At 38.5% G+C, this 144179-nt stretch overlaps 3 protein-coding genes and 1 pseudogene across 6 annotated transcripts; all 4 read right to left on the bottom strand.

Annotated features, from left to right (window-relative positions):
• Positions 1-11571: 11571 nt before the first annotated feature.
• LOC307138617 (protein rapunzel-like) lies at positions 11572-13595 on the bottom strand (the record flags this gene model as incomplete). The annotated part of the gene is made up of 2 exons (XM_079837047.1): positions 11572-13344; positions 13536-13595. 2 exons carry the CDS (start codon positions 13593-13595, stop codon positions 12679-12681), a joined length of 726 nt encoding a protein of 241 aa, XP_079693173.1. The 3' UTR covers positions 11572-12678.
• A 15767-nt stretch (positions 13596-29362) lies between these two features.
• On the bottom strand, positions 29363-32110 carry LOC307139077 (protein rapunzel-like; the record flags this gene model as incomplete). The annotated part of the gene is made up of 2 exons (XM_079837882.1): positions 29363-31190; positions 31949-32110. 2 exons carry the CDS (start codon positions 32108-32110, stop codon positions 30171-30173), a joined length of 1182 nt encoding a protein of 393 aa, XP_079694008.1. The 3' UTR covers positions 29363-30170.
• Positions 32111-72701: 40591 nt separating this feature from the next.
• LOC307139075 (protein rapunzel-like) lies at positions 72702-125470 on the bottom strand. 3 transcript variants are annotated; one of them, XM_079837879.1, is made up of 4 exons: positions 125275-125314; positions 84480-84564; positions 82140-82198; positions 72702-74373 (listed from the first exon to the last, which is right to left on the bottom strand). In XM_079837879.1, exon 4 carries the CDS (start codon positions 74008-74010, stop codon positions 73651-73653), a length of 360 nt encoding a protein of 119 aa, XP_079694005.1. In that variant the 5' UTR covers positions 74011-74373; positions 82140-82198; positions 84480-84564; positions 125275-125314; the 3' UTR covers positions 72702-73650. The 3 variants fall into 3 exon arrangements, with proteins under 3 accessions (XP_079694005.1, XP_079694006.1, XP_079694004.1); XM_079837880.1 differs by lacking the exon at positions 125275-125314 and adding an exon at positions 86758-86842; XM_079837878.1 differs by lacking the exon at positions 84480-84564 and having other exon boundaries at positions 125275-125470.
• LOC307139071 (protein rapunzel-like) lies at positions 77320-79124 on the bottom strand (annotated as a pseudogene). The gene has a single exon. The product of its transcript is annotated as a protein rapunzel-like (transcript).
• Positions 125471-144179: the final 18709 nt, after the last annotated feature.

Here is a 144179-nt window from a genome sequence, read left to right as displayed (position 1 = left end):
CATATTCAGTACGTCTGCTTGACTCGGACTGGGCGTGTCTCGATGTCCATCTGGGCTGGAGGCTGCATCTGCTTGACTAGTATACACTGCGGCTGCTGCTCCTCTCTGCTCCTCTGACTCCCTATGAACAGGACTGGAGGAAAGGGCAGGTCGGTGATGGAAGTCAAGGATGTAATCCTCAAAGCGCTTGGGTGTCTGACATCGTCGTGCTGGTCTTGCTCGAGTATCAGCATGGAGAGGGGATGTTGGGTTGCCATCTGATGACATTCTGAAGCAGTCAAGATCCGGCTCGAAGGACCATTTGTTGGGGATCGCCCCACTGAATGCCAGTTCTTTAATGGTGTTAACCACTTCAGCACTCTGATCAGAGAGGAGGAGTCATCAGATTTCGTTTCCACCTTTTAATAGGGCAAGTTTCAACCTTGTACACATGGCAGTATACAACTGTAGGTAGTTTCTGTAATAAACAAATTAAACAGAAGTAAATAACTAAATGCCAAACTTAAAGCTACACTGTGTGATATTTTCCCCCATCTAGTGGTGAACTGGTATATGACAATCCAGTGAATTTTAGTTTCTGTTCTGTTCAATTCCGATTTCGTTTTAACTCCTACGGTGGCCGATTTAGTCCAAGATTAATATGGCTTCCAGTTCGACCTCGTCCACATTCGACACGGTGCCTGTGGGATATTCTGTGCGCAGTGGGATGGTTGGAACTCAACTGGCCTAATTATTCGGCTAGAAAGAACTGCAGCTAATCCAGAGTGAACTTTGATGATAGTAATGTTTATTCAGTCATCCAATTGCAAGGCATACACAGGTTTGCATGGATATTTACATAAATGTGGTTTCTGTGAGAGAACAAATTAGGATGGTAAATATACATGATAATGACATGACAGAATATACACAGTTAAGAACTGTATAACTACACTTATAAGTTACATTTGTATAATGTAACCGTAAACCAGAGCTTATTGTACCATATATAGGCGCTAAATGCAGCTGCATTAAAAGGAGCGGAGCTGCCGCTGCTAACAAGCGGTGTCCGGTTACAAAAGTGTGTGCGCAGGTTTAGCTCTGAATAACAAGTGTTAATATGCCGATCAGACCTGATACATATTTCCATCAACATACATTACAAGCAAATATTTTCTATAAACGAATAAACATTGTTAATAACTGAATGATTATTCAAATAGGTGAGCATTACGCTATTGTATGTTGACACAAAAATACTTCTGAGGTGACATCAACTGAATTACGCGATGACACACTCTGAAACACATCCACAATGACAATAACTATTATTACTTACGGAGTTATTAACGCACAGAAATACCACACAAGGAAAAACAGACTTTTGAGGAATAAACAAGCCAGGAAAACTCCGTATAACTCTGTTACTGGACGCCGCTGAGATGAAAACTCTCTGTGCATGCACCAGACAAGTCTGAACAAGTTGACGCGCACAGTGTTAAAACCGGTTAAAACGCGAATGGCGAAGCTTGAATTTACGGGTATGTCCCTCGTTGGCTAATGTACTTTCAAGATGGAGGAGCAACATGGCGACCACCGTTAGATCCCATTACCTTATGTATTTTCAATGGCATATTATAAACTTACGAGAATACTTTATTACTTGAAAGAAGTAAATATACATTAATGAGCACATATATTTTTGAAAGAACTAAGTGTTTTTAGCTAAGAATAGACTAAAAAAGTTACACAGTGTAGCTTTAAATGTCCACATACTGTTGTGATAAAACAGCAAATTACAAATCAAACAATATTACCAGCTCGCTCAGTCTCTTTAGCAGTATAAGAACAAGGAAATAAACTGAATATAAAAAGAGCATATAAACCACTTCAGGTACATTACACCATCCTCATTTTGGTATTAAAGTATAACAAATATAGAATATATGAGAATCATAAACATAACTAAACGAGGTAGCCACTATTAGTAAGATAAGCCGCGATGCTAGCGGCACTTTCACGTGCGTTTCACGTGGGTTTCCCGTGGCGAACTAATCATCATAAAGATCGCGAAACACCCGCGACTAACAGGCTTAATGCCAGAGACAGTCTCAGCAGTATAAACATCCAGTATTACCACCATAAAGTCATAGATAAACTTACTGCATCAATAACTTTGTCTTGCACTCAGAGATGCTGCACGGGTGAAAACTGCGTCATATTCTGACAGCTCCGTAAACGTAACAGAGAACGCATCACTTACGCCAAAACCGTATCCACTATAAATTGCGTAGTACGTTCTTTCCATATGGATTAAGTATTTTGCATAATACACCCTGCTTACATATAAAATACAGCGGGATACATAATATTGAAAGCCATATAATTAAAGAATTCACAACATAGACAATACACATGGCTTAAAGCGTCTGAGAACAGAGTTAGTGGGGCAAGACTAGACAGGTTTTATATTGATAAAACATGGAATAATAAGGTGATGAATACTGTTATTTTACCTGTTGGGTTTTCAGATCACCACTTGGTTTTATTTTATTTAAAAATGAAGACAACTACAAAGCCAAATTATTTTTGGCATTTTAATGTTAAATTATTACAAGATGCGTTATTTTGTGATAGTTTTAAAGTATTCTGGAATGAATGGAAAATACGGAAGGATTCTTTTGAAAACATGTGTCAGTGGTGGGATGTTGGCAAAGTAAACATAAGAATATTTTGTCAAAATTACAGTTCACATAATACATCAAGGGTGAAGTTTGCAGTAAAATGTTTGGAGAAAGACATTCAGAGACTGGAAAGTAGGATGTGTAATAATGGATCTGGACAGAGTGAGCTTTTGAATAAGAAAAAGAAAGAACTTGGGTTGTTATTACAGGAGCAAGTGAAAGGAGCAATTGTAAGGGCAAGAATCTGCTCAATTAAAAACATGGACGCTCCTACATCTTTCTTTTTCAATCTTGAAAAGAAAAGCTCCCAACAAAGACATATATATCATCTTCAACGGCCTGATGGGACTATAACGTCAGACCCGGTGGAAATAAAGAAGCTGGCAGTTAACTTTTACAAAGAACTGTATGACGCTGGGAACTGTGACGCTGAGAGTGCTTCTGATTTGCTGCGTGATTTACCTCAGGTGGAGGATGAGGGGAAAAAATCACTGGACAATCAAATAACTTTTCAGGAGATTACGGAAGCAATGAAACAATTATCATGTGGACGTTCTCCGGGAATTGATGGACTGCCGGTTGAATTTTACCAAGCTTTTTGGAATATATTAGGAAAAGATCTGTATGAAGTACTTATTCAATGCATCACAAGTGGAGCACTTCCTATAAGCTGCAGAAGAGCTGTACTGTCTTTGCTTCCAAAAAAAGGAAATCTAGGTCTTCTAAAGAATTGGAGACCAGTTTCTCTTTTGTGTTCGGACTATAACATACTGTCAAAGTGTTTAGCAAATAGGTTGAAGTGTTATTTACATGTATTGGTTCAAAATGACCAGACTTATTGTATTCCCAAAAGGTCAATCATGGATAACCTCTTTTTATTGAGGGATGTCATTGATTTTAACCAATTTAATGATTTAAACCTGGGTATTCTTTGTTTGGACCAAGAGAAAGCATTTGATCGGGTTGACCATGGGTATCTTCTTAAGGTTTTAAAACAATTTGGATTTGGAGATAATTTTATATCTTATATTAAGCTGTTATATTCGAATGTGTTTGTGATGGTTAAAGCTGGTGGAGGATTGAGTGCCCCAATACCGGTATCAAGGGGTATTAGGCAGGGTTGCCCTCTTTCTGGACAATTGTATAGCCTCGCTATTGAGCCATTTTTGTGTAGGATAAGGAGAGATCTGAATGGAATTTCACTTCCTGGTATAAATAGCAGTAGTAGAGTGTCATTATCTGCATATGCGGACGATATCACAGTCTTTATCACGAGTCAGAATGATGTTGACATTTTAACGGAGAGTATTAAAAAATATGAGCGGGCATCCTCAGGAAAAATGAACTAGGGAAAAAGTGAAGGGCTGATTTTTGGTCAGTGGGGAGTGTTAGGACCTCCAAAATTACCGGGTGGTTTGCTGTGGGTAAGAGAAGGGTTAAAAATTTTAGGTGTTTTTTTAGGAAATACAGCATTTAAAGGAAAGAATTGGGAGGGAATGCTGGAGAAGGTGACTGCTCGATTGTCTAAATGGAAATGTCTATTACCACAAATGTCGTACAGAGGAAGAGTTCTGGTGGTAAACAACCTGGCTGCCTCCATCTTGTGGCACAGACTGATTCAAGATTCAAGATTCAAGAGTTTTATTTGTCACATACACAGTTATATACACAATATACAACTGGCAGTGAAATGTAAACAGGTCCGCTCCATGGACAGTGCAAATAACAGTTACAAGAAATTAAAATAGAAATAGAATAAAATTAGAATAAAAAGTATTAACATAAGTAGAATTATAAATAAATCAAGTAAAAGATAAAAATAGGAAATAAGATAAATAAAAATATAAAAAATATGTGGATATGATAAGTGAGATAAACTGTAGACTTAAAAATAAGTGGTTAACATAAAATATATATATATGTATATATAAAGAAGTATAATGTGCAAGGTTTATTACAGGTTGTTACGCAGTAACAATAGGAAAGTAAAGTGCAGTGCAATTGCAGTATGTGGATGTTAATGTTAAAAAACCGTATGTTTATGCGTGTGCGGGGTGAAGTGAAGTCACGTGACTGAGTTCAGGAGTCTGATGGCCTGGGGGAAGAAACTCCTCCTGAGTCTTTCAGTTTTTGCCATCAGGCTACGGAAGCGCTTACCAGATGGCAGCAGGGTGAAGTGAGAGTTTGCAGGGTGATTAATGTCTCTGATGATTTTGGTAGCTCTACCTCTGCAGCGTTTGGTGTAGATGTCCTGCAGAGACGGGAGAGCTGAGCCTGAGATGCGCTCGGATAAGCGCACCACTCTTTGCAGGGCTTTGCCATCATGACTGGTGCTGTTCCCGTACCACGCTGTGATGCACTGAGTCAGGACACTTTCTATCGCCCCTCGATAGAAAGTTTTCAGGATGGCTGGTGAAACCCTGAATTTCCTCAGCTGGCGCAGGTGGTACAGTCTTTGCCTGGCTTTTTTCACCTGTGTCTGGATGTGTGTAGTCCAGGTCAGATCCTCGGAGATGTTCACACCCAGGTATTTGAAGCTGCTCACTCTCTCTACCGGTGTCCCGCTGATCATGAGAGGGGAGTATGACCGATGCTGTCTCTTCCTGAAGTCCACAATCAGTTCTTTGGTCTTGTTAACATTCAGAGAGAGACAGTTGTCCTGGCACCATGATGTCAGTTGCTCCACTTCGTCCAAGTATGCCGTCTCATTGTTGTTGGAGATGAGACCCAGGACAACAGTATCATCAGCAAACTTGATGATAGAGGTGGAGCTGTGTGTGGACAAACAGTCATGGGTGTAGAAAGAGTAGAGCAGGGGACTCAGCACACAGCCCTGTGGAGCTCCAACACTCAGGGTGATGGAGGTGGAGGTGAACTGGCCTACTCTCACCGCCTGGGGTCTGCCAGTGAGGAAATCTTCAATCCAGAGGCAGAGAGAAGAATTCAGGCCTAGATCCAGGAGTTTGTGTGTTAGCTTAATGGGAACTATGGTGTTAAAGGCTGAGCTATAGTCAATAAATAGCAACCTGACATAGTTCCCACTTTTGCTGTCGATGTGAGTGAGGCAGGAGTGAAGGACGTGAGAAATGGCATCTTCAGTCGATCTATTGGGACGATAGGCAAACTGAAGAGGGTTCAAAGTGTCAGGAATGGAGGAGCAAATGTTGTTTTTAATGAGTCTCTCAAAGACCTTCATGACTAAAGATGTGAGAGCCACTGGACGATAGTCATTTAGGCAAGAGGGTTTACTGATCTTGGGTACAGGGATGATGGAGGATCGTTTGAAGGAGGTGGGGACAACAGATGTAGCAAGGGACTCGTTGAATATGGATGTAAAGAGCCCTGCGAGCTGATCAGCACAGGACCGCAGAACACGACCTGAAATACCATCCGGCCCAGCAGCTTTCCTGACATCCACACGTTTGAGTGCCCTCCGAACCTCGTCCTCCGAGACAGAGATCACGTGACCGTTGCTGCTCTGAGGGACTCTCTCTGACGCGTCACTCGCCGGAGTCGCGCTGCCGCGATTACCATCAAAGCGAGCGTAGAAAGAGTTTAACTCGTTCACCAGTAACGGATCAGCTCTCACCTCTGCAGAGGATTTAGTTCCAAAAGCACAGATGGTTCTCAGTCCCTGCCACATCCGCCGGGAGTCGTTGAGTTGGAAATGAGATTCCACTCTGTCTTTATAGCGGAGTTTTGCGGCTTTAACGGCGCGCCGGAGGGCGTAACATGAAGCTTTGTACTCCCTCATATCCCCCGTTAGGAGACCGGCATTGTAAGCGGTGGTGCGCGAGTTTACTGCAGTGCGAATTGAACTGTCCACCCACGGTTTCTGATTAGGGAAGGACGTTATAGTTAATGTTTGTGTGGCTTGCTCTGTCAGTGTGTTGATAAAGCAGAGCGCCACTTCTGTGAACTCGCTGACGTCTTCAGAACTCGCGCGGAACATGTCCCAGTCGACGTCATCAAGAGCTGCCTGTAGCGTGATCTCTGAATGGGATGACCAGCGTTTGACTTCCCTCCTCACCGGGGGCTCTTGAACGAGCCTTTGTTTATATTCCGGTGTGAGGAAAATGGCGGCATGGTCCGATTTGCCAAAAGCTGGCTGTGAACGAGCTTTGTAGGCGTTCTTAAACGGAGAGTAGCAATGATCCAGTGTGTTTGCTCCTCGTGTGGGACAGGAGACATGCTGGTGAAAGTTTGGCAATACTTTCTTTAGGTTAGCTTTGTTAAAATCACCCGCGACGATGAAAGCAGCGTCGGGGTGTTTGTTTATGAAGCCGCTGGTCACATCATGGAGGGCAGATAAAGCCAGCCCCGTGTCTGCTTGTGGTGGAATATAAACGGCAGTGGCGATGACCGAGGAAAACTCCCTCGGCAGGTAGAAAGGCCGGCAAATGATAGTTAAATGTTCCAAGTGAGGCGAGCAGGATCGCGAAAGAATGGAGATGTTCCTAGGATCGCACCATTTCTTGTTTATCATGAAACACACTCCACCGCCTTTAGATTTCCCGGCCTCGGCTGTTCTGTCCATCCGAAAAACAGAGAAGTTCTCGGACGGCGTCACAGCTGTATCCGGGACCGCTGGCGTGAGCCATGTTTCGGACAGACAATAGATATTGCAGTCTCTCATGTCCCGTTGAAAACTTATCCTGGCTCTAAGATCGTCCATCTTATTCTCCAAGGATTGGACATTTGCGAGCAAAATGCTCGGGAGAGGAGGACTGAATGCTCTTTTTCTCAGTCTGTTGCGGATCCCAGCGCGTTTCCCGCGGTGTTTTTTGAATCTTCGCCGTCGACTCGAGTGGCCATTGTTCAACTCGGCGTCCCGGCGAATCTCAGATGGAAGATTGGAGAAAGTGTCCTGAAACAGGTCAGTGTAGCGGTAACCAATTTCCAGAAGTGTTTTGCTGTCGTAACAGATCAAAGCAGATGATCCGTTGGAAAAAATAGAGAGTAAAAGAGAGTAGAATAATAAATAAAAGCAAAGTCTTAGCGGAGCGACCTGAACGGCGACCGAGCACGGCGGCGCCATCTTGCCAGTTGATGATACTGGAGCCACCTGAGGAGCTGATCTGCAGGATACAGAGGATTTTTGTGAACTTCTTCTGGAGTGGACAACACTGGATTCGCGCAGCAGCACTTTACCTTCCAGTTCATGAAGGAGGCCAAGGTCTGGTGGACGTGAGGAGCAGAATCTGTGCTTTTAGACTCCAAGCAGCACAGAGATTTCTCTACCATAAGGACTTGGTTTGGTCTCAGACTGCCAGGGGAAGTCTTCAAAAAACTGGGGGTCTTGGATTGGATAGACTAGATCTATTTCTAATGAACCTGGAGAAGATAAGTATGTCTGAGCTTTCACTTTTTTACCGGATAATGTTACATTCATGGAGAACTGTTTTTAAAGCTGACAGACAGGTTGATGATCCTGGGAACTGGGTGCTAGAGGAACCGTTGTTTTTTAACCCAATGACTCAAACCAGACTTCTGTCTTCTGTAAGTGTGAGTGCATGCTTGCAGAGAAATGGAATTGTCAAGCTGGGACACCTCTTGAACAGAGATGGATGGAAATCACTGGAGGAACTTAAAGAAATGACTGGCTTAAGATCTTCACGTTTGACAGAAAAGTTGATGGAGGAGATTGTCAGTGCCTTACCTAGTAGTTACAGGGAGTACATTGGGAGAGGAACTTTGGGGGACATGACGAATGAACAGGAATTCCCAGGAATTAAAATCTCTCATCTCATAAAGACTGAACATGATGATGGTGTGGGGTCAATTCTATCTTTTAAAACCCCGCAGCTGGAATTTTTTGAGTCTGCATCAAAAAAAGCAATATACTACTCTACAGTCAAAGTTTTACACCAGGAAGCTCTTAAAGGACAAAAAGCCTCAAGGTGGCCAGGTTTGTTGAAGCCAGATTTCCTTGTGAGGGACAGGTGGAGAGCCCTGGATAAGCCTCCCATAGAGAAGCGCACTGCTGACCTACAGTGGAGGCTTATCCACGGGGCGATAGCTACGGACAGACATGTAGCGCACTTGAATCCAGCAGTGGGCGAACAGTGTAGGTTTTGTGGGATGGTAGAAGATTTGGAACATTTGTTTTTAAGATGTAGTAGGTTGAAAGGTCTTTTTAGTCTTCTCGATGGGTGGTTTCAAGCATTTGATGAGAAATTCTCAGAAGAAGTGTTTATTGGGGGTGTGATATACAGGTTCTCAATCCGAAGGAAAGTGTGTTTGCTAAATTACTTGATTGGAACTGCAAAATTAGCCATTTGGAAGACGAGGAAGAATGAAGGGCTGAATCTTCTTAGCACTGATGCTGAGTTAATGTTCAAGAACCTTGTAGCTGCAAGGTTAAATATAGAGTTTGTATATTACAATCTTATAAAAAATGAGGGGTGTTTTGAGGACATTTGGTGTCTTAAAAATGTTTTGTGTGTAATTGATGAGGGCCAGTTGTTTCTGAGTTTTTTTAATTTTAATTTTTTTTATTTTTTTTTTATTAATGAGTACTTGATGATGTTGTGAATAATGTTTTTATTATGTAAACAATAAAGTCTTGTTAAACCTCTCTCTCTCTCTCTCTCTCTCTCTCTCTCTCTCTCTCTCTGTTTATTTATTTATTGCAATTACAACCTAGTTGTCTGTAATAATATATATTTTTTTATAGTTTTAGTTTTAATTGCTCTGAATTGTCTACCTGAAGGTAGAGACCGGGACGGATGTTTGGGAGCTTTCAGAATTGACCTTTTCTCTGCAAACGTGAGGCATGTCACCAAGAGATCATCACAACCTATCAATATTGAGAGACCGCAATGTATTCCGGATCTGATTTCTCTGCTTCTGAATCAGGATTTGGCTGAAGAATTGCTGATGGAAAGTCACACTGGGTAAAGTGATTCTCTAAATTTCTTTACTTATAATGGACTATCAGTACTGACTTGCATGCATATTTAAATTGTTTATTTTATTTTATTTTATTTTATTGATTTAGTGATCATTTTATCATATGTTCTTCGATTTTCATCAAGATATTATCCACAATCATGTTCTTTGGCATAAAGCTGCTATTATTATTATCATCTCAATCATAATAAAGACTGTGTTTACAGTGAAGAATAACTATAAATCAGCTAAATAATCTGGGACATCTAGTGCATATATATATATATATATATATATATATATATATATATATATATATAAGTTTTTAAAGTATGATCAATTTGCATGTTGAACTCATTTCAACTGAAATTGTATTAAACTGACTTGAATTCGTTGAATAAGTAAAACATTTCGACGTGTTAAAGCAATGTAAAAACATATGTTGTCATAACTTATTGATCATATAATTTTCAATGTCAAACCAACATTTATTCAGACACCTTTTCACATTATCACAGATTACCAAGCAATGCTTAATTTTGTTCAGTCTGTGGTGTAAAAGGTCGCATTAGCAATTAAAGAAAAAACATTTTATCAATTATACTGTAAGTCCACTGTAGGAAGAATTTGAGGTATAATATTTCACAGTTTACTTTATTTTGCTATCCTCACTTACATAAATGAACTATAGTGTCCTGCACCCAAAAAAAATTTGGTTTGACTATATATATATTAATCACACACATTAATTAATTCACACACATAAATACACACACATTCATGTATATATTTAAGAAATATTTGCATGTATATACTGTATATACATTTATATAATCTATAATATATATAAATATAAATGTTTTATATATAAAAATTATATTTTTTTCTTAAATATATACATGCTTGTGTGTGTGTGTATTTATATATAAATAATAATTAACAGAGTACACACACATATATTATGTAAACACAAACTTTTATTTTGGATGCGATTAATCGTGATTAATCTTTTGACAGCCCTAATATATATATATATATATATATATATATATATATATATATATATATATATATATATATATATATATATATATATATATATATATATATATATATATATATATATATATATTTATATTAGGGCTGTCAAAAGATTAATCACGATTAATCGCATCCAAAATAAAAGTTTGTGTGTATGTATATATATATATATATATATATGTATATGTGTGTGTGTGTGTGTGTGTGTGTGTGTGTGTGTATATACACTCTAAAAAAAGGTTCTATATGGCACCAAAAATGGTTCTTGGCTCGTAATCATAGGGGAACCTTTTTAAGTGCTATATATATAGCACCAATTTTGGTGCTTCAGTGGTTCTTCAGAGGTTCTTCAGCGGTTCTTCAGAGGTTCTTCACCGATTCTTTGACTAAGGTGCTATATAGCACCGCTACCATATACAGAACATGTTAAGATATGGTGCTATATAGCCCCAAAAGTGGTTCCTCTATGATTACGATGAAGAACGATTTTTTGTGCCATATAGAACCTTTTTTTTTTAGAGTGTATGTGTATAGGTGAACTTTTTTCCAGACAAAAAATATATTTTTATAGAAGGATATATAATTGCATTTCATTATGTATCTATTTCATTATGTTAATGTAATTTAATAATTTACACCACCATGCATCAGCAGAGTAAAAATGCATTTTTACATTTTGAAATCAGTTTTTTCAACAGAAATGAATCAAACTTACTTTAGCTTTTCATCTAAAACAAAATTCATTTCCTATCATCACTGTAAAGCTGCTTTGAAGCAATCTGTATTGTGAAACGCGCTATAGAAATAAAGGTGACTTGACTTGACTTAATTTTATTTCCCATGTAAACGGTTACATAAAAATATATTGGACAAAAACCTCAAAACACTGATTCAAAGCACAATCACAGTGGCCTTCACTTTGACACTATTGGCTGACTGAAACTGTGTCTTGAAATAAAAGAAAGAGTGTATTTATCATATCTTTATTCATAATACTGCATAAATGAGACTGCCAGAAGAATATAGCAATAGAAAGTCATTCTAGAGAGAGAGAGAGGGAGAGAGATAGAGAGAGAGAGAGATTTACAGAAAAAGCTATACAAGTAATTAGGATTACAGATTTGTAACATTAATTGACATTAAATATTTTTTAGAATTATTTTGACTTTGGCTTGGGCAGATTCAGTTTTAGTGCATGTAGTAAACTGTACAGAAAGATATCACTGTCAGAAAATAATATCTAATAATAGTATAATATAACTTTTGTTTCACAAGTGCAAATATTTGCAGGAACACATTAGGAATGGGTTAACAGATTTTTCAGGGTTGCTAAGCAGATGCTACATTGTTTTGAGTGGTTGATAGGTGGTTGCTAGGATGTTGAAAAGGAGTTACTAGGTGTTCTGTGTGGATACTAGGGTGTTGCTAGGTGTCCTGGGAGGATGCTAGATCATCACTACACAATAAACCCTAACGGCCAAAATAATTATTTGGTTTGAGTAGAGCCAACTCAAATGAAACAAATTAGTTCAAACTAATGAAGTTTTATGAGTATTTAGAACTTACTTTTTCTTTTGAGTTCACAAAACGGACACATTTTAAGTAATCAGAATTGTTTCATTGCCTTGAGTTTTATGGACTTGTTTCTTTTAATTTAGACAAACTTAAATTCAATTGAAGCTGGATTTCTATTTACCAGCATGCTTTGCCACTGCACTCGAAAGCGAGAGTGCCAAAATTAAGTGTTATATAATGTTTTTTTGTGCACGATTAATGCTAAGGTGGAGATTTAGTGGTGTTTAATGTTTTGCTATGTTACTTAAGAAGGGTTTCTGTTATGTTGGGGGGGGGGGGGGGGTGACCATCATGGTGATGAGAGTGTTATAAGTGATCCAACAGTCATATGGATGGATAGATAGGCGGATGGATCGATTGACAGACAGACGGATGGGTGGATGGATGGATAGATAGATAGATTGATTACGGTTTTGAGAGGTTATGAGAGCATTAGTTGTTGGGATGTTCTAAATAGTTGCTAGGGCATTGAAATAGACAGAAAGACAGATGAAAAGTGGGGTCAAAGTCACTCATAAGTGATCAGCTCTTCTGACATTTTTTTGGCCACATCTTTCATTTTCTCTTCCCACTCGATGCGCAGAGCTTCCTCATCATCTCCGACGATGGACGCATAACCCATGAGAGCAATGAGGCCGATGCAGAAAAGGTATGTGAGTCGCGTGCAGAGGTTTTCCATGACGCGCTGGTCACCCTGCGAATGCTTCATGTACACCTCTAGAATGGGCTGGCTGAATAGCTTTGATTCGCCCATCACCGCACCATAGAGTGTGTACAGGTTCTGGTCACACTGATTGAGCACAAAGCTCATTTCAAATTCCTTCTTGCGCTGTTCGTGTGCTGCCGACGCCTCCACGGTGTCCATGAATTTGTAGAACTGATTACGAATGTTTTCTTCTACACGACAGTACAGGCCATCCACCGTCTCCTTCCTGATCTGAAGCAACACGTTCTGATTCTGCTGCGCAATTTCATCCAGGGCTCGATTCACGCTGCCAAACTCACGTTTGAGTTTCTGAATGTCTTCATCGTCCACATGGTGCAGCACCACCCGGATGAGAGAGCCAGCCACGCCGAAGATGGGATTGACCACCGCTGCTGCTGACGAGATGGTGGCCACACATTCTAGGACCTTCACCAGGCCCCTCTTCAGCTTCTCTGGGTCGTTGAATACCTAATTTTCAGCCATTGTGTCTGGAGGAAGAGCCAGCGATGTTTATCTGAAGAAGAAACTGGTGATGCAAAGACACACAATGTGCTGTTAAAATGCTATTATTTAGTTAGAAGAATCTTTACACTATATATGATCATGATCACTATATAAACTTGTATAGAAAGTTAACATTTTCTGTTCCTCATACACACTTCTTGTTTGACTTCGTCATCGTTCCCGTCAAATATCCACGAGGCTGATGGCATCTCCATGTAGTATACAGTAGGTCTACATGTTTCTTTCATGAATCAGCGTTTTTGAACGAATCAGTTAAAGGTCCCCTTCTTCGCGATTCCATTGTTCAAACTTTAGTTAGTGTGTAATGTTGCTGTTAGAGCATAAATAATACCTGTAAAATTATAAAGCTCAAAGTTCAATGCCAAGCGAGATATTTTATTTAACAGAAGTTCCCTTTCAAAGCCTACAGCGAACGGCTGGTTAGGACTACATCCTGGTACTTCCTTCTTTAATTACGTCAGTAGAGCAGTAGAACAGACTAACCTCCGCCCACAAAGAAACGCGAAAAAGGGGGCGCGGTCTTGTTGCTGTCCCACGTGGAGAAGCGGACGGTCGCGTGGAGAAAAGGAACTGTTGCGTTGAGTGTGTTTATCGCCATGTCATCGAGACGCTGTTATTTTCATCCAGGAGTCAAATCACCTTTGTTTGGCTTTCCCAGGGACGCTGTAGAGATTATTGAACGCATACATCTCTCCGTTAAGAGGCGTGACCTTTCCAACGTGCGCTAAGCTGCTGTCAAATTACAACACAGGAACCGCTTTCACGTGCGCTAAGCTGTGGTCGAATCACAGCACAAGAACCGCTTGCACAATCAGAACTCGTTACGTGTTTCTGAAGGAGGGACTTCATAGCACAAGGAAATCACCAGCCGTTTTTAGGACAGTGGAAACAGCGGTATACAGATAAGTAAATAGTGTGAAAAATACTGTGTTTTTTTACACGCGAAACATGAACACATGTTATATTGCACACTGTAAACACAATCAAAGCTTCAAAAAAACACGAAGAACGGGACCTTTAAATTAATGATTTAATGACTCACTCATAAAGAGAGTCGATTCTCGATTTTCGATTCGATTCAGTGAATTAAATGATTCAATTGTCACTGGCCCCACCACAAAAAAGTAATAAATAAAGTTATTATTTTATGTTGTTTTGACAATTAAACAGTCATTAATAAAACTACAAGCAATAGCACAAATAAATACAATAGAACAAACATACAAATTAAATAATCAGTGCATAAAGATTTTCAGGAAGGTCTAACAGTCCCTGCTGTAACATCGCACAAGGTAAATAAGAGAATGACATATAGCGGAGAAGATAACGATTTGTGCCAATCAGATATTATGTTCAATGTTTGCGTAAATAAATACGAAAAAAAAACGTTGTGGCTTTTGAAAATCGTATCGAATCGACCATATTTTAAGATTAATGGAAACGATTTACAAGTATTTTTTTGCCCACACAAACATGCCAAATATTAAAAATAAAAGGATTACAATGTAAAAGATTATTATTGTGTATATAAAGACGAAAAATGCCAACATGTCATAATGGATAATCATTGCATGTATCAGAATTACCTATTTGCAGTAATGACGAATTAAATCGTCAGGTTGAGGGTGTCTATATTCCGCCATGTAAAGCTTAGTACATACTCTGCAAGAACAAAGAAATTTGTTCATTTTCTCGAGGTGGCAAGAACAAGAACAAAGTTTGTTCTGGCCAGTACATCCCATACTTCACGAGAAAAACAGGTGCCGAACATCTCCGTTTCTCCGCATTAACCCCGCCCACTTTAAAATTCTGACCAATCACACAATAGTTCTCGGACACCCACAAGAAAAAAGTTCTGCTCAGACGATGTGTCGAGAATGAGCTGCGAGAACTCCCAAACCAGGGCTCCGAGAACAAAATGACGCCATTTTGTCCTCGCAGCCCTGGGAGCGAGAATTTTTTTTCTCTGTTCTTGCGAAGTATGTAGCGGCCTTAAATAGTGAATCCACCATGGTGCAAGCGCAACTGGCTTTTAAAGGGAATGGGAGATGAGACTCTGGTTTATTGCACGTTATGCCCAAAACACACCACAAGGGGTACAACCCTTTTGGACCATGCGCCGACCATTTTTTCTGTTGTTAAACTAGCATGTGCTAAAGGACCATGCGCTTAGATGGTTAAAATACACTCTAAAAAAAAATTGTGCTATATGGCACTAAAAGTGGTTCTTGGCTCGTAATCATAGGGGAACCTCTTTAAGTGCTGTATAGCACCAATCTTGGTGCTTCAGTGGTTCTTCAGCGGTTCTTTGGCTGAGGTGCTATATAGCACCGCTATCATATACAGAACATGTTAATATATGGTGCTATATAGCACCAAAAGTGGTTCCCCTATGATTAGGAGCCAACACTCATAATCATAGGGGAACTGAATTTTCCCGCCAATAATGTAGAGCCTGACAGCCTGTCTAATGCTGCGTTTACACCAAAATCGTGTCTACCGCGTCTAGTTGGGCGCTTGAACATTTTTAATCCATTCGCACGTCCACAGCAAATTGGACGTATAAATAGAGCGTTTGAGGCTAAATAGACGCACGTTCAAGGCGCTCCTGGAGAAATATGTCATAAAACACCACTCTGCCTCTTTTCATTTTCTTTAAAAATATATATTATACATTAATAGCCACACAAATGTGGTCCAGGCAATGCACTACCTACATTATCTTCACTGCATGTAGCCTATATTTAAGTATCCTAAAAAAATAAAGTTATGAAACTTCCCTTTGCCCTCAGTCAAAACGATTTGGCAGACAACAAATTATAGATTCATGACACCAAAGATTGCCCGTTAGATCTGCACAAGAGGACCAGCGGCAAACGTCAGAAGGACTGGCCGAAGAAAGGCTGCTCTCACTGGGGTTAACGAGCGGTGATTGCCCGATGATCGCCTGGAGCTCACAACTCCTAAAACGCAAGATAATTTTTATCTCTCTTTATAAATAAACCACAGATTTGAGCTTTAAACAACTACATTCTAACCCAGGGGTGTCCAAACTCGGTCCTGGAGGGCCACTGTCCTACAAAGTTTAGCTCCAACCCCAATTAAACACACCTGTACCAGCTAATCAAGGTCTTTTTAGGCATACTAGAAACTTCCAGACAGGTGTTGAGGCAAGTAAGAGCTAAACTCTGCAGGACAGTGGCCCTCCAGGAGCAGGATTGGACACCCCTGTTCTAACCTGAAACAGTCTTAAAATCTCATTTTGTGACACAATAGTAGTATTTTTAAATTATGCAGGGTTTCTCATCACGTCACTTTACCACGTGACGGCAGCAAGCAGGCTCCTGGTTGGTTAACGCGGCGCCAATTGACGCCAAAATTCACATTTTTCAACTCGGGCGTCAGACGCGAATTCGCTTCAAACGCGTGAATGCACAAAAAGCACCACTCGCGCGCAAGACGCTCAATTGACCTATCGGTAAGCCCCGCCCCCCTTAGTTACTGTTGCTAACTCGGACAAGCAAACGGAGTTGCTATATCTTACAATGACAGCTGTCAGTGTGAAAACCTTATCCCAAGATGTTTTTGGACACAGAATGTAGCGTATACCCCATCCGAATGAAGCCCACACTTTACTGATGGTTTATCAAGTTTATTATGTTCTTTTCACTCCAAAAAATCATCGTAAGAGCTGAACAAACAAAGCATAAGAAGTAGGGCTGTCAAAAGTTTAATCGCGATTAATCGCATCCAAAATAAAAGTTTGTGTTTACATAATATATGTGTGTGTACTCTGTTAATTATTATTTATATATAAATACACACACAAGCATGTATATATTTAAGAAAAAAATATTATTTTTATATATAAAACATTTATATTTATATATATTATAGATTATATAAATATAGTATATACATGCAAATATTTCTTAAATATATACATGAATGTGTGTGTATTTATATATAAATAATAATTAACAGAGTACACACATATATTATGTAAACACAAACTTTTATTTTGGATGCGATTAATCGCGATTAATCTTTTGACAGCCCTAATAAGAAGTGCGCATTAACGTCTCATTCACAAACTCTCTCTCTATCCGTGGCATTACCATTAACATACACAGCAAATTACACAAAAACACTCATACAACTAACAGTAAACAAACATACACACAGAGCTTATGATTTTTCGGGGGTGCAGTTAATAACTGGTAAACTTTGTATTTGCAAAACAACTCCGATAAACTGCGAGTGCGAGCTCTAAATCAGTGTTACAGTACCCCAGGCACGACATTTTAGCTTTTTTGTACCATTAACACCATCAAACCGATGAGAGCTTCAGATTTTCCAATGTTTCTCTATGGCGCTGACACCTAAAGATGTCCGAGTTCCGGTCCCAGCGCAACTGATACTCAACTGCTATTGGCTCATCTGCGTTTGAGGGGAGGGGCTTACCGATAGGTCAATTCACGATCGCGCCGCGCGGAATCGCGTCCATCGCGTGGGACCGCCAGACGCCATTGACATGGCCGCTGCGAGTATAAACAAGGCTTAACTATTGAAATCACTCGCTCCTGACGCTCTATTCGCGTTTGGTGTGAACGCAGCATGAAACATATAAAGCATATATAAAACCTCTTACAGAATACTTTTATATAGCTTTTCTGTCCTTTTGGAGAATGTATGTGGTCACTGTGAGCTGTTGTTGAATGGAAAAGTTGGACAATCCTAAAGTTCTTCTTTTGTGTTTCACAGAAAAAACAACAACTGCAGAAACCAAAATGCAGATTTGGAATGATACGAGGGTAAATAAATAACAACAGATTATTTTTTTTTTAAATTATTATTATTTAAATGTTCCTTTTAATATGACCCTAAATGATAAAATGGGCTCTTACTTTGAATTGTCTTCTGGGATGAAGGCAGTTTGCTTATGATATCATAAATAAATGTACTTTCAAGAACCTGATAGAGCTGAGATAAAGCACAATGATAAACACTCATTTAAAATAGTGAGAAGTGAGAATTAGGGCTGAAATCAATTTTGTTGTGTTTTTTTGGGTCAGTTTTTCTTTTACTAAGCTTTTCATTTTACAGACGGATGGGTGTTTGTTTTGCAACTCTGGGATCAAGATAGAACATTAACAACTTTTTCAAACAAAATGACAACAGTTTAACATCCCTGTTTTCTCAAGCAATGTGAGTATTTTAAAGGCTTCATCCCATGAACTTCATCCAGTCTGTCCTGTTATAGCTCCCTCTAGCGGCTGCTCCCTGTTTCCTTGTTCATGCTGAGAATTGTTTTCTCTTTCTGCCATTTTCAAACTTTAACAAACGATACCTGAAAAATCTATACATTTTCATGTATTTTAATAACACTATCTAGTTGCCTGTAATGAATGTTGCATTTCTTACCTCTTCAGTTTGCTACCTCCCTCGTCTGTATGTCTTCCCAGCAGTCACTGCAGGATGGGCAGTTTCATATGAGCTCAGTGTGGAGGGGTGTACAGATGGACTATACCATTATCTTACAGGGTCCTGCTAAATTAGATAATATCATTTCATATGCTCCTCTGATGTTATGTGAAACTGTTGCAGTCTATCTATCTATCTATCTATCTATCTATCTATCTATCTATCTATCTATCTATCTATCTATCTATCTATCTATCTATCTATCTATCTATCTATCTGTCTATCTGTCTATCTGTCTATCTGTCTGTCTGTCTGTCTGTCTATCATCTGTTTGTCTGTCTCTCATCATCTGTCTGTTTGTCTGTCTATCATCATCTGTCTGTATGTCTGTCTGTCTGTCTGTCTATCATTTGTCTGTCTGTCTGTCTATTATCTGTCTAACTGTCTATCGTCTGTCTGTCTGTCTATCGTCTGTCTGACTGTCTGTCATCTGTCTGACTGTGTCTATCGTCTGTCTGTCTATCATCTGTCATCTGTCTGACTGTGTCTATCATCTGTCTGTCTAACTGTCTATCATCTGTCTGTCTGTCTGTCTATCATCTGTCTGTCTGACTGTCTATCGTCTGTCTGACTGTCTATCGTCTATCTGTCTGACTGTCTTTCGTCTGTCTATCATCTGTTTGTCTGTCTATCATCATCTGTCTATCATCATCTGTCTGTCTGTCTATCATCTATCTAACTGTCTATCATCTGTCTAACTGTCTATCATCTGTCTGTCTATCATCTGTCTGTTTGTCTATCAAATTCAAAATTGCTTTATTGGCATGAATGTAAATCATACAATATTGCCAAAGCTAGGAATATATGAACATAAATAATAATACATATATGGACATAAATAATAATACATATATGAACATAAATAATAATACATATATGAACATAAATAATTATACATGAACATTAATAATAATATTAATGATGCTAATAAACATCAAAATAATAGAGGAAAATATTACAACATAACTTAAATAAACAGTGTAACAAATTAGAACAATTGATACCACAGTGTTTTAACATATATATACACTCACATGTACTGAGGGTCACTGTAGTGGACAATAGGGAAACACACTGAGGTCAGACGCAACATACACACATTCACCTGCTGTCTCTCAGGCTGTGGCACACACACACACGGGTATCTTGCAGCCAGTGCTGCTGTCTGTCCCTCTCCTAATATTATCTGTATTTGTTCTACTTCAGTCATGGCTGTAAAGTTCTTTATTAATGTATTGAATTTGTTTAAGTAGAGGTCTCTTATGGAAATGTATTTTTGACAGTGAAGGAGGAAGTGTGTCTCTGTCTCGATCTCTCCTGTCCTACAGTGAACACACACCCTTTGCTCTCTGGGTAACCAGCTCTTTCTGTGTCTGCCCGTCTCGATGGCCAGACTGTGCTCACTGAGCCTGTACTTTGGTCAGGATCCGTCTCTGCTTTGTGTCTCTGACACTCTGGAGATATTCTTCCAATTCATAATTTGACTTTAGAGTTCGATAGAATTGTAATTTACTTTGTAATTTAGTTTCCTGATCCCAATGTTCCAGATATGTATTCTTAGATTGTTTGATAATTTGGTTTATTCTGATGTTTGTGTGAGAAGCAGTGCTGGTCTGAGACGGGTTAGTGTTAGTAGAGTTAGTCGGGTTAGTCAGTCTCAGTCTGTCTATCATCTGTCTGACTGTCTGTCATCTGTCTGACTGTCTGTCTATCATCTGTCTGTCTGTCTGACTGTCTGTCATCTGTCTGACTGTGTCTATCATCTGTCTGTCTATCATCTGTTTGTCTATCATCTGTCTGTCTGTCTATCATCTGTCTGTTTGTCTGTCTATCATCTGTTTGTCTGTCTATCATCAGTCTGTTTGTCTGTCTGTCATCTGTCTGTCTGTCTGTCTGTCTATCATCTGTCTGTCTGTCCATGATGGAAAGTGTTGGTGCTGTCCGTGGTACTGTATGACTCCAGATGTGTCATGTGACCTGTCATTCTTCTCTAAGATCGTTCACACTGTGAAAGGACGTAGACCTGCTTTAGTCGTCATGCAGTGGGTGGTATTGTATGTACATAAATCTGGTTGTTCCTCTAAAAGTGATGTAAAATGCATGTAACTTCATGTAGCCACTTCCTATCACTGATAGTTCCTGTTTTCCATCTTGTGCACAAAAACTCACACATGAGGAAGTGGTTGGCTGCACATACTCCTTAGTCATACTGACAGACATATTGTTTTTCCTTTTATTTCGAGGGGCCAAACTGTGTATAAGATGAGTTTGTCACGCAGGACTCTTGACTCTCCGCTCTCATTGCTAGAGAGTGATTCTCTTCACATAGAGTGAGATTACTCTTACAATTGAGGACATCAAATGGAAATGGGCGTTCCAAAGTAAAGGCAGGCCCGATAATCAGATGACAGCGAAGACACAGACAAGGATTAAAGAAGTAAGAGATTTTACTGACATTTCATTCATTAGCTTGACAACATGCGGAATAAGAATATGAGTCTGAGAAAATCTATCCATCCATCCTTCCGTATATCTGTCTATCATATCTTTTAGTATGGTCTGGTGTATTGCTATTGCTTATATGCTTGTAGCCACAAGATGTCACTTTAGCACATAATTAATGCTGTGATGATAGTAATAAATATACTTACAATGATCAGCATGTTTTGGAATATGTGTGATTAAGCCGCATGTTGAGGACCTGTGGGGTCAGTAAAAATCAGACTGGTTTGTCCTGTTAACTAAAAGAAAAACACAGATGAGTTTGTTTAGTGTTCATATAATTTGTTTCATAATTAGCATGGCAGATTGGTTCTTATTTTGTAGTAGCATCTGGTAGATTTTGGGAGACGGAGGCTCACCAGGGGGGTGATCCAGAAACAGGTTATGTGACATACCCGGGGTAAGTTTACTACCAAATTTGGTTCCAAAACCTGAGGTAACTTTCAGGGTAAGTAGCCATAGCAACTTACTCTCTGAACTTACTCTCTCTTACTCTCTGAGTTTCATACTCCAGGTTGATTGAATTTACTCCAGACTGCGGTTTTGGAACCTGCATACCTAGAGTAAGCAAGGTTTGAGTTAAACAACCGAGAATTCAGGGTATATATATGTATGTGCTTTCTGGAATACCCCCAGCTAAAGAGTCCAAATAAGGACAAATTCCTTGTTGGTTCTGTCTTTTCTAATTTCTAAATAACATTTCAAATAAAAAATGCAATGGTGTCAATGGTGAGATCACATGACACATGCTTTTTACTTTATATAGCTCTTTTAGTGCTCAGTGCATTTAAAAAGTCCACTCTTACACATTTGCTAGCTGTTTTTTTTGTGCTGTGGTGCAGTTGTTTCCAGCCCTGATCAGTCTAATCTAAGTACTAAGACATGGTTTACAGGCAACCTGCCCCTCTGCACATTAAGTCCATCATTCAGACTCAAGAGATCGATAGACGTCTAGATCACAGGAAGCTGGAAAATGTTCAGTGGCTTGTTGGAGGCTGTATATGGATTGCAGTCCATTTCACCTAAGCGTGTCTTTTGATGCTCTTAAAAACGGCAGATGAAACCTCAATCCCTAGACCCTACACCACAAGACTCTGATTAACAGAACACCAGTGCTTTCCAGTTCTTAATAAAAATCTGCTTTATGTGCTGTGAGGGTGCTTGGATTTTTTGTGGATTAATCATGTTTTGTGGATTTTTGATTCGGTTCTTCGCGCCCTCAGAACAATGCACACTACAGTGTATGTGCACAGCACTACAGTGAGTATAGAGAATCTAGACCACAGTTTGATCAGATGTGTTTAGTCTAGGAGTGTACGATCACACCGATTTTACAATGCAGCGCCCATCGCACATATAGCTCAACTGATGCGATCATTGAAAAGGTGTTTAAACAACAAAACACATCCACTTGCCCATATTTGTCAATTGGAATATCAGATATGTCATGCTATAGCTAACAAATCTGTGAATATTTTAATAGAAAATGATCAATTAAATAAAAGCCTCAGTCATACAGCCCTATTGTAATAAAAAGGACATATACACATTAAAGCTACACTATGTAACTTTTCGGTCCGCTAAAGGTCGCCTATTCAAAACAAAGGCGTAGTTTGATGACGCAGCGTTTGAGCGCAGAATCTTGGGACATGGTCTTCACCTCACAGCCGGTGGGAAAGAATCGGGATAGGACTCGGGCAGAAATCATGTTCATGGATGCAATTATTAAAGTAACTGTAGGATGAAGCAGAGCAGGACCGAGTGTTGTGGAGCTGAGTAAGGCCGCTGGAGCGATTGTTAATAAGAAGAGCGGAACACACACCTCACGAGCAGCGGGACTTTTATTATGGCATAGTGGCTGGCGCCATTTCCGCTTTTCCGGTCATGAGTATGAGGTAACGCAGCTCTGTTTATCATATTAGACACATCTGAGTGTGTTGAAAATTATGTTATGACGTTGCTCTGTGCGTTCGCTCGGCGGCTGCTATGACACTTGTTCACACTGCAGTGATAATAAAGTGTTTCTGCTAAATAAAACCGGAAACCGAGGGTAACGCAGATATGACGCAATTGACAGGCGACTCCCTCACACGTCCCGGTTCCTTTGTTAAAATAGCAATTTCTCATTGTGATGATGAACTTGGAGGTCATCACCACGTGAACATTAGTTCACAGTGTTATCAAGTGTTTTGATTGGTTGTTTGTTTCATGATGATGATTTGAAATGGGTATGGAGACAATATCTAGCATTTAAATGGTATTGAGTACAATAATTGCTAGACCAGTATTCTTGGGTTATGGGGGAGGAGTTAAGTCTACCCCGGGAGTTGGTATGTTCCATGAGTGTTTGGCGGGAACTTGGCTTGGGCTAGGGATAGCCTCGGGGCTGTAGCATGAGAGGCTTCTGGGACAGAAACAAGGCCTAATGCCTGATTTGCTGCTCCAAGCATTTTTATTTCTGTTTGTATTGTATGATTTCAGTATTTTTGTTGATTTATTTTTGATTTATTTTGAACTTTCTTTTTGTACACGTGTGTGGGACAGCTGCCTGAATAAATCACTGGGACCAAATGCTTTGCGACTGTGTACTCTCGTCACACAGGGCTTGCCGGCAAAACAAAACAAAAAACTCTACAACTCAGGTAAACTGTAACACCCGACCATTCGACACCTCGCAGTCAGGATCCTGCAAACACAAATTGATCGTGGTGGCGACAGATACTCATGATTTACAAATAGTTGGAAACATTTGGGATATAGTAACTACTAAACTGAACAAAATATATAACACTGGCCTAGTGATTTTTGGATATTTTACTGAAATAATTGTACATAGTGCACCTTTAAACACATATAAAATATGACATTACATATGACATTATACACATATAAAATTGTTGAAAATGAAAAATATATAGGCATGCCTATATATATATATATATATATATATATATATATATATATATATATATATATATATATATATATATATATATATATATATATATATATATATATATATATATATATATATATATATATATATATATATATATATATATATATATATATATATATATATTGTATATTTTTTTCTGTTATAATCATGATGTCAACTCTGACATTCAAATCGGTTAGTTGTCAAAATTATATTTTAAATAAAATTATATTTTAAAATAGCCAATACAGTCAATAAGTCTGCATAAGAAAGACATTTCTTAGTCTGCATATAAGGTCTTTAAAAAATGTTTTGTCAGATTTTGTGACATGCAAAATAAATAAATAAATTGTCCAGTTTGAACATGTCAGACAAGTTTAAACTGTGTATTTTTGTTGAGGGGTTTGAACTCCGCTTTAAAAGACTTGTTTGTTTCAGTATGAGCATACAGTCATATGAGAATTATAAGCAAGCATTGTGTTTTTAAAAAAATATTTATTCTCAGTATATATTCTGTACAGTCCACTCATTACTGTTCCAAGTTTCCAAACTCTGCAGGAGAAATTGAGAAATTATATCATCACAATATTACTGAAACATGCTGTTATTCGTTATTGGTGATATTTGCATATGTGCACAAACAAATGCTGTTGACCTTCAGAAAGGTCAGAAGAGAGAGAACAGCATTACACTATGAGGCTCGAACACATTGTGTGAAATGAGAGCAAGTGCAGATGGAGCCAAAACGAGATCAATATACCGATTAGAACTGTAATACGCTAATGGTTTGGCGAACGAGCGGACAGAAATAAACCCATGAGCGTAATCAGAGTGTCATTTACCTCCTGCTCCCAAAAGACTCAAACTGACACTTTCTTTTCTTTAAATCATCTTTCCTTTATTGAAACAAGGTTTCCTAATGAGTGTGGCCTCAGATCATATAAAATGTAACTTTAATTATTAATAATTTTTATAATAGTTGTAAACATAATCTCAAAATACATGTTGGTTTGAATGGTTTCTGTACTGTTTTTTGAAAAGAGAAAATGGTCTTAAAATAAATTCTGCAGAATTTTAATGAATTTTAATTGTAGTTTTGAATTTACAGAAAATAAATAAACCGTTCTAGTGTATGTACACTGATTTGAACAAACATTTCAATTAATTAAAGGCAATGAGTAAAAATTTGGTTCTGTCTATTGTGTTTGAGGGGTGTGGCCATAAGCTCATGAATATTTAATTATGGTGTCCTGGGCAAGATATTAACTAAGAACCGATAATAGTTGGTGCTGGTCATTAATAAAGCTTAGTTTATAGTTCTGTTTGATGCTCTCCTTAATACCAACCGTTCTCACTCCCAATGCATCAAAATCTGAAGTATGGTCAAGTGCCTTCCGTGTCACAATAAAGACGCTAAAGGTACCCCTAGGCGTCACTATATCAACGCGCAGGTGCTCCATTGATTTCAGTTGTTTGCCCAATGCCTCAGATCAAGACGCATTTAAATCTATGCATTTATAAAAGCAGACATGATTTTATGAATATTTATAGGCTACTTTTATATTCTGGAGCAACCAACCCAACTCCTACCCTAAACCTACCAACTTCTAAACAATATAAAACACATAACAGGCAAATACAAGTACAATCACGGGTATTTATTGCAAAAATAGTATAAAAGTATTAACTCGTTTTGCATTCCAAGTTTTCTGAAGTCATACGATATCTTCATGTAAAGAACAGAGTGGAAACGATGATCCTGCCGCTCCGTGAACGCACAAATAATACAGGACTCTTGAGCATGACACAATCAGTCACGAGACACACAAGAGCCAATGACATGTAACAATCAAAGCTGACGTAATGACGCTATTGGTCACGAGACATACAAGACCCAATGCAACTTCACTATGAAATCTGACGTAACGTTTCTTCGGGTGCCAATTTTAGAAATTTCAATGTGTGCATGATCTTCGGCGGATGGAGACGCTGATCGCTTTTGGGGATTTTCTTCACACAAATCAATCGTTTGGCCTCGGGACACTTGGAATATTTGTACTTTTTGAATCAATTGTGCCTGCAGTCGTATCTGCCTGTTACATCCTGTGTTTTATATCATATTGCACACAAATGGGTAGGTTTAGGGATGAGATGGGGTTGGGTTACATCCAAATAGCGTAAATAAAATAAATGTAAATAAAATTATGCTGGCTGATTAAATTGAGAATCACACTCCAACCCAATATAATTTGGAGCACCTGCGCGTCGATATAGTGACGCCCAGGGGTACCTTTAGTGTCTTCATTATGACACGGAAGGCACTTGACCATACTTCAGATTTTGACGCCTTGGGAGTGAAAACAGGTTGTTAATACAGTTGTGTTATGCTATTTTATTTTAAAGGGATAGCTCACCAAAAATTTTTTAATTTACTCACCCTCAAGTTGTTCCAAACCTGTACGAGTTTCATACTTCTGCTGAGCTCAAAAGAAGATATTTTAAAGAATATGGATAACCAAACAGTTGATGGACCCCGTTGACTTCCAAAGTATGGAAAACAAATACTATGGAAGTCAGTGGGGTCCATCAACTGTTTGGTTACCAACATTTTTTCAAAATATCTTCTTTCACGAGTTCACACTTGCATCAAATTAATGATCTTTATGAACTTGCATGCCCCCCCACCCACCCCTGATAGAGATAGTCTAGAACTAGACTGCATTGTACTATGGATTGTGTTGACGTCAAATAAGAGTTTATTAAATCAAAGTGAGGCGATGGAGTGGTGGAGGGATGCTAAGAAACTGTCAACGAAAGAAGGTATATCAGCAGTATATATACACCTCCTAATGTTGATTAGCTTAAAGTGCTCCACTCGTGTTTAATTAGGTTTATTTGTCTAAACGTGCTCCTCCCAAAAAGTGATAATAAAACATCACTTTGTGTTCAGCAGAAGAAATTCATACAGGTTCGGAACAACTTCAGGGTGAGTAAATGAGGACAGAATTAAGTCACCATGATTGAGAGGAATATTTGTTTTGTGCAAAGTTTATTCGGAGCATCATATATACTCATTTTGTGAAGAGGAGCAATAAGATAAGATCGTTTTGCAAACTACATATTCAGAGGTTTTATGGCACAACCAGAAGCATCAGAAGGATAAATCCAGTGCTGAGGGTGAGCTGGTGTGTGTCACAGTACAAATGTTTTAATGCTTTTTATCAGATCAGGCCACTTAAAACCAGGAAGCTGGTCGATGGTCCACTCTGACAAAAAAAGGTAATGCTATTAGCTCCGGCTGTGATTGGCAGATGCAGCCAGAGTGAGGTATCATGGGATTGATGGACTGCCTCTGCACTACTATTATGTTGAGATACATAAGATCACTCATTTATTTATTAAATATTGATATTGACTGATGTCTTTTCCTGGAGATGGTTGTGGTTTCTTTTGCCTTTATTTAAAAAAAAGTTTATGAAGTAGTCCTGCAAAAAGTCTGGCTGTGTCCTGCTGGAATCAGACGTGTTTGTTTTGGTCTAGTAACAGACAGGTTTAAGGTTCAGCTCTTTATCCGAGATGGACGCCACATGGATCAATAACTCCAACCAGGACAGAAGCCTCAACCGCTAATGAATACAGGCTGAGCCGTGTGTTTCCATTCCAGTCTCGGGAGCAGGAGAAAGAACAACTGCTTTCAAATCTGTAAATATTCCAGGATGCAGCATGCATGTATAATGCATGAATCCTTATTCACACATGCACATACAGCTCTGAAAAAAATTGAGAGACCGCTTAACATGTTAAGTGGTCTCTTAATTTTTTCCAGAGCTGTATATGGAGGAAATAATTTTTTTTTTTTTTTTGTCAAAATGATATTTTTGAGAAATATTTTGAGAGGATTGCATTTAGAGTTTTAATGTCAACAGCCATTTCTAAGCAAGAAAATGCCCTTTTTATTAAAGCACTGGAATTTTTATGAACTTATTTGAACTTGTATTTACAGTTAAGTAAACTACAACAAATGCATTGATGTAAATTTATCTTGGGTTAAAAAAAAAATCAGGAATTATTAATGTAAATTAATGTATAATATATATATATATATATATATATATATATATATATATATATATATATTATGTTATTACTATTGGTTTAAATCATCAGAATAAGTTAAGCACATTTTAACTTTTTAATTTTTTTAAGTCAGTTTAATGTAATTAAAAGTAAAAGTTGAAATTACTTAAACATCCAAGTTGATTGTTCTTCAAAATAATCTATCTATCTATCCGTCCATCTAGCTGTCCATTAATCCATCCGTCTATCTGTCTGTCTGTCTATCTATTAAGTTTAAAATACAGTTACAATAAAAGGAGGTTTATGTTGTCATAAATAAAAAAAAACGTATTGGCATATAAAGAGGACAGTCATATTGGATTATGCGTGTAGGGGTCAAAGGTCATCACCCATGGTGGTTTTGTGAGTAAGGTCACAACTTGAATGGTTATAAATGGCTTTTTAAGATCTTGCTCCAGAGGGTAAATTTAAGCCTCTAATAACATTGCTTGTTTTCTGTATTATTTAGATTCCTTATGATTTTTCAGTACAGTTATAATCATATTTCTTAGCATTAACTCTTCAATAGAAACGCACAGAATGGAATAAAAGAATACAATGGAAATAGATTCTCCCTCCCGAGTGTTAAATGATGGATTGATCCTTCACTCGGCACCTCAGTGAATTTAATGAGTGCATCCGGAGAGCTGATCACAGCACTTTGGAGCTTGTCGGCTTTATATTAACAAACTGAAACGTCACTCGGCATGTTTCTGCAGCCGCTGGCCTGAAAATGCTGACTTGGGTGCAAAAACAGTCTTTTAATTAAATGTGGCGGGTGGTATATCATAGCAGTGGATGTTAGAGATTGTAAACGTATGCATTTTGCAAAGGCTCTCCTTTTACTTCTGCTCAGTTTGCCGAGACAAGACAACTGGACTTGTTTCATGACACGTCTTTACTGCTTCTGTTCATGGTTGACGAGGCATTTTTATTCTGTTGGCTCTATGTAGGTCATTCTCACAAAGACCAAACTGCCAGTCCTGGCACCATTTAAATACAGTGTTCTTGGCCCAAAAGCCATTTTTCCTACCTTTTCACACAACTGCACAACATTGTTTTTAGCATGGTATTGCTTAAATGCATGATTTCAGACAGATACATAGACATTTAAAGCGTAAAATAATACAAACAGGATATAATAATACTTATAAAAGTGCATACAGATGGGCTGGGAACTATAGTTAGTCTGAAAAATCACTTTGGTTTCATTTTAGAACAATGGAAATGGAGTGACGAATTACAATCAATGCAATAACTAGATACAGTGAGCTGACAATGAATAATGCCATACAAATACAATTTTTCAGAGCATAGATCAGAGATGAATAAAGTGCAGTTATAGTAGATTTTTTATATTTAGTGTGATTTTAAATACTGTATACCCAGCTAACAAAAATGTGTTCTAAGAACATTTTGCTAACATTCCCATTAAGTTTTCATGGCTATGCGAACGTTAAGGAAACATTCCATTTAATTCTGCAAACGTTATGGGAACGTTACTTTTGAATGCTCTCTAACATTAGACGAACATCCAACTAAAATGTTTCAGGAAACGTTGGGCTAATGTTCTGAGAACATTATTATAGACCAGTTTACTTTAAACACACGTTCCGCATTCGTGGTTGAGCGTTTGTTCATAACTTTGAGAGAACATTGCCAGAACGTTCTGAGAACGTTCCCTGTTAGCTGGGTAAATGACTAATGATCCTGTTTAATCTTTCTAAATCTACTCTGCATGCACACAGACATTGACGTTCTTGTGTTTGTCCCAGTAGTGACATTCTTCAGGAAAACTCGACACCGCAAAGCTCTCCTTGTGACGACTGACGGCGTGAACCAGAAACCCGGATAACTGCTTCTCCAGAAGCTCCACGACAGCTTTGGCATCTCCCTTCTTCGCAGGACCGTCCATCATCTGTTTTATGGTTTCATTGGGCACAGGCTGAGGGGCGCTGCAGAACGAGACCACCAGGTTTATGTCATTTCCTTGAGGTACTTCAAAGTAACTCTGTCCGGCCACATACTGAAAGTTCTGTCCAGCTCTGAAGTTTCTAAGCTTGCCCAAGTTACTAACAACTCTGATGGACCAGCTCACCCAGTCGTACTTCTTCACCAGGAAGTCCAGCAGTTCCTTGGCCGTTTCCTGGAGGTTCCCGTCCTCTCTCTCCTTCACAAGCCTCTTGATGTCCAGTTCAGCTTGCTCTGGAAACGAATGCACACATTTCTCTATCATTTCTTTCATTTTCATCTCAATTTTTTGGATCTTCGCACTCCACTCTCGAATCTTCTCCTGCTCAGCCTCTTCGCCCTGAGTAAGGAAACAATATCCCAGCAGAGCGATTATTCCCAGGCAGAGCAGCTCCTTCATCCTGACGCAGAAGTCTTCCAGGACTCTTCTGTTTCTGCCCTCGTATTGTTCCACAACCTCCAGGATTGGCTCCCCAAAAGTGCTGTTCCCCATCACAGCATCATAAAGCACGCAGAGGTTTTTCTCTCCTCCTGTTTTTGGAAAATGCTGCAAGAACATGCGTTTTCTGGTCTCTTTATACTCCGGTTTGGCCTCCAGAATATCAATGTATTTTCTAAACTGGTTGCATAGATTTTCCTCCACAGCGAAGAACTGAGAATCCAAGTGTCCCTTTTTAATCTCACAGTTGATGTCCTCCATTTGAGATGAAAGGACATCCAGTTTGCTCCTCACAACTAGAAACTGATCTTTGACATATGTGATCTCCTTGCTTTCCACTAGAGGTGTGCGATACCGCTAGATTTGGTATCGATCCGATACCAAGTAAATACAGGGCCAGTATCGCCGATACCGATACCAATATCGATACTTTTTAATAATTAAGGTGGATGCGTCTTCAACCTAAATCTAAATGAATTTTCATGACTTTTAATTTGTTTTTGTGATTTGCATTTTGGGTTATTAATCAGTACTACAAAAGCTTTTGTTCAGAAACAACTTTTGGTTACTTCTGTTTTATTTAAATAAACAAAGTTACAAAATGATTACTTCACAAATATAAAAAATGTAAAAACAAAATCTCTTTTCAAGTAGCATGTTAACAAAAAATGTTTCTCCTCTTTAGTGCACTTCTTTTCAGGATTTTTTTCTTAAATAAACAAAGTCACAAAGTTTTACATACAACGCTCCTCTTTCTCTCTGCTGCCATTCTCCGCCTCTGACTGACTGCTGTTAGAAATGCGCGGCTGAGTGGCGCGCGCGCGCCTGACTGCTGGTGGTAGCGCTAGTGGTGAGTCACGTGACGGTACAACACAGGAGAGGGGGAGGAGAGCAGCGTCGAGCACGAGCAGCACTCTTGAGAGCTTGCTCTGCTCTGTGACAGCAGCAGCATTTTGACAAACACGGCCAGGTCGCAAAACGAGAGAAACTGAAACTTAAGTATCGATATTTTCACGTTGGTATCGATCAATACCGATACCAACGTTGGTATCGATATTATCGATATTAGTATCGATCTGCCCACCTCTACTTTCCACATTGTCCAAGACCAGCCTCAAAACTGGTGCAGAAGCTTCAAACAGAGGACACAGTCCTCCAACAGCGCTGGCCAGCACCTCGGCTCCTTTCGCAAACATCTCCATTACTGCTTCAATGGCCTCCTTCTTCTGGGCTACAACCCTCTCTAGTGGACTGGACATTTCTATAAACAAAGAAAAACAATTACAACAAAGACACCTTTCTTTCTTTTACTATTAAAGGATTAGTTCACTTTAAAATGAAAATTAGCCCATGATTTACTCACTCTCAAGCCGTCATAGGTATATGACTATCTTCTTTCTGATAAACACAATCGGAATTATATTAATAAATCTCCTGATGCTTCCAAGCTTTATAATGGCAGTTAACGGGGCTCGAGTTTGAAGCTCAAAAAAGTACTCCCGTGGGTTAATAAAGGCCTTCTGAAGCAAATCGATGGGTTTTTGTAAGAAAAATATCCATTTTAAAACTTTATACAATAAAATATTTTGCTTCCTTCAGACCGGCTTCCATATTCAACTTACAAAGAAACCCTGTCACTGCAATAATAACGCTTGGAAGCATCAGGATATTTATTACTATAACTCCGATTGTGTTCATCCGAAAGAAGAAAGTCATATACCTAGGATGGCTTGAGGGCGAGTAAATCATGGGCTAATTTTCATTTTAAAGAGAACTAATCCTTTAAAGCCAGATTCAATATCTCTTTACACACTAAGCATGTTTTAATTCAAATTGCATAGTGTGTAAACTAAAACAAAATTGTTGCAAATATATAAATTACTTTCATAGCTCAGAACCATTTTTAAATACTTATTGTTTAAGAAAAAGAAAAATAGACTTAAGAGTCAAATATATAGGAGAGGACAAAGCTGAAGTGCACTTTATTATATAGTATCCTTGTTACACGTTAGATTTACTTACTACAGTAATAACAGTAGATTATGTCATTACATGCAAGTAAACCTAAACCAAACCCTATAATAAGTACATGTAGTTCATTAATATTACTCCGTACTCAAATGTATAATTACACTGTAACAAGGACACATCAAAATAAAGTGTAAACTACTTATGGGTTACGCTTTATTGTAAGGTGTCATTGTTAAAGTGTAATTATTAATGTAATTATACATTTCAGTACCGAGTAATATTAATGAACTACATGTAGGCTACACTTACTATAGGGTTAGGGTATGAGTAGGGTTTGACTTAGTTATTGCTGTTATTACTATGGTAAGTAAAAAATGGTGCTATTTAGCACTAAAAATGGTTATTTGGCTCGTAATCAATACTTTAAGTGCTGTATAGCACCAAATCAGGGCCGGCCCGTGGCATAGGCGGAATAGGCAAATGCTAGGGGCGCCACTCATCCATAGGGGCGCCAAAATGTATTACTGATACTATTTTATTAATATTAATTCGAAATATTAACTTAACTAAGTGCCCCGCTTCTTCCCGGTCCGCCTCATCAATCTCCCCCCGCCGAGCTACTTGAAGTGCGTCAGAAATATAACGCGCGATCAGTTTAACGTTGGGAATGTGTTGTGTCGCGTCGCCTCTCGCCGCATCTAATGTAGACAGGATTGCTTTCATTTTTTACGGTGCTTGGCCGCTCGCGCCAAGTGTAGACACGGTGAAAGTTGCCTGATATGATGGATGGCCGAATGGTAGTGTCAAAAAAGACAGAAGCCCTCTGATGCAGGGAAGATAAGGGAGACACTGCAAAAATGCTCTTCTTACTTAGTATTTTTGTCTTGTTTCTGGTCTAAATATCTAAAACTTCTTAAATTAAGATGCATTTAGCCTACTAGATAAGTAAAATGACATAAGATCTATTTTCTTGTTTTCTTGAAAATAAAATTAACAAAATTAAGTGAGTTTATGCTTAAAACAAGCTAAATTATCTGGGGTGAGAAAAATTATCTAGTTTCTGATTAAATCTTGTTTCTTGTTTCCGTCCCAAACAGAAATAAGATAATTTTTCTCACCCCATTTGGCAGATAATTTTGCTTGTTTTAAGCAAAAACTCACTTCATTTGAGTGTTTTTTCCCCCCAGAAAACAAGAAAAAATATCTAATGTCATTTTACTAGTAAATACATCTTGATTTAAGATTTTTTAGATATTTGGACTGGAAACAAGAAAAAAATATAGCTGCAAGCAGCAATACCGGGGCCAAGCGCAAAGAAGAAGACAAGACATGCCAAAATGGCTGGCAGTGTCAGATCAACTGGAGCAATGAGCAATTAATCACGTTTTAAGATGATTTTAGGCAAAAGGCTGAAAAATGCATTGTAGTCTGAGAGTGTCAGACCAACTGCAACAATTAACAATTATACAGTTTAAGAAGATTAGGCAAAATGGCTGAAATATCATATATAGAGTCACTGATAATATAAGTTAATGGTTTATCACTTTTGACCAATAGGTGGCACAGTTACGAAATTGATGTGGTGTAGTCAGAATAAGGGAACAATGACACATGCAAAGGTTGATGCCAATATGTCAAAGCATTGCAGAGATACAGCCTCAAGAGTCATTTTGGCATCATGGCTCAACTTCGTCACTGCGGTTTACAAAAACGGTTTCATCTATTGATACAAAATCCCTAACTTTTTGTTGACATAGTCTGAAGATGATACGATTCGATTTTGGTGGAAATTGGATAAACGGTCTAGGATGAGTTTGAAAAAGTAGGTTTTGATCAAATAAGAACATTGAGGACAGGATGTTTGACCAAATCCCTAACTTTTTGTTGACATAGTCTGAAGATGATACGATTCGATTTTGGTGGAAATTGGATAAACGGTCTAGGATGAGTTTGAAAAAGTAGGTTTTGATCAAATAAGAACATTGAGGACAGGATGTTTGACCAAATATGGCAAAATTAGTATCTATGTTCTCGGCATGAGCCAATAAATGTATTATGACCAGTTTCATTAAACTAGGCTAATTTAATCAAAAGTTATTAGCATGTTTGTAAATTTTGTTATAACCTCTGACCACAAGGTGGCACTGCCCCAAAACTTTTTGAGTACCTTCAAAGCATGGTGCGGAAGACCCATACCAAGTTTCGTAACGATAGACTAATGCGTTTGTAAAATATAGTATTTTAGCACATAATTCAAAATGGCCGAGAGCCAAAATGGCCGATATGGTAAAATTGAATATCAGACAACTCTGAATACCGTCCTGAATCTAACGAGACAACTTTTATGATTTTTGGACAAACAGTTCAAAAGTTATAAGCAAAAATAGCCATTTTTTGTATCTCCGGACCAGTAGGTGGCGCTGCGCCGAAACGCTGCATGTTGCTTCAGGTCATGCTTGTGATGCCATATACCAAGAATGGTTTGAATACGATAAAGCGTTGTGGAGATATAGGCTTTTGAGTGTTTTTGCAACCGCTATGCAAAATTTGTGTCCGCATTTATCGAAACCGATTTGACAAATCAACTTGATTTGCAAGATTTTTTGTCAGCATGGTCTGAAGATGATATGGTTCAATTTCTGTGCAAATTGGACAAACCGTCTAGGACGAGTTTGTAAAAGTAGGTTTTTTGGAAAATTAAAAATGGCGGGGAAATTATCATGACCGAAAATGACTTCATAGGGTGCAATTAAATCGGCATGAGCCAATGAATGTATTATGACCAGTTTCATTTAACTAAGCTAATTTAATCAAAAGTTATTAGCATTTTTGTAAATTTTGTTATAACCTTTGACCACAAGGTGGCACTGCCCCAAAACTTTTTGAGTACCTTCAAAGCATGGTGCGGAAGACACATACCAAGTTTCGTAACGATAGACTAATGAGTTTGTAAAATATAGTATTTTAGCACATAATTCAAAATGGCCGACAGCCAAAATGGCCGATTTGGTAAAATTGAATATCAGACGACTCGGCATGCCTTCCTGAATCTAACGAGACCACTTTTATAATTTTTGGACAAACGGTTCAAAAGTTATAAGCAAAAATAGCCATTTTTCATATCTCCGGACCAGTAGGTGGCGCTGCGCCGAAACACTGCATGTTGCCTCATGTCATGCTTGTCATGACATGTACCAAGTTTGGTTTGAACACAATAAAGTGTTGTGGAGATATTGCCTTAAGTGTGTTTTTGCAACCGCTACGTAAAATTTGTTTGCACGTTTATCGCAAATGATTTGACGAATCAACTTGATTTGCAAGATTTTTTGTCAGCATGGTCTGAAGATGATCTGGTTCATTTTTCGTGCAAATCGGATGAACCGTCTAGGACGAGTTCGTAAAAGTAGGTTTTTCGGAAAATTCAAAATGGCGGGAAAATTTTTATGACGAAAAATGACGTCATAGGGTGCAATCGAATTGTCTTGAGCCAAGGAATCAGAGGAAAAAAGAATTTTGTTTCTAGCCCTTATGGTTCAAAAGTTATTAGCATAAACATGAGTCAAATTTTGGACCGATGGTGGCGCTAGAGGGATTGAGTTTGAGACTCCAAATTTGCTACGGTGATATTTCAGACTGTCCTCTATTAGTGTGCCAAATTTCACAACTTTTTACCATACGGTTCTATGGGCTGCCATAGACTTCGTGGCGGAAGAAGAAGAAGAAGAAGAAGAAGATGAAATATAGCTGCAAGCAGCAATACCGGGGCCAAGCGCAAAGAAGAAGACAAGACATGCCAAAATGGCTGGCAGTGTCAGATCAACTGGAGCAATGAGCAATTAATCACGTTTTAAGATGATTTTAAGCAAAAGGCTGAAAATGCATTGTAGTCTGAGAGTGTCAGACCAACTGCAACAATTAACAATTATACAGTTTAAGAAGATTAGGCAAAATGGCTGAAATATCATATATTGAGTCACTGATAATGTAAGTTAATGGTTTATCACTTTTGACCAATAGGTGGCACAGATACGAAATTGATGTGGTGTGGTCAGAATAAGGGAACAATGACACATGCAAAGTTTGATGCCAATATGTCAAAGCATTGCAGAGATACAGCCTCAAGAGTCATTTTGGCATCATGCCTCAACTTCGTCGCTGCGGTTTACAAAAACGGTTTCATCTATTGATGCAAAATCCCTAACTTTTTGTTGACACAGTCTGAAGATGATACGATTCGATTTTGGTGGAAATTGGACAAACGGTCTAGGATGAGTTTGAAAAAGTAGGTTTTGATCAAATAAGAACATTGAGGACAGGATGTTTGACCAAATATGGAAAAATTTGTATCTCTGTTCTCGGCATGAGCCAATGACTGGATTATGACCAGTTTCATTAAACTAGGCTAATTTAATCAAAAGTTATTAGCATGTTTGTAAATTTTGTTATAACCTCTGACCACAAGGTGGCACTGCCCCAAAACGTTTTGAGTACCTTCAAAGCATGGTGCGGAAGACATGATTTTTGGACAAACAGTTCAAAAGTTATAAACAAAAATAGCCATTTTTTGTATCTCCGGACCAGTAGGTGGCGCTGCGCCGAAACGCTGCATGTTGCTTCAGGTCATGCTTGTGATGACATATACCAAGATTGGTTTGAATACGATAAAGCGTTGTGGAGATATAGGCTTATGAGTGTTTTTGCAACCGCTACGCAAAATTTGTGTGCGCGTTTATCGAAAACGATTTGACAAATCAACTTGATTTGCAAGATTTTTTGTCAGCATGGTCTGAAGATGATATGGTTCAATTTCTGTGCAAATCGGACAAACCGTCTAGGACAAGTTCGCAAAAGTAGGTTTTTTGGAAAATTAAAAATGGCGGGGAAATTATCATGACCGAAAATGACATCATAGGTTGCAATTGAATCGGCATGAGCCAATGACTCTATTATGACCAGTTTCAATATACTAGGCTAATTTAATCAAAAGTTATTAGCATTTTTGTCAAGTTTGTTATATCTTTTGACCACAAGGTGGCACTGCCCTAAAACTTTTTGAGTACCTTCAGGGCATAGCATGGAAGTCACATACCGAGTTTAGTAACAATATACTAATGCATTTGTAAAATATAGCATTTTTTGACAAAATTCAAAATGGCCGACAGCCAAAATGGCCGATATGGTCAAATTGAATATCAGACGACTCGGCATGCCGTCCTGAATGTAACGAGACCACTTTTATGATTTTTGGACAAACAGTTCAAAAGTTATAAGCAAAAATAGCAATTTTTCGTATCTCCGGACCAGTAGGTGGCGCTGCGCCGAAACGCTGTATGTTGCCTCAAGTCATGCTTGTGATGACATGTACCAAGTTTGGTTTGAATACGATAAAGCGTTGCGGAGATATTGCCTTAAGTGTGTTTTTGCAACCGCTACGTAAAATTTGTTTGCGCGTTTATCGCAAATGATTTGACGAATCAACTTGATTTGCAAGATTTTTTGTCAGCATGGTCTGAAGATGATCTGGTTCAATTTTCGTGCAAATCGGATGAACCGTCTAGGACGAGTTCGTAAAAGTAGGTTTTTCGGAAAATTCAAAATGGCGGGAAAATTTTTATGACGGAAAATGACGTCATAGGGTGCAATCGAATCGTCTTGAGCCAAGGAATCAGAGGAAAAAAGAATTTTGTTTCTAGCCCTTATGGTTCAAAAGTTATTAGCATAAACATGAGTCAAATTTTGGACTGATGGTGGCGCTAGAGGGATTGAGTTTGAGACTCCAAATTTGCTACGGTGACATGTCAGACTGTCCTCTATTAGTGTGCCAAATTTCACAACTTTTTACCATACGGTTCTATGGGCTGCCATAGACTTCGTGGCGGAAGAAGAAGAAGAAGAAGAAGAAGAAGAAGAAGATGAATAATAATAAATATAGCTGCAAGCAGCAATACCGGGGCCAAGCGCAAAGAAGAAGACAAGACATGCCAAAATGGCTGGCAGTGTCAGATCAACTGGAGCAATGAGCAATTAATCACGTTTTAAGATGATTTTAGGCAAAAGGCTGAAAAATGCATTGTAGTCTGAGAGTGTCAGACCAACTGCAACAATTAACAATTATACAGTTTAAGAAGATTAGGCAAAATGGCTGAAATATCATATATAGAGTCACTGATAATATAAGTTAATGGTTTATCACTTTTGACCAATAGGTGGCACAGTTACGAAATTGATGTGGTGTAGTCAGAATAAGGGAACAATGACACATGCAAAGTTTGATGCCAATATGTCAAAGCATTGCAGAGATACAGCCTCAAGAGTCATTTTGGCATCATGGCTCAACTTCGTCACTGCGGTTTACAAAAACGGTTTCATCTATTGATGCAAAATCCCTAACTTTTTGTTGACATAGTCTGAAGATGATCCGATTCGATTTTGGTGGAAATTGGATAAACGGTCTAGGATGAGTTTGAAAAAGTAGGTTTAGATCAAATAAGAACATTGAGAACAGGATGTTTGACCAAATATGGCAAAATTAGTATCTATGTTCTCGGCATGAGCCAATAAATGTATTATGACCAGTTTCATTAAACTAGGCTAATTTAATCAAAAGTTATTAGCATGTTTGTAAATTTTGTTATAACCTCTGACCACAAGGTGGCACTGCCCCAAAACTTTTTGAGTACCTTCAAAGCATGGTGCGGAAGACCCATACCAAGTTTCGTAATGATAGACTAATGCGTTTGTAAAATATAGTATTTTAGCACATAATTCAAAACGGCCGAGAGCCAAAATGGCCGATATGGTAAAATTGAATATCAGACAACTCTGAATACCGTCCTGAATCTAACGAGACAACTTTATGGTTTTTGGACAAACAGTTCAAAAGTTATAAGCAAAAATAGCCATTTTTTGTATCTCCGGACCAGTAGGTGGCGCTGCGCCGAAACGCTGCAAGTTGCCTCAAGTCATGCTTGTGATGACATGTACCAAGTTTGGATTGAACACGATAAAGCATTGTGGAGATATAGCCTTATGAGTGTTTTTGCAACCGCTACGTAAAAATTGTGCACACGTTTATCAAAAACGATTTGACGAATCAACTTGATTTGCAAGATTTTTTGTCAGCATGGTCTGAAGATGATCTGGTTCAATTTTCGTGCAAATCGGACAAACCGTCTAGGACGAGTTCGCAAAAGTAGGTTTTTCGGAAAATTAAATGTGGCGGGGAAATTATCATGACCGAAAATGACGTCATAGGATGCAATTGAATCGGCATGAGCCAATGAATGTATTATGACCAGTTTCATTATACTAAGCTAATTTAATCAAAAGTTATTAGCATTTTTGTCAAGTTTGTTATAACTTTTGACCACAAGGTGGCACTGCCCCAAAACTTTTTGAGTACCTTCAGGGCATGGAGTGGAAGTCACATACCGAGTTTAGTAACAATATACTAATGCATTTGTAAAATATAGCATTTTAGCAGATAATTCAAAATGGCCGACAGCCAAAATGGCTGATATGGTAAAATTGAATATCAGACGACTCGGCATGCCGTCCTGAATCTAACAAGACCACTTTTATGATTTTTGGACAAACGGTTCAAAAGTTAAAAGCAAAAACAGCCATTTTTTGTATCTCCGGACCAGTAGGTGGCGCTGCGCCGAAACACTGCATGTTGCCTCAAGTCATGCTTGTGATGACATGTACCAAGTTTGGTTTGAATACGATAAAGCGTTGCGGAGATATTGCCTTAAGAGTGCTTTTGCAACCGCTACGTAAAATTTGTTTGCGCGTTTATCGCAAATGATTTGACAAATCAACTTGATTTGCAAGATTTTTTGTCAGCATGGTCTGAAGATGATCTGGTTCAATTTTCGTGCAAATCGGATGAACCGTCTAGGACGAGTTCGCAAAAGTAGGTTTTTCGGTTAATTAAAAATGGCGGGAAAATTATTATGACGGAAAATGACGTCATAGGGTGCAATCGAATTGTCTTGAGCCAAGGAATCAGAGGAAAAAAGAATTTCGTTTCTAGCCCTTATGGTTCAAAAGTTATTAGCATAAACATGAGTCTAATTTTGGACTGATGGTGGCGCTAGAGGGATTGAGTTAGAGACTCAAAATTTGCTATGGTGACATTTCAGACTGTCCTCTATTAGTGTACCAAATTTCATAACTTTTTACCATACGGTTCTATGGGCTGCCATAGACTTCGTGGCGGAAGAAGAAGAAGATGAATAATAAATAGCTGCAAGCAGCAATACCGGGGCCAAGCGCAAAGAAGAAGACAAGACATGCCAAAATGGCTGGCAGTGTCAGATCAACTGGAGCAATGAGCAATTAATCACGTTTTAAGATGATTTTAAGCAAAAGGCTGAAAATGCATTGTAGTCTGAGAGTGTCAGACCAACTGCAACAATTAACAATTATACAGTTTAACAAGATTAGGCAAAATGGCTGAAATATCATATATTGAGTCACTGATAATGTAAGTTAATGGTTTATCACTTTTGACCAATACTTTGACCAGTTACGAAATGTATGTGGTGTGGTCAGAATAAGGGAACAATGACACATGCAAAGTTTGATGCCAATATGTCAAAGCATTGCAGAGATACAGCCTCAAGAGTCATTTTGGCATAATGGCTCAACTTCGTCACTGCGGTTTACAAAAATGGTTTCATCTATTGATGCAAAATCCATAACTTTTTGTTGACACAGTCTGAAGATGATACGATTCGATTTTGGTGGAAATTGGACAAACGGTCTAGGATGAGTTTGAAAAAGTAGGTTTTGATCAAATAAGAACATTGAGGACAGGATGTTTGACCAAATATGGAAAAATTAGTATCTCTGTTCTCGACATGAGCCAATGACTGTATTATGACCAGTTTCATTAAACTAGGCTAATTTAATCAAAAGTTATTAGCATGTTTGTAAATTTTGTTATAACCTCTGACCACAAGGTGGCACTGCCCCAAAACGTTTTGAGTACCTTCAAAGCATGGTGCGGAAGACATGATTTTTGGACAAACAGTTCAAAAGTTATAAGCAAAAATAGCCATTTTTTGTATCTCCGGACCAGTAGGTGGCGCTGCGCCGAAACGCTGCATGTTGCTTCAGGTCATGCTTGTGATGACATATACCAAGATTGGTTTGAATACGATAAAGCGTTGTGGAGATATAGGCTTATGAGTGTTTTTGCAACCGCTACGCAAATTTTGTGTGCGCGTTTATCGAAAACGATTTGACAAATCAACTTGATTTGCAATATTTTTTGTCAGCATGGTCTGAAGATGATCTGGTTCAATTTTCGTGCAAATCGGACAAACCGTCTAGGACGAGTTCGTAAAAGTAGGTTTTTTGGAAAATTAAAAATGGCGGGGAAATTATCATGACCAAAAATGACATCATAGGTTGCAATTAAATCGGCATGAGCCAATGACTCTATTATGACCAGTTTCAATATACTAGGCTAATTTAATCAAAAGTTATTAGCATTTTTGTCAAGTTTGTTATATCTTTTGACCACAAGGTGGCACTGCCCTAAAACTTTTTGAGTACCTTCAGGGCATAGCAAGGAAGTCACATACCGAGTTTAGTAACAATATACTAATGCATTTGTAAAATATAGCATTTTTTGACAAAATTCAAAATGGCCGACAGCCAAAATGGCCGATATGGTAAAATTGAATATCAGACGACTCGGCATGCCGTCCTGAATGTATCGAGACCACTTTTATGATTTTTGGACAAACAGTTCAGAAGTTATAAGCAAAAATAGCAATTTTTCGTATCTCCGGACCAGTAGGTGGCGCTGCGCCGAAACGCTGTATGTTGCCTCAAGTCATGCTTGTGATGACATGTACCAAGTTTGGTTTGAATACGATAAAGCGTTGCGGAGATATTGCCTTAAGAGTGTTTTTGCAACCACTACGTAAAATTTGTTTGCGCGTTTATCGCAAATGATTTGACGAATCAACTTGATTTGCAAGATTTTTTGTCAGCATGGTCTGAAGATGATCTGGTTCAATTTTCGTGCAAATCGGATGAACCGTCTAGGACGAGTTCGTAAAAGTAGGTTTTTCGGAAAATTCAAAATGGCGGGAAAATTTTTATGACGGAAAATGACGTCATAGGGTGCAATGGAATCGTCTTGAGCCAAGGAATCAGAGGAAAAAAGAATTTTGTTTCTAGCCCTTATGGTTCAAAAGTTATTAGCATAAACATGAGTAAAATTTTGGACTGATGGTGGCGCTAGAGGGATTGAGTTTGAGACTCCAAATTTGCTACGGTGACATTTCAGACTGTCCTCTATTAGTGTGCCAAATTTCACAACTTTTTACCATACGGTTCTATGGGCTGCCATTGACTTCGTGGCGGAAGAAGAAGAAGAAGATGAATAATAATAATAAGAACGGGAACGGTTTCAATAGGTGCCTTCGCACCTTCGGTGCTTGGCCCCTAATAATAATAGGAACGGGAACGGTTTCAATAGGTGCCTTCGCACCTTCGGTGCTTGGCCCCTAAATATAGCTGCAAGCAGCAATACCGGGGCCAAGCGCAAAGAAGAAGACAAGACATGCCAAAATGGCTGGCAGTGTCAGATCAACTGGAGCAATGAGCAATTAATCACGTTTTAAGATGATTTTAAGCAAAAGGCTGAAAATGCATTGTAGTCTGAGAGTGTCAGACCAACTGCAACAATTAACAATTATACAGTTTAAGAAGATTAGGCAAAATGGCTGAAATATCATATATTGAGTCACTGATAATGTAAGTTAATGGTTTATCACTTTTGACCAATAGGTGGCACAGATACGAAATTGATGTGGTGTGGTCAGAATAAGGGAACAATGACACATGCAAAGTTTGATGCCAATATGTATAAGCATTGCAGAGATACAGCCTCAAGAGTAATTTTGGCATGATGGCTCAACTTCGTCGCTGCGGTTTACAAAAACGGTTTCATCTATTGATGCAAAATCCCTAACTTTTTGTTGACACTGTCTGAAGATGATACGATTCGATTTTGGTGGAAATTGGACAAACGGTCTAGGATGAGTTTGAAAAAGTAGGTTTTGATCAAATAAGAACATTGAGGACAGGATGTTTGACCAAATATGGAAAAATTAGTATCTCTGTTCTCGGCATGAGCCAATGACTGTATTATGACCAGTTTCATTAAACTAGGCTAATTTAATCAAAAGTTATTAGCATGTTTGTAAATTTTGTTATAACCTCTGACCACAAGGTGGCACTGCCCCAAAACGTTTTGAGTACCTTCAAAGCATGGTGCGGAAGACATGATTTTTGGACAAACAGTTCAAAAGTTATACGCAAAAATAGCCATTTTTTGTATCTCCGGACCAGTAGGTGGCGCTGCGCCGAAACGCTGCAAGTTGCCTCAAGTCATGCTTGTGATGACATGTACCAAGTTTGGATTGAACACGATAAAGCGTTGCGGAGATATAGCCTTATGAGTGTTTTTGCAACCGCTACGTAAAATTTGTGTGCACGTCTATCAAAAACGATTTGACGAATCAACTTGATTTGCAAGATTTTTTGTCAGCATGGTCTGAAGATGATCTGGTTCAATTTTCGTGCAAATCGGACAAACCGTCTAGGACGAGTTCGCAAAAGTAGGTTTTTTGGAAAATTAAATATGGCGGGGAAATTGTCATGACCGAAAATGACGTCATAGGGTGCAATTGAATCGGCATGAGCCAATGAATGTATTATGACCAGTTTCATTATACTAAGCTAATTAAATCAAAAGTTATTAGCATTTTTGTCAAGTTTGTTATAACTTTTGACCACAAGGTGGCACTGCCCCAAAACTTTTTGAGTACCTTCAGGGCATGGAGTGGAAGTCACATACCGAGTTTAGTAACAATACACTAATGCATTTGTAAAATATAGCATTTTAGCACATAATTCAAAATGGCCGACAGCCAAAATGGGCGATATGGTAAAATTGAATATCAGACGACTCGGCATGCCGTCCTGAATCTAACGAGACCACTTTTATGATTTTTGGACAAACGGTTCAAAAGTTATAAGCAAAAACAGCCATTTTTTGTATCTCCGGACCAGTAGGTGGCGCTGCGCCGAAACACTGCATGTTGCCTCAAGTCATGCTTGTGATGACATGTACCAAGTTTGGTTTGAATACGATAAAGCGTTGCGGAGATATTGCCTTAAGAGTGCTTTTGCAACCGCTACATAAAATTTGTTTGCGCGTTTATCGCAAATGATTTGACGAATCAACTTGATTTGCAAGATTTTTTGTCAGCATGGTCTGAAGATGATCTGGTTCAATTTTCGTGCAAATCGGATGAACCGTCTAGGACGAGTTCGCAAAAGTAGGTTTTTCGGTTAATTAAAAATGGCGGGAAAATTATTATGACGGAAAATGACGTCATAGGGTGCAATCGAAATGTCTTGAGCCAAGGATTCAGAGGAAAAAAGAATTTCGTTTCTAGCCCTTATGGTTCAAAAGTTATTAGCATAAACATGAGTCTAATTTTGGACTGATGGTGGCGCTAGAGGGATTGAGTTAGAGACTCAAAATTTGCTATGGTGACATTTCAGACTGTCCTCTATTAGTGTGCCAAATTTCATAACTTTTTACCATACGGTTCTATGGGCTGCCATAGACTTCGTGGCGGAAGAAGAAGAAGATGAATAATAATAATAATAGGAACGGGAACGGTTTCAATAGGTGCCTTCGCACCTTCGGTGCTTGGCCCCTAATAATAACAAGCAGCAATACCGGGGCCAAGCGCAAAGAAGAAGACAAGACATGCCAAAATGGCTGGCAGTGTCAGATCAACTGCAGCAATGAGAAATTAATCACGTTTTAAGATGATTTTAGGCAAAAGGCTGAAAATGCATTGTAGTCTGAGAGTGTCAGACCAACTGCAGCAATTAACAATTATACAGTTTAAGAAGATTAGGCAAAATGGCTGAAATATCATATATAGAGTCACTGATAATATACGTGAATGGTTTATCACTTTTGACCAATAGGTGGCACAGTTACGAAATGTATGTGGTGTGTCAGAATAAGGGAACAATGACACATGCAAAGTTTGATGCCAATATGTCAAAGCATTGCAGAGATACAGCCTCAAGAGTCATTTTGGCATAATGGCTCAACTTCGTCACTGCGGTTTACAAAAACGGTTTCATCTATTGATGCAAAATTCCTAACTTTTTGTTGACACAGTCTGAAGATGATACGATTCGATTTTGGTGGAAATTGGACAAACAGTCTAGGATGAGTTTGAAAAAGTAGGTTTTGATCAAATAAGAACATTGAGGACAGGATGTTTGACCAAATATGGAAAAATTAGTATCTCTGTTCTCGGCATGAGCCAATGACTGTATTATGACCAGTTTCATTAAACTAGGCTAATTTAATCAAAAGTTATTAGCATGTTTGTAAATTTTGTTATAACCTCTGACCACAAGGTGGCACTGCCCCAAAACGTTTTGAGTACCTTCAAAGCATGGTGCGGAAGACATGATTTTTGGACAAACAGTTCAAAAGTTATAAGCAAAAATAGCCATTTTTTGTATCTCCGGACCAGTAGGTGGCGCTGCGCCGAAACGCTGCATGTTGCTTCAGGTCATGCTTGTGATGACATATACCAAGATTGGTTTGAATACGATAAAGCGTTGTGGAGATATAGGCTTATGAGTGTTTTTGCAACCGCTACGCAAAATTTGTGTGCGCGTTTATCAAAAACGATTTGACAAATCAACTTGATTTGCAAGATTTTTTGTCAGCATGGTCTGAAGATGATCTGGTTCAATTTTCGTGCAAATCGGACAAACCGTCTAGGACGAGTTCGTAAAAGTAGGTTTTTTGGAAAATTAAAAATGGCGGGGAAATTATCATGACCGAAAATGACATCATAGATTGCAATTGAATCGGCATGAGCCAATGACTCTATTATGACCAGTTTCAATATACTAGGCTAATTTAATCAAAATTTATTAGCATTTTTGTCAAGTTTGTTATATCTTTTGACCACAAGGTGGCACTGCCCTAAAACTTTTTGAGTACCTTCAGGGCATAGCAAGGAAGTCACATACCGAGTTTAGTAACAATATACTAATGCATTTGTAAAATATAGCATTTTTTGACAAAATTCAAAATGGCCGACAGTCAAAATGGCCGATATGGTAAAATTGAATATCAGACGACTCGGCATGCCGTCCTGAATCTAACGAGGCCCCTTTTATGATTTTTGGACAAACAGTTCAGAAGTTATAAGCAAAAATAGCAATTTTTCGTATCTCCGGACCAGTAGGTGGCGCTGCGCCGAAACGCTGTATGTTGCCTCAAGTCATGCTTGTGATCACATGTACCAAGTTTGGTTTGAATACGATAAAGCGTTGCGGAGATATTGCCTTAAGTGTGTTTTTGCAACCGCTACGTAAAATTTGTTTGCGCGTTTATCGCAAACGATTTGACGAATCAACTTGATTTGCAAGATTTTTTGTCAGCATGGTCTGAAGATGATCTGGTTCAATTTTCGTGCAAATCGGATAAACCGTCTAGGATGAGTTCGTAAAAGTAGGTTTTTCTGAAAATTCAAAATGGCGGGAAAATTTTTATGACGGAAAATGACGTCATAGGGTCCAGTCGAATCGTCTTGAGCCAAGGAATCAGAGGAAAAAAGAATTTTGTTTCTAGCCCTTATGGTTCAAAAGTTATTAGCATAAACATGAGTCAAATTTTGGACTGATGGTGGCGCTAGAGGGATTGAGTTTGAGACTCCAAATTTGCTACGGTGACATTTCAGACTGTCCTCTATTAGTGTGCCAAATTTCACAACTTTTTACCATACGGTTCTATGGGCTGCCATAGACTTCGTGGCGGAAGAAGAAGAAGAAGAAGAAGAAGAAGAAGAAGATGAAATATAGCTGCAAGCAGCAATACCGGGGCCAAGCGCAAAGAAGAAGACAAGACATGCCAAAATGGCTGGCAGTGTCAGATCAACTGGAGCAATGAGCAATTAATCACGTTTTAAGATGATTTTAGGCAAAAGGCTGACAAATGCATTGTAGTCTGACAGTGTCAGACCAACTGCAACAATGAACAATTATACAGTTTAAGAAGATTAGGGCAAAATGGCTGAAATATCATATATAGAGTCACTGATAATATAAGTTAATGGTTAATCACTTTTGACCAATAGGTGGCACAGTTACGAAATTTATGTGGTGTGGTCAGAATAAGGGAACAATGACACATGCAAAGTTTGATGCCAATATGTCAAAGCATTGCAGAGATACAGCCTCAAGAGTCATTTTGGCATCATGCCTCAAATTTGTCGCTGCGGTTTACAAAAACAGTTTCATCTATTGATGCAAAATCCCTAACTTTTTGTTGACACAGTCTGAAGATGATACGATTCGATTTTGGTGGAAATTGGACAAACAGTCTAGGATGAGTTTGAAAAAGTAGATTTTGATCAAATAAGAACATTGAGGACAGTATGTTTGACCAAATATGGCAAAATTTGTATCTATGTTCTTGGCATGAGCCAATAAATGTATTTTGACCTGTTTCATTAAACTAGGCTAATTTAATCAAAAGTTATTAGCATTTTTGTAAATTTTGTTATAACCTTTGACCACAAGGTGGCACTGCCCCAAAACTTTTTGAGTACCTTCAAAGCATGGTGCGGAAGACCCATACCAAGTTTCGCAACGATAGACTAATGCGTTTGTAAAATATAGTATTTTAGCACATAATTCAAAATAGCCGAGAGCCAAAATGGCCGATATGGTAAAATTGAAAATCAGACAACTCTGAATACCGTCCTGAATCTAACGAGACAACTTTTATTATTTTTGGACAAACGGTTCAAAAGTTATAAGCAAAAATAGCCATTTTTTTGTATCTCCGGACCAGTAGGTGGCGCTGCGCCGAAATGCTGCAAGTTGCCTCAAGTCATGCTTGTGATGACATATACCAAGTTTGGATTGAACACGATAAAGCGTTGCGGAGATATTGCCTTATGAGTGTTTTTGCAACCGCTACGTAAAATTTGTGTGCACGTTTATCAAAAACGATTTGACGAATCAACTTGATTTGCAAGATTTTTTGTCAGCATGGTCTGAAGATGATCTGGTTCAATTTTCGTGCAAATCGGACAAACCGTCTAGGACGAGTTCGCAAAAGTAGGTTTTTTGGAAAATTAAATATGGCGGGGAAATTATCATGACCGAAAATGACGTCATAGGGTGCAATTGAATCGGCATGAGCCAATGAATGTATTATGACCAGTGTCATTATACTAAGCTAATTAAATCAAAAGTTATTAGCATTTTTGTCAAGTTTGTTATAACTTTTGACCACAAGGTGGCACTGCCCCAAAACTTGTTGAGTACCTTCAGGGCATGGAGTGGAAGTCACATACCAAGTTTAGTAACAATACACTAATGCATTTGTAAAATATAGCATTTTAGCACATAATTCAAAATGGCCGACAGCCAAAATGGCCGATATGGTAAAATTGAATATCAGACAACTCGGCATGTCGTCCTGAATCTAACGAGACCACTTTTATGATTTTTGGACAAACGGTTCAGAAGTTATAAGCAAAAACAGCCATTTTTTGTATCTCCGGACCAGTAGGTGGCGCTGCGCCGAAACGCTGTATGTTGCCTCAAGTCATGCTTGTGATAACATGTACCAAGTTTGGTTTGAATACGATAAAGCATTTCGGAGATATAGCCTTAAGTGGGTTTTTGCAACCGCTACGTAAAATTTGTGTGCGCGTTTATCAAAAACGATTTGACGAATCAACTTGATTTGCAAGATTTTTTGTCAGCATGGTCTGAAGATAATCTGGTTCAATTTTTGTACAAATCGGATGAACCGTCTAGGACGAGTTCGCAAAAGTAGGTTTTTCGGTTAATTAAAAATGGCGGGAAAATTATCATGGCGGAAAATGACGTCATAGGGTGCAATCGAATTGTCTTGAGCCAAGGAATCAGAGGAAAAAAGAATTTTGTTTCTAGCCCTTATGGTTCAAAAGTTATTAACATAAACATGAGTCCAATTTTGGACTGATGGTGGCGCTAGAGGGATTAAATTAGAGACTCCAAATTTGCTATGGAGACACTACAGACTGTCCTCTATAAGTGTGCCAAATTTCATAACTTTTTACCATACGGTTCTATGGGCTGCCATAGACTTCGTGGCGGAAGAAGAAGAAGAAGAAGATGAATAAATATAGCTGCAAGCAGCAATACCGGGGCCAAGCGCAAAGAAGAAGACAAGACATGCCAAAATGGCTGGCAGTGTCAGATCAACTGGAGCAATGAGCAATTAATCTCGTTTTAAGATGATTTTAGGCAAAAGGCTGAAAAATGCATTGTAGTCTGAGAGTGTCAGACCAACTGCAACAATTAACAATTATACAGTTTAAGAAGATTAGGCAAAATGGCTGAAATATCATATATAGAGTCACTCATAATATAAGTTAATGGTTTATCACTTTTGACCAATAGGTGGCACAGTTACGAAATTGATGTGCTGTGGTCAGAATAAGGGAACAATGACACATGCAAAGTTTGATGCCAATATGTCAAAGCATTGCAGAGATACAGCCTCAAGAGTCATTTTGGCATCATGGCTCAATTTCGTCGCTGCGGTTTACAAAAATGGTTTCATCTATTGATGCAAAATCCCTAACTTTTTGTTGACACAGTCTGAAGATGATACGATTCGATTTTGGTGGAAATTGGATAAACGGTCTAGGATGAGTTGGAAAAAGTAGGTTTTGATCAAATAAGAACATTGAGGACAGGATGTTTGACCAAATATGGCAAAATTAGTATCTATGTTCTCGGCATGAGCCAATAAATGTATTATGACCAGTTTCATTAAACTAGGCTAATATAATCAAAAGTTATTAGCATGTTTATAAATTTTGTTATAACCTCTGACCACAAGGTGGCACTGCCCCAAAACTTTTTGAGTACCTTCAAAGCATGGTGCGGAAGACCCATACCAAGTTTCGTAACGATAGACTAATGCGTTTGTAAAATATAGTATTTTAGCACATAATTCAAAATAGCCGAGAGCCAAAATGGCCGATATGGTAAAATTGAATATCAGACAACTCTGAATACCGTCCTGAATCTAACGAGACAACTTTTATGATTTTTGGACAAACAGTTCAAAAGTTATAAGCAAAAACAGCCATTTTTTGTATCTCCGGACCAGTAGGTGGCGCTGCGCCGAAACACTGCATGTTGCCTCAAGTCATGCTTGTGATGACATGTACCAAGTTTGGATTGAATACGATAAAGCATTGTAGAGATATTGCCTTATGAGTGTTTTTGCAACCGCTACGTAAAATTTGTGTGCACGTTTATCAAAAATGATTTGACGAATCAACTTGATTTGCAAGATTTTTTGTCAGCATGGTCTGAAGATGATCTGGTTCAATTTTCGTGCAAATCGGACAAACCGTCTAGGACGAGTTCGCAAAAGTAGGTTTTTTGGAAAATTAAATATGGCGGGGAAATTATCATAACCGAAAATGACATCATAGGGTGCAATTGAATCGGCATGAGCCAATGAATGTATTATGACCAGTTTCATTATACTAAGCTAATTAAATCAAAAGTTATTAGCATTTTTGTCAAGTTTGTTATAACTTTTGACCACAAGGTGGCACTGCCCCAAAACTTTTTGAGTACCTTCAGGGCATGGAGTGGAAGTCACATACCGAGTTTAGTAACAATACACTAATGCATTTGTAAAATATAGCATTTTAGCACATAATTCAAAATGGCCGACAGCCAAAATGGCCGATATGGTAAAATTGAATATCAGACGACTCGGCATGCCGTCTTGAATCTAACGAGACCACTTTTATGATTTTTGGACAAACGGTTCAAAAGTTATAAGCAAAAACAGCCATTTTTTGTATCTCCGGACCAGTAGGTGGCGCTGCGCCGAAACACTGCATGTTGCCTCAAGTCATGCTTGTGATGACATGTACCAAGTTTGGTTTGAATACGATAAAGCGTTGCGGAGATATTGCCTTAAGAGTGCTTTTGCAACCGCTACGTAAAATTTGTTTGCGCGTTTATCGCAAATGATTTGACGAATCAACTTGATTTGCAAGATTTTTTGTCAGCATGGTCTGAAGATGATCTGGTTCAATTTTCGTGCAAATCGGATGAACCGTCTAGGACGAGTTCGCAAAAGTAGGTTTTTCGGTTAATTAAAAATGGCGGGAAAATTATTATGACGGAAAATGACGTCATAGGGTGCAATTGAATCGTCTTGAGCCAAGGAATCAGAGGAAAAAAGAATTTTGTTTCTAGCCCTTATGGTTCAAAAGTTATTAGCATAAACATGAGTCTAATTTTGGACTGATGGTGGCGCTAGAGGGATTGAGTTAGAGACTCAAAATTTGCTATGGTAACATTTCAGACTGTCCTCTATTAGTGTGCCAAATTTCACAACTTTTTACCATACGGTTCTATGGGCTGCCATAGACTTCGTGGCGGAAGAAGAAGAAGATGAAATATAGCTGCAAGCAGCAATACCGGGGCCAAGCGCAAAGAAGAAGACAAGACATGCCAAAATGGCTGGCAGTGTCAGATCAACTGGAGCAATGAGCAATTAATCACGTTTTAAGATGATTTTAGGCAAAAGGCTGACAAATGCATTGTAGTCTGACAGTGTCAGACCAACTGCAACAATGAACAATTATACAGTTTAAGAAGATTAGGGCAAAATGGCTGAAATATCATATATAGAGTCACTGATAATATAAGTTAATGGTTAATCACTTTTGACCAATAGGTGGCACAGTTACGAAATTTATGTGGTGTGGTCAGAATAAGGGAACAATGACACATGCAAAGTTTGATGCCAATATGTCAAAGCATTGCAGAGATACAGCCTCAAGAGTCATTTTGGCATCATGCCTCAAATTTGTCGCTGCGGTTTACAAAAACAGTTTCATCTATTGATGCAAAATCCCTAACTTTTTGTTGACACAGTCTGAAGATGATACGATTCGATTTTGGTGGAAATTGGACAAACAGTCTAGGATGAGTTTGAAAAAGTAGATTTTGATCAAATAAGAACATTGAGGACAGTATGTTTGACCAAATATGGCAAAATTTGTATCTATGTTCTTGGCATGAGCCAATAAATGTATTTTGACCTGTTTCATTAAACTAGGCTAATTTAATCAAAAGTTATTAGCATTTTTGTAAATTTTGTTATAACCTTTGACCACAAGGTGGCACTGCCCCAAAACTTTTTGAGTACCTTCAAAGCATGGTGCGGAAGACCCATACCAAGTTTCGCAACGATAGACTAATGCGTTTGTAAAATATAGTATTTTAGCACATAATTCAAAATAGCCGAGAGCCAAAATGGCCGATATGGTAAAATTGAAAATCAGACAACTCTGAATACCGTCCTGAATCTAACGAGACAACTTTTATTATTTTTGGACAAACGGTTCAAAAGTTATAAGCAAAAATAGCCATTTTTTTGTATCTCCGGACCAGTAGGTGGCGCTGCGCCGAAATGCTGCAAGTTGCCTCAAGTCATGCTTGTGATGACATATACCAAGTTTGGATTGAACACGATAAAGCGTTGCGGAGATATTGCCTTATGAGTGTTTTTGCAACCGCTACGTAAAATTTGTGTGCACGTTTATCAAAAACGATTTGACGAATCAACTTGATTTGCAAGATTTTTTGTCAGCATGGTCTGAAGATGATCTGGTTCAATTTTCGTGCAAATCGGACAAACCGTCTAGGACGAGTTCGCAAAAGTAGGTTTTTTGGAAAATTAAATATGGCGGGGAAATTATCATGACCGAAAATGACGTCATAGGGTGCAATTGAATCGGCATGAGCCAATGAATGTATTATGACCAGTGTCATTATACTAAGCTAATTAAATCAAAAGTTATTAGCATTTTTGTCAAGTTTGTTATAACTTTTGACCACAAGGTGGCACTGCCCCAAAACTTGTTGAGTACCTTCAGGGCATGGAGTGGAAGTCACATACCAAGTTTAGTAACAATACACTAATGCATTTGTAAAATATAGCATTTTAGCACATAATTCAAAATGGCCGACAGCCAAAATGGCCGATATGGTAAAATTGAATATCAGACAACTCGGCATGTCGTCCTGAATCTAACGAGACCACTTTTATGATTTTTGGACAAACGGTTCAGAAGTTATAAGCAAAAACAGCCATTTTTTGTATCTCCGGACCAGTAGGTGGCGCTGCGCCGAAACGCTGTATGTTGCCTCAAGTCATGCTTGTGATAACATGTACCAAGTTTGGTTTGAATACGATAAAGCATTTCGGAGATATAGCCTTAAGTGGGTTTTTGCAACCGCTACGTAAAATTTGTGTGCGCGTTTATCAAAAACGATTTGACGAATCAACTTGATTTGCAAGATTTTTTGTCAGCATGGTCTGAAGATAATCTGGTTCAATTTTTGTACAAATCGGATGAACCGTCTAGGACGAGTTCGCAAAAGTAGGTTTTTCGGTTAATTAAAAATGGCGGGAAAATTATCATGGCGGAAAATGACGTCATAGGGTGCAATCGAATTGTCTTGAGCCAAGGAATCAGAGGAAAAAAGAATTTTGTTTCTAGCCCTTATGGTTCAAAAGTTATTAACATAAACATGAGTCCAATTTTGGACTGATGGTGGCGCTAGAGGGATTAAATTAGAGACTCCAAATTTGCTATGGAGACACTACAGACTGTCCTCTATAAGTGTGCCAAATTTCATAACTTTTTACCATACGGTTCTATGGGCTGCCATAGACTTCGTGGCGGAAGAAGAAGAAGAAGAAGATGAATAAATATAGCTGCAAGCAGCAATACCGGGGCCAAGCGCAAAGAAGAAGACAAGACATGCCAAAATGGCTGGCAGTGTCAGATCAACTGGAGCAATGAGCAATTAATCTCGTTTTAAGATGATTTTAGGCAAAAGGCTGAAAAATGCATTGTAGTCTGAGAGTGTCAGACCAACTGCAACAATTAACAATTATACAGTTTAAGAAGATTAGGCAAAATGGCTGAAATATCATATATAGAGTCACTCATAATATAAGTTAATGGTTTATCACTTTTGACCAATAGGTGGCACAGTTACGAAATTGATGTGCTGTGGTCAGAATAAGGGAACAATGACACATGCAAAGTTTGATGCCAATATGTCAAAGCATTGCAGAGATACAGCCTCAAGAGTCATTTTGGCATCATGGCTCAATTTCGTCGCTGCGGTTTACAAAAATGGTTTCATCTATTGATGCAAAATCCCTAACTTTTTGTTGACACAGTCTGAAGATGATACGATTCGATTTTGGTGGAAATTGGATAAACGGTCTAGGATGAGTTGGAAAAAGTAGGTTTTGATCAAATAAGAACATTGAGGACAGGATGTTTGACCAAATATGGCAAAATTAGTATCTATGTTCTCGGCATGAGCCAATAAATGTATTATGACCAGTTTCATTAAACTAGGCTAATATAATCAAAAGTTATTAGCATGTTTATAAATTTTGTTATAACCTCTGACCACAAGGTGGCACTGCCCCAAAACTTTTTGAGTACCTTCAAAGCATGGTGCGGAAGACCCATACCAAGTTTCGTAACGATAGACTAATGCGTTTGTAAAATATAGTATTTTAGCACATAATTCAAAATAGCCGAGAGCCAAAATGGCCGATATGGTAAAATTGAATATCAGACAACTCTGAATACCGTCCTGAATCTAACGAGACAACTTTTATGATTTTTGGACAAACAGTTCAAAAGTTATAAGCAAAAACAGCCATTTTTTGTATCTCCGGACCAGTAGGTGGCGCTGCGCCGAAACACTGCATGTTGCCTCAAGTCATGCTTGTGATGCCATATACCAAGTTTGGATTGAATACGATAAAGCATTGTAGAGATATTGCCTTATGAGTGTTTTTGCAACCGCTACGTAAAATTTGTGTGCACGTTTATCAAAAATGATTTGACGAATCAACTTGATTTGCAAGATTTTTTGTCAGCATGGTCTGAAGATGATCTGGTTCAATTTTCGTGCAAATCGGACAAACCGTCTAGGACGAGTTCGCAAAAGTAGGTTTTTTGGAAAATTAAATATGGCGGGGAAATTATCATAACCGAAAATGACATCATAGGGTGCAATTGAATCGGCATGAGCCAATGAATGTATTATGACCAGTTTCATTATACTAAGCTAATTAAATCAAAAGTTATTAGCATTTTTGTCAAGTTTGTTATAACTTTTGACCACAAGGTGGCACTGCCCCAAAACTTTTTGAGTACCTTCAGGGCATGGAGTGGAAGTCACATACCGAGTTTAGTAACAATACACTAATGCATTTGTAAAATATAGCATTTTAGCACATAATTCAAAATGGCCGACAGCCAAAATGGCCGATATGGTAAAATTGAATATCAGACGACTCGGCATGCCGTCTTGAATCTAACGAGACCACTTTTATGATTTTTGGACAAACGGTTCAAAAGTTATAAGCAAAAACAGCCATTTTTTGTATCTCCGGACCAGTAGGTGGCGCTGCGCCGAAACACTGCATGTTGCCTCAAGTCATGCTTGTGATGACATGTACCAAGTTTGGTTTGAATACGATAAAGCGTTGCGGAGATATTGCCTTAAGAGTGCTTTTGCAACCGCTACGTAAAATTTGTTTGCGCGTTTATCGCAAATGATTTGACGAATCAACTTGATTTGCAAGATTTTTTGTCAGCATGGTCTGAAGATGATCTGGTTCAATTTTCGTGCAAATCGGATGAACCGTCTAGGACGAGTTCGCAAAAGTAGGTTTTTCGGTTAATTAAAAATGGCGGGAAAATTATTATGACGGAAAATGACGTCATAGGGTGCAATTGAATCGTCTTGAGCCAAGGAATCAGAGGAAAAAAGAATTTTGTTTCTAGCCCTTATGGTTCAAAAGTTATTAGCATAAACATGAGTCTAATTTTGGACTGATGGTGGCGCTAGAGGGATTGAGTTAGAGACTCAAAATTTGCTATGGTAACATTTCAGACTGTCCTCTATTAGTGTGCCAAATTTCACAACTTTTTACCATACGGTTCTATGGGCTGCCATAGACTTCGTGGCGGAAGAAGAAGAAGATGAAATATAGCTGCAAGCAGCAATACCGGGGCCAAGCGCAAAGAAGAAGACAAGACATGCCAAAATGGCTGGCAGTGTCAGATCAACTGGAGCAATGAGCAATTAATCACGTTTTAAGATGATTTTAGGCAAAAGGCTGAAAAATGCATTGTAGTCTGACAGTGTCAGACCAACTGCAACAATGAACAATTATACAGTTTAAGAAGATTAGGCAAAATGGCTGAAATATCATATATAGAGTCACTGATAATATAAGTTGATGGTTTTTCACTTTTGACCAATAGGTGGCGCAGTTACGAAATTGATATGGTGTGGTCAGAATAAGGGAACAATGACACATGCAAAGTTTGATACCAATATGTCAAAGCATTGCAGAGATACAGCCTCAAGAGTCATTTTGGCATCATGTCTCAAATTCGTCGCTGCGGTTTACAAAAACGGTTTCATCTATTGATGCAAAATCCCTAACTTTTTGTTGACACAGTCTGAAGATGATACGATTCGATTTTGGTGGAAATCGGACAAACGGTCTAGGATGAGTTTGAAAAAGTAGATTTTGATCAAATAAGAACATTGAGGACAGGATGTTTGACCAAATATGGCAAAATTAGTATCTATCAGTTTAAGAAGATTAGGCAAAATGGCTGAAATATCATATATAGAGTCACTGATAATATAAGTTAATGGTTTATCACTTTTGACCAATAGGTGGCACAGTTACGAAATTTATGTGGTGTGGTCAGAATAAGGGAACAATGACACATGCAAAGTTTAATGCCAATATGTCAAAGCATTGCAGAGATACAGCCTCAAGAGTCATTTTGGCATCATGCCTCAACTTCGTCGCTGCGGTTTACAAAAACGGTTTCATCTATTGATGCAAAATCCCTAACTTTTTATTGACACAGTCTGAAGATGATACGATTTGATTTTGGTAGAAATTGGACAAACGGTCTAGGATGAGTTTGAAAAAGTAGGTTTTGATCAAATAAGAATATTGAGGACAGTATGTTTGACCAAATATGGTAAAATTAGTATCTATATTCTCGGCATAAGCCAATAAATGTATTATGACCAGTTTCATTAAACTAGGCTAATTTAATCAAAAGTTATTAGCATTTTTGTAAATTTTGTTATAACCTTTGACCACAAGGTGGCACTGCCCCAAAACTTTTTGAGTACCTTCAAAGCATGGTGCGGAAGACATACCACATTTCATAACGATAGACTAATGCGTTTGTATTTTAGCACATAATTCAAAATGGCCGACAGCCAAAATGGCCGATATGGTAAAATTGAATATCAGACGACTCGGCATGCCGTCCTGAATCTAATGAGACAACTTTTATGATTTTTGGACAAACGGTTAAAAAAATGATAAAAGCAAAAATATCCATTCTTTGTATCTCCGGACCAGTAGGTGGCACTGCGCCGAAACGCAGCATGTTGCCTCAGGTCATGCTTGTGATGACATGTACCAAGATTGGTTTGAATACGATAAAGCATTGCGGAGATATTGCCTTATGAGTGTTTTTGCAACCGCTACGCAAAATTTGTGTGCGCGTTTATCGAAAACGATTAGACAAATCAACTTGATTTGCAAGATTTTTTGTCAGCATGGTCTGAAGATGATATGGTTCAATTTCTGTGCAAATCGGACAAACCGTCTAGGACGAGTTCGCAAAAGTAGGTTTTTTGGAAAATTAAAAATGGCGGGGAAATTATCATGACCGAAAATGACTTCATAGGGTGCAATTGAATCGGTATGAGCCAATGAATGTATTATGACCAGTTTCATTAAACTAAGCTAATTTAATCAAAAGTTATTAGCATTTTTGTAAATTTTGTTATAACCTTTGACCACAAGGTGGCACTGCCCCAACACTTTTTGAGTACCTTCAAAGCATGGTGCGGAAGACACATACCAAGTTTCATAACGATAGACTAATGAGTTTGTAAAATATAGCATTTTAGCACATAATTCAAAATGGCCGAAAGCCAAAATGGCCGATATGGTAAAATTGAATATGCAAGTTGAATATGCAAGTGCAAATAATTGTGGTGGTGCAAACTTTTTTTTCATTTCTACAAATTGTAATTACTGTGCCTGCTGTGAGCTGATACACTGACTGAACCACCATTCTATAATTAACAAATTCAACTTCATCTTCACACTCTAAACTTTAAAGCAGGCTTTAGGTTGTTTAATTAGTTACTTCCTTTCACTGTGCTTTGTGCACATGACAGAGAGCTAAATGCAGCACGCAAAATGTAAATCCACATCTCGGCGGACATGTCGTGGACGACCAACACCTCCAGCCTGGTCAAGAAGGCTCACCAGCACCTCTTCTTCCTGAGGACACTGAGGAAGAATCAGCTCTCCTCGGCTATCCTGGTGAACTTCTATCGCTGCCCAATAGAAAGCATCCTGACCAACTGTGTGGCAGTATGGTATGGGAGCTGCTCTGTTGCGGAGCGCAAGGCACTGCAGCGGGTGGTGAAAACTGCCCAGCGCATCACAGGGACTCCACTACCTGCCATCGAGCACATCCAGAGGAAACTCTGTCTGCATCGAGCTCGCAGCATCCTCAAGGACTCCTCTCACCCAGCCCACAGACTGTTTTCTCTCCTGCCCTCCGGCAGGCGTTTCAGGATCCACCGGACCAGGACCAGCAGACTTAAGAACAGTTTTTTCCCCAGAGCTGTCTCTTTACTGAACTCAAACCCCAGCTGATCCACTTCCCTCATAAACTGCTAACTCTCCTACCTCACACCTACATTCACTTTGTTATTTGCACTACCGACTGTTTATTACAGTAACAACTGTTTACTTATGCATTTTGCACTAAAATACCTTAACTGGATTATGCTCATTTGCACTGCCGACTGTTATTTACAGTACCTACTGTTTACATTTGCATTTTGCACCATACTTCTAACTGTAATATGCAATCACTTTCCACTGCACTTTTACACTTTCTTGGATAGCTTCTGTCCATAATTTATTGCACTAACTTAATCCACTGCTATATTCCTCGTTTAGCCTAACATATCATTGTATAACTCTATCTGTAAAATTCTGTTTATAGTAATAGCCATCTGTATATTATATTCATAGTACATATTCACCTGTAAATTCTGTTTATAGCAATATAGCCATCTGTATATTTATTCACTGTACATATTCACCTGTAAATTCTGTTCTGTTTATAGTAATAACCATCTCTCTATTTATATATATTTATATATATTCAGTACATTTCCATGTCCTGCACTTATGCAACCTTTGTATATCCTGCACTTGCTGCTATTGCACTTCTGGTTAGACCTAAACTGCATTTCGTTGCCTTGTACTTGTGTAATGACAATAAAGTTGAATCTAATCTAAAGAGCTGAAAGAATTTTACTTGCCCGACCAGACATAAGTAGTCTGATTAACTGTTGAATAACAAACATAACTAAAGAATAACCAAAACGCAATAATGATTCAGATTGTATTTAATTTAGTGTAAGTGATAGTGGATAATAATGTATGTAGGGCCTACTATAATGTTACTGACGGTAACAAGGTTGCCCTGTTGAGGCTGGTGCAGCCTCTCAAGGAGAAATTAAAACAAATCAACAGCACACACAAAGATTGAAAATGTGATAGTTTCATATAGTGTTAATTTTGTCACCTATTTTTTATTCAGTCTTAGTCTTAGTCTTGTGCCAAATGTCCTTGTTAGTTTTAGTCATATTTAGTCATTTAGATATCTTTTTTTGTTAGTCAAGTTTTAGTCGACTAAAAGTCTCGTCATTTTAGTCTAGTTTTAGTCAAAAAACAACTCAAGGTATCTTAGTCAAGTTTTAGTCTACTAAAAGTCTCGTCATTTTAGTCTAGTTTTAGTCAAAGGAAAACTCTGCATACAACCTGCATAATGTATGTGCCACAACACCACAGCTAACTGGATGATTTACAGTGTAGATGCCTAAAATCAGCATTAGCTTATGAGACGATGGGCACAAATATTGATTTCGATCTTGATTCAGTATGAATTACATATGTATAGGCCTATAGCCTACTGTACATATAAGGAAAACAAGTTTGCCTTTTAGCACTATTTTAAACTTTTTTGGGGGTTATATTATATTTGCTTGCATTCACTATTCACTATTATTAACATCTTAAAATGTAACAAATAAGTAAGCAGTTATAATCTGCAATACTTTTTTGAGCAACTAGACTACATGTATATTTATTAAAGAGCCATACAGGCACCAGTAAAGGCATTACAAGTGAAACTTTTTATTGTTCCAGCCACAAAATGGCTCTAATTTGCCTCTTTGCATTGGAATTCTCTATTTTAACCTTGATTAATACACTAATTGTAATATAAATAATACAAATATTAGAAGAAAAATGTTTTAAGTGGTCATTAATGGACCATAAGTATTGCACAAATAGTATTTAGTACCAAAAGATCACCTCCAAATATTCAATAAATATTATTGAACTAAAATATAGGCTATTTATTTAAAAAAATTGTTAAGATGTACGGTCACATTTGACCATCAATGAGTATAAGTGTGACTTAATTAGAATACCTGAGGGCTAAATACAAGAAAAACATTAACATTAATGTTAACAATGTTGCATCTCCACTACCACTCTCCATAATAAAATGATACTGTAAATGTGGCTGACGTAATAATTAATGCACACTATATGCTGTAGGCTACTGTTTACCAAAAATTGATGCAAACACCTGTGTAGTGAAGCTGTTGTGTAACTTGCGCGGCTGTTGTGTAACTTGCGCAGAAGTATTGAGCGCTCCGTGAACCACGTGACTGACCGCGCGCGCCGCAGCTAGATGACAGGAGGAGAATGAGAGAGACCTGTAGCCTACTCGAGCAACAGCGCGAACTCTTTCGGAATATTTTGAACTGCTGAATTTTCATCTCATGATGAAAAAGTAGAGACGATTGTAGACGAAAATGAAGAGAGATTTTATCTTAGTTTTTATTTTATGCAAAACATTTTAGTCTCGTCCTTTTTCGTCAACAATAGTGCATGTTAATTTAGTCTTAGTCGGCGTTTTTGGACATTGATGCAGTCTCGTCATCGTCTCGTCTTCGTCAGGGAAAAAAAGGTTGTTGACGAACATATTTAGTCTCGTCTCGTCTGACGAAATTAACACTAGTTTCATACAACAGTTTAATAAACAGTTCAAATGAAGTGAATTACATTTTAGACACAATATGTACTTGTTCTTTTTCAGCAGAAAAAAATAGTTAGAAACAAATCACAGCAGCATGTCATGACAGCACCTTATCATTAGTGATTACCCTTTCATAAACAACTGCCTCATTCAATGAATCAGCCGTTTGAACAAATCGTTTGAATAAATGACTCAATGACTCACCCATTAAGATGGTCACCTTCCGCCACCTACTGGATGTTTATGTTCATGTGTAAATTATTTAATTTGATTGGCAACAGCCCTATAGTTAATAATTATTCTAATAGACACTTTTATTCTAATTCTTTTAATGTATTGATTAAATTAAAGAATTGAAAATAAAAATGCATTTAATAACATTAGAGGGGAATGGCCTTCATAAAAAATGGTGAGAATATTGATTAAAAAAATGGTATTTATAAAATAAACATTATATTTTCATCACACACAGACACACACAAACACACAATATATATATATAAACATGTTAGTTGTGGTAATCCTACATTTTTGCTGGTGCTCCTAAATTTTTAATTGGGAGCACTAATGCTACCAAGTAAAAAAAAAAATATTTCAAACACTGACTAATATTAATTATACATGTATTAATATACAATACTAACACAAAAGTGTTTGACATGCTTAATGAAATATAATAACAATCTAAATGAAACATATTAGTCGAGAAGACAAAGTCTTCTTGACTAATATGAAAAATGCATTGTATGTGTCAATATGTCATTGCAAAAATTTAGCCTCAAGAGGCCTTTTCAATATAAGAATGGACCACATGCGGTGCTGTTTTGAAACCGTTTAAGCAGCTTAAAGGCATGGTGCTGATGGCATATACCAAGTTTCGTAATGATACACCAATTCATTTGTAAAGCATAGCATTTTATATCATAATACTGCATTGTAGTCAATGGGAATTTCATGTTTTGTTCTATTATAGCGCCACCAAGTGGCACAATCCTACCATTTTTTTTACGTGTCCTCGTAGTGAGCCCATACATGTCTGTATCAATTTTGGTGAAAATATCTCATTTGGTTTTGGAGTTATAGACATTTATATGAAAAAACACATGAAAAATGACTGACACCTGACTTTGATTGGATTTTACACCCCCTTACTATCAATATTTTGACATTTGGGCATTATTGTATATTTATCGACCTATGTTTTCGAACTTCTGATGCTGGTTTCGTCTCGATCGGACTAGCGGTTTCGAAGATATCAGCTAATGTTTTTAAAGTGCTAAATTACAACGCTGCACAAATAATACGCCGAAACCTGGCAAGTCTGGTATCGTTGGACTCGGCAAGGATTCAGGAGACAAAAAAAGTTACTCTCATGAAAATAAGTCAATCTCACCTAAAGTTATAAGCATTTGAAAAAAAAAATCTCCACTAGGTGGCGCTGTTTCGAAACTTCTTGGGCTCATTCAGGGCACCGTGTTGATGACCCATACCGAGTTTCGTAACAATCCGTTCATGTGTTCATAAAATACAGCATTTTAGCACATAATTCAAAATGGCCGACAGCCAAAATGGCCGATATGGTAAAATTGAATATCAGACGACTCGGCATGCCGTCCTGAATGTAACGAGACCACTTTTATGATTTTTGGACAAACAGTTCAGAAGTTATAAGCAAAAATTACAAATTTTCGTATCTCCGGACCAGTAGGTGGCGCTGCGCCGAAACGCTGTATGTTGCCTCAAGTTATGCTTGTGATGACATGTACCAAGTTTGGTTTGAATACAATAAAGCGTTGCGGAGATATTGCCTTAAGTGTGTTTTTGCAACCGCTACGTAAAATTTGTTTGCGCGTTTATCGCAAATGATTTGACGAATCAACTCGATTTGCAAGTTTTTTTGTCAGCATGGTCTGAAGATGATCTGGTTCAATTTTCGTGCAAATCGGATGAACCGTCTAGGACGAGTTCGTAAAAGTAGGTTTTTCGGAAAATTAAAAATGGCGGGAAAATTTTTATGACGGAAAATGACGTCATATGGTGCAATCGAATCGTCTTGAGCCAAGGAATCAGGGGAAAAAAGAATTTTGTTTGTAGCCCTTATGGTTCAAAAGTTATTAGCATAAACATGAGTCACATTTTGGACTGATGGTGGCGCTAGAGGGATTGAGTTAGAGACTCCAAACTTGCTATGGAGACACTTGAGACCGTCCTCTATAAGTGAGCCAAATTTCATAACTTTTTACCATACGGTTCTATGGGCTGCCATAGACTTCGTGGCGGAAGAAGAAGAAGAAGAAGATGAAATATAGCTGCAAGCAGCAATACCGGGGCCAAGCGCAAAGAAGAAGACAAGACATGCCAAAATGGCTGGCAGTGTCAGATCAACTGGAGCAATTAGCAATTAATCACGTTTTAAGATGATTTTAAGCAAAAGGCTGAAAATGTATTGTAGTCTGAGAGTGTCAGACCAACTGCAACAATTAACAATTATACAGTTTAAGAAGATTAGGCAAAATGGCTGAAATATCATATATTGAGTCACTGATAATGTAAGTTAATGGTTTATCACTTTTGACCAATAGGTGGCACAGATACGAAATTGATGTGGTGTGGTCAGAATAAGGGAACAATGACACATGCAAAGTTTGATGCCAATATGTCAAAGCATTGCAGAGATACAGCCTCAAGAGTAATTTTGGCATAATGGCTCAACTTCGTCGCTGCGGTTTACAAAAACGGTTTCATCTATTGATGCAAAATCCCTAACTTTTTGTTGACATAGTCTGAAGATGATACGATTAGATTTTGGTGGAAATTGGATAAACGGTCTAGGATGAGTTTGAAAAAGTAGGTTTTGATCAAATAAGAACATTGAGGACAGGATGTTTGACCAAATATGGAAAAATTAGTATCTCTGTTCTCGGCATGAGCCAATGACTGTATTATGACCAGTTTCATTAAACTAGGCTAATTTAATCAAAAGTTATTAGCATGTTTGTAAATTTTGTTATAACCTCTGACCACAAGGTGGCACTGCCCCAAAACTTTTTGAGTACCTTCAAAGCATGGTGCGGAAGACATGAATTTTGGACAAACAGTTCAAAAGTTATAAGCAAAAATAGCCATTTTTTGTATCTCCGGACCAGTAGGTGGCGCTGCGCCGAAACGCTGCATGTTGCCTCAGGTTATGCTTGTAATGACATATACCAAGATTGGTTTGAATAAGATAAAGCGTTGTGGAGATATAGGCTTATGAGTGTTTTTGCAACCGCTACGCAAAATTTGTGTGCGCGTTTATCAAAAACGATTTGACAAATCAACTTGATTTGCAAGATTTTTTGTCAGCATGGTCTGAAGATGATATGGTTCAATTTCTGTGCAAATCGGACAAACCGTCTAGGACGAGTTCGCAAAAGTAGGTTTTTTGGAAAATTCAAAATGGAGGGGAAATTATCATGATTGAAAATGACATCATAGGGTGCAATTGAATCGGCATGAGCCAATGACTCTATTATGACCAGTTTCAATATACTAGGCTAATTTAATCAAAAGTTATTAGCATTTTTGTCAAGTTTGTTATATCTTTTGACCACAAGGTGGCACTGCCCTAAAACTTTTTGAGTACCTTCAGGGCATGGCATGGAAGTCACATACCGAGTTTAGTAACAATACACTAATGCATTTGTAAAATAAAGCATTTTTTGACAAAATTCAAAATGGCCGACAAGCAAAATGGCCGATATGGTAAAATTGAATATCAGACGACTCGGCATGCCGTCCTGAATGTAACGAGACCACTTTTATGATTTTTGGACAAACAGTTCAGAAGTTATAAGCAAAAATAGCAATTTTTCGTATCTCCGGACCAGTAGGTGGCGCTGCGCCGAAACGCTGTATGTTGCCTCAAGTCATGCTTGTGATGACATGTATCAAGTTTGGTTTGAATACGATAAAGCGTTGCGGAGATATTGCTTTAAGAGTGTTTTTGCAACCGCTACGTAAAATTTGTTTGCGCGTTTATCGCAAATGATTTGACGAATCAACTTGATTTGCAAGATTTTTTGTCAGCATGGTCTGAAGATGATCTGGTTCAATTTTCGTGCAAATCGGATGAACCGTCAAGGACAAGTTTGTAAAAGTAGGTTTTTCGGAAAATTCAAAATGGCGGGAAAATTTTTATGACGGAAAATGACGTCATTGGGTGCAATCGAATCGTCTTGAGCCAAGGAATCAGAGGAAAAAAGAATTTTGTTTCTAGCCCTTATGGTTCAAAAGTTATTAGCATAAACATGAGTCAAATTTTGGACTGATGGTGGCGCTAGAGGGATTGAGTTTGAGACTCCAAATTTGCTACGGTGACATTTCAGACTGTCCTCTATTAGTGTGCCAAATTTCACAACTTTTTACCATACGGTTCTATGGGCTGCCATAGACTTCGTGGCGGAAGAAGAAGAAGAAGATGAATAATAATAATAAGAACGGGAACGGTTTCAATAGGTGCCTTCGCACCTTCGGTGCTTGGCCCCTAATGAATAATAATAATAAGAACGGGAACGGTTTCAATAGGTGCCTTCGCACCTTCGGTGCTTGGCCCCTAATAATAATAATAATAGGAACGGGAACGGTTTCAATAGGTGCCTTCGCACCTTCGGTGCTTGGCCCCTAATAAGAACGGGAACGGTTTCAATAGGTGCCTTCGCACCTTCGGTGCTTGGCCCCTAATAATAATAATAAGAACGGGAACGGTTTCAATAGGTGCCTTCGCACCTTCGGTGCTTGGCCCCTAATAATAATAATAGGAACGGGAACGGTTTCAATAGGTGCCTTCGCACCTTCGGTGCTTGGCCCCTAAATACTAAATAAGAAGAGCATTTTTTGCAGTGTAAAGACAGAGGTATAACGTGATGTAGGCTTTTTGATGAATTAATACAGTTTATTTAATTGCATAGTAGTAAAATACTTATGTTCGCTAATTCATTCCAGTTTTACCTTAAACTTTATGCAAACAGCTGTTCTGGGTTCTCCAGAGGCCAGCCAGTGTAATTTTGTAAATAAAAACGCATGCAATATCACTTTTTTAATAGCCTAATATTTTTACTCTACAGTTGTGCAGTTTTAAGGGGACATATGGCCCTTTTAAAATGTATTTGCCAAAATTAGTAATGATATTCATATACAGGTTTATTTAAAATAGCAACATTTTATTTAAAATTCACATTAAATATCTACATTTCTCAGTTTAATTCATGGTGAAAACATGAATGTGCATAGTTTAGTGGAAGATTGCTGCCATCTACTGGAAAACAAACACTTTTGCTAGTTCTCAATGAATAGTTTGTGCATGAATGCTAGATGCTATTACTCTTGCTATTTGTGTTTAAGCTGTAATGTGGCGTAGGTGCTATTTTTGTATAGTTTAACTATCATCAGCCTTTTAAAAAATAAAATAATAATAATAATATCATGAACATAATGACGGGGTAGAATGGACTGGACATCATATAGAACAACAACAATGAAAATAAAAATAAAAACATCAATGCATTACAAAAATAAAACAGTAGTAATTCCACAACTTAGACTGATAACATGTAGTGCTAAACCTTACAAGGGGCACCAAGTAAAATCTTGCCTAGGGCAGCAAATTGGTCAGGGCCGGCCCTGCACCAAATCTTGGTGCTTTAGTGGTTCTTCAGCGGTTCTTTGGGATGACTGAGGTGCTATAGCACCGCGACCATATACAGAACATGTTAAGATATGGTGATATAGAACAAAAGTGGTTCCCCTATGATTACGAGCCAAGAACCACTTTTAGTGCTATATAGCACCATATCTTAACAGGTTCTGTATATGGTAGCGGTGCTATATAGCACCTCAGTCATCCCAAAGAACCACTGAAGAACCACTAAAGCACCAAGATTTTGTGCTGTAAAGCACTTAAAGTTGTTCCCCTGATTACGAAACAAAGAACCACTTTTAGTGCAATCTAGCACCATTTTTTACATGTAACCTGTAACAATTGTACTGGAATATAAAGTGTTGCCTACTTTTGTTTTCATAAATCATCCTTTTAAAATCGAAATGATTGCAAGTGTTTTCCACCACAGCAAAAAGCATTAAGTATAGGAAACCCTCATCACGTTGTTGATTTTACAGGATAGCCATTTGTGCCATCAGCACTTTTTTTTTCTATTCGAAATCTGCATGCATGTTAATAAGCAAATCGTGTTAAATCAAGTCCAGACACATTTTAAACCTCTAAATAATCAATTCCAGAGCAAAATAATGCGACTTGCACTTAGAATCGTGTTGCGTATAATATATGGCACCACTGAATGTGCCATCTTCTGTTCCGTAAAGGACACACCTCGAAAAGCGTTTTAAAGCGCAGTCTGCCTCAAAAGTGCCCTACATGCGCATCACAGCATTAACCCCGAGCAGAAAAGATTTTCTCACAAAAACAGGTTTCTCACGTCTGGCAGGTTGAGGGGCTTCTGTCCGAGGTTACGTGTCCGAAATTCAGCTTTCCCTCAGGTATTGGCTCGAGGAGGATATTTGTGGTGATCTGAGTGCGTGTGAAAGGGAACAGAGACAGCGCGAGGGCGCGCGCGAGAGAGAGAGAGTTGCGCGCACTGAGGATGCGTTAGGAGGATTTTGGTTTGGAAAGCCCTTGGCAACAGTCGGATAAATGTCTCATTTTTTTGACGTGGTTGGCTGTACCTTGCCTTTTATTCCTAATTTGACAACAGATAGAAGAGTTTTGTATTGTTTCTAGAGAGAGCTAGTGCGTAATGATTGTTCATCAAGAGGAATATTGCGCGCAATGCGCAACATGGAGCAGCTCCGGTGGATCGCAAAAAAACATGCGCAGATATTTTCCACACAAGGATGGCAGGTATTTCACACACTAATGATGTATTTGAGCATAACGAGTATGATGTTATGATGTTCTTAATATAGTATGATGTTATACAATATCAAAATGATTATATATTATATGCCACCTTCATCAGGCGACAATCTCTGAGCTCTGTTCTCTTCTCTGAGCTTGTGCTGATGAAGGAGGGTCCATATGCATATATTATGAAATCATACGCGGATAAAAGGAACGAACTGACGGAAATTGCATGCATCTGTATAGCCTATACATATAAGCAAATCTGTGGGTGGATATATTATTTCTAACAATCTACTTAGAAACGTTTGGAAATTTGTCAGATGTGACCTTGTGTCTGAATGCGTCATACATGGATGGAAACTGCTGGACATGATGACATATTGCCTTAAATTAAACAAACAAAATGGTGACATATTACCATGAGACCCAACAGAGAAGGTGTTTGCACGTGAATGTTTTTTTCAGCCTTATAGCAAAAAATATTTGGTATGACAGAAATATGTAATTAGCCTATTTAATAAGCCAGTTGGGGATTCTGATTATATTACAGGAAAACTGATTCCTGATTGTCACATAGGGAAGTTTTCATAAGGGCTGTATTTCAATTATAAGGTTTTGAATCTAAAGTCTACACACAGAGAAAAAGGGTGTCAAAATTGTACCTTTAGGGGTACAACAGCTCGTCGTTGGGGCAGTACCCTTAAAAGGACATATTCGTACCTTTTTTACTCCTAAAATCTGCATAATTAGTAACTTAAAAGTACAAATACGTACCTTAAAGAGATAGTTCACCCAAAAAGATTTTTTTTTATGTTTATCTGCTTACCCCCAGGGCATCCAAGATGTAGGAGTCTTTGTTTCTTCAGTAGAACACAAATGAAGATTTTTAACTCCAACCGTTGCAGTGTGATAGTCGTATAATGCATGTCAATGGGGATATTTTAGAGTATGAGAGCAATGAGAGTAAAAACACATAGACATACGAATCCTTATTAAACCATGAGGCTCGTGGCGGCACAATGATGTCTTAAGACACGACACGATCGGTTTCTGCGAGAAACCCAACAGTATTTATCTTATTTTTTTACCTCTTTTCAGACGAATGTCATCTAGTATTCTCAGCGCCATAACTTCCGGCGAATAAGGTCAAAATACTGGCGCGATCAAAGATATATATACGTAGATGCCTCATTCGACCGATCAGCGCAGGCACTAATGAGGAATCTATGTATATATCTATGATCGCGCCGTTATTTTGACCTTATTCGCTGGAAGTGACGGCGCGGGGACGGCTGATGCAGAGCCATAGAAAAAAATTAAATACATTTTTAAATATGGATATTTTTCTAAACGCATCGATTCGCTTCAGAAGGCCTTTATTAACACCCCGGAGCCGCGTGGAGCACGTTATTTGACGGACAGATGGATTTTTTTATGGACAGAGCAACTATTACTGCCATTATAATGCTTGGATTAGCCAGAACATTTTTAACTCAGATTTTATTCGTCTGAAAGAAGAATGTCATATACACCTCGAATGACTTGAGGGTGAGTAAATCATGGGCTATTTTTCATTTTTGGGTGAACTATCCCTTTAAGGTACTACTATGAATCTTTTTGTGGTAAAAAAAAAAAGGTACAAATATGTCCTTTTAAGGGTACTGCCCCAACGACGAGCTGTTGTACCCCTAAAGGTACAATTTTGACAATCTTTTTCTCTGTGTATAAGCGTTTTCTATTTTTATCAAGCCTTTAAACTCTAAATTTTTTTGTGATTTATGTCCCCCAAACAAAAATGTTGTAATGTCAGACTAGCATGTGTGTACACGATTCATTAATTTATTAATTGCAGTTTCCCTTTCCCCAAGTAAAATGCTAAACCATTGCTGTTTCCTTTTACATTTTGAACGTTTTTTTTTATTGTTTTGTGCATCATAACGTCTACATTTTCTTTCTTTCTTTTTTTTTCAGAATCAAGTGTATCATGATTGTCTGACCGACTTGACGCAAGAGTCTTTGAAAACGTTTCTGGCTGATGACGTGAAATGACGCAGACCAAGACTAAAGATCTGTCTTCTGTGACGTCACACTGGGTAAAGTGAATCTTATTAATGTTTATGTACTATTAAATTAAATAGGATCGTTTAATAAAAAAGTCAAATAAGGGGAACACACTAATTGAACTGAACAATTCAAACAGAACTTCTTTCATAACCATTGTTGCCTGTAGTTATTAGATTCGATTAGTATATTCTAGCATGATACCATCATTCACTGAAGTCAAACAAGAGATTAAGGCTTGGCTAGTTAGGTCCAGCTAACACCTGCTGGTAGATGTTGTAACTACACAATTGTGTCGGCAAAGAGCAACTTTTATTTTTAACGATCATTAAAAAGTAAGTGTCTTCTGATTAAATATTTATTGCAACAACATACTATTTATTTATTTTTTAAGTTTTACCTGAGCCCAATTTTAGTGTTTTGAAATGGAAAAATATTTCCTGTCTGCTGCATTTGACGCATGTAGGTTACTTACAGTACATTTTACCATTTGAATGAAATCCAAATAACATGGTGAGATCGTGTGTTCAAACGTGCTACAAATTTGACATGTTTATAGTTGCATATTGCATGCTGTTTTTATATACATTAAAAATGTGTAGATTCTATACACAGTCAACTCCAGCCTTCATGAGTCTAAATAAGCTCAGGTTGTGCTCTTTTACTGCCATCTAGTGGCAGAAGTTCATAGCATACACTAATAATAGCATCATTCATACATGGGTTCCCAGGTTCCAGGAAAAATACACGTATTAAAAGAAGTCTATTAATCTCACCAAGGCTGCATTTATTTGATCAAAAATACAGAAAATACAGTAAAACTGTGAAATATTATTACGATTTAAATTAACTGTTTTCTGTTGTAATATATTTTAAAAATGTAATATTCCTGTGATCAAAGCTGTATTTTCAGCATCATTACTCCAGTCTTCAGTGTCACATGATCCTTCAGAAATCATTCTAATATGTTGATTTGCTGCTCAAGAAACATTTATTAATATTATTATTAATGTTAAACACAGTTATGCGTTTAAAAAGAATCCCCCCCAATAGAATAGAAAATTCAAAAGAACATAATTTATTATAAATATAACTTTTTTTGTAATATTTATTAATTTGGTAAATGTGTTTACTGTCGTTTGTTTTGGTCAATTTAATGTGCCTTTGCTAAATCAAAGTATCAATAATTTTTTTTACTTTTGAATGGCAGTGTATCATGATTCCCACAAAATAAATATGCAGCTAAAACTGTTTTTAACATTGATAATATTAAGAAATGATCTTAGAATGATTTCTGAAAGATCTTGTGACACCGTCACTGAATGGCTGCTTTGTATTACATAAATAAATTACATTTTAAAATATATTACAACAGAAACCAGTTAATTGTAACATTTCACAGTATTACTGTTTGTACTGTATTTTTGATCAAATAAATGCAGCCTTGGTGAGCATAAGAGGTTTCTTTCAAAAACATTTAAAAAGCCTTAAGTGTCTGTAAGTCAAAACAACTTGGGATATTTCCTTGTATCTTTATTGAAAAATGTAACAATATTGTACAGCGTTACAAGTGCAACAGCATTCCAAAGACTGAATAACAAGAAAATGTATTTTAATAATGATTAGGAAGGTAACATGTTCCAATCCTTGAGACATTCAAAAAGTACACATATAGGGGCATTTATATATATGCCAGTGCTTTATAGATAAATACATTTCAAACAAACATGATTATCTCTCGATGAACTTCAGTTGTGTCAGACTAAACATGCACTGTACATTGGGTCTCAGTATAGCAAGCACATCAAGTAGGCCTATAGTATTTTCATTTATCCCAAATAAAAGGGTCAAAGGAATGCAAAAAGAAACCTTCAGTTTAGATTTCACTTTTTATATTAAAATATATGCTCTGATAATCTGTTCTAGTGGAACTAAAAATGACACACAGGATACAATTAAATGCATACTTGAACTTACTAAATAGATTCAAGTATGCCCCTGCCCCAAATTTGATTTGAGTATGCACAGACATACAATTGTATGCTCTTTATTTTTGCAACACGTTTGTGAAGATAGATAATGATTAATAGATAGACAGATAGATAATTTCATTGTACATTATATTTATTTACTGTTGATGTTTTGTACTGATGAAGGTGACACTGCTTATGAAGGCATTCGAACTTTAATATTTATATAACCACAGCCAGCATTCTGTAGATTAGAGTGAAATATGTTTGTCACATTGTGTTAAACTGAGGCAAGGCATGAAGAAATGTGATCATGTGATTAAAAAACAAAAACAAGAAGCAGATTACAGGAAATGAGATGGCATCACTGCGTAACAGTCAGCATGACCTGCACTCATTTGGAGGATAATGCTGCAGGTCGATGAAGTCCATTACAGGAAAAGGCAAAGCACGAAGGCAATAAAGAGCGTTGGTTGTGCAGAAAGGCATCATCACGATCACTTGCATCTCCTCAGCACCTCTTGCATTTTCTCCTGCACATTCTTCATATTCTCTTCCCACTCCTCGTTCCGAGATTCCAAGTCGTCCCCTATGATGCCGTAGTAGCCCATCATAGAGATGAACCCGATGCAGAAGAGGTAGGCGAGTCGCGTGCAGAGGTTTTCCATGACGTGCTGGTCACCCTGCGAATGCTTCATGTACACCTCCAGGATGGGCTTGCTGAAGAGTTTGCGCTTCCCGATCACGCCTTCGTAAAGCGTGTTCATGTTCTGGTCTTCGTTGTCATTCATGTAGCTCTCGACGAAATCTTCCCACTTGCGTTGCAGGTTCTCCGGCTTGGCCTCCACGATCTCCATGAATTTGCGGAACTGATTGCGAATGTTTTCTTCCACATCGTGGTACTGTCTGTCCAATGTCTCCTTCCTGATTTGCAGAAGGGCCTGACGGTTCTGCTGCGAAATTTCATCCAGGGCTCGATTCACGCTGCCAAACTCACGTTTGAGTTTCTGAATGTCTTCATCGTCCACATGGTGCAGCACCACCCGGATGAGAGAGCCGGCCACGCCGAAGATGGGATTGACCACCGCTGCTGCCGACGAGATGGTGGCCACACATTATAGAACCTTCACAAGGCCCCTCTTCAGCTTCTCTGGGTCGTCGAAGATCTCAGCCATTGTGTCTGGAGGAAGACGGTATTAAGCTCTTATCTTATAGTTCACCTGAAGAAGGAAACAGATCACAATCTCAGAGATAAACAAATTATTTTAAAAACACTGATTTACAAGGAGTATTGCGGGTTTAATTTAGGTTAAGCTCAATCAGCATTTGTGGCATAATGTTGATTATTGCAAGAAACATTGCGCTCCTTTTTCTTTTACACTTATAATGGAGGAAAATTAGGTCATTTTTTTGAGGACTTAAAAGCAGAAATATAAAGCTTTTAATATTATTTTAAAATCTCTTACATTAATTATGTTATAGTGTGCACATTATTTGAGCTGTAAAGAATTCTTTTGGAATTATAATGTATTGTTTTTTCCAGGGTTTACATTTTTAGGGCAACCAAGTTGTATAATTGGATATAACGGTCAAATCGATTAATAGTCAGCTGCAAATATGACTTGACCCCAAAGAATTCTAACAAAAGGTTTCTCAGTGGTTCACAGTAGTATCAGATGTACTTAAACATACTCAACGTTTGACTCCAAGAAAGGCCCTATTTTCAAAATGGCGACCGTCAGGTCCTTAATGACCATTACTCCTTTGTATTCCTCCTAGATCAGGAATACTGGTGCCTGATACATGTTTTGGCCTTGGAATATTCTAATTAGCATATTTGCATGATAGATAACTGATTACAAGTACACAGGGCTCCAGACTAACTTTTTTCACTAGGAGCACAGTGGCCCCCAACTGAAAATTTTAGGGGCACAACCAGAAATTTTAGGGGCGCACACCGTAAATCAACATGCTAACCAAATCTACTAATTTCCACTGTATTACTAATAGGGATCGGTATCGTTAAGGTTTTAATGGTATTACTACTCTTACCGATACTGCTTATCGATCCGGTACTTTAACAGTATTCTTACCAGTTCTTTTTATTATACTTAATTTTTTTTTTTTTTATAAAAAAAAAAAACATAATTAAGAACATAATTAACATGGATTTATAATCTGAAAAGTAAAATATCCATAGCAAAAGAAACCGCAAAGTTTGAACAAAATATAAAACATCTATTTGTAAATGGACCAGTGTGCAGGCATTCGGAAGGTCTGCTAACATTAATATTACAGTAAAGAACAAACCTGCAAAGAAATCTAATAAAGTAATGAAATGTAAAATAACACTGCATAGTTTTCACTGTATAAATTGATAGATTAATGCTTATAAAAGCTAAAGTTATTAATTCAAGAGATGTGAATATTTTCTATTTGCCTTTTGTTCGATTTGAATGAATGGCTCAATCGTCAGCAGGTTTATTAGACGCTGCCCCTTTAAGACCGATCGAATGTAGAATTAATAATATCATTTTCTCCGATTTCTCCAAACTATTTACGCCCATTTAAGATAAAAACTGTTAAAATAACTACTCTCCAATCCGGTAATTTTGACACCAGCTATTTGTTGTTTATTTGATGGTTTAGACGCGCACACGAAGCCTAAAATATTAAGTGCAAGTCTGTCCATTTCGCAGCACACACACATAAGCCGCCTTGAAGTTGGAAACAGCGTCTCTTGCGCGAATTATTGTGCATTTAATAGCTCTTTATTATCAAACACATCCCGCAGTTTAGCAACAATAGAGACTGCAGTTTAACTATCACTGAATCTGATGTTTAGTTTAGGTTTAGGGAGAAATGACAGCAGCTGCGAAGGGAAGGATGAGCTCGACGGAACAAGGCTATAGGAATAGTTTTACCTCATTCCATCTTTTTATAATTCTTGGAAGCCAAAATCGAAAATAAAATTAGATTAATATCACAGCACATCCCTAAAGTTTAAGCAGACTAAACTTTTGTTTAGTTCTTGGCCATCGTCCCTCATTAAGCTGACTGTGGTGTTGTGTTTGCTGTAGCTCCACGTGAGAGAGCGCTCTTTCTCTCTCTCTTCTGGATTGCGAATGGCAAAAATGCATCACGGACAAATGGTTTAATATTATCTCATATAGAAACGGCTGGCAAAGATAGAAATTTGCCAGACATAATGTCTATCAATTATAATTAGTAAGTGTATTTTCTTAATTTCTCCAGTACCGACAGCAGGCAAATTTACTGGTCGCACATGTGCGACTGGATGTAAAATTCAGTCGCACAGTCTCAAATTTTAGTCGCAAAATGCGACCATTTGGTCGCACTCTGGAGCCCTGGTACAATTATATATTGAAGCAATTGGTTAAACATATTTATGCGAAAAATAAGAACAATTTCCCTTAAATATTGCATGTTTCTCCTAGCGTATTGTCTAGTGTTGGTGGTTTCTGTGGTTCATAACCATTCTTTTGATTCCAATAGAAGATGAATTCATTAGAACTGTGTGGTACTGTAAAATTAGTCAAAACAGGGCTGCCACGTGAGGTTATTACATGCATTACATATGCATTAGCTTATTCAAATTGAAATGAGTGACCATTTTAGAGAGCTCAACTTCACACACAGGCCTCTATTCGGGCTAATTCAGAGTTGTTTATGATCAAAGTTATACAACTCCAATTTAAGTTACTTTTGAGTGCAATAACTTTTACATTGAATGTCAAGTCTATGTTTTAACAACAACAAAGGGGTTTAGGGAGTAGGAGTTACATGACATAGGCTAAATTGTTTACATCTCTGGTTCTCTCCAAACAAAGATAAAACCTTACAGTAATCTCACAAAATTATGTATTCCATAAGTATGTAATCATGTCAGTCCAATGGATTCATAGACCCTGAAAACATGGGGTTAGACACTAAGATTACTTGGCTAGGTCATATAATGAAGGAGTTAGGATATTTTAACAGCTTCCTGCCCATCTTGGACGCCATCTTGAAAATTACACCTTTCTAGTGGTCAAACTTTGGTAAACTTTTAGTATGTTATTAAGGACACCTAATATTACAAAAACAGCTGAGAAACCTTTTGTTAGATTTTTTTTTAGGGTTAGGTGTTTTTTCTTCTTCATATATGTAGCCATCTATAAACGCATCTAACAAGTTTGTAAATATATGTTTGTGTGTATAGACACAGTTATGTAAAAAAAAGGAATTCTGTGGTTTTACTGTATGGATGACAATGTACGCATGTATGACTGACTGAATGTACGCATGCATGACTGACTGAACGCACGCACGTGACTGATTGTATGCATGTATGAATGCATGTATGACTATGTACGTATGACAATGTACGCATGTATGAATACATGTATGACTACCGGTTTGTACGCATGTATGACTATGTACGCATGTATGACTACCGGTATGTACGTATGACAATGTACGCATGTCTGTATGTACGCATGTATGACTATGTATGAATGGCTGCATGTATGAATGTATGCTGCGCCGCATCTCCCACCATGCACAAAGTGCTGAGGGAGCACCAAAAGAAGACCCATCCACCACTTTTACTTCTATTATAAGTGCCCCTTCATAACCCAGAAAGAAAGAAACTGGAAGTTGTAATCGATATTATGCCATAAATGCTGTTTATTAAACTTGAACTCGCAATATTCCTTTAAACATTTTTTTTAGATTAGACTGAGCAACCACTGCAATCTGTTTCTGAAACTTTAAAAACTTTGCATTTAATGCAAATTACTTTGCATTCAAAGCAATTTCCATATTCACCTGCATTCTACAGTCAGTGATCACATCACAAATTGACTCAGCAGAAATCACATTTGGTCATATAACATGACAACAAACTGCCATATGAGAGAAAAAAAAAGAATCCATTTATTGTGCAAAGAATAACAAAACATTATTGTGCAAAGAATAACAAATAATTATATAATAATTTGAAATAACATGAAACAGACATCATTAGAAATCTATATTTTTACAATATAATCAATCACAATAATGACCAAAACATGCTATTCTTTAAAAAAAAAAATTGGCTGTGATAAACAGTATTAAGAGCGTTGCACTACTTTAGTATTGCATTGAAAAGTCCATTGGCAAGCAGAGAAAATGACCCGTTTTACACCCCCCAGGATTTATTGAAACTTCAGTATTCAAGATTGCTTGTTACATTAAAACTTTCAGCATGTGAAATAGATTTGTCTCAGCAATTGTTCAGTGCGACTTCAGTTTTCCTCAGTGCATTGATCCAGAACTTCTTGCATTTTGTCTTGAATCTCAATGACCTTCGGACCCCATTTCGCTCTCACTTCATCCTCGTCATCTTCAGTGGCGGTGCAGTAGGCCATCAGCGACATAAGGCCGATGTGAAACAGGTGGGCCACGTGAGAGCAGCGGGCCTCCATCACCTTTTTGTTCCTTTGACAGCTCTCCAGGTACACTTGTAGGATGGACCTCCCAAACAGAGCTTCGCCCTTCACACCACGATAAAACACATCTAAGCTCAAATTGCTCTTGTCCTTCTCGTAGATCTTCACAAACTCCTGCATGTGGTGATCCGAGTTCTCAGGGTCCAGTTTTACCCTTTCCAACATGGTGTTGAAAGCACTGTACTGATGTTTGATGACTTCCTCGTGTTTACCGTAAATCTCGTTGATCTCATCAATGCGGATCTGTTGGAGCACCTCCTTGTTCTTCTCTGAGATGGTTTTCAGCTTTTCGTGAATCTGCTCGAAGTCCTTGGCCATCTCATGTTCCTCCTCCCCCCCGAGGCCTTTCCTGACAACCCCGACCACTGAAGTCACAATCCCAAAGAGAGGATTTATGGAGGAGGCAAACAGGAGATTTTCTCCACATAGAAAAGCACTTTGACCGCAGTCGCTTTGATCTCTTGTTTTTCTGCCATAGATGGGTCTGAATCTTGGACTTTGGTTCTTCTAGTCTTTCAGTCTTATCTGATTCTGAAATAAAAGGGAACATGTTCTTATTATTAACGGAACAGACCATAATTACACTTCAACACTTCTGTCCTGAACATTCAACAACTGGCATGCTTTTTTATTTTAAATATACAAAACATGCTATTCTTTAAAAACATTTTTAGCTGTGATAAACAGTATTAAGAGCGTTGCACTACTTTTGTATTGCATTGGCAAGCAGAGAAAGAATGACCTGTTTTACACCCCACAGGATTTACACCCCCCGGACAAAAAATAGTCGCTGTCTGGATTTAAATAAGAAAATGCTTAAGAGTCTATGATTGGATCAGTATTGCAGTGATTCTTTTTTAGCATGTTATATGTTTGGCAACAGTTCTTTTAACCCTAATTGATGGAGTGTGTAGTTTTTTTGCCTCCCTTAAACAACCATGTAGGAAGACCCATCATGGCCATATTCCAGGATGACTGTCAAGATTCATCTGGCTCAAACTGTGAAAGAATGTTTGGAAGGAAGCATGAAGAATCATTTTCACCTCTGAGTCCAGACGTTAAATTCATTGAAAATATTTGGGATGTGCTGGAGGAGACTTTACAGAGTGCTGGACTCTTGCATTGTCAATACAAGATCTTGACCAAAAATGATGCACCTCTTGACATTTATTTTGACATTGTCATCCTGGAATATGGCCATGGTGTGTCTTCCTACATGGAATGTGTAGCTTTTCATTTCTTAAACAACTATCAATTAGGGTTAGAAGAACTGTTGCCAAACACATAAGCTAGAAACATAAAAATCATTGACCCTTAATTATTTGCCTATTTAAATCCAAACAGCAACTTTTTTTTTGGCCGGGCAGTGTATATGCTAAGTATTTTTTTTCCCTCTGCTTCAAAATCTTTAGACGCCATCATCGTGTATACTTTACAGAGAGGGCAATTCAACAACGCATTTCACTATTTTGAAACTGAACTCGAAGTGTTAAAATAGAGAAATGCTTTGTGGGCTCTTCTCCATTTGAATATACTGTACATTTTTACTGAAAAAAAAATATATTTAAATCTATTTTAAAATGTAAACTTTCATTTAATTCAATGCTAAATTTCAAAATTGATTATTTTACTTAATATTTGAGTGCGTTTTGTATTTTTACACATATTACAGTATCAAGATGTTAGATTAGCTATTAACATCAGTCTCTACTGGAATACACCTGGATGCTGTCCAGTTCTGAATCTGCTATGTTGAGTGAGGGAACAACGTACAGTTGATTTATTACCAAATGAGTAACTAAAATTTTACTTTCACGCCAGGGACATACCTGTAGATATTTAAATTATCTAAACTTTAAAAAAAAACATACATTACATTTTATTTACAGGCTGTGCTTTCAGAAAGGTAGTTCACAGAAAGCATCGATTCATATTCACATAAAATAAGATATTCAATATAAAGTACTAATTAAAAAACGGTTTGCACAGAAAAACAAACAAAACTAGTAATTCTAAAACTAAAACAATGCAGTTGATAAGCACGTTTGGCTTGACATTCCCATCAAACCACATGGCATAATGAATGTCGTCATGCATGTAGCTTTACTCGTGTTTTCCTTATAATAAACGAAAAGATTTTCTAAATGGAACAGAGTTTCTTGTATAACATGCAGTTCATCTTAGTCAGGTTTCTAGACTGAATGAATGGCAGTCTGACATGTAAACAGGCTAACATAATTAGCTTAAGAGGGAGGTTAGATGAACGGCAAAGCATATTGGGTTATATATGATGCAGCAATATCATTCCACACTCATGTCACAGGATACACGTTTAAGCAGGAGAATGCTTTAAGCCAGGGGTCTCCAAACTCGGTCCTGGAGGGCCACTGTTCTGTAGAGTTTAGCTCCAACCCCAAATAAACACACCTGAACCAGCTAATCAGTATTTTGCTAGGCCCTAGTAAGACACTGATTAGCTGGTTCAGGTGTGTTTAATTGGGGTTGGAGCTAAACTCTGCAGGACAGCGGCCCTCCAGGACCGAGTTTGGAGACCCCTGCTTTAAGCTATTAATCTTACCTTTCAATGCGTCTGTAGCCGTTCAGATCCTAATGATGCTGCTGCTGTTTTTGTACAAGCAGCCACCATTTCACTGTCCGGTCTGAGAAACAGCCCCTCCCTCTTTGTCAAAAAAAGGGCAGGGTGTGGGAGTGACTCATTCTACAGCGATGCCGATTGGTTTAGAAGGGAGAGGGGGAAAAAATGCAGCTTTTCCAGAATCCCCTTTCTGAAGAACACACACACCTTGCATGGAAAATGGCTGCAATGCGCTCTGACAAGTTCAGTAATGAATCTCGTCACTTATAGACAGGAGTTAATAACTATTGGGAGCAGATGAGTAAATTAGAGAACATTTTGGTTGCCTATATATATATATTTAAAAAAAAGAGGAAATTCTGACTAGTCTAATACTAATGCATGAGTCAAAAATGATACGGTCTACGAGGGAAAAACAGTTTATGGGCCTCAGACATCAAACACATGCTGAATGGATTTCTTACATTTAATTTAATGCAACATTTACATAAGGTTTTATTCATTCCACTCGTGTTTCATGAATGAGGATGTTGTGTGTAAAAATTCAGGAAGCAGGTATGTCCTGTTGTGGCTTATCTGGTTAAGTGAGACAAGCCACTAAAGCGTAAACAAAGGATGAATATACCGCTGAAAGGAGAGGCTGTCGGGCAACAGTGCATGTCAGCTGCCATTTGAACAGCTGTAAGAGAGTCAAGTTCTTGACACATGCGTGGTGACTGACTGAACTGGGCTTTGTGTGGGTTCATTTTATAAAACACAGTGCCGACAGATTACAATGAATAGCTAAGAAAATAATATGCATTGTATGCTTGGAAGAAAAGGTCACATTTTTACTTAGTTTAATAGAGAATGAGTGTCACCTCTAACCAGTTAGGACAGGAAAATGAGCTCTTACGTTGCAGTGAGAAGGCTGGATGTCACAAATGGAGATCTTGTTTTTGTCCTTCCGAGTACCTGCAGCAGAACAGAGGGAGAGAAAAAAAAAGCAGACATTTTAGCAAAGCATAATCAGAGTTTCGGGTCAGTTATCTGTTGAAATTGCAAGAATGACAAGCGATTAAAAATTGTGGCATCAGTTAGAACATTATCAGATGTTTCACGCAGCATGCTATCGTTTATGCTGGTCAGTTTTTGTAAACATTACATTTCACACCTTCCCAGCTAATGGAATGTTCTAAAGGTAACATTCTTGCAAGGTTCTATCAAAGTTATGAACAAACGTAACGTTAATTGAATGTTCGTTGGAAGTTATCTAGACTTTAAGAATGTTCTCAAAGCATAAGCACAAAAACATTATTCATTCATCACTCATGGAACTCTTCTCCTGAAACATTTTAGATGGATATTCATCATTTTTAAAATGTTACTACTTCAGAGAACATTCAAAAGTAATGTTTGCAAAATGTTAATGTGGAATGCTTCCTTAACGTTTGCATAACATTTGTCAAATGAATAATTTTTTGTTTGCTGGGCTACTGTTATTAAAGCAAATAAACATTGACACATCAAAAAGCTAGCAATAAGTACATTATGGCTCATTGAATAAAATGACTTCACATCACAGGAATATTAAATGGCATAATTCTACAAAAGCAAAACAATATGGCCCTAAAAATATAAAAGTATATAAAAGAGGGCAACAGGCTAACAGTAAAACATAAAACTTCAGTAAAACTTCATATCTCACAAAATCTGGGGGGGGGGGGGGATTTTGGGATGGACCTGTGAAAATGTTGGCATGGCAAGAATAAAATCTGATCTTTGCTATGAAAGCAAGACATAGTATTGATTTTAAAGATCCAATAAATGTTTTTATGTCACTTTATGGCTCATTAAAGATTATGACTTTTCAAAAGAATGACACCATTACTTTGGAGAGACAAAGAGTATGCTTATAAACTTTGGGGTGACAATGTTGGCATGATAAGTAAATGTCTGACCTACAGTACTAAAAGGGATAGTTCAAGCAAAAATGAAAATGGTCATCATTTACTCACCCTCAAGTTGTTCCAAATCTGTATGAAATAATTTCTTCTGCTGAACACAAAAGGTTTTGAAGAATGTTGGCAATCAAAAAGTTGATGGTTATCCATTGACTTCCATAGTATTTCCCACCCTACTATGGAAGTCTGGTTACCAACATTCTTTAAAAAATATCTTCTTTTTTGTTCAACAGAAGAAAGAAACTCATTCAGGTTTGGAACAACTTGAGGGTGAGTAAATGACCAGTTTTGGGTGAACTATTGCTGTAAGCAATTAAACAGTGACATATCCACAAATAGTTTTTTGATGTCAAATTAAAAGATTTTTCAAAAGAATATTATGGCATAATTGTTCAGAAGTATGGCTATAAAAAATATACAAGTTAATTTGTTAAAAAGCACTTTTAGGAGGGCAATCATCCATCACAGTAAGAACACTGCAGGCTGCGGTGTCAAATTCATTTTTACTCAGTTGAACAACCATCCTCAAACAGGGAAACTTAACATTTACACTTGCTGGATTTACAAGTGTATGTGACAATTTTAGTATTTCAGTAGTTTATGAAATAAGAGATCTTTTGAAACTTGACCTGTAGAATTATACCTTGCTATGTGATAGTAGCTCTGATCTGCCTTTAGGGGTTAAAACTCATGGAGTGTTGAACTGATGACTGTAATGGTATTGCACTGAGAGCTTGGAGGACCAATGTATAAAGCAAAAAAGGATGCAACTGTAAATGAGAGCATGTTTACTGTTCTCACTTTCCGATTGGAGACACAGACCCTTATTCCTGATCCATCCAGAGGGGGCAGTAATTTACATTTTTAGATTTCTGATAAAAATAAAAAAACGCCAGACAGTGACAAAGTGAAAGGGTGCCATTGCCTGTGATGCCCCCATGAGGACTAAAATTTAACCCTTTAAATGCTGGATGGTTTTAGGCTATGAATAACAAAGTTGCACCTACTACATCCTCCATCCTTAGTATTTAACCCATTCAGTTCATCTTTATGCTTTATTGTGTGCAAATTAATAGGATTAGATTAATTTACATTAACTGAGTAACTCACTCGTTTAAAAAGAACAAAACTTCTCTCCATTTCAACAGGAAAGACACACATTATCAAAAGATGAATGATTATTGATTAATATGAGCATCACTCTTGAGTATTTAACCCTTTCAGTTTATCTTTATACTTTATTATGTGTAAACAAATGATTTGTTTTTATTTTTATGAACTAAATAACTCACTTATTTAAATATAACAACTTCCCTCCATTCCAACAGGAAAGACAAGCACAACATCAAAAGACTCAGAGAGTTTCGGGTCAGTTATCTGTTGAAATTGCAAGAATGACAAGCGATTAAAAATGGTGGCATCAGTTAGAACATTATCAGATGTTTCACGCAGCATGCTATCGTTTATGCTGGTCAGTTTTTGTAAACATTACATTTCACACCTTCCCAGCTAATGGAATGTTCTAAAGGTAACATTCTTGCAAGGTTCTATCAAAGTTATGAACAAACGTAACGTTAATTGAATGTTCGTTGGAAGTTATCTAGACTTTAAGAATGTTCTCAAAGCATAAGCACAAAAACATTATTCATTCATCGCTCATGGAACTCTTCTCCTGAAACATTTTAGATGGATATTCATCATTTTTAAAATGTTACTACTTCAGAGAACATTCAAAAGTAATGTTTGCAAAATGTTAATGTGGAATGCTTCCTTAACGTTTGCATAACATTTGTCAAATGAATAATTTTTTGTTTGCTGGGCTACTGTTATTAAAGCAAATAAACATTGACACATCAAAAAGCTAGCAATAAGTACATTATGGCTCATTGAATAAAATGACTTCACATCACAGGAATATTAAATGGCATAATTCTACAAAAGCAAAACAATATGGCCCTAAAAATATAAAAGTATATAAAAGAGGGCAACAGGCTAACAGTAAAACATAAAACTTCAGTAAAACTTCATATCTCACAAAATCTGGGGGGGGGGGGATTTTGGGATGGACCTGTGAAAATGTTGGCATGGCAAGAATAAAATCTGATCTTTGCTATGAAAGCAAGACATAGTATTGATTCTAAAGGTTTTTATGTCACTTTATGGCTCATTAAAGATTATGACTTTTCAAAAGAATGACACCATTACTTTGGAGAGACAAAGAGTATGCTTATAAACTTTGAGGTGACAATGTTGGCATGATAAGTAAATGTCTGACCTACAGTACTAAAAGGGATAGTTCAAGCAAAAATGAAAATGGTCATCATTTACTCACCCACAAGTTGTTCCAAATCTGTAAGAAATAATTTCTTCTGCTGAACACAAAAGGTTTTGAAGAATGTTGGCAATCAAAAAGTTGATGGTTATCCATTGACTTCCATAGTATTTCCCACCCTACTATGGAAGTCTGGTTACCAACATTCTTTAAAAAATATCTTCTTTTGTGTTCAACAGAAGAAAGAAACTCATTCAGGTTTGGAACAACTTGAGGGTGAGTAAATGACCAGTTTTGGGTGAACTATTGCTGTAAGCAATTAAACAGTGACATATCCACAAATAGTTTTTTGATGTCAAATTAAAAGATTTTTCAAAAGAATATTATGGCATAATTGTTCAGAAGTATGGCTATAAAAAATATACAAGTTAATTTGTTAAAAAGCACTTTTAGGAGGGCAATCATCCATCACAGTAAGAACACTGCAGGCTGCGGTGTCAAATTCATTTTTACTCAGTTGAACAACCATCCTCAAACAGGGAAACTTAACATTTACACTTGCTGGATTTACAAGTGTATGTGACAATTTTAGTATTTCAGTAGTTTATGAAATAAGAGATCTTTTGAAACTTGACCTGTAGAATTATACCTTGCTATGTGATAGTAGCTCTGATCTGCCCTTAGGGGTTAAAACTCATGGAGTGTTGAACTGATGACTGTAATGGTATTGCACTGAGAGCTTGGAGGACCAATGTATAAAGCAAAAAAGGATGCAACTGTAAATGAGAGCATGTTTACTGTTCTCACTTTCCGATTGGAGACACAGACCCTTATTCCTGATCCATCCAGAGGGGGCAGTAATTTACATTTTTAGATTTCTGATAAAAATAAAAAAACGCCAGAAAGTGACAAAGTGAAAGGGTGCCATTGCCTGTGATGCCCCCATGAGGACTAAAATTTAACCCTTTAAATGCTGGATGGTTTTAGGCTATGAATAACAAAGTTGCACCTACTACATCCTCCATCCTTAGTATTTAACCCATTCAGTTCATCTTTATGCTTTATTGTGTGCAAATTAATAGGATTAGATTAATTTACATTAACTGAGTAACTCACTCGTTTAAAAAGAACAAAACTTCCCTCCATTTCAACAGGAAAGACACACATTATCAAAAGATGAATGATTATTGATTAATATGAGCATCACTCTTGAGTATTTAACCCTTTCAGTTTATCTTTATACTTTATTATGTGTAAACAAATGATTTGTTTTTATTTTTATGAACTAAATAACTCACTTATTTAAATATAACAACTTCCCTCCATTCCAACAGGAAAGACAAGCACAACATCAAAAGACTCAGAGAGTTTCGGGTCAGTTATCTGTTGAAATTGCAAGAATGACAAGCGATTAAAAATGGTGGCATCAGTTAGAACATTATCAGATGTTTCACGCAGCATGCTATCGTTTATGCTGGTCAGTTTTTGTAAACATTACATTTCACACCTTCCCAGCTAATGGAATGTTCTAAAGGTAACATTCTTGCAAGGTTCTATCAAAGTTATGAACAAACGTAACGTTAATTGAATGTTCGTTGGAAGTTATCTAGACTTTAAGAATGTTCTCAAAGCATAAGCACAAAAACATTATTCATTCATCGCTCATGGAACTCTTCTCCTGAAACATTTTAGATGGATGTTCATCATTTTTAAAATGTAACTACTTCAGAGAACATTCAAAAGTAATGTTTGAAAAATGTTAATGTGGAATGCTTCCTTAACGTTTGCATAACATTTGTCAAATGAATAATTTTTTGTTTGCTGGGCTACTGTTATTAAAGCAAATAAACATTGACACATCAAAAAGCTAGCAATAAGTACATTATGGCTCATTGAATAAAATGACTTCACATCACAGGAATATTAAATGGCATAATTCTACAAAAGCAAAACAATATGGCCCTAAAAATATAAAAGTATATAAAAGAGGGCAACAGGCTAACAGTAAAACATAAAACTTCAGTAAAACTTCATATCTCACAAAATCTGGGGGGGGGGGGGGATTTTGGGATGGACCTGTGAAAATGTTGGCATGGCAAGAATAAAATCTGATCTTTGCTATGAAAGCAAGACATAGTATTGATTCTAAAGGTTTTTATGTCACTTTATGGCTCATTAAAGATTATGACTTTTCAAAAGAATGACACCATTACTTTGGAGAGACAAAGAGTATGCTTATAAACTTTGAGGTGACAATGTTGGCATGATAAGTAAATGTCTGACCTACAGTACTAAAAGGGATAGTTCAAGCAAAAATGAAAATGGTCATCATTTACTCACCCACAAGTTGTTCCAAATCTGTAAGAAATAATTTATTCTGCTGAACACAAAAGGTTTTGAAGAATGTTGGCAATCAAAAAGTTGATGGTATCCATTGACTTCCATAGTATTTCCCACCCTACTATGGAAGTCTGGTTACCAACATTCTTTAAAAAATATCTTCTTTTGTGTTCAACAGAAGAAAGAAACTCATTCAGGTTTGGAACAACTTGAGGGTGAGTAAATGACCAGTTTTGGGTGAACTATTGCTGTAAGCAATTAAACAGTGACATATCCACAAATAGTTTTTTGATGTCAAATTAAAAGACTTTCCAAAAGAATATTATGGCATAATTGTTCAGAAGTATGGCTATAAAAAATATACAAGTTAATTTGTTAAAAAGCACTTTTAGGAGGGCAATCATCCATCACAGTAAGAACACTGCAGGCTGCGGTGTCAAATTCATTTTTACTCAGTTGAACAACCATCCTCAAACAGGGAAACTTAACATTTACACTTGCTGGATTTACAAGTGTATGTGACAATTTTAGTATTTCAGTAGTTTATGAAATAAGAGATCTTTTGAAACTTGACCTGTAGAATTATACCTTGCTATGTGATAGTAGCTCTGATCTGCCTTTAGGGGTTAAAACTCATGGAGTGTTGAACTGATGACTGTAATGGTATTGCACTGAGAGCTTGGAGGACCAATGTATAAAGCAAAAAAGGATGCAACTGTAAATGAGAGCATGTTTACTGTTCTCACTTTCCGATTGGAGACACAGACCCTTATTCCTGATCCATCCAGAGGGGGCAGTAATTTACATTTTTAGATTTCTGATAAAAATAAAAAAACGCCAGACAGTGACAAAGTGAAAGGGTGCCATTGCCTGTGATGCCCCCATGAGGACTAAAATTTAACCCTTTAAATGCTGGATGGTTTTAGGCTATGAATAACAAAGTTGCACCTACTACATCCTCCATCCTTAGTATTTAACCCATTCAGTTCATCTTTATGCTTTATTGTGTGCAAATTAATAGGATTAGATTAATTTACATTAACTGAGTAACTCACTCGTTTAAAAAGAACAAAACTTCTCTCCATTTCAACAGGAAAGACACACATTATCAAAAGATGAATGATTATTGATTAATATGAGCATCACTCTTGAGTATTTAACCCTTTCAGTTTATCTTTATACTTTATTATGTGTAAACAAATGATTTGTTTTTATTTTTATGAACTAAATAACTCACTTATTTAAATATAACAACTTCCCTCCATTCCAACAGGAAAGACAAGCACAACATCAAAAGACTCAGAGAGTTTCGGGTCAGTTATCTGTTGAAATTGCAAGAATGACAAGCGATTAAAAATGGTGGCATCAGTTAGAACATTATCAGATGTTTCACGCAGCATGCTATCGTTTATGCTGGTCAGTTTTTGTAAACATTACATTTCACACCTTCCCAGCTAATGGAATGTTCTAAAGGTAACATTCTTGCAAGGTTCTATCAAAGTTATGAACAAACGTAACGTTAATTGAATGTTCGTTGGAAGTTATCTAGACTTTAAGAATGTTCTCAAAGCATAAGCACAAAAACATTATTCATTCATCGCTCATGGAACTCTTCTCCTGAAACATTTTAGATGGATATTCATCATTTTTAAAATGTTACTACTTCAGAGAACATTCAAAAGTAATGTTTGCAAAATGTTAATGTGGAATGCTTCCTTAACGTTTGCATAACATTTGTCAAATGAATAATTTTTTGTTTGCTGGGCTACTGTTATTAAAGCAAATAAACATTGACACATCAAAAAGCTAGCAATAAGTACATTATGGCTCATTGAATAAAATGACTTCACATCACAGGAATATTAAATGGCATAATTCTACAAAAGCAAAACAATATGGCCCTAAAAATATAAAAGTATATAAAAGAGGGCAACAGGCTAACAGTAAAACATAAAACTTCAGTAAAACTTCATATCTCACAAAATCTGGGGGGGGGGGGATTTTGGGATGGACCTGTGAAAATGTTGGCATGGCAAGAATAAAATCTGATCTTTGCTATGAAAGCAAGACATAGTATTGATTCTAAAGGTTTTTATGTCACTTTATGGCTCATTAAAGATTATGACTTTTCAAAAGAATGACACCATTACTTTGGAGAGACAAAGAGTATGCTTATAAACTTTGAGGTGACAATGTTGGCATGATAAGTAAATGTCTGACCTACAGTACTAAAAGGGATAGTTCAAGCAAAAATGAAAATGGTCATCATTTACTCACCCACAAGTTGTTCCAAATCTGTAAGAAATAATTTCTTCTGCTGAACACAAAAGGTTTTGAAGAATGTTGGCAATCAAAAAGTTGATGGTTATCCATTGACTTCCATAGTATTTCCCACCCTACTATGGAAGTCTGGTTACCAACATTCTTTAAAAAATATCTTCTTTTGTGTTCAACAGAAGAAAGAAACTCATTCAGGTTTGGAACAACTTGAGGGTGAGTAAATGACCAGTTTTGGGTGAACTATTGCTGTAAGCAATTAAACAGTGACATATCCACAAATAGTTTTTTGATGTCAAATTAAAAGATTTTTCAAAAGAATATTATGGCATAATTGTTCAGAAGTATGGCTATAAAAAATATACAAGTTAATTTGTTAAAAAGCACTTTTAGGAGGGCAATCATCCATCACAGTAAGAACACTGCAGGCTGCGGTGTCAAATTCATTTTTACTCAGTTGAACAACCATCCTCAAACAGGGAAACTTAACATTTACACTTGCTGGATTTACAAGTGTATGTGACAATTTTAGTATTTCAGTAGTTTATGAAATAAGAGATCTTTTGAAACTTGACCTGTAGAATTATACCTTGCTATGTGATAGTAGCTCTGATCTGCCCTTAGGGGTTAAAACTCATGGAGTGTTGAACTGATGACTGTAATGGTATTGCACTGAGAGCTTGGAGGACCAATGTATAAAGCAAAAAAGGATGCAACTGTAAATGAGAGCATGTTTACTGTTCTCACTTTCCGATTGGAGACACAGACCCTTATTCCTGATCCATCCAGAGGGGGCAGTAATTTACATTTTTAGATTTCTGATAAAAATAAAAAAACGCCAGAAAGTGACAAAGTGAAAGGGTGCCATTGCCTGTGATGCCCCCATGAGGACTAAAATTTAACCCTTTAAATGCTGGATGGTTTTAGGCTATGAATAACAAAGTTGCACCTACTACATCCTCCATCCTTAGTATTTAACCCATTCAGTTCATCTTTATGCTTTATTGTGTGCAAATTAATAGGATTAGATTAATTTACATTAACTGAGTAACTCACTCGTTTAAAAAGAACAAAACTTCCCTCCATTTCAACAGGAAAGACACACATTATCAAAAGATGAATGATTATTGATTAATATGAGCATCACTCTTGAGTATTTAACCCTTTCAGTTTATCTTTATACTTTATTATGTGTAAACAAATGATTTGTTTTTATTTTTATGAACTAAATAACTCACTTATTTAAATATAACAACTTCCCTCCATTCCAACAGGAAAGACAAGCACAACATCAAAAGACTCAGAGAGTTTCGGGTCAGTTATCTGTTGAAATTGCAAGAATGACAAGCGATTAAAAATGGTGGCATCAGTTAGAACATTATCAGATGTTTCACGCAGCATGCTATCGTTTATGCTGGTCAGTTTTTGTAAACATTACATTTCACACCTTCCCAGCTAATGGAATGTTCTAAAGGTAACATTCTTGCAAGGTTCTATCAAAGTTATGAACAAACGTAACGTTAATTGAATGTTCGTTGGAAGTTATCTAGACTTTAAGAATGTTCTCAAAGCATAAGCACAAAAACATTATTCATTCATCGCTCATGGAACTCTTCTCCTGAAACATTTTAGATGGATGTTCATCATTTTTAAAATGTAACTACTTCAGAGAACATTCAAAAGTAATGTTTGAAAAATGTTAATGTGGAATGCTTCCTTAACGTTTGCATAACATTTGTCAAATGAATAATTTTTTGTTTGCTGGGCTACTGTTATTAAAGCAAATAAACATTGACACATCAAAAAGCTAGCAATAAGTACATTATGGCTCATTGAATAAAATGACTTCACATCACAGGAATATTAAATGGCATAATTCTACAAAAGCAAAACAATATGGCCCTAAAAATATAAAAGTATATAAAAGAGGGCAACAGGCTAACAGTAAAACATAAAACTTCAGTAAAACTTCATATCTCACAAAATCTGGGGGGGGGGGGATTTTGGGATGGACCTGTGAAAATGTTGGCATGGCAAGAATAAAATCTGATCTTTGCTATGAAAGCAAGACATAGTATTGATTCTAAAGGTTTTTATGTCACTTTATGGCTCATTAAAGATTATGACTTTTCAAAAGAATGACACCATTACTTTGGAGAGACAAAGAGTATGCTTATAAACTTTGAGGTGACAATGTTGGCATGATAAGTAAATGTCTGACCTACAGTACTAAAAGGGATAGTTCAAGCAAAAATGAAAATGGTCATCATTTACTCACCCACAAGTTGTTCCAAATCTGTAAGAAATAATTTATTCTGCTGAACACAAAAGGTTTTGAAGAATGTTGGCAATCAAAAAGTTGATGGTATCCATTGACTTCCATAGTATTTCCCACCCTACTATGGAAGTCTGGTTACCAACATTCTTTAAAAAATATCTTCTTTTGTGTTCAACAGAAGAAAGAAACTCATTCAGGTTTGGAACAACTTGAGGGTGAGTAAATGACCAGTTTTGGGTGAACTATTGCTGTAAGCAATTAAACAGTGACATATCCACAAATAGTTTTTTGATGTCAAATTAAAAGACTTTCCAAAAGAATATTATGGCATAATTGTTCAGAAGTATGGCTATAAAAAATATACAAGTTAATTTGTTAAAAAGCACTTTTAGGAGGGCAATCATCCATCACAGTAAGAACACTGCAGGCTGCGGTGTCAAATTCATTTTTACTCAGTTGAACAACCATCCTCAAACAGGGAAACTTAACATTTACACTTGCTGGATTTACAAGTGTATGTGACAATTTTAGTATTTCAGTAGTTTATGAAATAAGAGATCTTTTGAAACTTGACCTGTAGAATTATACCTTGCTATGTGATAGTAGCTCTGATCTGCCTTTAGGGGTTAAAACTCATGGAGTGTTGAACTGATGACTGTAATGGTATTGCACTGAGAGCTTGGAGGACCAATGTATAAAGCAAAAAAGGATGCAACTGTAAATGAGAGCATGTTTACTGTTCTCACTTTCCGATTGGAGACACAGACCCTTATTCCTGATCCATCCAGAGGGGGCAGTAATTTACATTTTTAGATTTCTGATAAAAATAAAAAAACGCCAGACAGTGACAAAGTGAAAGGGTGCCATTGCCTGTGATGCCCCCATGAGGACTAAAATTTAACCCTTTAAATGCTGGATGGTTTTAGGCTATGAATAACAAAGTTGCACCTACTACATCCTCCATCCTTAGTATTTAACCCTTTCAGTTCATCTTTATGCTTTATTGTGTGCAAATTAATAGGATTAGATTAATTTACATTAACTGAGTAACTCACTCGTTTAAAAAGAACAAAACTTCCCTCCATTTCAACAGGAAAGACACACATTATCAAAAGATGAATGATTATTGATTAATATGAGCATCACTCTTGAGTATTTAACCCTTTCAGTTTATCTTTATACTTTATTATGTGTAAACAAATGATTTGTTTTTTATTTTTATGAACTAAATAACTCACTTATTTAAATATAACAACTTCCCTCCATTCCAACAGGAAAGACAAGCACAACATCAAAAGACTCAGAGAGTTTCGGGTCAGTTATCTGTTGAAATTGCAAGAATGACAAGCGATTAAAAATGGTGGCATCAGTTAGAACATTATCAGATGTTTCACGCAGCATGCTATCGTTTATGCTGGTCAGTTTTTGTAAACATTACATTTCACACCTTCCCAGCTAATGGAATGTTCTAAAGGTAACATTCTTGCAAGGTTCTATCAAAGTTATGAACAAACGTAACGTTAATTGAATGTTCGTTGGAAGTTATCTAGACTTTAAGAATGTTCTCAAAGCATAAGCACAAAAACATTATTCATTCATCGCTCATGGAACTCTTCTCCTGAAACATTTTAGATGGATATTCATCATTTTTAAAATGTTACTACTTCAGAGAACATTCAAAAGTAATGTTTGCAAAATGTTAATGTGGAATGCTTCCTTAACGTTTGCATAACATTTGTCAAATGAATAATTTTTTGTTTGCTGGGCTACTGTTATTAAAGCAAATAAACATTGACACATCAAAAAGCTAGCAATAAGTACATTATGGCTCATTGAATAAAATGACTTCACATCACAGGAATATTAAATGGCATAATTCTACAAAAGCAAAACAATATGGCCCTAAAAATATAAAAGTATATAAAAGAGGGCAACAGGCTAACAGTAAAACATAAAACTTCAGTAAAACTTCATATCTCACAAAATCTGGGGGGGGGGGGATTTTGGGATGGACCTGTGAAAATGTTGGCATGGCAAGAATAAAATCTGATCTTTGCTATGAAAGCAAGACATAGTATTGATTCTAAAGGTTTTTATGTCACTTTATGGCTCATTAAAGATTATGACTTTTCAAAAGAATGACACCATTACTTTGGAGAGACAAAGAGTATGCTTATAAACTTTGAGGTGACAATGTTGGCATGATAAGTAAATGTCTGACCTACAGTACTAAAAGGGATAGTTCAAGCAAAAATGAAAATGGTCATCATTTACTCACCCACAAGTTGTTCCAAATCTGTAAGAAATAATTTATTCTGCTGAACACAAAAGGTTTTGAAGAATGTTGGCAATCAAAAAGTTGATGGTATCCATTGACTTCCATAGTATTTCCCACCCTACTATGGAAGTCTGGTTACCAACATTCTTTAAAAAATATCTTCTTTTGTGTTCAACAGAAGAAAGAAACTCATTCAGGTTTGGAACAACTTGAGGGTGAGTAAATGACCAGTTTTGGGTGAACTATTGCTGTAAGCAATTAAACAGTGACATATCCACAAATAGTTTTTTGATGTCAAATTAAAAGACTTTCCAAAAGAATATTATGGCATAATTGTTCAGAAGTATGGCTATAAAAAATATACAAGTTAATTTGTTAAAAAGCACTTTTAGGAGGGCAATCATCCATCACAGTAAGAACACTGCAGGCTGCGGTGTCAAATTCATTTTTACTCAGTTGAACAACCATCCTCAAACAGGGAAACTTAACATTTACACTTGCTGGATTTACAAGTGTATGTGACAATTTTAGTATTTCAGTAGTTTATGAAATAAGAGATCTTTTGAAACTTGACCTGTAGAATTATACCTTGCTATGTGATAGTAGCTCTGATCTGCCTTTAGGGGTTAAAACTCATGGAGTGTTGAACTGATGACTGTAATGGTATTGCACTGAGAGCTTGGAGGACCAATGTATAAAGCAAAAAAGGATGCAACTGTAAATGAGAGCATGTTTACTGTTCTCACTTTCCGATTGGAGACACAGACCCTTATTCCTGATCCATCCAGAGGGGGCAGTAATTTACATTTTTAGATTTCTGATAAAAATAAAAAAATGCCAGACAGTGACAAAGTGAAAGGGTGCCATTGCCTGTGATGCCCCCATGAGGACTAAAATTTAACCCTTTAAATGCTGGATGGTTTTAGGCTATGAATAACAAAGTTGCACCTACTACATCCTCCATCCTTAGTATTTAACCCTTTCAGTTCATCTTTATGCTTTATTGTGTGCAAATTAATAGGATTAGATTAATTTACATTAACTGAGTAACTCACTCGTTTAAAAAGAACAAAACTTCCCTCCATTTCAACAGGAAAGACACACATTATCAAAAGATGAATGATTATTGATTAATATGAGCATCACTCTTGAGTATTTAACCCTTTCAGTTTATCTTTATACTTTATTATGTGTAAACAAATGATTTGTTTTTATTTTTATGAACTAAATAACTCACTTATTTAAATATAACAACTTCCCTCCATTCCAACAGGAAAGACAAGCACAACATCAAAAGACTCAGAGAGTTTCGGGTCAGTTATCTGTTGAAATTGCAAGAATGACAAGCGATTAAAAATGGTGGCATCAGTTAGAACATTATCAGATGTTTCACGCAGCATGCTATCGTTTATGCTGGTCAGTTTTTGTAAACATTACATTTCACACCTTCCCAGCTAATGGAATGTTCTAAAGGTAACATTCTTGCAAGGTTCTATCAAAGTTATGAACAAACGTAACGTTAATTGAATGTTCGTTGGAAGTTATCTAGACTTTAAGAATGTTCTCAAAGCATAAGCACAAAAACATTATTCATTCATCGCTCATGGAACTCTTCTCCTGAAACATTTTAGATGGATGTTCATCATTTTTAAAATGTTACTACTTCAGAGAACATTCAAAAGTAATGTTTGAAAAATGTTAATGTGGAATGCTTCCTTAACGTTTGCATAACATTTGTCAAATGAATAATTTTTTGTTTGCTGGGCTACTGTTATTAAAGCAAATAAACATTGACACATCAAAAAGCTAGCAATAAGTACATTATGGCTCATTGAATAAAATGACTTCACATCACAGGAATATTAAATGGCATAATTCTACAAAAGCAAAACAATATGGCCCTAAAAATATAAAAGTATATAAAAGAGGGCAACAGGCTAACAGTAAAACATAAAACTTCAGTAAAACTTCATATCTCACAAAATCTGGGGGGGGGGGGGGGGATTTTGGGATGGACCTGTGAAAATGTTGGCATGGCAAGAATAAAATCTGATCTTTGCTATGAAAGCAAGACATAGTATTGATTCTAAAGGTTTTTATGTCACTTTATGGCTCATTAAAGATTATGACTTTTCAAAAGAATGACACCATTACTTTGGAGAGACAAAGAGTATGCTTATAAACTTTGAGGTGACAATGTTGGCATGATAAGTAAATGTCTGACCTACAGTACTAAAAGGGATAGTTCAAGCAAAAATGAAAATGGTCATCATTTACTCACCCTCAAGTTGTTCCAAATCTGTAAGAAATAATTTATTCTGCTGAACACAAAAGGTTTTGAAGAATGTTGGCAATCAAAAAGTTGATGGTATCCATTGACTTCCATAGTATTTCCCACCCTACTATGGAAGTCTGGTTACCAACATTCTTTAAAAAATATCTTCTTTTGTGTTCAACAGAAGAAAGAAACTCATTCAGGTTTGGAACAACTTGAGGGTGAGTAAATGACCAGTTTTGGGTGAACTATTGCTGTAAGCAATTAAACAGTGACATATCCACAAATAGTTTTTTGATGTCAAATTAAAAGACTTTCCAAAAGAATATTATGGCATAATTGTTCAGAAGTATGGCTATAAAAAATATACAAGTTAATTTGTTAAAAAGCACTTTTAGGAGGGCAATCATCCATCACAGTAAGAACACTGCAGGCTGCGGTGTCAAATTCATTTTTACTCAGTTGAACAACCATCCTCAAACAGGGAAACTTAACATTTACACTTGCTGGATTTACAAGTGTATGTGACAATTTTAGTATTTCAGTAGTTTATGAATTAAGAGATCTTTTGAAACTTGACCTGTAGAATTATACCTTGCTATGTGATAGTAGCTCTGATCTGCCTTTAGGGGTTAAAACTCATGGAGTGTTGAACTGATGACTGTAATGGTATTGCACTGAGAGCTTGGAGGACCAATGTATAAAGCAAAAAAGGATGCAACTGTAAATGAGAGCATGTTTACTGTTCTCACTTTCCGATTGGAGACACAGACCCTTATTCCTGATCCATCCAGAGGGGGCAGTAATTTACATTTTTAGATTTCTGATAAAAATAAAAAAACGCCAGACAGTGACAAAGTGAAAGGGTGCCATTGCCTGTGATGCCCCCATGAGGACTAAAATTTAACCCTTTAAATGCTGGATGGTTTTAGGCTATGAATAACAAAGTTGCACCTACTACATCCTCCATCCTTAGTATTTAACCCTTTCAGTTCATCTTTATGCTTTATTGTGTGCAAATTAATAGGATTAGATTAATTTACATTAACTGAGTAACTCACTCGTTTAAAAAGAACAAAACTTCCCTCCATTTCAACAGGAAAGACACACATTATCAAAAGATGAATGATTATTGATTAATATGAGCATCACTCTTGAGTATTTAACCCTTTCAGTTTATCTTTATACTTTATTATGTGTAAACAAATGATTTGTTTTTTATTTTTATGAACTAAATAACTCACTTATTTAAATATAACAACTTCCCTCCATTCCAACAGGAAAGACAAGCACAACATCAAAAGACTCAGAGAGTTTCGGGTCAGTTATCTGTTGAAATTGCAAGAATGACAAGCGATTAAAAATGGTGGCATCAGTTAGAACATTATCAGATGTTTCACGCAGCATGCTATCGTTTATGCTGGTCAGTTTTTGTAAACATTACATTTCACACCTTCCCAGCTAATGGAATGTTCTAAAGGTAACATTCTTGCAAGGTTCTATCAAAGTTATGAACAAACGTAACGTTAATTGAATGTTCGTTGGAAGTTATCTAGACTTTAAGAATGTTCTCAAAGCATAAGCACAAAAACATTATTCATTCATCGCTCATGGAACTCTTCTCCTGAAACATTTTAGATGGATATTCATCATTTTTAAAATGTTACTACTTCAGAGAACATTCAAAAGTAATGTTTGCAAAATGTTAATGTGGAATGCTTCCTTAACGTTTGCATAACATTTGTCAAATGAATAATTTTTTGTTTGCTGGGCTACTGTTATTAAAGCAAATAAACATTGACACATCAAAAAGCTAGCAATAAGTACATTATGGCTCATTGAATAAAATGACTTCACATCACAGGAATATTAAATGGCATAATTCTACAAAAGCAAAACAATATGGCCCTAAAAATATAAAAGTATATAAAAGAGGGCAACAGGCTAACAGTAAAACATAAAACTTCAGTAAAACTTCATATCTCACAAAATCTGGGGGGGGGGGGGGGGGGGGGGATTTTGGGATGGACCTGTGAAAATGTTGGCATGGCAAGAATAAAATCTGATCTTTGCTATGAAAGCAAGACATAGTATTGAGTCTAAAGGTTTTTATGTCACTTTATGGCTCATTAAAGATTATGACTTTTCAAAAGAATGACACCATTACTTTGGAGAGACAAAGAGTATGCTTATAAACTTTGAGGTGACAATGTTGGCATGATAAGTAAATGTCTGACCTACAGTACTAAAAGGGATAGTTCAAGCAAAAATGAAAATGGTCATCATTTACTCACCCACAAGTTGTTCCAAATCTGTAAGAAATAATTTATTCTGCTGAACACAAAAGGTTTTGAAGAATGTTGGCAATCAAAAAGTTGATGGTATCCATTGACTTCCATAGTATTTCCCACCCTACTATGGAAGTCTGGTTACCAACATTCTTTAAAAAATATCTTCTTTTGTGTTCAACAGAAGAAAGAAACTCATTCAGGTTTGGAACAACTTGAGGGTGAGTAAATGACCAGTTTTGGGTGAACTATTGCTGTAAGCAATTAAACAGTGACATATCCACAAATAGTTTTTTGATGTCAAATTAAAAGACTTTCCAAAAGAATATTATGGCATAATTGTTCAGAAGTATGGCTATAAAAAATATACAAGTTAATTTGTTAAAAAGCACTTTTAGGAGGGCAATCATCCATCACAGTAAGAACACTGCAGGCTGCGGTGTCAAATTCATTTTTACTCAGTTGAACAACCATCCTCAAACAGGGAAACTTAACATTTACACTTGCTGGATTTACAAGTGTATGTGACAATTTTAGTATTTCAGTAGTTTATGAAATAAGAGATCTTTTGAAACTTGACCTGTAGAATTATACCTTGCTATGTGATAGTAGCTCTGATCTGCCTTTAGGGGTTAAAACTCATGGAGTGTTGAACTGATGACTGTAATGGTATTGCACTGAGAGCTTGGAGGACCAATGTATAAAGCAAAAAAGGATGCAACTGTAAATGAGAGCATGTTTACTGTTCCCTTTCGTTCAGTCACTACGACGTACGTTAGTGACTAACGAATGGGGGTTTCGCTTAGAAGCCAATCATCTTCATCGTATTCAACAGCGCCCAATGGCAGTGCCAATGCCATGGGCATGCGGAATTTGCATGCGTAACTCCGCCCCACCTCGTGGGTATATAAGGAAGTACGCTGCGAACATCGCATTATGTTTCTGCTTTGGAGCCAAGAGGATCTCTTCACTCCTACAAGCCTGAATTCTGAAGTCTTCTCTTCAGTCTTCGAGAGACCAGCGGTTCTCCAGGGTGTTGGTGTTACGGCGCGTTCCAGCGATCTCATGCTGCCTGCCTGCTGATCTGTGCAGTGATCTGCAACAGCTGTGTGTGTGTTTCCCTGGGCGCTTCGGCACTCTGCAGAGCTTTCCTCTCACAAAAAGAGCTTGCGCGTGGCACGTCTTTTTCAAGACGGTTCGCCCGTGCACTTCCGGGTGCGATCGATCTCCGTTGCTGTCTATGGGCACATTCACTGCTCGATGTGTTTGGGCTTCAGCACGTTCGGGCAGTGTTTGTGGATGCGTCATGTTCCCACTGCGGGAACGTGACCATCGCGATGTTGCGGTCGAGACTCAGTGATCTCCGTGAGGAGAGAGAGTCCCCTCTGCCACACCCCAATCTACCGTCTCCGAGTGAGGCGGTACTTTGGCTGGTGGCCAGGGTGACCTGAGTGCGGTGCCGTGGTATTAAGAACCCCGACGATCATTCCTCGGGCCACGCCCCCTCTTGCACATTGCTTAAACCCGCGAGTGTTGGACTGAAACAGCGGCCCGTCTCTGACGCCTCGTTCGTTTCGTTCACGCTCCAGATAGCAGTGAGATGTCGATCGCCGCATCCCAAGGTGGGCTGGAGTCCTTTGGGGATGACGATTAGGAGTTGTGCTCCGCCTCCGGGTGTGTCAGCGCTGCCTGATCCGACCTAAGGTTGACAGCCATGTTATCTCGGGCAGCCGCGAGTCTCGCGCTGGTGTGGAACTCCGCCCAGTCGCGAGTGCTCGTGGTTGCGCGATTGGTTTTTGGGGACGGCACCCGACAGCTGTTGGGCCCCGCCCCCAATGCCTTTCGCTCCCGAGGTGCATGAGGAGATCACGCGGTCCTGGAAGTCCCCGTGCTTCCCGCGATCGTTTGGTGGCCTCCTCCACCTTCTCTGCCCTTGATGGGGCCGCGGCCTAGGGTACACTGGGGCCCCCTCACCCCCACTGTTGAACTCTCTGTTGCGCACTACGGTGTCCACAGAGGGCTTGACGTGGCGTGGTGTGGCTGTCCTAAGCACCCTCCCAAAGCCTGTGGGCTCGTCTACTTCGGTGGCGTGGTCCTGCAGAGCTACGGGCAGGCCGCCGCCCCGTTGCACATGCACAAGGGTGGAGCCGACCCAGGGCTCTTCATTGAGCTGCGTGCCGCGACTGATCCCGCCCCCGGGCGGTGAAGGTGGCCACACGCTCCCTGGGTCGGGAGATGTCCACAGCTGTGGTCCGGGAGAACACCTGGCCTTACCTGGTGATTTGGAGGACGTTGAGTGGGCCCGCCCCCTCAACTCACCCATATCCCAGGCTGGCCTCTTCGGCGGCGCGGCTGGGAACTGCGCCCAACAGTTCTCGGCCGCCCCAGAGCAGACTGAGGCTGTAACACGTACTGCCCCGGCGGCCAGCTGCTGCACCAGCCGCCGGCTCAGTCGCCTCAGTCCGCTCGCCGCCGAGGGCGCCCTCCCTCCTCCCGCCCGGCCCCAGCAGCAGCCTTCACCCGGGCCGCGCCGTGGAGGTGGTTGAGGATGACGCCCAGTCCGCTCCCCAGCCTGGTTAAACGCCACGCTGGAAGTGGACAACTCAGAGATGGGTTCCAGTTCTTCCCAGGGGATGGTAGCAGGGCCTCTCCTTCCCCCGGTGGAGGGCCGGGGGAAAATCCTTCCGCTGCTGGCCCCCGGGCTAGCAGCGCTTGGGAAGAACTCATGTTCCTGTCTCTGAGAACCCAGAGACCGGTGATGACAGTGCGCGCCACCCACGGGTCCCGCCACTCGCATCCCTCTCTGTCGCCAGCCTCCTGGCAGAGCAGACCCCAGTGGAACGCGCGTCCTTCCCTGGTCTCCTCTGTCAGGACGCAGCCGTTAACCGCACCCCCACACCGGGACGCCCAACAGCCTCCCTTGTCCGGGTCGGTAACGCTGCATCGCTGCCCCACTCCGGGTACACCTGTAGTCCGATTGACCCCGCTGGTGCAGTTCCTGGGAGCCTGGCTTCAGATTCCAGGGCTGTCCCGCTGGGTCGCGAAGACAGTCAGGTGCGGCTACGCGATTCAGTTCGCGCAGGTTCCTCCCCGCTTTCGGGGAGTCCGTTCCACTATGATCGGGGCTAATGCCCCCGTCATGCGAGCGGAGGTTGCCACCCTACTGGCGAAGGGTGCGATCGAACCTGTCCCTCCAGCCGAGGTGAATTCCGGGTGTTACAGCCCGTACTTCATTGTACCCATAAAGACCGGTGGGCTTGACCGATCCTGGACCTGCGCGTCTTGAACCGTTACCTCCACCGGTTTCCGTTCAAGATGTTGACAGCGAAACGCCTTTTCGAAAGCGTTCGTCCAGTCGATTGGTTGCAGCGATCGACCTGAAGGACGCCTACTTCCATGTCTCCATTCTACCTCGACACAGACCGTTCCTACGGTTTGCTTTCGAGGGGCGGGCATATCAGTACGCAGTTCTACCATTCGGGCTATCTCTGTCCCCTCGCGTCTTTACGAAGATTGCCGAGGCAGCCCTTGCGCCCCTTCGGCAGCACGGGGTTCGCATCCTGAATTACCTCGACGACTGGCTTACTGGGTCACTCTCGAGAGCAGGTTTGCGGACACAGAGATTTGGTGCTCCATCACCTAGCCCGTCTGGGCCTTCGGGTCAACTGGGAGAAGAGCAAACTTTGCCCCGCGCAGAGGATCTCTTTTCTCGGTATGGATCGACTCGGTCGCCATGTGCGCGCTGCTTTCGAGCGAGCGCGCGCAGTCTCTGCTGACTTCCCTTCGACAAGTCGAGGGCAAGAGTGCGGTTCCACTGAAACTGTTTCAGAGGCTCCTGGGGCATATGGCATCTGCAGCCGCGGTAACGCCGCTCGGATTGCTTCATATGAGACCGCTTCAGCACGGGCTACGCGATCGAGTCCCGAGATGGGCATGGCGGTCTGGCACGCTCCGGGTACAAGTGACTCGGGCCTGCTTACAGACTCTCTCCCCGTGGTCGAACCTCAGCTTTCTACGGACCCGAGTGTCCTTAGAACGAGTTTCCAGGCATCTTGTTGTATCAACAGATGCATCATCCACGGGCTGGGGTGCCATGTGCAATGGACAAGCAGCCACGGGCTCCTGGATAGGACCCCAGTGCCTTCTGCATGTCAATTGCCTCGAGTTGCTGGCAGTACGGTTCGCCCTGCACCGCTTCCGAGCGTTGCTGAAGGGTCAACATGTACTAGTCAGGACAGACGACACGGCCGGGCGGTCTACGCTCCCGCCGTATGTCTCAACTCGCCCGCCATCTCGTTTTATGGAGTCAGAAGCATCTGAGGTCCCTTCATGCTGTCCACATCCTGGGAGTCCTGAACCGTGCAGCCTCGAGCTCTCACGGCTTCAGCCACTTCCTGGAGAATGGAGACTCCATCCCCAGACGGCCCAGCTGATATGGGAACGGTTCGGTGACGCACAGGTAGTCCTGTTGCCTCCCAGGACTCTTCCCATTGCTCCCTGTATTATTCCCTGACCTATGGTCGGCACGGATGCACTGGCGCACAGCTGGTCGTCGGGGCTACGCTATTATGCGTTTCCCCCAGTGAGCCTTCTCGCACAGGTACTGTGCAAGATCAGGGAGGACAAGGAGCAGGTCATGTTGGTCGCCCCGTTGGCACGGCCGGACCTGGTTCTCAGAACTGCTACTCCTTGCGACAGCCCCTCCCTGGCCTATTCCTCTGAGACTCCTCAGAGACGGGGCACCTTTTGGCACCCGCATCCAGCGTTCTGGAAGCTCCACGTGTGGCTTCTGGACGGGACGCGGCTGGTTTGAGTAGCCCTCCACCTGCGGTGGTCGCTACCATCACTTCCGCTAGGGCAGAGTCTACACGACACCTCTTTGCGTTGAAGTGGGACCTCTTCGTCACATGGTGCTCTTCCCGCCAGGAAGACCCCTGGAAATGCCCGATCGGGTCTGTGCTTCGTTTCTCCAGGAGGGGGTGGGACGAAGGCTGTCTCCTTCCACCCTTAAGTGTACGTGGCCGCAATATCTGCCTACCACGATCTCCTGGGAGACAATAAGGTAAGTAGCAGCACGACCTGATCATCAGGTTCCTGAGGGGGGCGAGGAGACTGAATCTTCCTCGCTCTCCTCTCGTTCCCTCTTGGGACCTCTCAGTAGTCTTAAGTGCTCTGTAGAGGCCTCCCTTGAGCCTTTGCGGTCGGCCGAGATTAAGCTCTTGTCTATGAAGACGGCTCTGCTGACCGCATTGGCCTCGCTTAGAGGGTCGGGGACCTGCAAGCATTTTCGGTTGACGAAGCGTGCCTTGAGTTCGGGCCGGCTAACTCTCACGTGATCCTGAGACCCCGGCCCGGATATGTGCCCAAGGTTCCCACCACTCCGTTCCAGAGATCAGGTGGTGAACCTGCAAGCGCTGCCTTTGGAGGAGGCAGACCCAGCCTTGGCATTGCTCTGTCCAGTACGCGCTCTCCGCGCCTACGTAGACATGACGCAGTGTTTCAGGACCTCAGACCAGCTCTTTGTCTGTTATGGTGGAGAGCGGAAGGGAAGTGCTCTCTCAAAGCAGAGGTTGTCTCACTGGATAGTGGACACCATTGTTTTGGCATACCAGCAGCAAGGCCGACCGTGTCCCCTTGGTGTGAGGGCACACTCCACCCGGAGTGTGGCCTCCTCTTGGGCTCTAGCGCATGGCGCCTCGCTAACAGACATCTGCAGAGCTGCAGGCTGGGCGACACCCAACACATTCGCCAGATTCTACAATCTCCGAGTGGAGCCAGTGTCCGACTATGTACTCGCCCCTACGGGTGGCCGGTAATGGGCCAGGCTCAGGTGTCTTCGCTTGCTCGCCATTCCACTCCAAGGACTGGATACGTGCGATATTTTCCTCAGGTGAGCTCCCCGAGAGCCCTGAGCTCCTCCAGCACTGCTTACGCCGACATCAGTTCAGTCTGCCCTTTCGAGCCCAGACCCTCATGTCCGGCCAGGTGCTCCGTGTGCATGGTTCCCCTCCGGCGACCCCCACACGAGTATTCCCACCGTAAGCCTCCTCAGTGAGCAGGTGTCTTTCCCTTGGCAAGTCCCTGCCACCCCTAGGGTTAAAAATCCACCTTCGGCTGGTACCCTAGAGATCTTCCATATGCAACCCTCAGCGGGTCATATGTGTATTCTCTAAGTCCTCCCTACGGTAGGCACCTTGGCATTCCCTCACTGGGATATGCTTCCCAGTGTACCTTGGTAATCCTGTGATAAGTGGGAGTCCTAGGGGCCTTAAGTGGCGGGATCTCACACTTACGCAGGGCACTGGATGACGGCTGAGTGGCGCTGTTTTACAGGTTCCCCCATTCGTTAGTCACTAACGTACGTCGTAGTGACTGAACGAAAGGGAACGTCCGGTTACGTATGTAACCCTCGTTCCCTGAGGAGGGAACGGAGACGTACGTTTCCTTAGCCACGTCAGCTGTGCTGCCTGGAACGCGGAGTTCAGTCTTGGCTCCTGCAGCAGTAACATAATGCGATGTTCGCAGCGTACTTCCTTATATACCCACGAGGTGGGGCGGAGTTACGCATGCAAATTCCGCATGCCCATGGCATTGGCACTGCCATTGGGCGCTGTTGAATACGATGAAGATGATTGGCTTCTAAGCGAAACCCCCATTCGTTAGTCACTAACGTACGTCTCCGTTCCCTCCTCAGGGAACGAGGGTTACATACGTAACCGGACGTTCTCACTTTCCGATTGGAGACACAGACCCTTATTCCTGATCCATCCAGAGGGGGCAGTAATTTACATTTTTAGATTTCTGATAAAAATAAAAAAAACGCCAGACAGTGACAAAGTGAAAGGGTGCCATTGCCTGTGATGCCCCCATGAGGACTAAAATTTAACCCTTTAAATGCTGGATGGTTTTAGGCTATGAATAACAAAGTTGCACCTACTACATCCTCCATCCTTAGTATTTAACCCTTTCAGTTCATCTTTATGCTTTATTGTGTGCAAATTAATAGGATTAGATTAATTTACATTAACTGAGTAACTCACTCGTTTAAAAAGAACAAAACTTCCCTCCATTTCAACAGGAAAGACACACATTATCAAAAGATGAATGATTATTGATTAATATGAGCATCACTCTTGAGTATTTAACCCTTTCAGTTTATCTTTATACTTTATTATGTGTAAACAAATGATTTGTTTTTTATTTTTATGAACTAAATAACTCACTTATTTAAATATAACAACTTCCCTCCATTCCAACAGGAAAGACAAGCACAACATCAAAAGACTCAGAGAGTTTCGGGTCAGTTATCTGTTGAAATTGCAAGAATGACAAGCGATTAAAAATGGTGGCATCAGTTAGAACATTATCAGATGTTTCACGCAGCATGCTATCGTTTATGCTGGTCAGTTTTTGTAAACATTACATTTCACACCTTCCCAGCTAATGGAATGTTCTAAAGGTAACATTCTTGCAAGGTTCTATCAAAGTTATGAACAAACGTAACGTTAATTGAATGTTCGTTGGAAGTTATCTAGACTTTAAGAATGTTCTCAAAGCATAAGCACAAAAACATTATTCATTCATCGCTCATGGAACTCTTCTCCTGAAACATTTTAGATGGATATTCATCATTTTTAAAATGTTACTACTTCAGAGAACATTCAAAAGTAATGTTTGCAAAATGTTAATGTGGAATGCTTCCTTAACGTTTGCATAACATTTGTCAAATGAATAATTTTTTGTTTGCTGGGCTACTGTTATTAAAGCAAATAAACATTGACACATCAAAAAGCTAGCAATAAGTACATTATGGCTCATTGAATAAAATGACTTCACATCACAGGAATATTAAATGGCATAATTCTACAAAAGCAAAACAATATGGCCCTAAAAATATAAAAGTATATAAAAGAGGGCAACAGGCTAACAGTAAAACATAAAACTTCAGTAAAACTTCATATCTCACAAAATCTGGGGGGGGGGGGGATTTTGGGATGGACCTGTGAAAATGTTGGCATGGCAAGAATAAAATCTGATCTTTGCTATGAAAGCAAGACATAGTATTGATTCTAAAGGTTTTTATGTCACTTTATGGCTCATTAAAGATTATGACTTTTCAAAAGAATGACACCATTACTTTGGAGAGACAAAGAGTATGCTTATAAACTTTGAGGTGACAATGTTGGCATGATAAGTAAATGTCTGACCTACAGTACTAAAAGGGATAGTTCAAGCAAAAATGAAAATGGTCATCATTTACTCACCCACAAGTTGTTCCAAATCTGTAAGAAATAATTTATTCTGCTGAACACAAAAGGTTTTGAAGAATGTTGGCAATCAAAAAGTTGATGGTATCCATTGACTTCCATAGTATTTCCCACCCTACTATGGAAGTCTGGTTACCAACATTCTTTAAAAAATATCTTCTTTTGTGTTCAACAGAAGAAAGAAACTCATTCAGGTTTGGAACAACTTGAGGGTGAGTAAATGACCAGTTTTGGGTGAACTATTGCTGTAAGCAATTAAACAGTGACATATCCACAAATAGTTTTTTGATGTCAAATTAAAAGACTTTCCAAAAGAATATTATGGCATAATTGTTCAGAAGTATGGCTATAAAAAATATACAAGTTAATTTGTTAAAAAGCACTTTTAGGAGGGCAATCATCCATCACAGTAAGAACACTGCAGGCTGCGGTGTCAAATTCATTTTTACTCAGTTGAACAACCATCCTCAAACAGGGAAACTTAACATTTACACTTGCTGGATTTACAAGTGTATGTGACAATTTTAGTATTTCAGTAGTTTATGAAATAAGAGATCTTTTGAAACTTGACCTGTAGAATTATACCTTGCTATGTGATAGTAGCTCTGATCTGCCTTTAGGGGTTAAAACTCATGGAGTGTTGAACTGATGACTGTAATGGTATTGCACTGAGAGCTTGGAGGACCAATGTATAAAGCAAAAAAGGATGCAACTGTAAATGAGAGCATGTTTACTGTTCTCACTTTCCGATTGGAGACACAGACCCTTATTCCTGATCCATCCAGAGGGGGCAGTAATTTACATTTTTAGATTTCTGATAAAAATAAAAAAACGCCAGACAGTGACAAAGTGAAAGGGTGCCATTGCCTGTGATGCCCCCATGAGGACTAAAATTTAACCCTTTAAATGCTGGATGGTTTTAGGCTATGAATAACAAAGTTGCACCTACTACATCCTCCATCCTTAGTATTTAACCCTTTCAGTTCATCTTTATGCTTTATTGTGTGCAAATTAATAGGATTAGATTAATTTACATTAACTGAGTAACTCACTCGTTTAAAAAGAACAAAACTTCCCTCCATTTCAACAGGAAAGACACACATTATCAAAAGATGAATGATTATTGATTAATATGAGCATCACTCTTGAGTATTTAACCCTTTCAGTTTATCTTTATACTTTATTATGTGTAAACAAATGATTTGTTTTTTATTTTTATGAACTAAATAACTCACTTATTTAAATATAACAACTTCCCTCCATTCCAACAGGAAAGACAAGCACAACATCAAAAGACTCAGAGAGTTTCGGGTCAGTTATCTGTTGAAATTGCAAGAATGACAAGCGATTAAAAATGGTGGCATCAGTTAGAACATTATCAGATGTTTCACGCAGCATGCTATCGTTTATGCTGGTCAGTTTTTGTAAACATTACATTTCACACCTTCCCAGCTAATGGAATGTTCTAAAGGTAACATTCTTGCAAGGTTCTATCAAAGTTATGAACAAACGTAACGTTAATTGAATGTTCGTTGGAAGTTATCTAGACTTTAAGAATGTTCTCAAAGCATAAGCACAAAAACATTATTCATTCATCGCTCATGGAACTCTTCTCCTGAAACATTTTAGATGGATATTCATCATTTTTAAAATGTTACTACTTCAGAGAACATTCAAAAGTAATGTTTGCAAAATGTTAATGTGGAATGCTTCCTTAACGTTTGCATAACATTTGTCAAATGAATAATTTTTTGTTTGCTGGGCTACTGTTATTAAAGCAAATAAACATTGACACATCAAAAAGCTAGCAATAAGTACATTATGGCTCATTGAATAAAATGACTTCACATCACAGGAATATTAAATGGCATAATTCTACAAAAGCAAAACAATATGGCCCTAAAAATATAAAAGTATATAAAAGAGGGCAACAGGCTAACAGTAAAACATAAAACTTCAGTAAAACTTCATATCTCACAAAATCTGGGGGGGGGGGGGATTTTGGGATGGACCTGTGAAAATGTTGGCATGGCAAGAATAAAATCTGATCTTTGCTATGAAAGCAAGACATAGTATTGATTCTAAACGTTTTTATGTCACTTTATGGCTCATTAAAGATTATGACTTTTCAAAAGAATGACACCATTACTTTGGAGAGACAAAGAGTATGCTTATAAACTTTGAGGTGACAATGTTGGCATGATAAGTAAATGTCTGACCTACAGTACTAAAAGGGATAGTTCAAGCAAAAATGAAAATGGTCATCATTTACTCACCCACAAGTTGTTCCAAATCTGTAAGAAATAATTTATTCTGCTGAACACAAAAGGTTTTGAAGAATGTTGGCAATCAAAAAGTTGATGGTATCCATTGACTTCCATAGTATTTCCCACCCTACTATGGAAGTCTGGTTACCAACATTCTTTAAAAAATATCTTCTTTTGTGTTCAACAGAAGAAAGAAACTCATTCAGGTTTGGAACAACTTGAGGGTGAGTAAATGACCAGTTTTGGGTGAACTATTGCTGTAAGCAATTAAACAGTGACATATCCACAAATAGTTTTTTGATGTCAAATTAAAAGACTTTCCAAAAGAATATTATGGCATAATTGTTCAGAAGTATGGCTATAAAAAATATACAAGTTAATTTGTTAAAAAGCACTTTTAGGAGGGCAATCATCCATCACAGTAAGAACACTGCAGGCTGCGGTGTCAAATTCATTTTTACTCAGTTGAACAACCATCCTCAAACAGGGAAACTTAACATTTACACTTGCTGGATTTACAAGTGTATGTGACAATTTTAGTATTTCAGTAGTTTATGAAATAAGAGATCTTTTGAAACTTGACCTGTAGAATTATACCTTGCTATGTGATAGTAGCTCTGATCTGCCTTTAGGGGTTAAAACTCATGGAGTGTTGAACTGATGACTGTAATGGTATTGCACTGAGAGCTTGGAGGACCAATGTATAAAGCAAAAAAGGATGCAACTGTAAATGAGAGCATGTTTACTGTTCTCACTTTCCGATTGGAGACACAGACCCTTATTCCTGATCCATCCAGAGGGGGCAGTAATTTACATTTTTAGATTTCTGATAAAAATAAAAAAATGCCAGACAGTGACAAAGTGAAAGGGTGCCATTGCCTGTGATGCCCCCATGAGGACTAAAATTTAACCCTTTAAATGCTGGATGGTTTTAGGCTATGAATAACAAAGTTGCACCTACTACATCCTCCATCCTTAGTATTTAACCCTTTCAGTTCATCTTTATGCTTTATTGTGTGCAAATTAATAGGATTAGATTAATTTACATTAACTGAGTAACTCACTCGTTTAAAAAGAACAAAACTTCCCTCCATTTCAACAGGAAAGACACACATTATCAAAAGATGAATGATTATTGATTAATATGAGCATCACTCTTGAGTATTTAACCCTTTCAGTTTATCTTTATACTTTATTATGTGTAAACAAATGATTTGTTTTTATTTTTATGAACTAAATAACTCACTTATTTAAATATAACAACTTCCCTCCATTCCAACAGGAAAGACAAGCACAACATCAAAAGACTCAGAGAGTTTCGGGTCAGTTATCTGTTGAAATTGCAAGAATGACAAGCGATTAAAAATGGTGGCATCAGTTAGAACATTATCAGATGTTTCACGCAGCATGCTATCGTTTATGCTGGTCAGTTTTTGTAAACATTACATTTCACACCTTCCCAGCTAATGGAATGTTCTAAAGGTAACATTCTTGCAAGGTTCTATCAAAGTTATGAACAAACGTAACGTTAATTGAATGTTCGTTGGAAGTTATCTAGACTTTAAGAATGTTCTCAAAGCATAAGCACAAAAACATTATTCATTCATCGCTCATGGAACTCTTCTCCTGAAACATTTTAGATGGATGTTCATCATTTTTAAAATGTTACTACTTCAGAGAACATTCAAAAGTAATGTTTGAAAAATGTTAATGTGGAATGCTTCCTTAACGTTTGCATAACATTTGTCAAATGAATAATTTTTTGTTTGCTGGGCTACTGTTATTAAAGCAAATAAACATTGACACATCAAAAAGCTAGCAATAAGTACATTATGGCTCATTGAATAAAATGACTTCACATCACAGGAATATTAAATGGCATAATTCTACAAAAGCAAAACAATATGGCCCTAAAAATATAAAAGTATATAAAAGAGGGCAACAGGCTAACAGTAAAACATAAAACTTCAGTAAAACTTCATATCTCACAAAATCTGGGGGGGGGGGGGGGGGGATTTTGGGATGGACCTGTGAAAATGTTGGCATGGCAAGAATAAAATCTGATCTTTGCTATGAAAGCAAGACATAGTATTGATTCTAAAGGTTTTTATGTCACTTTATGGCTCATTAAAGATTATGACTTTTCAAAAGAATGACACCATTACTTTGGAGAGACAAAGAGTATGCTTATAAACTTTGAGGTGACAATGTTGGCATGATAAGTAAATGTCTGACCTACAGTACTAAAAGGGATAGTTCAAGCAAAAATGAAAATGGTCATCATTTACTCACCCTCAAGTTGTTCCAAATCTGTAAGAAATAATTTATTCTGCTGAACACAAAAGGTTTTGAAGAATGTTGGCAATCAAAAAGTTGATGGTATCCATTGACTTCCATAGTATTTCCCACCCTACTATGGAAGTCTGGTTACCAACATTCTTTAAAAAATATCTTCTTTTGTGTTCAACAGAAGAAAGAAACTCATTCAGGTTTGGAACAACTTGAGGGTGAGTAAATGACCAGTTTTGGGTGAACTATTGCTGTAAGCAATTAAACAGTGACATATCCACAAATAGTTTTTTGATGTCAAATTAAAAGACTTTCCAAAAGAATATTATGGCATAATTGTTCAGAAGTATGGCTATAAAAAATATACAAGTTAATTTGTTAAAAAGCACTTTTAGGAGGGCAATCATCCATCACAGTAAGAACACTGCAGGCTGCGGTGTCAAATTCATTTTTACTCAGTTGAACAACCATCCTCAAACAGGGAAACTTAACATTTACACTTGCTGGATTTACAAGTGTATGTGACAATTTTAGTATTTCAGTAGTTTATGAATTAAGAGATCTTTTGAAACTTGACCTGTAGAATTATACCTTGCTATGTGATAGTAGCTCTGATCTGCCTTTAGGGGTTAAAACTCATGGAGTGTTGAACTGATGACTGTAATGGTATTGCACTGAGAGCTTGGAGGACCAATGTATAAAGCAAAAAAGGATGCAACTGTAAATGAGAGCATGTTTACTGTTCTCACTTTCCGATTGGAGACACAGACCCTTATTCCTGATCCATCCAGAGGGGGCAGTAATTTACATTTTTAGATTTCTGATAAAAATAAAAAAACGCCAGACAGTGACAAAGTGAAAGGGTGCCATTGCCTGTGATGCCCCCATGAGGACTAAAATTTAACCCTTTAAATGCTGGATGGTTTTAGGCTATGAATAACAAAGTTGCACCTACTACATCCTCCATCCTTAGTATTTAACCCTTTCAGTTCATCTTTATGCTTTATTGTGTGCAAATTAATAGGATTAGATTAATTTACATTAACTGAGTAACTCACTCGTTTAAAAAGAACAAAACTTCCCTCCATTTCAACAGGAAAGACACACATTATCAAAAGATGAATGATTATTGATTAATATGAGCATCACTCTTGAGTATTTAACCCTTTCAGTTTATCTTTATACTTTATTATGTGTAAACAAATGATTTGTTTTTTATTTTTATGAACTAAATAACTCACTTATTTAAATATAACAACTTCCCTCCATTCCAACAGGAAAGACAAGCACAACATCAAAAGACTCAGAGAGTTTCGGGTCAGTTATCTGTTGAAATTGCAAGAATGACAAGCGATTAAAAATGGTGGCATCAGTTAGAACATTATCAGATGTTTCACGCAGCATGCTATCGTTTATGCTGGTCAGTTTTTGTAAACATTACATTTCACACCTTCCCAGCTAATGGAATGTTCTAAAGGTAACATTCTTGCAAGGTTCTATCAAAGTTATGAACAAACGTAACGTTAATTGAATGTTCGTTGGAAGTTATCTAGACTTTAAGAATGTTCTCAAAGCATAAGCACAAAAACATTATTCATTCATCGCTCATGGAACTCTTCTCCTGAAACATTTTAGATGGATATTCATCATTTTTAAAATGTTACTACTTCAGAGAACATTCAAAAGTAATGTTTGCAAAATGTTAATGTGGAATGCTTCCTTAACGTTTGCATAACATTTGTCAAATGAATAATTTTTTGTTTGCTGGGCTACTGTTATTAAAGCAAATAAACATTGACACATCAAAAAGCTAGCAATAAGTACATTATGGCTCATTGAATAAAATGACTTCACATCACAGGAATATTAAATGGCATAATTCTACAAAAGCAAAACAATATGGCCCTAAAAATATAAAAGTATATAAAAGAGGGCAACAGGCTAACAGTAAAACATAAAACTTCAGTAAAACTTCATATCTCACAAAATCTGGGGGGGGGGGGGATTTTGGGATGGACCTGTGAAAATGTTGGCATGGCAAGAATAAAATCTGATCTTTGCTATGAAAGCAAGACATAGTATTGATTCTAAAGGTTTTTATGTCACTTTATGGCTCATTAAAGATTATGACTTTTCAAAAGAATGACACCATTACTTTGGAGAGACAAAGAGTATGCTTATAAACTTTGAGGTGACAATGTTGGCATGATAAGTAAATGTCTGACCTACAGTACTAAAAGGGATAGTTCAAGCAAAAATGAAAATGGTCATCATTTACTCACCCACAAGTTGTTCCAAATCTGTAAGAAATAATTTATTCTGCTGAACACAAAAGGTTTTGAAGAATGTTGGCAATCAAAAAGTTGATGGTATCCATTGACTTCCATAGTATTTCCCACCCTACTATGGAAGTCTGGTTACCAACATTCTTTAAAAAATATCTTCTTTTGTGTTCAACAGAAGAAAGAAACTCATTCAGGTTTGGAACAACTTGAGGGTGAGTAAATGACCAGTTTTGGGTGAACTATTGCTGTAAGCAATTAAACAGTGACATATCCACAAATAGTTTTTTGATGTCAAATTAAAAGACTTTCCAAAAGAATATTATGGCATAATTGTTCAGAAGTATGGCTATAAAAAATATACAAGTTAATTTGTTAAAAAGCACTTTTAGGAGGGCAATCATCCATCACAGTAAGAACACTGCAGGCTGCGGTGTCAAATTCATTTTTACTCAGTTGAACAACCATCCTCAAACAGGGAAACTTAACATTTACACTTGCTGGATTTACAAGTGTATGTGACAATTTTAGTATTTCAGTAGTTTATGAAATAAGAGATCTTTTGAAACTTGACCTGTAGAATTATACCTTGCTATGTGATAGTAGCTCTGATCTGCCTTTAGGGGTTAAAACTCATGGAGTGTTGAACTGATGACTGTAATGGTATTGCACTGAGAGCTTGGAGGACCAATGTATAAAGCAAAAAAGGATGCAACTGTAAATGAGAGCATGTTTACTGTTCCCTTTCGTTCAGTCACTACGACGTACGTTAGTGACTAACGAATGGGGGTTTCGCTTAGAAGCCAATCATCTTCATCGTATTCAACAGCGCCCAATGGCAGTGCCAATGCCATGGGCATGCGGAATTTGCATGCGTAACTCCGCCCCACCTCGTGGGTATATAAGGAAGTACGCTGCGAACATCGCATTATGTTTCTGCTTTGGAGCCAAGAGGATCTCTTCACTCCTACAAGCCTGAATTCTGAAGTCTTCTCTTCAGTCTTCGAGAGACCAGCGGTTCTCCAGGGTGTTGGTGTTACGGCGCGTTCCAGCGATCTCATGCTGCCTGCCTGCTGATCTGTGCAGTGATCTGCAACAGCTGTGTGTGTGTTTCCCTGGGCGCTTCGGCACTCTGCAGAGCTTTCCTCTCACAAAAAGAGCTTGCGCGTGGCACGTCTTTTTCAAGACGGTTCGCCCGTGCACTTCCGGGTGCGATCGATCTCCGTTGCTGTCTATGGGCACATTCACTGCTCGATGTGTTTGGGCTTCAGCACGTTCGGGCAGTGTTTGTGGATGCGTCATGTTCCCACTGCGGGAACGTGACCATCGCGATGTTGCGGTCGAGACTCAGTGATCTCCGTGAGGAGAGAGAGTCCCCTCTGCCACACCCCAATCTACCGTCTCCGAGTGAGGCGGTACTTTGGCTGGTGGCCAGGGTGACCTGAGTGCGGTGCCGTGGTATTAAGAACCCCGACGATCATTCCTCGGGCCACGCCCCCTCTTGCACATTGCTTAAACCCGCGAGTGTTGGACTGAAACAGCGGCCCGTCTCTGACGCCTCGTTCGTTTCGTTCACGCTCCAGATAGCAGTGAGATGTCGATCGCCGCATCCCAAGGTGGGCTGGAGTCCTTTGGGGATGACGATTAGGAGTTGTGCTCCGCCTCCGGGTGTGTCAGCGCTGCCTGATCCGACCTAAGGTTGACAGCCATGTTATCTCGGGCAGCCGCGAGTCTCGCGCTGGTGTGGAACTCCGCCCAGTCGCGAGTGCTCGTGGTTGCGCGATTGGTTTTTGGGGACGGCACCCGACAGCTGTTGGGCCCCGCCCCCAATGCCTTTCGCTCCCGAGGTGCATGAGGAGATCACGCGGTCCTGGAAGTCCCCGTGCTTCCCGCGATCGTTTGGTGGCCTCCTCCACCTTCTCTGCCCTTGATGGGGCCGCGGCCTAGGGTACACTGGGGCCCCCTCACCCCCACTGTTGAACTCTCTGTTGCGCACTACGGTGTCCACAGAGGGCTTGACGTGGCGTGGTGTGGCTGTCCTAAGCACCCTCCCAAAGCCTGTGGGCTCGTCTACTTCGGTGGCGTGGTCCTGCAGAGCTACGGGCAGGCCGCCGCCCCGTTGCACATGCACAAGGGTGGAGCCGACCCAGGGCTCTTCATTGAGCTGCGTGCCGCGACTGATCCCGCCCCCGGGCGGTGAAGGTGGCCACACGCTCCCTGGGTCGGGAGATGTCCACAGCTGTGGTCCGGGAGAACACCTGGCCTTACCTGGTGATTTGGAGGACGTTGAGTGGGCCCGCCCCCTCAACTCACCCATATCCCAGGCTGGCCTCTTCGGCGGCGCGGCTGGGAACTGCGCCCAACAGTTCTCGGCCGCCCCAGAGCAGACTGAGGCTGTAACACGTACTGCCCCGGCGGCCAGCTGCTGCACCAGCCGCCGGCTCAGTCGCCTCAGTCCGCTCGCCGCCGAGGGCGCCCTCCCTCCTCCCGCCCGGCCCCAGCAGCAGCCTTCACCCGGGCCGCGCCGTGGAGGTGGTTGAGGATGACGCCCAGTCCGCTCCCCAGCCTGGTTAAACGCCACGCTGGAAGTGGACAACTCAGAGATGGGTTCCAGTTCTTCCCAGGGGATGGTAGCAGGGCCTCTCCTTCCCCCGGTGGAGGGCCGGGGGAAAATCCTTCCGCTGCTGGCCCCCGGGCTAGCAGCGCTTGGGAAGAACTCATGTTCCTGTCTCTGAGAACCCAGAGACCGGTGATGACAGTGCGCGCCACCCACGGGTCCCGCCACTCGCATCCCTCTCTGTCGCCAGCCTCCTGGCAGAGCAGACCCCAGTGGAACGCGCGTCCTTCCCTGGTCTCCTCTGTCAGGACGCAGCCGTTAACCGCACCCCCACACCGGGACGCCCAACAGCCTCCCTTGTCCGGGTCGGTAACGCTGCATCGCTGCCCCACTCCGGGTACACCTGTAGTCCGATTGACCCCGCTGGTGCAGTTCCTGGGAGCCTGGCTTCAGATTCCAGGGCTGTCCCGCTGGGTCGCGAAGACAGTCAGGTGCGGCTACGCGATTCAGTTCGCGCAGGTTCCTCCCCGCTTTCGGGGAGTCCGTTCCACTATGATCGGGGCTAATGCCCCCGTCATGCGAGCGGAGGTTGCCACCCTACTGGCGAAGGGTGCGATCGAACCTGTCCCTCCAGCCGAGGTGAATTCCGGGTGTTACAGCCCGTACTTCATTGTACCCATAAAGACCGGTGGGCTTGACCGATCCTGGACCTGCGCGTCTTGAACCGTTACCTCCACCGGTTTCCGTTCAAGATGTTGACAGCGAAACGCCTTTTCGAAAGCGTTCGTCCAGTCGATTGGTTGCAGCGATCGACCTGAAGGACGCCTACTTCCATGTCTCCATTCTACCTCGACACAGACCGTTCCTACGGTTTGCTTTCGAGGGGCGGGCATATCAGTACGCAGTTCTACCATTCGGGCTATCTCTGTCCCCTCGCGTCTTTACGAAGATTGCCGAGGCAGCCCTTGCGCCCCTTCGGCAGCACGGGGTTCGCATCCTGAATTACCTCGACGACTGGCTTACTGGGTCACTCTCGAGAGCAGGTTTGCGGACACAGAGATTTGGTGCTCCATCACCTAGCCCGTCTGGGCCTTCGGGTCAACTGGGAGAAGAGCAAACTTTGCCCCGCGCAGAGGATCTCTTTTCTCGGTATGGATCGACTCGGTCGCCATGTGCGCGCTGCTTTCGAGCGAGCGCGCGCAGTCTCTGCTGACTTCCCTTCGACAAGTCGAGGGCAAGAGTGCGGTTCCACTGAAACTGTTTCAGAGGCTCCTGGGGCATATGGCATCTGCAGCCGCGGTAACGCCGCTCGGATTGCTTCATATGAGACCGCTTCAGCACGGGCTACGCGATCGAGTCCCGAGATGGGCATGGCGGTCTGGCACGCTCCGGGTACAAGTGACTCGGGCCTGCTTACAGACTCTCTCCCCGTGGTCGAACCTCAGCTTTCTACGGACCCGAGTGTCCTTAGAACGAGTTTCCAGGCATCTTGTTGTATCAACAGATGCATCATCCACGGGCTGGGGTGCCATGTGCAATGGAAAAGCAGCCACGGGCTCCTGGATAGGACCCCAGTGCCTTCTGCATGTCAATTGCCTCGAGTTGCTGGCAGTACGGTTCGCCCTGCACCGCTTCCGAGCGTTGCTGAAGGGTCAACATGTACTAGTCAGGACAGACGACACGGCCGGGCGGTCTACGCTCCCGCCGTATGTCTCAACTCGCCCGCCATCTCGTTTTATGGAGTCAGAAGCATCTGAGGTCCCTTCATGCTGTCCACATCCTGGGAGTCCTGAACCGTGCAGCCTCGAGCTCTCACGGCTTCAGCCACTTCCTGGAGAATGGAGACTCCATCCCCAGACGGCCCAGCTGATATGGGAACGGTTCGGTGACGCACAGGTAGTCCTGTTGCCTCCCAGGACTCTTCCCATTGCTCCCTGTATTATTCCCTGACCTATGGTCGGCACGGATGCACTGGCGCACAGCTGGTCGTCGGGGCTACGCTATTATGCGTTTCCCCCAGTGAGCCTTCTCGCACAGGTACTGTGCAAGATCAGGGAGGACAAGGAGCAGGTCATGTTGGTCGCCCCGTTGGCACGGCCGGACCTGGTTCTCAGAACTGCTACTCCTTGCGACAGCCCCTCCCTGGCCTATTCCTCTGAGACTCCTCAGAGACGGGGCACCTTTTGGCACCCGCATCCAGCGTTCTGGAAGCTCCACGTGTGGCTTCTGGACGGGACGCGGCTGGTTTGAGTAGCCCTCCACCTGCGGTGGTCGCTACCATCACTTCCGCTAGGGCAGAGTCTACACGACACCTCTTTGCGTTGAAGTGGGACCTCTTCGTCACATGGTGCTCTTCCCGCCAGGAAGACCCCTGGAAATGCCCGATCGGGTCTGTGCTTCGTTTCTCCAGGAGGGGGTGGGACGAAGGCTGTCTCCTTCCACCCTTAAGTGTACGTGGCCGCAATATCTGCCTACCACGATCTCCTGGGAGACAATAAGGTAAGTAGCAGCACGACCTGATCATCAGGTTCCTGAGGGGGGCGAGGAGACTGAATCTTCCTCGCTCTCCTCTCGTTCCCTCTTGGGACCTCTCAGTAGTCTTAAGTGCTCTGTAGAGGCCTCCCTTGAGCCTTTGCGGTCGGCCGAGATTAAGCTCTTGTCTATGAAGACGGCTCTGCTGACCGCATTGGCCTCGCTTAGAGGGTCGGGGACCTGCAAGCATTTTCGGTTGACGAAGCGTGCCTTGAGTTCGGGCCGGCTAACTCTCACGTGATCCTGAGACCCCGGCCCGGATATGTGCCCAAGGTTCCCACCACTCCGTTCCAGAGATCAGGTGGTGAACCTGCAAGCGCTGCCTTTGGAGGAGGCAGACCCAGCCTTGGCATTGCTCTGTCCAGTACGCGCTCTCCGCGCCTACGTAGACATGACGCAGTGTTTCAGGACCTCAGACCAGCTCTTTGTCTGTTATGGTGGAGAGCGGAAGGGAAGTGCTCTCTCAAAGCAGAGGTTGTCTCACTGGATAGTGGACACCATTGTTTTGGCATACCAGCAGCAAGGCCGACCGTGTCCCCTTGGTGTGAGGGCACACTCCACCCGGAGTGTGGCCTCCTCTTGGGCTCTAGCGCATGGCGCCTCGCTAACAGACATCTGCAGAGCTGCAGGCTGGGCGACACCCAACACATTCGCCAGATTCTACAATCTCCGAGTGGAGCCAGTGTCCGACTATGTACTCGCCCCTACGGGTGGCCGGTAATGGGCCAGGCTCAGGTGTCTTCGCTTGCTCGCCATTCCACTCCAAGGACTGGATACGTGCGATATTTTCCTCAGGTGAGCTCCCCGAGAGCCCTGAGCTCCTCCAGCACTGCTTACGCCGACATCAGTTCAGTCTGCCCTTTCGAGCCCAGACCCTCATGTCCGGCCAGGTGCTCCGTGTGCATGGTTCCCCTCCGGCGACCCCCACACGAGTATTCCCACCGTAAGCCTCCTCAGTGAGCAGGTGTCTTTCCCTTGGCAAGTCCCTGCCACCCCTAGGGTTAAAAATCCACCTTCGGCTGGTACCCTAGAGATCTTCCATATGCAACCCTCAGCGGGTCATATGTGTATTCTCTAAGTCCTCCCTACGGTAGGCACCTTGGCATTCCCTCACTGGGATATGCTTCCCAGTGTACCTTGGTAATCCTGTGATAAGTGGGAGTCCTAGGGGCCTTAAGTGGCGGGATCTCACACTTACGCAGGGCACTGGATGACGGCTGAGTGGCGCTGTTTTACAGGTTCCCCCATTCGTTAGTCACTAACGTACGTCGTAGTGACTGAACGAAAGGGAACGTCCGGTTACGTATGTAACCCTCGTTCCCTGAGGAGGGAACGGAGACGTACGTTTCCTTAGCCACGTCAGCTGTGCTGCCTGGAACGCGGAGTTCAGTCTTGGCTCCTGCAGCAGTAACATAATGCGATGTTCGCAGCGTACTTCCTTATATACCCACGAGGTGGGGCGGAGTTACGCATGCAAATTCCGCATGCCCATGGCATTGGCACTGCCATTGGGCGCTGTTGAATACGATGAAGATGATTGGCTTCTAAGCGAAACCCCCATTCGTTAGTCACTAACGTACGTCTCCGTTCCCTCCTCAGGGAACGAGGGTTACATACGTAACCGGACGTTCTCACTTTCCGATTGGAGACACAGACCCTTATTCCTGATCCATCCAGAGGGGGCAGTAATTTACATTTTTAGATTTCTGATAAAAATAAAAAAAACGCCAGACAGTGACAAAGTGAAAGGGTGCCATTGCCTGTGATGCCCCCATGAGGACTAAAATTTAACCCTTTAAATGCTGGATGGTTTTAGGCTATGAATAACAAAGTTGCACCTACTACATCCTCCATCCTTAGTATTTAACCCTTTCAGTTCATCTTTATGCTTTATTGTGTGCAAATTAATAGGATTAGATTAATTTACATTAACTGAGTAACTCACTCGTTTAAAAAGAACAAAACTTCCCTCCATTTCAACAGGAAAGACACACATTATCAAAAGATGAATGATTATTGATTAATATGAGCATCACTCTTGAGTATTTAACCCTTTCAGTTTATCTTTATACTTTATTATGTGTAAACAAATGATTTGTTTTTTATTTTTATGAACTAAATAACTCACTTATTTAAATATAACAACTTCCCTCCATTCCAACAGGAAAGACAAGCACAACATCAAAAGACTCAGAGAGTTTCGGGTCAGTTATCTGTTGAAATTGCAAGAATGACAAGCGATTAAAAATGGTGGCATCAGTTAGAACATTATCAGATGTTTCACGCAGCATGCTATCGTTTATGCTGGTCAGTTTTTGTAAACATTACATTTCACACCTTCCCAGCTAATGGAATGTTCTAAAGGTAACATTCTTGCAAGGTTCTATCAAAGTTATGAACAAACGTAACGTTAATTGAATGTTCGTTGGAAGTTATCTAGACTTTAAGAATGTTCTCAAAGCATAAGCACAAAAACATTATTCATTCATCGCTCATGGAACTCTTCTCCTGAAACATTTTAGATGGATATTCATCATTTTTAAAATGTTACTACTTCAGAGAACATTCAAAAGTAATGTTTGCAAAATGTTAATGTGGAATGCTTCCTTAACGTTTGCATAACATTTGTCAAATGAATAATTTTTTGTTTGCTGGGCTACTGTTATTAAAGCAAATAAACATTGACACATCAAAAAGCTAGCAATAAGTACATTATGGCTCATTGAATAAAATGACTTCACATCACAGGAATATTAAATGGCATAATTCTACAAAAGCAAAACAATATGGCCCTAAAAATATAAAAGTATATAAAAGAGGGCAACAGGCTAACAGTAAAACATAAAACTTCAGTAAAACTTCATATCTCACAAAATCTGGGGGGGGGGGGATTTTGGGATGGACCTGTGAAAATGTTGGCATGGCAAGAATAAAATCTGATCTTTGCTATGAAAGCAAGACATAGTATTGATTCTAAAGATCCAATAAATGTTTTTATGTCACTTTATGGCTCATTAAAGATTATGACTTTTCAAAAGAATGACACCATTACTTTGGAGAGACAAAGAGTATGCTTATAAACTTTGGGGTGACAATGTTGGCATGATAAGTAAATGTCTGACCTACAGTACTAAAAGGGATAGTTCAAGCAAAAATGAAAATGGTCATCATTTACTCACCCACAAGTTGTTCCAAATCTGTAAGAAATAATTTATTCTGCTGAACACAAAAGGTTTTGAAGAATGTTGGCAATCAAAAAGTTGATGGTATCCATTGACTTCCATAGTATTTCCCACCCTACTATGGAAGTCTGGTTACCAACATTCTTTAAAAAATATCTTCTTTTGTGTTCAACAGAAGATAGAAACTCATTCAGGTTTGGAACAACTTGAGGGTGAGTAAATGACCAGTTTTGGGTGAACTATTGCTGTAAGCAATTAAACAGTGACATATCCACAAATAGTTTTTTGATGTCAAATTAAAAGACTTTCCAAAAGAATATTATGGCATAATTGTTCAGAAGTATGGCTATAAAAAATATACAAGTTAATTTGTTAAAAAGCACTTTTAGGAGGGCAATCATCCATCACAGTAAGAACACTGCAGGCTGCGGTGTCAAATTCATTTTTACTCAGTTGAACAACCATCCTCAAACAGGGAAACTTAACATTTACACTTGCTGGATTTACAAGTGTATGTGACAATTTTAGTATTTCAGTAGTTTATGAAATAAGAGATCTTTTGAAACTTGACCTGTAGAATTATACCTTGCTATGTGATAGTAGCTCTGATCTGCCTTTAGGGGTTAAAACTCATGGAGTGTTGAACTGATGACTGTAATGGTATTGCACTGAGAGCTTGGAGGACCAATGTATAAAGCAAAAAAGGATGCAACTGTAAATGAGAGCATGTTTACTGTTCTCACTTTCCGATTGGAGACACAGACCCTTATTCCTGATCCATCCAGAGGGGGCAGTAATTTACATTTTTAGATTTCTGATAAAAATAAAAAAACGCCAGAAAGTGACAAAGTGAAAGGGTGCCATTGCCTGTGATGCCCCCATGAGGACTAAAATTTAACCCTTTAAATGCTGGATGGTTTTAGGCTATGAATAACAAAGTTGCACCTACTACATCCTCCATCCTTAGTATTTAACCCATTCAGTTCATCTTTATGCTTTATTGTGTGCAAATTAATAGGATTAGATTAATTTACATTAACTGAGTAACTCACTCGTTTAAAAAGAACAAAACTTCCCTCCATTTCAACAGGAAAGACACACATTATCAAAAGATGAATGATTATTGATTAATATGAGCATCACTCTTGAGTATTTAACCCTTTCAGTTTATCTTTATACTTTATTATGTGTAAACAAATGATTTGTTTTTATTTTTATGAACTAAATAACTCACTTATTTAAATATAACAACTTCCCTCCATTCCAACAGGAAAGACAAGCACAACATCAAAAGATTAATGATTATTGATTAATACGAGCATCACTTTTGAGTATTTAACCCTTTCGGTTCATCTTTATGCTTTATTATGTGTAAACAAATATAATTAGGTTCATTTATATTTAATGAATAACTCACTTATATAACAAAACTTCCCTCCATTTCAACAGGAAAGACGCATAAAATCAAAAGATGAATGATTATTAATTAATATGATCATCACTTGAGTATTTAACCCTTTCAGTTCATCTTTATGCTTTAATATGTGTAAACAATTAAGATTAGATTAATTTACATTAACTAAATAACTCCTTTAAATAACAACTTCTCCCCATTCCAACAGGAAAGACACACAAAAATCAAAAGATGAATGATTATTGATTAATATGAGCATCACTGAAAGGGTTAATGGATCATCTGTACCAACACAAGAGCAAAATGTTGCAAGTTTCATATAGATGGATAAACAATAAAAAGCTGTGCTGCCTTAACTAGTCCATTACAGAACTTAGACAAGGGCCATTTGTCTAGCAAGACTAATCAGAGAATAGTCCATACTGTGTGCTTAACTAGTCCCATACTCTATCTCCAACTAGAAAAACAGTTCATGTTAGAGTGTTTACTCTCCACACACACTTAGTTAAGACTGGAATATGATCTCCTAAAGGTTTCTTCAAGTCAACAATACTAGCCAGAACTCTTATTAGTTCCTTAACTGTAAAAAAAAAAAAAACGGTTTCTCACAGAATAATTTGAAAACAGTTTTATATGCTTGCTTGAGCACAGTGATAAAAAATCCAGCGTGTCGAGTGCGTCAGGAAGTAAGCCGTCCCAACAGCATTCACCACTCCAAGGAGCGGCCATCTTTAAAGCTCTCTATCAGTTCACTCAGAGAAGCTAATATGTCAAAATGATCTTGTAAAAATCACAAAAATACACAATAATATATCTGATTTATATGCTTATAGTACATTTAAGTACGTTTTATTCTTCAGGGACCATCCTTAAAAAGTTTCCTCTCTTTTGTACATCATTGCCTGCATGTCAGATTGGCCACTTCCCTTGGACAAGCAGCCAAGGGATCAAGACAGAACAATTGCAGACCCTCTTTAACAAGCCAAAGCACAACAATTGAACATCTTCCTGTGTTTTCCCAACCAATGTGAGTATTTTAAAAAGTCTACAGCCCATTTGGAGTAGATCACTTTCAGCCAGCTGCTGCATGCCCTGTTATAGCTCCCCCTAGCAGCTCCCTCCATATTTCCTTGTTCATGCTAACCATGATATCTATTCTCACCCTATACAGACACCATGCTAGACATGTAAAAATCCATATACAGACATGCATTAGGGCCAATGTACATCCCAATGAGCCTATCCATCCATTAGTGGCCTGGGCCATTGGGGAACACAGCTCCTCTTACCTTTTCAGATTGCTCTCTTCAAAGTCCCAATCCCAACTGTACTTCTTCTTCCCAGCAAACACTGCAAAAGAGGCTCTTCCATTTTAGCTCAATATGGAGGGGTGTTCAAATTGGACTATACCATTTAAACTGGTGTACAGATGGCCCTGGTGCCTCAAAAAGGGCCCTTTGGCTACCAATATTAATGCAAGTCTCCACTTGCTCCATTGGAGAGGCCTATATGAACCCCTATTGACCAGCCCCCTCTTCAAGCCACAGATGACCTCCCCCAATGACATTCAAATATTCCAGCCTTCCAACAGTCAGATAGTCTATACAGAGAACCGACTGTCACTTCTGGAGGCAGCTGAGGGCACACAGAGCCTCCAAACAGGCCAGCTGCCAAGCTCTGCCATTGGTGACACAAAGTGGAAGCTATTCATGGGGGGCTTTTATTAAAATAAAGCTTTACATAATAAATTAAGGGTTAGAATAAACCAAATATAGTCAAATTGGATACTGAAATATGAGCCATCTATAGCATATGCTGGCACAACGTTGAAAAGCGCACCCTTCCAGTGGGTTCAGTTTGTCTCCAAATAGGACACCTGTTTCTATCAATAATAAGAAAAGCTTAGCAGTGGAATTTAAAATATGTTTTAAGGTATACCAAATCAACAGGAGTAAGGTCTGATCTGAGACCAACCAGTGTTGAATCGCTGTTTTAGATAAAAATTAAATGCCTCAATATCATCATTACACAGACTTTCTGAGAGCACAGACCTTGCCAAGCTACTGTTCCTTTAAAGACAATGAACATGCTCTAAAATCAGCTCTTCAGTGGTCTCATTAATGCACGAATCAGCGTACAAGAACAATATTCATCCAATAAAACAAGAAATTATTATAAGCAACTCAATGAATTTCTGTGATGCTGTTAACACGTGTTGGACATAGTCAAAAACAGATCTTTTTATCTGCAAAATGGTGCAAACACAGGATACGCGTTTTAAATGTGATCTCTAGAATATTTAGATGTCTTGAAACACAATGAAAATTGCTAAAACCAAAAATAACTCCCACAGAAGAAAACATCCATCTACATGAACCGAGGTGTGAAGTCACAGGATGAGTAGTTGTAAGCACAAATGTATGCACACAATTCTTAAAAATCCTTGTTTCAAATGTGTGTTATTGGGTTAAACTATAGCACACCAGTCTGTATTTTGTACATTAATTCAAATTGTAAATTTCTAGATATAAATATTATATTAAATGTTTGAAACTGTGATACATGGTGTTACAGACACACAAAAAAACCTGTACATACGCATTTCTATACCCAGGTCTCTTTTTTTTCTAACAGCTGTGAGCTATTCACTCTAACTAGTTTAAAATCATTATTATTCCATCACTATTTCTTTTTAAATATTTGAATTCAAAATGTTAAACATAAAAATGTCATTTCAAACGAGCAAATAAAAAGTCTCTGGCTAGTCTGTAGTCCCTCAGTTTAGTCAAATCTACATTGTCTCATATTTTCATGTGTCAGGCATTTGTGCGTCCAGTAGAAGTAGCTACATTGGTAAGCCTAACATGCAACCCTCCCAGTCTGCAGCCATGATATTTCTAGTTTAGATATTTCTATATTTGCATTTTTTTTTGCATGCAAATACAAACATTGTTTGGCTGTTCCTATATACACTCTAAAAAAAAAAAAGGTTCTATATGGCACCAAAAATGGTTCTTGGCTCGTAATCATAGGGGAACCTTTTTTAGTCCTATATAGCACCAATTTTGGTGCTTCAGAGGTGCTATATAGCACCTTAGTCAAAGAACCGCTGAAGAACCACTGAAGCACCAAAATTGGTGCTATATAGCACTAAAAAAGGTTCCCCATATGATTACGAGCCAAGAACCATTTTTGGTGCCATATAGAACCTTTTTTTTTTTTTTAGAGTGTAGTTATATATAATTATATACCTCAGGACGTAGGTGGTAAACTATGATAGTGATTTTGTCATGTTTCTGTTTTAACTGGGTAAACGGACGGTCTTAAAGCACTCATCGTAAGCGGTGTGTAGCCCACTTAAGCGTTAAGCATATGCTTAGATGCAAAAACTGAATACTAAAACAACAAAAACGCTTACCGGCGTCGTGCAAAAAACTGCGGGGAGAACGCGCCAAACCAGACAGATGCGCGTGGTGGACGGGATGTTGTGATGAAACAGAAATAAGTGGGAACAATTACAATGCATTCAACTACACGAGTCTTAGGGCGAACGCACAATCTAACATTCAAGTGAAGGATTATTTTCAGACAGGCATCCGTTAACTGCCCCACGCTATGTGTTTTTATCACCGACAGGTGTACGCGGCCTATGAAACACCTGATCTAACGTCAAACATCACCTGACAACTGTGATTGTTGATTCTGATATGACGCCAGGCACTGAGACAACGTATGAAGGCAGGGCCGGCCCTGACCAATTTGCTGCCCTAGGCAAGATTTTACTTGGTGCCCCTTGTATCAAGGTTTAGCACTAAACATTATCAGTCTAAGTTGTGGAAACACTCGTACTGTTTTATTTTTGTAATGCATTGATGTTTTATTTTTATTGTTGTTGTTGTTGTTGTTTTATATGATGTCCAGTCCATTCTACCCCATCATTATGTTCATGATATTTTATTGTTTTTTATTTGTTAAAGGCTGATGATAGTAAAACTGTATAAATATTACACCTATGCCACATTACAGCCTAAACACAAATAGCAAGAGTAATTGAATCTAACATTCATGCACAAACTATTCATTGAAAACTAGCAAAAGTGTTTGTTTTTCAGTAGATGGCAGCAATCTTCCACTAAACTATGAGCATTCATGCTTCACCAGGAATTCAACTGGGAAATTTTGATATTTAATGTGAATTTTACATAAAATGTTGCCGTTTTAAATAAACCTGTATATAAATATCATTACTAATTTCGGCAAATACATTTTAAAATTGCTATACACCCCCTTAAAACTGCACAACTGCAGAGTAAAAACATTAGGCTATTAAAAAAGTGATATTACATGCGTTTAATATTTTTATATTATTTATTTTTTACAAAATCACACTGGCTGTGGCCTCTGGAGAACCCAGAACAGCTGCTTGCATAAAGTTTAAGGTAAAAATAACTGGAATTAATTAGTAAACATTAGTATTTTACTACTATGCAATTAAATAAACTGTTCATTAACTGTTCAACTAATTTGCCTACATCCCTTTACTTCTGTCTTTACACAGCAAAAAATGCTCTTCTTATTTAGAATCTTTTTCTTGTTTCCAGTCCATATATCTTAAAATTCTTAAATCAAGGTTAATTTACTAGATGAGTAAAATGACATACTTCATTTTGATTTTATTTTCAAGTAAACAAGAAAAATGTCTTGAGTTTTTGCTTAAAACAAGCAAAATTATCTGCCAATGGGGTGAGAAAAATAGCCTAATCTTATTTCTGTTTGGGACAGAAACAAGATTTCAATCAGAAACAAGATTATTTTTCCACTCAATTGGCAGATAATTTTGCTTGTTTTAAGCAAAAACTCACTTCATTTTGATTTTATTTTCAAGAAAACTATCTTCTGTCATTTAACTTATCTAGTAAATGCACCTTCAACCTTAGGAATTTTAGATATTTAGACTAGAAACAAGACACAAATACTATGTAAGAAGAGCAGTGTATCCCTTATCTTCCCTGCATCAGAGGGCTTCTGTCTTTTTTTTTAGACACTTCAATTCGGCCATCCGTCATAAATAATCAGGCAACTTACACCGTGTCAACACCTGGCGCGAACGGCCAAGCACCCTAAAAAATGAAAGCAACCCTGTCTGCGAGAGGCGACGCGACACAACAAATTCCCCTAACGATAAACTGATCGCGCGTTGTATTTCTGACGCACTTCAAGTTGATCCGCGGGGGGAGATTGATGAGGCGGACCGGAAAGATGCGGGGACTTAGTTACGTTTTTTTGCGCTTTATTTGGTAATATTTCAAATTAATATTAATAAAATAGTATCAGTAATACATTTTGGCGGCCCTATGGATGAGTGGCGCCCCTAGCATTTGCCACATTACCTATGCCACGGGCCGGCCCTGTATGAAGGTACGATAAAAACTCAATGTCAATCGTAGACTCACAGACAGTCTTGATGGATTGCTTGCAGAGATTTTGTTTAGGTCAGTCATTTTGATGGATCTCAGCAATCGTATAATATTTATAGCTTATAATTAATTGCGTGTAGGCCTATACTAAATACTGAGATGTGTATACTAATGTCAGGAATTAATTAAAATTATAATTTTATATTAATTTAATAAAATATCCGACCCCAAGTCTAGACAAGCCTGTTAATTTAAAAGAGTCTTCCATGAAAGATTATTTTACTATTTTTATTATAGGCATACATTTAAAATTGGGAGTAAATTTGTTTGAGTTGTTCTTTTCTTTTTGTGTTTTCATTTAATGGAAAAGGTTTCTTTAATGTATGTTTGTTTTTGTTCGTAACAGCTTCTTGTCTTTTTTTTTATTTTATTTTTTTACAATTTTAAAACATTTACACGTATAGACAAAAATGCCTTTGACTTGTATTTGTTCTGCCAGAATTTATCAGATAAACAAGATCTGTAGTGTACACTATATTAACAGTCCCAGTGGCTGTGATTGAATTTTTTTTCCAACAATTTATTACTTTCTGAATTCCTTCCAACCCGTTTGACTGAAATAGAACATATTCAACAACAGATTATTGTAATAATCATAAAGGTGAGTAAAATGTTTCTTTATGTAATACTGTCTACATAATGCTGAGTTAAAATGTATTTTTATAATAAAGAGTAGGCTATAGATATGACAATGTACTGTGAAATCCAAAATAAAGCCTTGTCCACCTTATGTGCAGTTATTGTCTGGAAGTTATTATGTCCAAGTTACTGTAGGTTGTGATTACAAAATATATGTTGGTATAAATAAAAATACAATTTCCACATGGTTGGTTTGGTTATGTATGTAACATTCATAGAAACTGGAGTAATAGTGTGTTTTCTGGTGTCTTCATTACTGCACCACAACTTTAATGGAAAAAGATCAAGGAAAATGTGATTTTCATGGTATCACTCATTCAATGCTTTGAGGCTGAACGTAATGAACATTATTCAAACTGAGTAGGAGACATTTTACGAGTTCTTCAGCACTCAATCATACAGTATAAAACATTTCAGGCATGTGACTGAAAGGGGAAATGGCTGACGGATCATGTGAGTTTAAGTCGGTGTGTCTTTTTATCTTACAACTTTAACCCCGATTATTCAGGTACGGTAAGGATTGTCAAATATTGCCTAATCCATAAAGTACTCACCCGCCCGCAGTTTGTAGTTCTTCAGGAATGATGCCTTGTGGTTCTTCTTTGAGGCTTAGTTTGAGGTTCTAAGTAAAGTCTCACAGAAGGCATTAGTAACAATAAAAAAAAAACAAGTACACTCTTAGAAATAAAGGTGCCAGGAAGAACCAAAAAGGGTATTTCACAGCGATGCCATAGAAGAACCTTTTTTGGTTCCCCAAAGAACCCTTCACTGTAAGGTTCTTTGAAGAACCTATTTGTTTCTTGGTGCCATAAAGAACCTTTTTCAGTGCTGCAAAGAACCCTACTCAAGGGTTCTTTAAAGAACCTATATAAGTTCTTCATGTCGCTTTATTAGGTTCTTTGTAGAACCCTTTATGAAATGGTTCTTTATAACCCCATAATAAACAAACATACAAAGAAAATCCAGGAATTTGATTTATTTAATTTATTTATTGCCTTCATACACTGTGCCACATGGAAGCAATATATCCATTTAATACATACATTTCATGAATCGAGTTAAAATTGCACAATTTTAAAATGTGAAAATAGCAGAAACTCTACAATAAACCAGAATGAGCATAACACAGACTCTACAATAAACCAGAAATGAGCATAACACAGACTCTACAATAAACCAGAAATGACTCTACAATAAACCAGAAATGAGCATAACACAGACTATACAATAATCCAGAAATGAGCATAACACAGACTCTACAATAATCCAGAAATGAGCATAACACAGACTCTACAATAAACCAGAAATGAGCATAACACAGACTCTACAATAAACCAGAAATGAGCATAACACAGACTCTACAATAATCCAGAAATGAGCATAACACAGACTCTACAATAAACCAGAAATGAGCATAACACAGACTCTACAATAATCCAGAAATGAGCATAACACAGACTATACAATAATCCAGAAATGAGCATAACACAGACTCTACAATAAACCAGAAATGAGCATAACACAGACTCTACAATAATCCAGAAATGAGCATAACACAGACTCTACAATAATCCAGAAATGAGCATAACACAGACTCTACAATAAACCAGAAATGAGCATAACACAGACTCTACAATAAACCAGAAATGAGCATAACACAGACTCTACAATAAACCAGAAATGAGCATAACACAGACTCTACAATAATCCAGAAATGAGCATAACACAGACTCTACAATAATCCAGAAATGAGCATAACACAGACTCTACAATAATCCAGAAATGAGCATAAAACAGACTCTACAATAATCCAGAAATGAGCATAACACAGACTCTACAATAATCCAGAAATGAGCATAACACAGACTCTACAATAAACCAGAAATGAGCATAACACAGACTATACAATAATCCAGAAATGAGCATAACACAGACTCTACAATAATCCAGAAATGAGCATAACACAGACTCTACAATAAACCAGAAATGAGCATAACACAGACTATACAATAATCCAGAAATGAGCATAACACAGACTCTACAATAATCCAGAAATGAGCATAACACAGACTCTACAATAATCCAGAAATGAGCATAACACAGACTCTACAATAAACCAGAAATGAGCATAACACAGACTCTACAATAATCCAGAAATGAGCATAACACAGACTCTACAATAATCCAGAAATGAGCATAACACAGACTCTACAATAATCCAGAAATGATCATAACACAGACTATACAATAATCCAGAAATGAGCATAACACAGACTCTACAATAATCCAGAAATGAGCATAAAACAGACTCTACAATAATCCAGAAATGAGCATAACACAGACTCTACAATAATCCAGAAATGAGCATAACACAGACTCTACAATAATCCAGAAATGAGCATAACACAGACTCTACAATAAACCAGAAATGAGCATAACACAGACTATACAATAATCCAGAAATGAGCATAACACAGACTCTACAATAATCCAGAAATGAGCATAACACAGACTCTACAATAAACCAGAAATGAGCATAACACAGACTATACAATAATCCAGAAATGAGCATAACACAGACTCTACAATAAACCAGAAATGAGCATAACACAGACTATACAATAATCCAGAAATGAGCATAACACAGACTCTACAATAATCCAGAAATGAGCATAACACAGACTCTACAATAATCCAGAAATGAGCATAACACAGACTCTACAATAAACCAGAAATGAGCATAACACAGACTCTACAATAAACCAGAAATGAGCATAACACAGACTCTACAATAAACCAGAAATGAGCATAACACAGACTCTACAATAATCCAGAAATGAGCATAACACAGACTCTACAATAAACCAGAAATGAGCATAACACAGACTCTACAATAATCCAGAAATGATCATAACACAGACTATACAATAATCCAGAAATGAGCATAACACAGACTCTACAATAAACCAGAAATGAGCATAACACAGACTATACAATAATCCAGAAATGATCATAACACAGACTATACAATAATCCAGAAATGAGCATAACACAGACTCTACAATAAACCAGAAATGAGCATAACACAGACTCTACAATAATCCAGAAATGAGCATAACACAGACTCTACAATAAACCAGAAATGAGCATAACACAGACTATACAATAATCCAGAAATGAGCATAACACAGACTCTACAATAAACCAGAAATGAGCATAACACAGACTATACAATAATCCAGAAATGAGCATAACACAGACTCTACAATAATCCAGAAATGAGCATAACACAGACTCTACAATAATCCAGAAATGAGCATAACACAGACTCTACAATAATCCAGAAATGAGCATAACACAGACTCTACAATAATCCAGAAATGAGCATAACACAGACTCTACAATAAACCAGAAATGAGCATAACACAGACTCTACAATAAACCAGAAATGAGCATAACACAGACTCTACAATAAACCAGAAATGAGCATAACACAGACTCTACAATAAACCAGAAATGAGCATAACACAGACTCTACAATAATCCAGAAATGAGCATAACACAGACTCTACAATAAACCAGAAATGAGCATAACACAGACTCTACAATAATCCAGAAATGAGCATAACACAGACTCTACAATAAACCAGAAATGAGCATAACACAGACTCTACAATAAACCAGAAATGAGCATAACACAGACTCTACAATAAACCAGAAATGAGCATAACACAGACTCTACAATAATCCAGAAATGAGCATAACACAGACTCTACAATAATCCAGAAATGAGCATAACACAGACTCTACAATAAACCAGAAATGAGCATAACACAGACTCTACAATAAACCAGAAATGAGCATAACACAGACTCTACAATAATCCAGAAATGAGCATAACACAGACTCTACAATAAACCAGAAATGAGCATAACACAGACTCTACAATAATCCAGAAATGAGCATAACACAGACTCTACAATAAACCAGAAATGAGCATAACACAGACTCTACAATAATCCAGAAATGAGCATAACACAGACTCTACAATAATCCAGAAATGAGCATAACACATAAACAGTCCACTCCAAATGAAAACAGTGCAAATGAAAGTATTAAATATATGCTAGATTTTTAAGTGAACTATCCCTTTAATTGTAAGAGGAATAGCAGAAGACAGATCTGTACTACAGGGAATTATAAACTCTTTTCACACAAACAGGGATAGGTCCACTCCTTTTAAAGGGTAACTAAACCCTAAACCAACTTTTTTTAGTTAATGATCTGTAATACTGGGGCTTTATTAATGCTGATCATTGATTCGAGTAAATGTTTTGACATTTGAGTATAAAGTGTTTTAATTCTATAAAATATGGTGTAAAACCGCCAAAGTGCTGCCCTCTTAAGGTTGAACGGTGGCTACTGCAGTTGAATTTTCCTATTGGACGTTGTGGTACATCGTGACGTAGGATGGTACCTCCAACGGCTCACTATCCGCGCCCCTAGCGCGAGCTCACCACGCCCTCAGAAATGTTTCCCCCAATCACATGATGAGAACGGCTTCACTCCAGTATGAACTGTCATATTACATGAAGTAGAAACATTATGAATGAAACTGACTTGACACTTGCTTTAACATTGTATTGAAGAAAATACGGTTAAATAATGCAGTTGTCAGTACATATCAGGCTTTTCTTGCGATATTATTGCCGCCTGTCATGTGTAACGTACAGATAATTTTCATTCATGAGACGCGCTTTCAAACCCTGACACACAAGTGGTTGCCGCGGACGCAGATAGATTAGGTCCGTTCTCTTGCGCTGCTGCTTCACTAGCATCGTCGGCATCGGGAGTTAACGCAGTTTGAGCAGCGGCTCGCATTGATAAGGCTCCGGGTTTGTGTCTACAGACAATCCACCCTCCTCCACTTCAGGTGAAGGTAGGAGAATGACCGCTCTGTTGCAAAGCTGGCGTCACTCCAGTCATTCTCCATCTTTGCGACTCGCGAGTCTGACAGCTGTCAATCAATCCGTCACTGCGGGTCTCAGGTGCACACCCTCCGCTCAGCTCCGCCCTCGGTTCGTCCCCTCTGTGTCCGCCGGGCTCTGCCCACTTTTCCAGCATTTTTCAAAATTTGCCAGTGGGTGGAGTTAAGCTCTGAGCAGGGGTTTAGTTACCCTTTAAAAACAAAAACCTCCAAAAATGACAGTCTTTCTCAGGCACTTTGGGTAAGCAACATTGTAGATTTGATACATAGAGTAGAGCAGGCTAACAGCCAAGGAAACATCAATGCCCCCATCATCTTCTCCATCCATCCTAATGGAAACACTGCCACTGGCTAAAGGGTTCCCATTCTCACAGTCCTTTAGGACGATGGTTGGGGTTGGGTATGGAGGATCCTGTGAAAACAAACACAGTATTTTAGGGCTTGCAAGAAATAAACGTAATCAACCAACATTCTTCAAAATATCATCTTTTGTGTTCAGCAGAACAAAGAAACTCATACAGGTTTGGAACAACTTGAGGGTGAGTAAATGATGACAAATGATGATTTTCATTTCTGGGTGAACTATCCCTAAATGTCGAGCCCTGCGTATATAGTATTTAAATAAGTCAAGCACTTTTCAAGTAACTTGTCTCTCTAAATATGGCGGTGTTCAGGAAATAAGAGACATAACTATTTGAAATTACAAAAAAAAAAAAAATCAACTTACAGAATTTGAGATAAAATAAATTCAGGTTGATCAAATTTGATTGCTCAAATTCAGATCTCAAATTTCAAGTTAATATTTTTCAAAGAAAATCACTCGCTCCAGATGCTCTATTTTCGTTTGGTGTGAACGCAGCATTACGATGACTTCCAGGGACAACGAAGGGGCCCGGGTAAGTTTGCTGTATATGTACAATCGGACTCAGGGCTCGACAGAACAGAAGTATGTTAAGCGCCTTCGTTTTCCCTGGAAGTCATCTTTACAGGTTTAATATCCTCCGTGCTGATCGACTTGCTCTGATAGGCGCTCAACTGTTTTTCCTATCCTGGGTAGCCCGGATGTTACCATGTGAATATTTAACTTTAATTTTTCGATCTGAATTTGAGTAGTCGAATTAGACTGTTTTCTTTGAAAAATATTAACTTGAAATTTGAGATCTGAATTTGAGCAATCAAACTTGATCAACCTGAATTTATTTTATCTGAAATTCTGTAAGTTGATTTTTTTTTTGTGAGCATTGAAAAATATTCATCGAAATTCAGGTTGAGAGGTAAATTCGAATGGTTTCCAAAGTAAAATAATTTCAAAGAGGTGAATTCAGAGCAAATAAATTGAGATAAATGTTTTTCAAAATAAAATATTTCAAAACTAAGTATTCAGTTAAATTTCAAATAGTTATGTCTCTTATTTGCTTCCATAGTTTTTCAGGATTTCAATTTCAAAAAGTCAAATTCAAGTACTTCAAGCACCTTGTATGAACAATGATTCCAGTAAGTTAGCCTTTTTTCTAAATCACATTTATAAAAGATTACTTGAATGTCCTAATTTAACTAAGGCCTAATCGGACACTACAGTTAACATTATCTAAACTATAGTCTAACGTTACCTCACTGGATTAAGGTTGTATTTTACACAACACACGACCACACAAAAAAATCAATGAACAATGTTTTATTTTAGCACATATGTTAATTATTAAATTAATTCACTTACCAGTAGATCGTTGTGAAGACTTCCAAAAAATAACGAACTCGCTTTGTAGTCCTGAGGTGAAAGGAGCGAGAAGAAACTGCTCGAAACTAAATCTGGGCAAGTTAGATAAAAACCATTAAATTAGATCATTTCCCACCAAATAGAAAAACAGCAACAAACAATACTTTATCTTTTGTTTTTGGCTATTTACAATAGCTTTATATATTCACAATTACCGTCGATTTCTGTCAGTCTTCAGTCAGCGCGCGCTAAAGTGAGTGGGAAGAAACACCTCGAAACTACATCTGGCAAACAACAACAAATAATAATTTATTAATCAACAAGTTCGGATAACTCATTATGATAAGCTATTTAAAATTGAAATTAGTTACAAAAGTACTTACCACTTATCAGACTCTCGCAAAACTATAGTCTGGAGTGGACACACACCTACATCGTCACCGGCACCGCGCGAAGAAAAAAACTGATGGGAGGGGGGAGGGGGGAGGGGAATAACCTGGAAGTCGATTCCAAAAAGAATCACTTGGTCGATTCAAAGGCTTCGAAAATTGAGAATCGACTCCAAACTAAGAATTAAGTAATTGACCTGTCATTCCTGTGCATGACATAACTAATAAAATGTGCATTTCCCCGATTACTAAACCATTATCAGAAGAACCATAACACTGACAAGTGGGGATTTTGTTCAATTCTGTTCTCTAAAAAGATTCATTCACTGATTCATTCGTGATTCTCATTCTGTAGATTAAAGCATAACACCGCTAGGTGGCAACCAGTCTGAGTATTACGAGAGAAGTTTTTGAATGAATTGAACAGGTTCGTTTTTAAACACACAAACTAACAGCATAATTTTAAATGCATATTAGGATGATAATAATTACTTGACGGATCAATGTTGCATGTGTTTTTAAACAATAAGGACTATGTGAGCACAGGAAGGCATTTTGAGATAAAGTTTAATTGTATGCTTTATTACAAAAGGCTTCCACCTCAGATGGCAGATTGTGGTTATGTAAAATAGACCTATTTTTTAATTTTTTATATGAATGACAATTATCTTAAGATACATTGACGTTTCCTATCAATCAACAAAATCATAGTGTTTCTCACAGGATTTTGTTTAACTGTGGTGGGTGGACCTCGGCCCCACTGGGGTCTGGGGGTCTGTATGTTTTTGTTTTTTTTTACTGATAAACGCCTTAACACAATTCATATAACTCAATTTATGCTTTATATTGCACTGTATTGAGTCTGATAAATATATAAATGTAAATATAAATGAGTCTGAATTGACTGGACCAGAATCTGTGACAGATCTAGGTCACTTTATCTCACTTTCCAGAAAAATAAAGAAATACATTATATACAACATGAGATTGTTGAATGTGAAGAACCATTTTATAGTCTAAAGAACCTTTCTGTGCTACAAAGAACCTTTTATGCATTGTAAAGGTTCTTTGGATTTAAACGGTTCTTGAACCATACACCCAGCCAAAGAACCATTTAAGAACCTTTTTTTTTAAGAGTGAATTTTATTTGTTACACTACAAAGCAGTTAATGCAAAATTAAATGAAACTTAAAATCAGCTAAACTAAAAAGCTCTATAATCTAGCCATAACCAGCAATATTGGAGATGCTGCTAAGTGTCCCTTGATAGGGTGTCAGGTGTCCTTCACCAGTCCTCAGTCTTTTCATACTTCTTTTGGGGGAAATCCAGTTCCCTTTCATTCATCACCTCCTCTCCGTTGTTGACTTCTTCTAGTGCTTCTCCCCTTCTTCACTATAGCCTTCATCGCTTGTGGTTTTAACTTTTCCTACACAAATTTCCCACCAAAAACAAAGGAAGTCAAATACATTTGTTTTTACCCTACATCTATTTTACAAGTATGTTATGTACTTTCCACTGTAGCATTCAAGCCCTTTTATATTTCAGCATATTTATCTTTAAGCTTAGGCTATATTACCTTAAAATCAATCAAAATAACATTTCTTTGAAAAAGGTAGCTATAGCAATATCCAAAACAAGTTGTGGGTACTGTCCATGGTGCTGTAGGATCTGCCACTTCCTTCTTTTTCCTCTTGGATTTAGATAGATAGGTAGGGAGGTAGCAAAGATCATGCGTTTTGTTTTCCTTTTTGTTAGATTAGCTGTTTGATTATCTTTGTTCTCACATACTTCCACAGTCACTGAAAAATAAAATCAACCAACCTGCAGTAGAAATCCATCTTTGTCAACTACTCCCCCAACATTCACAAGTGCTGAGTGCATACTTTTTTTTTTAAACTTTATTTTCTAGCGTTAAATATCGGCATAGCACAAACACATGGGTGGACAGATATAGACCCATGCCAAGTAACAAAGGCAAAGTGAAGAACAAAACATCTTGAGGTTAAGCTTTACAGAAATAACAAACAAACTGTGTCCTCTAACTCTGAGCTCTATAACAAAGTGTATATGGGTCAATGACAAATAAGGTTTTTAAGATTAAAAAATAATAATTTTAAGCATTTTAAAATGATTTTTTTAAGTCCAAAAAATGTATGGTGTTGATTCATATTGGTTTTACAGCTTTTAAGACAGCATTAATTCATTATTAAACAAGATTTCTGATTTTACCACCCAGAAAATGTCAGGTGGTGCGACCATATATTAATTTAAAATAATATACATATACAATATGAATCATTGTAGTGTCTAAAATTAATTTCACATTGTAAATTCCCTTTCCATTTCTTTACATATTTCCCTTTTAGTCCAATTCATATAAATGGACACTTTTCTATGTGTTCAAACACACAATTTTCCATAAGGAGTTTTTATGTTATGTTTTTAACTGTAACAATTATTTGTATGCGTTATATAATGTTTTAAATGTAAATTTGCTGGTCGCACCACCTGACATTTCAAACTCAATTCAAATCTGTAGGACCGCATGAATTCGCTCCAAGGATCGGTAGCGAACCGCGGTGAAGGCCACACGCGTTCAGTGTCTCAGCTGGAAGAATGGATTTGATTATAATATTCTTTATCTGACTCCATTTATCATAGTTATCGCATTTAGAAGAGAATCCCAACCGGTTGTTTGGTCATCTGTATTTGATAGTTAATCATACATTTAATCGTTCCATTTTAACCCTTTGTTGCAATTATACCGTTCCACATTGGAGCTAGTTAATAATTACAGATTAATTCAGAAAGGATCAAAAATGTAACAATTTATTAACAATCAAGTAAATGTAAAATGTCAATTACATAATAGACATAAATCTCTTCTAAAAGGAAACACAAATTCTGGTTATGGTTACACTTAAAATAGTTTCAAATAAATGTAAAACATAAACCCTTAATTATGCTCAGTAGGCCTCTGCCTAGAATGTTACCTGTGAGATGGAGAGAGAAGAGAGAGAGAGAGAGAGAGAGAGAGAGAGAGAGAGAGAGAGAGAGAGAGAGAGAGAGAGAGAGAGAGAGAGAAAGAAAGAAAGAAAGAAAGAGAGAGCTAAAGAACAGCTCTCTCCAGAGAAAGCCAGAGAATCCAAAGAGAGCGAGCTACAGATGAAATTCTCTTTTATCCTCTTCCCTGATGTCACCAAATTCAAATCTGACTCTTGTAAAACTGACCAATCAGACCAAACCGTGAGACATTTGAAAGTAACCAATCAGACAAAACTTCCCCCATTGTATCAAAGGTGCGAAAACCTTTTGGCCAGCCAGCCATTATTTTGTTCTTAGAAACTCCAACTGGCCCTTCTGATGGCGTTAAGGGGGAAGGGGTTGAGTCAATTTCAATATCTTGATCACGACGATGGCAGTTAACAGCAAAGCAGATGATTTTGTTCCATTTCAAATATCTTTGATTATTTTCCACCTTACAGTTCCCCGTTAAATCTAACAGGCATTAACTTGGACACCTATACAATTGTTTGAACTAGGGCTGGGCAAATTAATGCGTTAACACGGGCGATTAATTTTTTCAGCTTAACGCATTAAAAATATTTAACGCAGAATCCGTTTTTATATCCATTTTTGCCTAGCGTTACATGTTTCATAGAGACATTAGTATCAGTGATACTGGCCTTCATTCATAAAAAGATGCCATTACAACACATATTTAAAATATACTGTTTTTAAATAGTTTCTACATTAATTTGGAAAGTAACTGAAATTACTACAATATCAAAATATTAAAAACGTAAAATATTAAAAACGTAAAATATTAAAAACTTGCGATTAATCGCAATTAATTACAGAAAAAAAATGCATTTAATTACTTTTTTTTTTTATCGATTCCCAGCACTAGTTTGAACATATGCTCAAGGTTATACATATATTTTTTAAATCAAATACACATTTTTATAATAGCAACACTTTTTCAGGGGTCATACCACCTGACACGATAAGTTGAATCAACCTCATCATTACTCAAAAATGTCAAATGATCTAATATTTATGGGAGGGTGACTAACATTGTTACTGTATCAAAGGGGTCCTCTGGGGTCTTCTGTGTGATGTCATATGCTGTCACATGGTTTTCTTAAAGTAACATTGCATAAAATGTCATTTTTATGTCGGACCCCCTCTTTGACATTTGGAGAAGTACATTTTTCGGACAAACGTTTTTTAAGTAATAGAATAGTTTTGAAATAGGACTGATACACTATTTTCCCTCATTTGTAAGGAATTTAACGTAAAATCATGCCAAACTATTTGATTAAGAATTTTACTGAGAAAATTACCCTTTTTATTGCATTTTTCTTTTCTGCTTGTCGGACGGTCGCACCACCTGACATTTTTGGTCTTTCAAACACCACAACTCAAAAAGTCAATTGAATTTCAAAAAAATTAAAAGGGTAATATTGTAGATCAATTTGATTATATATAATAAAATTGTATTTATTAAAATTCTTTTTAGGAAAATAATGAATTTGGACACAAAAAATAAATGCCATGTCATTGACCCATATGTCAGATCATGGGTAGAGGAAATGATAGTAGCAGAATTATTTTCTATTTATTACCTATTTTTATGACTGTTTCATGTAGTTCTCCTTACGTTTCTTTATGTTATTTAATACATCTTAAATTTTATCTTTAACTTTCGTCCTAAGTAAAAGCACATGCACACATTTAATTATCTGAATGAAATGTGCAGAACAGTGATAAGGGATTAAAAAAACAATCAAAAAGTTGGCTTATGCTGCATATTTCTAACTATATACCGAGTGTTTTAATGGAGAGATTCAAGATTCAAGAGATTCAAGAGTTTTATTTGTCACATACACAGTTATATACACAATATACAACTGGCAGTGAAATGTAAACAGGTCCGCTCCATGGACAGTGCAAATAACAGTTACAAGAAATTAAAATAGAAATAGAATAAAATTAGAATAAAAAGTATTAACATAAGTAGAATTATAAATAAATCAAGTAAAAGATAAAAATAGGAAATAAGATAAATAAAAATATAAAAAATATGTGGATATGATAAGTGAGATAAACTGTAGACTTAAAAATAAGTGGTTAACATAAAATATATATATATGTATATATAAAGAAGTATAATGTGCAAGGTTTATTACAGGTTGTTACGCAGTAACAATAGGAAAGTAAAGTGCAGTGCAATTGCAGTATGTGGATGTTAATGTTAAAAAACCGTATGTTTATGCGTGTGCGGGGTGAAGTGAAGTCACGTGACTGAGTTCAGGAGTCTGATGGCCTGGGGGAAGAAACTCCTCCTGAGTCTTTCAGTTTTTGCCATCAGGCTACGGAAGCGCTTACCAGATGGCAGCAGGGTGAAGTGAGAGTTTGCAGGGTGATTAATGTCTCTGATGATTTTGGTAGCTCTACCTCTGCAGCGTTTGGTGTAGATGTCCTGCAGAGACGGGAGAGCTGAGCCTGAGATGCGCTCGGATAAGCGCACCACTCTTTGCAGGGCTTTGCAGTCGTGACTGGTGCTGTTCCCGTACCACGCTGTGATGCACTGAGTCAGGACACTTTCTATCGCCCCTCGATAGAAAGTTTTCAAGATGCCATCAATGGTATCAAGATGCCAACTACAGTACATGAGAAGTAAGCGGTTTAATCTAGTAGGCTATGATCTTTGTTTATATCCAACAGCTCTGATTGATTTCCATCTGTCGCCTCTTTAACAGCAGTATTCAAACAAACAAAAGGAATATTATATTTCTACGAAGGAGTATTATATTATACTTCTCTCTGCCTTCATGTGCTATCCTACTTCCCACTTCTTAAATCGTGTTCTTAATTCAAGTTGAGCAGGAAGCCGTTAAAATATCCTAACTCCTTCATTATTTGACCCAGCCAAGTAATCTTGGTGTCTAACCCCATGTTTTCTGGGTCTATGAATCCATTGGACTTGTCTAAATTGCACTGACATGATTACATACTTATGGAATACATGATTTTGTGAGATTACTATAAGGTTTTATCTTTGTTTGGGGTGAACCAGAGATGTAAACGATTTAGCCTGTCATGTAACTCCTACTCAGTACGTGTTTTTGTACACAAACCCTTTTTTTGTTGTTGCTAAAACACAAACTTGACATTCAATGTAAAAGTTATTGCACCCAAAAGTAACTTAAATTGGAGTTGTATAACTTTGATCATAAACAACTCTGAATTAGCCCGAATAGAGGCCCGTGTGTGCAGTTGAACCCTCTAAAATGGTCACTCATTTCAATTTGAATAAGGTAATACATATGTAATGCATCCTCTATAGATATTTTTGAGTATAAAAGTGGCATTATACTAAACCCAACAAAACTAAATTCACAAGTTTCAGCAATTCAAAAGATGGTGGAAGAGAATACTGACATTTGATATTGTTTGCCTCACTGAAATGTTGTTGACAGCACAGTGTATACCATTTTGCTCAAACAAAATTCATCCTTGACTACTTAAACCCGTTTATGGAATATCCTTCAAACGGAAAGACTGGGCAAAAACCTTTGCAGATGACTCCACCATCAAGGTTGCCCAAGACCGAACCATTTATCCTGCTTTGATGTTCCAACGGTTCCTGATCATGTCGAAAACTGAACAGTTTTCCCTGGAAGATTCCTGCAGCCCCTTCCTAAAGCCAACAAGCCCCGACTAGCGCAGGCAGTCACTGAGTACTCAAGCAAGAAATCTAACAAAACTGTCCTGGATTCCATCCCACCACATGAACATTATGTCCTTGACAGTGGCTCCCTGGTTCACTGCTTGGCATGGAAAAAGGGTGACAGTTACGGTGCCATTATGGTAAAGCAATAGTCGTTTTTGATGGTTATAGCAAAGGTCCTTCCATCAAAGACAATACGGCTCAGAAAAGTGATGAAAACACTCACCCCATCGTTAACTTCAATTCAGA

Source organism: Gobio gobio (genome assembly GCF_949357685.1).
Source record: "Gobio gobio genome assembly, chromosome: 15".
NCBI classification, from domain to species: Eukaryota; Metazoa; Chordata; class Actinopteri; order Cypriniformes; family Gobionidae; genus Gobio; species Gobio gobio.
The sequence above is the reverse complement of the archived record's forward strand: the minus strand, read 5'-3'. Positions and strand labels throughout refer to the sequence as shown.

What these genes read in the sequence shown, in the direction of transcription:
- LOC307139075 (XM_079837878.1), bottom strand. Translation starts at nt 74,010, where the DNA reads ATGGAGATCGTGGAGGCCAAGCCGGAGAACCTGCAACGCAAGTGGGAA.